Genomic DNA, 134866 nt, shown 5'->3' with positions numbered 1-134866 from the left:
CTGGTGTACCGAAAAACAACTGATCTCTGCGTGTCGGTCTTGTAACCTGAAACTTTCCATAATTCATTTATTAGCTCTAGCAGTTTTTTGTGGATTCCTTGAGGTTTTCTATATATAAGATCGTGCCCTCTGCAAATAGAGATAGTTTTACTTTTTTGATGCCTTTTATCTCTTTTTCTTGCCTGACCGCTCTGGATGGAACTTGTAGTACAACGTTGAAAATCACTGTTGAAAGTCGGCATCCTTTCTTGTACCTGATCTTAGAGTAAAAGCTTTCAGTCTTTCACCACTGAGTATGATGTTAGCTGTGGGTTTTTCATAAATCCCCTTTATCATGTCTTGGAAGCTCCCTTATATTCTTAGGGTTTTTTTTTTTTTAATGTCTTCATTATGAAACGTTGTTAGATTTTGTCAAAAACTTTGTCTACACCAATTAAGATGATTGGGATTTTTTTCCCCTTTGTTTTATTGATTCCCTGGTAGATTTCACATATGGAACCACCCTTACATTCCTAGAACAAATCTTACTTGGTGATTCTGTCTGTGTAATTCTTTTAATATGTTGCTGGATTCAGTTTGCTAGTATTGTGCTGAGGGTTTTTGCATCTGTATTCATAAGGGATATTGACTTGTAGTTTGTTTGTTTGTTTTTTTTTCGTGGTGTCTCTACTTAGCTTTGGTATCAGGGTAATGTCAGCCTCATAGAATGAGTTAAGAACCGTTCCCTCCTCTTGTGTTTTTTGAGTTTGAGGAGGATCAATGTTCATTATTCTTTAAGCGCTTGGTAGAATTCTCCAGTGAGGCTACCTGGTCACGTATTTTTATTTGATGGGTTTTTTTTATTATTATTGGTTCAATCTCTTATTATAGGTCTGTTCATATTATCTTACCCACATTTCCGTGAGGTTTGCTCCTTCACTTCTTTCAAGTCTCTGCTCAAGTGTCTACTCCTCAACAAGGATGTTCCTGGCTACTGTCACTAAAATGAACCCCCACCCCTATCTCCTGTCTCTCTTCCATGCTCCTTTTCCCTTAGTAATCATTGCCATCTAACATACTATTTATTCACCGTATGTATTGTCTGCTGCTTTCGCAGGACTGTAAGCTCCATGAGGCGGAAATTTCTGCCTGGATTGTTCACCACTGCAGGCCTAGTGCTTAGCAATAGTGGACATTCGGTTAATATTTGTGGAATAAATGCATGAATAAATCGGGATAGCTGGAGCTCAGTGAGAGAACAGTTCCTAGATGAGGAAGAGGTGGGCCACAGTAATGAATATGGATTTTAGCTTCAAGTGCAATGGAAGGCATAGGAGGGCATCAAGAAAGGCAGTAAAATTATCTAATTTATGTTTTAAGATCAATCTGGAAACTGTGTTTGAGGGGGACTGTGGTGAATTCAGAAACCAGTAACTTTAGTGTCAATAGCTTCCAGGAGAGAGATGATGATGGCTTGAACTAGTATTTCAGCAGTGGAAAAGGGGAAAAGTTGATGAATTCAAGAAATACTTTGAATGTAAGTGAGACAGAGCTGGTAAACGGATTAGATTTGGGGGGGGGGGTAGATAGGTGACAATGATCACCGTTAGAGTAAAGCCATCTTAGATCTTCTAGACAAGACCAGCCACCAGCTGAATATCACCAACTTACCAGTGTTGATATCACAAAGAACAGAATTGATCACGTGAAACCTGCCCAAATTTCTGTCCCAAAATATTATAAAATATAATACAATGATTATTGTTTTAAGCCAGAATAATTTCTGGTAGGTTATTATAGAGATAAGATAATCAAAACAACACTCTCGCTAAGAATAATTAGAAAAGCTGGTAAATTATAAAATCATAGTTTTAAAGGTATGGAACTACGAAGCAATAAGGATTGAAGGAGATAAAATTTCACAGAAGGGAGTACTATATACAGAATATTTGTGTCCCCACAGATTTCATATGTTGAAACCTAATTCCCAGTGTGATGATATTTGGAGGTGAGGCCTTTGGGAGGTCACCAAGTCATAAGGGTGGAACTCTCATGAATGGGATTACTGCCCTTATAAAAGAGACCCTACAGAGCTCCCTCACCCCTTCTGCTATGTAAGGATACAGCAAGGAGATAGCCCTCTGTGAACCCAGAAGCAGGCTCTCACCAGATACCAAATCTACCAGCAGCTTGATCTTGTATTTCCAGACTTCAAAACTATAAGAAATAAGTGTCTGTTATTATAAATGTCCTAAACTGTGGCATTTTGTTATAGCAGCCTGAATGGACTAAGACAAAATGTAGTACTGGAAGTGCTGCTGTAACAAATATCTCAAAATATGGAAGCAGCTTTCAAACTGGGTAATGGGTAGAGGCTGGAAGAGCTTTGAAGTGCATACTAGGAGAAGCCTTTATTGCCATTAACACACCATTAAGGACAATTCTGGTAAGACAGAAAGAAGGAACAAGTTATTGGACACTGGAGGAAAGGCTATCCTTGTTATAAAGTGGCAGAGAACTTGGCTGAACTGTGTTTTTGTCCTAGTGTTTTGTGGAAGACAGAATTTATAAACAGTGAAATTGGATACTTAGCCGAAGAAATTTCTAAGCAAAGTGTTGAAGGTGCAGCTTGGCCCCTCCTGATTGCTTATAGTAAAATTTGAGAAGATAGAAGTGATTTAAAGACAATTGTTCAGCAGAAAGGAAAAATAACTTAAAGATTTGGAAAATCTTCAGCCTATCCATATTACGAAAGTGGCAACACTAAGAATGTGGCTAAGGGACCATTTGATGGGGAGGTTAGTATAGGTTAGCTATCTTAACAGAAGCCAGGCACCATTCTTCAAGACAATGGAATAATGGCCTCAAAGGTGATTCAGAAATCATCAGGACTGACACTCCCATCACAAGCCCAGAGTGCATGGGGGATTGGGTGGGAGGGAGGAGCATGTCTGCCTGCACCTAGGTTTTAAAAGACAAGGTTACCCAGCACAGCCTCAGGCATACAACCCCAGCCCAGGAGAGCTTCAGGGCCCCAGCAGAGAGAAGCTGCAGCACCATCCCACCAAGCCTTGTGGTGACATTGCCACCAAATGGGCCTGGAAGACAGAGCAACAAGCCAAAGAAGATTATTCTTTTTTTAATATAATTTATTGTCAAGTTAGCTAACATACAGTGTATGCAATGTGCTCTGGGCTTCAGAAGTAGATTCCCATGATTCATCACTTACATACAACACCCAGTGCTCATACCAGCAAGTGCCCTCTTCAATGCCCACCACCCATTTTCCCCTCCCCCCAACAACTCCTTCCATCAACCTTCACTTTGTTCTCTGCATTTAAGAGTCTCTTATGTAGAGAACCCAGAAATGGACCCACAAATGTATGGCCAAATGATCTTTGACAAAGCAGGAAGAATATCAATAGAATAAAGAGTCTCTTCAGCAAGTGGTGCTGGGAAAACTGGGCAGCAACATGCAGAAGAATGAACCTGGACCACTTTCATACACCATACACAAAAATAAACTCAAAATGGATGAAAGACCTCAATGTAAGACAGGAAGCCATCAAAATCCTCAAGCAGAAAGCAGGCAAAAACCTCTTTGATCTTGGCTGCAGCAACTTCTTACTCAACACGTCTCTGGAGGCAAGGGAAACAAAAGCGAAAATGAACTACTGGGACCTCATCAAAATAAAAAGCTTCTGCACAGTGAAGGAAACAATCAGCAAAGCTAAAAGGCAACCTATGGAATGGGAGAAGATATTTGCAAACGACATATCAGATAAAGGGTTAGTATCCAAAATCTATAAAAAACTTATCAAACTCAACACCCAAAAAACAAATAATCCAGTGAAGAAATGGGCAAAAGACATGAATAGACACTTCTCCGAAGAAGACATCCAGATGGCCAACCGACACATGAAAAAATGCTCAACATCACTCATCATCAGGGAAATACACATCAAAACCACAATGAGATACCACCTGACACCTGTCAGAATGGCTAACATTATCAACTCAGGCAACAACAGATGTTGGCGAGGATGTGGAGAAAGAGGATCTCTTTTGCATTGTTGGTGGGAATGCAAGCTGGTGCAGCCACTCTGGAAAACAGTATGGAGGTTCCTCAAAAAAACTAGAACTATCAGCAATGGCACTACTAAGCATTTATCTACGGGATACAGATGTGCTGTTTCAAAGGGACACATGCACCCCCATGTTTATGGCAGCACTATCAACAATAGCCAAAGTATGGATTGAGCCCAAATGTCCATCAATGGATGAATGGATAAAGAAGATGTGGTATAGATATACAATGGAGTATTACTCGGCCATCAAAAAGAATGAAATCTTGCCATTTGCAACTATGAGGATGGAACTGGAGAGTATTATGCTAAGTGAAATTAATCAGTCAGAGAAAGAGAAAAATCATATGACTTCACTCATATGAGGACTTTAAGAGACAAAACAGATGAACATAAGAGAAGGGAAACAAAAATAAAATAAAAAAGGGAGGGGGACAACACAGAAGAGACTCATAAACATGGAGAACAAACTGAGGGTTACTGGAGGGGTTGTGGGAGGGGGAATGGGCTAAATGGGTAAGGGGCACTAAGGAATCTACTCCTGAAATCATTGTTGCACTATATGCTAATTAATTTGGATGTAAATTTTAAAAAATAAAAAAATTTTTTAAAAAGAGTCTCTTATGATTTGCCTCCCTCTCTGTTTGAAACTATTCCCCTTCCCTTCCCCCATAGTCTTCTGTTAAGTTTCTCAAATTCCACATATGAGTGAAAACATATGATATTTGTCTTACTGTGCCTGATTTATTTCATTTAGCATAATACCCTCCAGTTCCATCCACATTGTTGCAAGTGGCAAGATGTCACTCTTTCAAAGATTATTCTTGAGCTTTAGGGTTTACTGGAACTTGCACTATTAGATTTCAGACTTACTCAGGACCTGTCACTTTTCCTTTCTTATTTCTTCCATTTGAAATGAGAATGTGTATCCTATGCCTATCCCAGCATTATATTTTGAAAACACACAATATGTATGGCTTCACAGGTTCACAGGTGGAGAGGAATTTGCCTCAAGATGAATCATATCTTGAGTGTTACCCACATCTGATTTAGATGATACCTATATGAGACTTGGCCTTAGACTTTAGAGTTCATGCTGTAACTGCTTAAGACTTTTGAGGCTAGTGCCATAGCATGAATGCATTTTGCATGCAAAAAGGACATGAATTTTGAGATGTCAGGGTGGAATGTTATGGTGTGAATATCTGTGAGGGTGGAGCCCTCATGAGTGGGATTAAGTGCCCTTATGAAAGGGACCTCAAAGAGCACCCTTGCCCCTGCTGCCATGTGATGACACAATGAGAAAATGGTGATCTATGAACCAGAAAGTGGGCACTCACCAAACACTGAATCTGCCATCACTTTGATCTTGGACTTCCAGCCTCCAGAACTGTGAGAAATAAATGTCTGTTGATTACAAGCCACCCAGTCTGTGGTATTTTTGTTATAGCCACATGAGCAGAATAAGATGGGGAGAAACTTTCATTTTTATTTTTTTAATTTAATGTTTTTTTTTGAGAGAGACAGAGAGAGAGAGAGAAAGAATGTGAGTGGGCAAGGGGCAGAGGGAGAGGGAGACACAGAATCCAAAGCAGGTTCCAGGCTCTGAGCTGTCCCCACAGAGCCCAACATGGGGCTCAAACCCACAAACTATGAGATCATGACCTAAGCTGAAGTCAGAGGCTCAACCAACTAAGCCACCCAGGCGCCCCGACAGCGAGAAACTTTTAGACGTGAGCTGAGGTACTGCAGCTGCTCTTTGCTTAGAGGAATACGCTGGCTCTAGTTGAAGGATAGCTGCTGAGAATCTGAACTTAACCCATACAGAAAGCTACTGCTAAGGTTCAGAAAAAAAAAAAACCAGCAGAACTTTTAACAGTTATGTGGGTCTATAGTGACAAAATTAGAGACTTTTGGGTCCTCAAACCAACAGTTGCTCTCCCCGAAGACATGTGCATAGTTCTGAAGCGGCACAGGGCCAGAGGCTATAGACCTAAGCTGAGCAGTGGTAGGAATTTTCTGTAGTCTCACTGTGTTTGTAAAACAAAGACCTGCTAAAGGAGAGACCCTGAAACACAACAAACAAAAGTGAAAACCCTGAAGGGAGTGATAAATTTACACTGACCATCTGCAACTACTTTTTCCCTGGGAATAATTTCAGATCTCAATGCAGATAGAGGCTGAGGGTTGATGCTGGAAAGGGAGGGGGGGGGAATAGAGAAATCAGCAAAACTTTAAGTGGTCAAGTGGAATTAAAGTGACAAAATTGGAGACTTGGGGGATATATTAGTTTGTTAAGGCTGCCATTACAAAGCACAACAAACTTAGTGACTTAAAACAACAAAAAGTGGCATAAATACCAACTGGAATAGAATTGATAATCTAGAAATAAACCCTCACATTTATGGTCAATTTATTTTCAACAAGGATGCCAAGACAATTCAATGAGGAAAGAACTGTCTTTTCAACAAATAGTGCTGGGATAAGTGAATATCCACATACAAAAGAATGAATGTGAACCCCTACCTCACACCACACTCAAAAATTAAATCCTAATTGATCATGGACCTAAATTTAAGAGGTAAAACTAGAAAAGTCTTAGAAGAAAACAAACGTGTAAAACCATGATCTTGGATTAGATGATGGTTTCTTAGATATGACAACAAAACTACAAGCAAAAAAAAAGAAAACTAGATGAACTGGATATCATTAAAATTAATTTTTTTTGTGCTTTAAGGGACATCACCAAGAAAATGAAAATACAACCTACAGAGTCGTGGATCATTTTGCAGATCATATGTCTAATAGGGCTCTACTACCCAAAATATATAAAGAGCTATTACAACTGAATATTTAAACAGAGGGGTGCTTGGCTGGCTCATTTGGAAGAGCATGTGACTCTTGATCTCGGGTCATAAGTTTAAATTCCACATGGGGTGTAGAGATTATTTAAATAAATTTTTAAAAACTTTTTAAAAATAAAAAGAGAAAAGAGAATGACATAATTTTATTTTTTTAAGATTTTATTTTTAAGTAATCTACACCCAACATGAGGCTTGAACTCACAACCCTGAAATCAAGGGTTGCATGCTCCACTGACTAAGCCGGCCAGGTGCCCCTAAATGACCTAATTTTAAATGGAGGAAAGGTCTGAATGGACACTTCTCCAAAGAAGATCTACAAATGTCCAAAAAGCACATGAAAAGATGCTCAAAATAACTAGCCATCAGAGAAATGTAAATCAAAACCAGAATCAGATGCCACTTCATACCCACTAAGATGGCTATATTTAAAAAGACAATAACAGGGGTGCCTGGTTCACTCAGTCAGTGGAGCATGCAGCTCTTGATCTTGGGGTTCTGAGTTCAAGCCCCACATTGGGAGTAGAGTTTACTTAAAAATTTTTAAGGTCTATTCATTTTTCAGAGACAGAGTGTGAGTGGGGGAGGGGCAGACAAAGAGGGAGACACAGAATCCAAAGCAGGCTCCAGGCTCTGAGCTGTCAGCACAGAGCCCAACGTGGGGCTTGAACCCATGAGCCATGAGATCATGACCTGAGCCAAAGTCAGACCCTTAACTGACTGAGCCACCCAGGTGCCCCAAGAGTAGAATTTACTTAAAAAATAAATATTTTTTAAAGACAATAACAAGCGTTAGCTAGGATGAGGATCAACTGGAACCATCACACATTGCTGGTGGGAATATAAAATGGTGCAGCCACTATGGCTGGAAGACACTTTGGCAGTTTCTCAATAAGTTGAACACAGAATTACCATATGACCCAAAAATTCCACTCCTAGGTATATACCCAAAATAACTGAAAACAGGGGTTCAAATGAAAACATGTACAAGAATATTCATAGCAGCATGATGTGCAATAGCCAAAAGGTAAAAATACCTCAAATGTCAATAACTGATGAATAACCAGTTAAGTAAAATGTAATATATGCATACAATGGAGTGTTCTTCAGCCATAAAAAAAAAAAGAATAAAGTACTGATACATGCTACAATATATATGGATTTTGAAAACATTATGGTAAGTAAAAGACACCAGATGCAAAAGGCCACATATTATATGATTCCACTTATGTGAAATATCCAGAACAGGTAAATCCATAGAGATGGAAAGCAGATTAGTGGTTCCTAAGGGCTTGGGATAAGGGGGAATGGAAAATAACTGCTTAGTGGATATGGGGTTTCCATTTAAAATTTTTTTACCTTTATTTATTTCTGAGAGACAGAGAGAGACAGAGCACAAGTGGGGGAGTGGCAGAGAGAGAAGGAAACACAGAATCCAAAGCAGGCTCCAGGCTCCGAGGTGTCAGCACAGAGCCCGACACGGGGCTCGAACCCACAAACTGTGAGATCATGACCTGAGCCGAAGTTGGACACCCAACCCACTGAGCCACCCAGGCGCCTATGGGGTTTCCATTTAAAGTGATGAAGAAATTCTGGAACTAGAGAGTGGTAACTGTTGCACAACATTATGAATGTACTAAATGCCACTGAATTGTATACTGTAAAATGGCTAAAATTGTGAATTTTGTGTTATGTGTATTTGACTATAATTTTTAAAAATAGCAGAGTAGAAGTTTCTGCAGTCTTGCCAGCGCTGTGTAGACAAAGACCCGCACCCACTAGACCCACCAAGACTGCCAATCGAAAGCCCTAGTGAACCAGGAGTAGACTGCAACCTGGCATCAACATAAACCAGTCCTTGATTAGACAGAGTATGGTGATAAGCCCCCAAATTCTATCTACCTAGCAGAGAAAATGCTTAACCTTCTCTGGTGGAAGATAAGCTCATCTAGAATACCTACAGTATTTTTATTTTTATTTTTATTTTTTAAACGTTTTTTATTTATTTTTGGGACAGAGAGAGACAGAGCATGAACGGGGGAGGGGCAGAGAGAGAGGGAGACACAGAATCGGAAACAGGCTCCAGGCTCCGAGCCATCAGCCCAGAGCCTGACGCGGGGCTCGAACTCACGGACCGCGAGATCGTGACCTGGCTGAAGTCGGACGCTTAACTGACTGCGCCACCCAGGCGCCCCCCTACAGTATTTTTATACATGATCTTTGGGACTCAGTTCAAATCACTAGGCATGAGAATTGACAAGACCATATGACCAGATAGCCGAGAGAAAAAAACAGATAACCAAGAGAAAAAACAGATAGCCAAGAGAAGCAGACTGAGGAGTAACCCAGGTATTAGAATGAGCAGAGAAAATGACTTTAAAATAAGTATCACTAATATGTTCAGAAAAAGAGAGACGATGGAGATTTTCATAGAGAGTTGGAACTATAAAAAAATTAAATGGACATCCTAGAACTGAAAATTCCCATATTTGAAATTAAGAAGTCAATGAATGTCTGGCCAAAAGAAAATATCTAAACTGAGACACAAAGAATAGATTTTGGAAAAACTAAACAGTGTAAAATGCATGTAGGACATGGATAAGAGGTCTAACATACATGTAAATGGAGTCTCAAAAGAAGAAAAAGATAATGGAGCAGAGTCGATATTAGAATTCAGATTTTTCAAATTAATGAACGACATCAAGCCATACATTCAAGAAAGGTCAGTAAAGGTCAAGCAAGATAAATACAAAGGACATGATATCTAGGCACATCGTAGTAATACTGCTAAAATACAAAGGCAAAGAGAAAATCTTAATAGCAGCCAGAGGAAAAAAGGAAGGGAAAGAAACAACACTAAAATGGACGGCTGAATTCTCCACAGAAACTGTGGAACCCAGAAAACAAGAAAATCATACAAAGTGCTGAAAGAAAATAATTTCCAACCTAGAATTCTATATATCCATGAAAATATCCTTCAAAAATAAAGGTGATATATGCAGAATTCCCAGTATGATAGAGTGAAGAGGTTAACAAATCCTATACACAAAAAATCAAGTACAAAACTAGATAACATTATCAAAAACAAACATTGCAGGGCTCTGGAAAGTAATGAAAGGTAGGCAACAAACTGTTCCAACTTCAGTGAAGAGCACCTGGATTCTGTAGCTTTTTTGCCCAGCACCACTCTCAATCTCCCATCCCTTTAATTAGGTAACTGTACTGTCACAGGAGGGGATCTTAATTTGGGAAAGGGAGCAAAAGTCAAGGTTTTGTTGTCTTTTGAAAGTGGAGAATTTGATAAGGAACAAATGGGAAAACCCAGTTTGAATAACGTTGTGATCATAGTTAAGATGAGCAGTGAGCCATCCAGAAATTTAAGAGTCATAAAAGCGCAAAACAATTTCCACTCATCCCTAGCTGACTAGGGAATTACATGCATGAGCAGGGGAGACCCAAGAGAGACAAGCAGAAAGTGAAAGCTAAGGGAATGTACTCCCTGTAGAGGCCGCTTTTAGGCAAACAGGCTTGAGTAGTAGAATGTAGAAAGGGCCCACTCTGACCCCCTGGCTGAATACAGACAGGCCCATTGGGCAACCCACCTCAAGATGTATCCATAGTCCCTAACTAACCAATGGTTACTTACAGCCAGGCACATTTACCAAAAAGGGAAAATTCCATACATCACCATACCTCCTCACCTTCCCCCTTTAAAAACAACCCCCACCCACTGCTTGGTTGCAGACAGCCTCTCTGCTGTCCTGCCCGCTGCTCCCTTGCAGTGTATTCAATAACTCCTCTCTCCTATGTTCTGTCTCAGTGAATTCTTTTCACCATCCACACCACTGGCTTCCACCCGACGGTGGCCCCACATTTGGGGCTCCCATCCAACCGGAGAGACACCACATTTAGACACCACACTCCCAATCCACATACAGATCAATCTACAAATGGTGAAAGTGTTTTGGGCTCAAGAAGTTTCCACACAATCTCTGCCAAATCATTGGCTTACCACTAAGCTATCCAGACGCTAGGAAGCCAGGTTAAAAAATAAAAATAAGAGGGGCACCTTGGTGGCTCAGTCAGTTGAGAATCCAACTGTTGATTTTGGCTCAGGTCATGCTCCCAGGGTCATGGGATGTGGGATCTAGCCCTGCATTGGGCTCCACACTTGGCATGGAGCCTGCTTAAGATTCTCTCTCTCTCTCTCTCTCTCTCTCTCTCTCTCTCTCTGCCCCCTCTCCCCCACTTATGCACTCTCTCTCTAAAATGAAAAAAGAAGAAGAATTTTTTAAATCTGAAGAGAGAAAACAGCAGCTGTACTCCATGAGACAGACAGATTGTGGGGGTGACAAATTCCACAGTTTAGGTCCACAAAAGTTACTAAAACAGAGCAAAACAAAACAAACAGAAAAGCTCAGAAGCCAAAAAGTTGCACATTATCTAAAATATCCATTTTTCAACAAAAGCAACAAATACAAACATGCAAAGTATAAGGGAACAGCAATTCTGTGGTGCACCCTGATGATCATGCACATCTCCACATAGGCAAGAATTGACTACAGTCTGACCTGGGTCTTGGTAGAACACCCTGTGATTCTCCTAGAGCAAGGGGGGGGGGGGGGGAAATCCTAGTATGGAGCTGCTGTGTGGCATTTTCTCATCTGTTTCCCATTTTTCATCTATTTCCCCAGTTGCAGTTGAGCACAGAACTTTCCACCTTTTTCCCCTCAGGTTACAGCTTCACAATTCTATAAAAGTCTATAAACATGCTTGGCTACAATTTTAGAGATGAATCTTCAATGGCAGAGTGTTCTACTGCCTGTGTCACCTGTTATATGGTTCTTCTGGTTTGGTGTCATCCTGTGAGACCAGAGACATGATCTGACACTATGCTGATCTTGCTTTTGTTGGCTGTGTAAGTTACAAACTATCTGAATCCATTTGGGCTCATTGTTTCCTTACCAGCTGAATCTATGAAAATTTGGCAAGCCAAAACCTAGCAGCCACAGTGCTGCTGCTTAGGAACCACTTGACAACTTGACACAAAGAAAATGGAAAGTTTGACCCATACTTACTAGTGAAAGCAGCCAAGAGAATCTGATTTTGAGAGGGTCTAGATATTCAAATTAATAGTCAAAAGCTTCAAAGCACCTATTATGAATATGTTCAAAGAATTATAGAAAACTATGTTCAAGTAATTAAACAAAAATATGACAATTCTTCAAATACGGAATCTCAATGGAGAAGTAGAACCCATATAAAATAACCAAATGGGAATTCTAGACTTCAAAAATGTAAGAACTGAAATGAAAACTTCACTAGATGGGCTCAACAGCAAATATGAGATGAAACAGGAAAGAATCAGCAAACTCAAAGATAAACCAATTGAAAGTACCATAATCCAAATAATAGAAAGAAAAACAAACTGAATAAAAATTAACATAGCTGCATATACACTTGATGGCGGATGCCATCAAGTGTAACAGCTTAAGTGTATGAGACTCCCAGAAAGAAAGGAGTTAAAGAAAGGGGAAGAAAATAAAAACTGAAAAAATAATGACTGAAATCTCCCATTTGATGAAAAACATTAATCTACAGAACCAAGAAGTTCAACAGCCTACAAATATGACAAACAGAAAGGGATCCATACCGCGACACACCATAGTCAAACTGCTGAAAGCCATAGACAAAAAAATCTTAAAAGCAGAAAAACAATCCATCGTGTACAAGAGAACAACAATTCACTTAATGGCTGACACCTCAGCAGATTTGATGGAAAGCCAGAATGCAATAGATGACATTTTCAAAGCGTTGAGAGAAAAAAACTGTCAACCAGTAATGCCATTTCCAGGAAAACTAGACTTGAAAATTGTCGTAGACTCTGGGTCTAAAGTTCTCTCTGGTCCAGCAAGAGAGCAGACGCAGGATTAGAATGCGAGAGAGGCTAATGTCTGGGAGAGGACAAGATCCCCGAGTAAGGGTCCTTGCTCTGTTTTTATTAAGATCAGAAGGCTTACAAGCGTGATGGGACTGCACAGAGAGACAATGAAACCGTGAACATTAATTAACTCATAGACATGAAGGAAAAGGGGGGTTTCAAAGATATGCGGTGTTAGGGGTTTGGGTCAATACAAAACAAAGTCCTGGTGCCAGGAAAATGGTTGTTTACAGCAGGCATGAGGCTCCATTTCTGTTTATCTTAGCTAGCTTAGGGCACAAGACAGAGCATGCTACCTCAGGGCCAACAAGGCACTTTTCTTTTGCTATTAGCTCCACTCTGGGCAACCTTGCCAGCTGTGGTCTATAGCCCTGTTTACCTGTTTACCTATTGTCGTCCTTCCTTCCTGTGCAAGCAGCTTTCTGCTATTATACTAAATTGGGGGGGTGTTTCCGCCCTCAATACCTAATCTTGTTTACCTCATTTTTGATGCTTTCATCCTGTGGCTTTCTATTTCTTTACGCCTTGTTAACCCATCGGTGCAAGGTCAGGGAATTCCTAAGCTTATTTCCCACAGAAAATAAAATTAAAATAAAGACATTCTTGCGCGTATTTACCTCTTAGTTTCTTCAAACATGGGTGTATTTTAAAGAACTTTAGGGCTAGAGTAAGAATAATGAAAAAGAATGTTCCAGAAAAATAAGCAAGACCACATAGAGATCTGGAGGACACTTTGACCAAAGAATTTCTTTCTTTTTACAATATATTGTGTTCACATTGCAGATACTTCCTCACTGTGACATTTTATTTTTTTTGTTTGTTTGTTTATTTACTTATTTTGAGGGAGAGAGAGAGCACTGTAAGGGTTAAATTGTAGTGTAGGGCTAACCTGTAGCCCTGAGAAATAACAGCTTTGTTTTGACACTGTAGGCTGAGATAACAGCTTTGTTTTAAATTATGCTTCATCAATCAAGGGAACAAAAGTTCAAGGACAAAGTGGCACCAGAGGCAGGGTCAAGGAGGTCAACTGGTTGTGGCTTAATGGCAGAACTGTTTCCACCCCCATCTGGGAACTATTTCTTTGTTCTGTTCCCAGGTGATGATAAGACGATGTGGTGGGCTATAAAAACTCTGTACCCCGGCTGTTCGAGGCCACGCTCTGATCAAGAGTGTCGGTCCCAATAGGTCAGCCTTGCCTCTAGTTGCAATAAACTTTGCTGTGACTGTCACTGGTGCCCATAGCATTCTGTTTCAGGAGTCATGTGGGTGCAACAAGCATGAGTAGGGGAAGGACAGAGAGAGAAGGAGAGAGAATCCCAAGGAGGCCCAGAATCACCAGTGTGGAGCCCAATGCAGGGCTCAAACCCACAAACCATGAGATCACCACCTGAGCTGAAACCAAGAATCGGATGCTTAACCAACAGGCGCCCCTACATTGTGACATTTAAGACTCACTGAGTTCCTTGGGCACTCCCAAGGTTGTGGGGGTGGTAAAGGGAATGTAACTCTATGGATTGTGAGTGTATTTATTTTCAAGTTAGAAAAAAATAAAAACATTCTCAGATAAAGAGTGAGAGAATTTGTTCCTAGTGGACCTGAAATACAAGAAATACTAATGGAAAGCTTTTAGGCTAAAAGGAAATAACTCAAATCCATATAAAGAAATGAAGAACAAAGGAAATTATAACACAAAAAGGGGTTTAGAGGCTCCACTTTAAACAATGGATAATTATCTAGACATAAAAAATCAGTAAGGAAACATTGGACTTGAATTTTACTTTAGACAAAATGGACCTAACAGACATATACAGAACATTTTACCCAACAGCAGCAAAACACACATTCTTCTCAAGCACACATGGAACATTCTCCAGGATAGAGCATATGTTGGATACAAAACAAATCTTAACAAATTTAAGAAGATTGAAATTATATCAAGTATCTTTTCCAACCACGGTGGTATGAAACTAGAAATCAATAACAGGAAGATAATTGGAAATTAAGCAACACACTCCTGAACAACCAATGGGTCAAAGAATAAATCAAAAAATATCTTGAGGGGCGTGTGGCTGGTTCAGTCAGTGGAGCATGTCATTTGATCTTGGGGTTGTAAGTTCAAGCCCCATGTTGGGTGTAGAGATTACTTTAAAATATTTTTTTTTAGAGAGAGAGCGCACATGAAAGGTGGAAAGGGGCAGACTCAGTAGGAGAATCTCAAGCAGGCACCATGCTCAGTGCAGAGCCTGATGCAGGGCTCGAACTCACAAACTGTGAGATCATGACCTGAGCCAAAATCGAGAGTTGGATGCTCAACCAGCTGAGCCACCCAGGCACCCCTAAAAATAAAATATTCTTTAAAAATATCTTGAGATAAACAAAACTGGAAATAGTATTAAAAAACTTATATGCAACAAAAGCAGTTGTAAGAAGGAAGCTTTTAGCAATAAACACCTACGTTAAGAAAAAAGATCGCAAATAAACAACCTAACTCTGTATCTCTAGGAATTATAAAAATAACTAAGTCCAAAGTTAGTAGAAGGAAGGAAATAATAAAGATTAGAACAGCGGCGCCTGGGTGGCTCAGTCGGCTGAGCGTCCAACTTCAGCTCAGGTCATGATCTCTCAGTTTGTGAGTTCAAGCCCCGCGTTGGGCTCTGTGTTGACAGCTCAGAGCCTGGAACCTGTTTTGGATTCTGTGTCTCCCTCTCTCTCTGCCCCTCCCCTGCTAATGCTCTGTCTCTCCCTCTCTCTCAAAAATAAATAAACATAAAAAATTTTTTTTTAAAGATTAGAACAGAAATAAATATGGGGCACCTGGGTGGTTCAGTCAGTTAACCATTCGACTCTTACTCTCAGCTCAGGTCATGATCTCATGGTTTGGGAGTTCGAGCCATGTATTGGGCTCTGTGCTGGAGGCACAGAGCCTGCTTGGAATTCTCTCTCCCTCCATTTATTTCTTCCCCTTCCCTGTACTCTCTCTCTCCTTCTCTCTCTCAAAATAAATAAACTTCAAAATATATATTTAAAAAGAAGAAATAAATGAAATAAAGACTAGAAAAACTACAGAAAATATCAACAAAACTAAGAGCTGTTTTTTGAAGAGATAAACAAAATTGACAAACATTTAGCTAAGACTCAGAAAAAAAAGAAGACTCAAAATCAGAAATGAAAGAGGGGACATTATAACTGATATTACAGAAATACAAAGGATCATTAAGAGACCACTATAAACAATTATATACCAACAAATTGGATAACCTAGAACAAAGGGACAAATTCCTAAACATGCACAACCTACCAAGACTGAATCAGGAAGAAATAGAAAGTCTGAACAGATCAATAAGTAAAGAGATTAGATCTGTAATCAAAAACCTCCCAACACAGAAAAGCCCTGAACCAGATAGTTTCACTAGTGAATTTACCAAACACTTAAAGAAGAATTAACATCAATCCTACTTAAACTCTTCCAAAAATTTAATAGGAAGGAACAGTGTTTTAGGATGTCAGCATTTCCCTGATACCAAAGCCAGGTAAGAACACTATAAAAAAAAAAAAAAAAGAAAATTATAGGCCAATATCTCTAATGAACATAGATGCAAAAATCCTCAACAAAATGCTAACAAACTAAATTCAACAGCACATTAAATGGATCATTCACCATGATCAAGTGGGATTTATCCCTGGGATGCAAGGATAGTTCAACATCTGCAAATCAATCAGTGTGATACACCATACCCACAGAATGAAAGATTAAAATCATATGATAATCTCAATAGATGCATAAAAACCATTTGACAAAATTCAACATCCTTTCATGATAAAAAAAAAAAACTCAATAAAATATGTGTAGAAGGAATGTACCTCAACATAATAAAGGTGATCTATGACAAGCCCACAGCTAGTATCATGCTTAATGGTGAAAGGGTGAAAGCTTTTCTCTAAGATCAGAAACAAACAACAAGACGAAGATGCCCACTCTTACCATTTCTTTCAACATAATACTGAAAGTCCAGAGCAATTAGGCAAGAAAAAGAAACAAAAGGCATCCAAATCATAAAGGAAGCAGTAAAATTATCCCCTAAAGACTCCCCAAAAAAACTGTTAGAACTAATAAATGAATTCAGTAATACTGCAAGATACAAAATCAACACTAAAAAATTTGTTGCATTTCTACACACTAACAATACACCATCCAAAAAAGAAATTAAATAAATAATCCCCACTTACAATCACATCAAAACAACAAAATACTTAGGATTAAATTTAATAAAGGAGGTGAAAGATGTACAGTGAAAACTATAGAACATTAATGAAAGAAGTTGAAGACAACACAAATAAATGGAAAGATAACCCATGTTCGTGGATTAGAAGAATTAATATTGTTAAAATGTCCATACCACCCAAAACAATGTACAGATTTAAAGCAATCACTATCAAAATTCCAATGGCATTTTTTCACATAATTAGAAAAAACACTCTTAGGGGAGCCTGGGTGACTCGGTCAGTTGGGTGTCCAACTTAGGCTCGGGTCATGATCTAACGGTCTGTGAGTTCAATTCCCGCATCGGGTTCTGTGCTGACAGCTCAGAGCCTGGAGCCTGCTTTGGATTCTGTGTCTCCCTCTCTCTCCATCCCTCCCCTGCTTTCACTCTCTCTTTCTCAAAAATAAAAATAAACATTAAAAAAGTAATTTTTAGAAAAAGAAAAAACACTTTTTTTAAAAGAAAAAACACTCTTAAAATTCATATGAAACCAAAAAAGACCCCAAATAGACAAAGCAATCTGGAGCAAGAAGAACAAAACTGGAGGCATCATACTTCCTGATTTCAAATTATATTACAAAGCTATAACAATGAAAATAGTATGTAGTTCTGACATAAAAATAAACATATAGACCAATGGAACAGAATAGAGTCCAGAAATAAATTCACACATATATGGTCAATTGATCTTTGACAAGGGTACCAAGAATATACAACAGAGAAAGAATGGTCTCTTCACTAAATGATGTTGGGAACTGGAGATCTACAATCAGAAGAATGAATTGGACCCTTATCTTACACCATACACAAAAATCAACTCAAAATGGATTAAAGGCTTAATCATAAGACCTGAAATCATAAAACTCTGAGAAGGAAACATAGGGGCAATGTTCCTTGACATTGATCTTGGAAACAATTTTTTTAATACGACACTAAAAGCACAGGCAACAAAAGCAGAAATAGACAAGTGGGACTACATCAAACTAAAGCACTTCTGCACAGCAAAGGAAACAATCACTAAAATGAAAAGGCAACCTACAGAATGGTAGAAAATGATTGCAAACCATAATCTGATAAAGGGCTAATATCCAAAATATGTAAGGAACTCTTACAAGTCAGTAACTAACAAATAAATAAACCAACTTTAAAATTGGCAAAGGACCTGAATAGACATTTCTCCAAAGAAGACATACATACGGCCAATAGGTACGTGAAAAGGTGCTCAACATCACTAACCATCAGGGAAATGCAAATAAAAATCATAATTAGATATCACCTCACACCTGTTAGGATGGTTATTATTTGGTGAGAATGTAAATTGATGCAGCCAATACAGGGAAAAGTATGAGGTTCCTCAAAAAAAATTAAAACTAGCACTACAATGTGATCTATGAATCTCACTTCTGGTTATTTATCCAAAGGAATTGAAATCAGGATCCCAAAGAGATATCTGCACTCCCCTGTTCACTGCAGCAGCATTATTCACAATAGCCAAGATACAGAAATAACCTAAATGTCCATCAACAGATGAATGAATAAAGAAAATATGGCATATACATACGAAGGGATATTATTCAGCCTAAAAAAGATGGAAATCCTGCCACGTGCAACAACATGGGTGGGCCTGTGGGACATTATGCTAAGGGAATGAAATAAGCCACAATACAGAAAGACTAATACTGTATGATTTCATATGTTTATCTAAACTAGTCAAACTCATAGAAGCAGAAAATAGAATGGTGGTTGCCAAGGCCTGGTGGAAGGGGGAAATGGGGAAAAGATGGTTAAAGGATACAAAGTTTTAGTTACAAAATAAATTTATGACATAAATTCTAGAGATCTATACAGCATAGTACCTATAGTTAACAATAATGTATTATATACTTAAAATTTATTCAGAGGGTAGATCTTATGTTAAGTGTTCTCAACACAAACACTAATAATAATAACAATAATAATAATAACAATAATGGCAGGAGGAAACTTTATGGCATAGATTGCAGTGATGTTTCATGAGTGTATACTTATCCCCAAACTCATCGAGTTGTATACATTAAATATGTACAGCTTTTTAGCTCAGAGCCTGGAGCCTGTTTCAGATTCTGTGTCTCCCTCTCTCTCTGCCCCTCCCCTGTTCATGCTCTGTCTCTCTCTGTCTCAAAAATAAATAAACGTTAAAAAAAAATTTAAAAAAAATAAATATGTACAGCTTTTTATATGTCAGTCATAGTTCTATAAGTAAAAAAGACAACAATAAAGAATTATTACACAGCAATAGATAACTAAAACAGTAGCAAAGCTATAAAGAAAAGAAAAAAAACAGTAACATAAAACACAGGGTGGTGGTTACCTCTAGGAAGGAAATAGAGTCATGATTTGGAAAAGGTACAGGGCTTTCTGGAGTTATGGTAGTGTTTTATATCTTGCCTTGAGCAATGGTTACACTAATGTTATAGTAATGTATTAAACTGTACATTTATATTCTGTGTCCTTGGCTATATGTGTGTTATATTTCACAATAAAAGGCTTAAGAGGGGTGCCTGGGTGGCTCAGTAGTTTGAGCATCCAACACTTGAACGGGCCTGTGATCCGCTATTCTTCTCTCTCTGCCTCTCTCTTTCTCAAAATAAATAAATAAACTTCTAAAAAAATTTTAAAGGCTTAAGAAAGATTCAACCAAGCCGGTGTGTATATCTCTAGTTCATTATTTTTGCTGCTATATAATACTCCGATAAATGATAGCACAAGAATATAAACAGATAACACAACCTGATAACACAATTAGACTTGGAATACCTGAATATCAGACATCGCCTCCCCTCCTCTGCCCAGTCCCCGTTCTCAAACACATGCAGTCTAAAGTTTTTACTTTCACCAGGAGGTCATGGAAGGGAGGGTAAAGCCAGGAAGGAAAGAAACACATAGCTTTGTCTCAGGAAGCAAGATGGAGGGAGGGTCTCCCTAGTATTCTCCCAACCCAATATCCCCAGACCAAGTAGATAAAACAAGGCCCAACTAAGTGGGAGATTCCTATAGCTACTGTCCCTCTCCTGGAAGTCCCAGCCCTTGGACCCAGAATCTTCATCAATGCTTATGCCAGGGCAACACCTGCCAGTAGATGGCACCAAACTCCAGCCAGGATCAGGACAGATTTGGATGGTCTAATAGGCTTGCCTCATTCATTTCATTAATCCCACAGTGACGAAATTTCACATTTTATATGATTACATTTCTCTATCACATTACGGCAGGGGTTGATATTACTCCAATTTATCCATTCTACTGGTGATGGGCACTTGGGTAGTTTCCAGTCCTTGGCTATTATAAACAAAGATGCTATTTAATTATTTAATTAGATCGCCTTTAATTTCTTTCAGCAATGTTTTGTTGTTTTCGGCACACAAGTTTGTACTCCTTGGATAAATTTATTCCTAAGTACTTTGCTCTATTTGGTGCTATTTTAAATGTTTTAAAATATTTTTTGAAGAGAGAGTGCGAGCAGGAGAGAGGCAGAGAGAGAGGGAGACGCAGAATCTGAAGGAGGCTCCAGGCTCCGTGCCGTCAGCGCAGAGCCCAACTCGGGGCTTGAACTCATGAACCGCGAGATCATGACCTGAGCTGAAGTCAGATGCTCAACTGACTGAGCCACCCAGATGCCCCTATTTGGTGCTATTTTAAATAGAATTGTTTCCTTAATTTTGTTTCAAATTGTTCACTGCTTGTGTATAAAAACACAACTAATTTTTGCATGTTGATCTTATATCTGTGACTGTGCTGAATTCATTTGTTACCTTTAACGGGTTTTTTGTGGATTCCTTAGAAATTTCTATATATGGGGTGCCTGGGTGGCTCAATCGGTTAAGTAACCGGCTTCAGCTCAGTCAAGATCTCATGGTCCATGAGTTCGAGCCCCATGTCGGGCTCTGAGCTGTCAGTTCAGAGCCTGGAGCCTGCATCGGATTCTGTGTCTCCCTCGCTCTCTGCCCCTCCCCCACTCATGCTCTGTCTCTCTCTGTCTCTCAAAAAATGAATAAACATTAAAAAATTTTAAGAAATTTCTACATATAACATTACATCATCTGCAAATAGAGATTGCTTCACCTCTTTCTGTCCAATATAGATGTCTTTTAATTCTTTTTGCTGCGTAATTGGATCGTCTTTTTTTATTATTAACTTGTTTTTTGTTTTTTAAATTTACATCCAAATTAGCTAGCATATAGTGCAACAATGATTTCAGGAGTAGATTCCTTAGTGCCCCTTACCCATTTAGCCCATTCCCCCTCCCACAACCCCTCCAGTAACCCTCAGTTTGTTCTCCATATTTATAAGTCTCTTCTGTGTTGTCCCCCTCCCTGTTTTTATTTTATTTTTGTTTCCCTTCCCTTATGTTCATCTGTTTTGACTCTTAAAGTCCTCATATGAGTGAAGTCATATGATGTTTGTCTTTCTCTGACTGACTAATTTCACTTAGCATGATACCCTCCAGTTCCATCCACGTAGTTGCAAATGGCAAGATTTCATTCTTTTTGATTGCCAAGTAATACTCCCTTGTCTATATATACCACTTCTTCTTTATCCATTCATCCATTGATGGACATTTGGGCTCTTTCCATACTTTGGCTATTGTCAATAGTGCTGCTATAAACATGGGGGTGCCTGTGTCCCCTCAAAACAGCACACCCGTATCCTTTGGATAAATGCTTAGTAGTGCCATTGCTGGGTCGTAGGGTAGTTCTATTTTTAGTTTTTTGAGGAACCTCCATACTGTTTTCCAGAGTGGCTGCACCAGCTTGCATTCCCACCAACAATGCAAAAGCGATCCTCTTTCTCCACATCCTCGCCAACATCTGTTGTTGCCTGAGTTGATAATGTTAGCCATTCTGACAGGTGTCAGGTGGTATCTCATTGTGGTTTTGATGTGTATTTCCCTGATGATGAGTGATGTTGAGCATTTTTTCATGTGTCGGTTGGCCATCTGGATGTCTTCTTCGGAGAAGTGTCTATTCATGTCTTTTGCCCATTTCTTCACTGGATTATTTGTTTTTTGGGTGTTGAGTTTGATAAGTTCTTTATAGATTTTGGATACTAACCCTTTATGTGATATGTCGTTTGCAAATATCTTCTCCCATTCCATAGGTTGTCTTTTAGTTTTGCTGATTGTTTCCTTCACTGCGCAGAAGCTTTTTATTTTAATGAGGTCCCAGTAGTTCATTTTTGCTTTTGTTTCCCTTGCCTCCGGAGACGTGTTGAGTAAGATCAACACGTGAGTAAGATGTTGAGTAAGACGTGCTGCGGCCAAGATCAAAGAGGTTTTTGCCTGCTTTCTGCTCAAGGATTTTGATGGCTTCCTGTCTTACATTGAGGTCTTTCATCCATTTTGAGTTTATTTTTGTGTATGGTGTATGAAAGTGGTCCAGGTTCATTCTTCTGCATGTTGCTGCCCAATTTTCCCAGCACCACTTGCTCAAGAGACTGTCTTTATTCCATTGGATATTCTTCCTGCTTTGTCAAAGATTAGTTGGCCATATATTTGTGGGTCCATTTCTGGGTTCTCTATTCTGTTCCATTGATCTGAGTGTCTGTTCTTGTGCCAGTACCATACTGTCTTGATGATTACAGTTTTGTAGTATAGCTTGAAGTCTGGGATTGTGATGCCTCCTGCTTTGGTTTTCTTTTTCAAGATTGTTTTGGCTATTTGGGGTCTTTTCTGGTTCCATACAAATTTTAGGATTACTTGTTCTAGCTCTGTGAAGAACGCTGGTGTTATTTTGATAGGGATTGCATTGAATATGTAGATTGCTTTGGGTAGTATCGACATTTTAACAATATTTGTTCTTCCTATACAGGAGCATGGAATCTTTTTACATTTCTTTGTGTCTTCTTCAATTTCTTTCATAAGCTTTCTATAGTTTTCAGCGTATAGATTTTTCACCTCTTTGGTTAGATATATTCCTAGGTATTTTATGGTTTTAATTGGATGTCTTTTATTTCTTTTTCTTGTCTCATTGCTGTGGCTAGAACTTTCAGTACAATGCCAAAAAGAAGTGGTAAGGGGCACCTGGGTGGCTCAGTCGGTTAATAACACGTCCAACTCTTGATTTTAACTCAGCTCATGATCTCACAATTCATGAGTTCGAGCCCCATGTCAGGCTCTGTGCTGATGGTGCAGAGCCTGCTTGGGAGTGTCTCTCTCTCTCTCCCTCTCTCTCTGTCCCATGCTCTCTCTCTCTCTCTCTCAAAATAAACAAACTTTTTAAAAAAAAAAAGTGGTAAAAGTGGACATCTTTATCTTATTCTTGATCTAGGGAGAAAGTCATTGAATATTATGTTAGTCATGGGTTTTTCATGAATGCCCTTAATCATGTTGAGAAAGTTCCCTTCCATTCCCAGCTTTCTAAGCATTCTATCATGAAGGGGTGTTGCATTTTGTCAAATGCTTTCTCTGTGAAGGATTTTTGGACCCATATTCATAAGGGGTAGTGGTCTAGTTTTCTTATATCTTTGTCTTGCTCTGGTATCAAGGTAATGCTCGTGGAATGAAGGGAAGGGAAGGCCCCACACAATGGATTGGGAAGTATTTCCTCCTCTTCATTATTTTAATGAGTTTAAGAAGGATTGGCGCTAATTCTTTAAATGAAGCTATCTGGTCCAGGACTTTTCTTTTAGGAGTTTTTTTTTTCTTAAGTTTATTTATTTTGAGAAAGAGAGTGCACACACTTGGAAGAGAGTGAGTGGAGGAGGGGGAGAGAGAGAGAGAGGGAGAGAGATAGAGTCCCAAGCAGGCTCCACTGCCAGCATGGAACCCGACTTGGGGCTCAATCTCACGAACCACAAGATCATGACCTGAGCCAAAACCAAGAAGCTTAACAGACTGAGCCACCCAGGTGCCCCAGGAGGTTTGTGATTACTGATTTCCTTGGTCCATTTGAGCTGCTTTAACAAAATGCATGGATGGGTGGCTGATTAACAACATAAATTTGTTTCTCATTTGTTCTGGAGGCTAGAAATCTGAGATCACAGTGCCAGCATGGTCAGGTGAGAGCTCTCTTACTGGCTGCAGACTTCTTGTGATGTCCTTACATGGTGGAAGGGGCAAGTAAGTCCTCTGGGGCCTCTTTTATAAAGATGGGTCCCATCTCAATCATCTCCCAAATGCCCTATCTCCTCATACCATCCTTTGGGGGTTAGGATGTCAACATATGAATTTGGGGGGGGACACATTCAGATCACAGCAATGATTCAGTCTCTTTACGCATGATAGGCCTGTTGAAATTTTCTATTTCTTTTTTTTTTATTTTTTTTAATGTTTATTTCTGAGAGAGGGACAGAGCATGACTGGGGGAGGGGCAGAGAGAGAGTGAGACATAGAATCTGAAGCAGGCTCCAGGCTCCAGGCTCCAGGCTCCGAGCTGTCAGCACAGAGCCCGATGTAGGGCTCGAACTCACAAACTACAAGATCATGACCTGAGCCAAAGTCAGACACTCAACTGACTGAGCCACCCAAGGCGCCCCCTCCCCTCCTTTTTCTAATGTTTTGAAAATTTCTATTTCTTCTTGAATCAGTTTTGGTAGTTTATGTTTCTAGGAATTTGTCTATTTCATCTAAGTTACCTAATTTGTTGGCATATAATTAATTATTCATAGTATTCTCTTAGGATCCTTTTTAATGGGGGAATTCAAGCTAAGTTTATTAATAATCACATTGTTCATATCTTACCAATAAACATATTTTTTAAAAAAATTTAGCGTTTATTTTTGAGAGAAAGAGACAGAGCGTGAGTGGGAGAGGGGCAGAGAGAGAGGGAGACACAGAATCTGAAGTAGGCTCCAGGCTCTTAGCTGTCAGCACAGAGTCTGATGCGGGGCTCAAACTCACAAGCAGTGAGATCATGACCTGAGCTGAAGTCAGACAACCAACCGACTGAGCCACCCAGGTGCCCCCTTTTTTTTTTTATTTATTTTTTTTACCAATAGACATATTTTAATGATGACAATTTAATACCACCCCAGATATAAATAAAAATACATACTCTCAAGGGGCACCTGGGTGGCTCAGTCGGTTGAGTGTCTGACTCTTGGTTTCAGTTCAGGTTGAAGCCCCACGTTGGGCTCTGTGCTGACAGTACACAGCCTGCTTGGGATTCTCTCTCTTTCTCTCTCTCTCTCAAAATGGATAAATAAACTTTGTTAAAAAGCTTTTAAAAAAAATACATATTCTTGGGGCACCTGGGTGGCTCAGTCGGTTAAGCATCCGACTTAAGCTCAGGTCATGATCTCGCGGTCCGTGAGTTCGAGCCCCGCGTTGGGCTCTGTGCTGACAGCTCAGAGACTGGAGCCTGCTTCCAATTCTGTGTCTCCCTCTCTCTCTGCCCCTCCCCCGCTCATGCTCTCTCTCTCTCTCTCTCTCTCTCTCTCTGTCAAAAATAAACATTAAAAAATTAAAATTAAAAAAAAAATTTTAAATACATATTCTCAAAGGACAGAAAAGGCTTGAGATAGAGATCAAGATATCAGTCATAAATGATTTGCATTCTGGGGGGGAGCAATAATAAATGTTCTCAGCTTTTCTTGTTTATTATTCTTTAATTTCTCTGAAGTTTACCCAACATGGGGCTTGAACTCATAACTCTGAGAATGAGAGTCACGTGCACTTCTGACTGAGCCAGCCCGGCACCTCACTCATGGCCTTTCTTTATCAAGTGTAACAGGGCTGGGGTCTGTCTTCTCAGTTCTCCAATATCTGCATCCCACTCAGGTGGCTCCACGCAGTCCAGAATGAAGGCCATCTCCTTTGGGACAGAGCAGCATGTGGACTTCCATCTCCCATCATTGGGTCCCAATGTCCTAGGGACCATGTCTCAAATTAAGTCACCATGAACTATTTGACTAGAACAAGTAATGGGATAAAGCTGAAGTGTAAGCCTTCCAATTGGATTTCAGGTGAAGTAACAGCAAATTGGAAAGAGATGCAAAGATGTTTCAAGAGTCTTGGAAATTCGCAGTCATCTAAGAATACACTTCACTCAATTTCAGAAAAAAATCCCAGACTCCCCTGACTCCTGGTCCAGGCATTGATATTCTCCTATATTTCCTTTGCTGAAAAAGGAACATTGGAGCTTAGGAGGGAACACTTTGATAAGATTTCAAGTATTTTCCTAGCTTTTCATTTTCTCTTTTATATATACTCCAATTAAATTTTATTTTGTTTAAAGGCAATTTTTAATGTTTATTTACTTATTCTGGGGGGGACGAGCATGAGCAGGGGAGGGGCAAAGAGACATAATCCCAAGCAGATTCCATTGCTGTCAGCACAGACCCCGATGTGGGGCTTGATCCCACGAACCATGAGATCATGACCTGAGCCAAAATCAAGTTAGACACTTAACCGACTGAGCCACCCAGGAGCCCCATCCAATTAAATTTTAAACAGTAGCTGGGGGCACTTGGGTGGTTCAGTCGGTTAAGCATCCAACTTTGGCTCAGGTCATGATCTCACGGTTTGTGAGATCGAGCCCCACATCGGGCTGTGTGCTGACAGCTCAGAGCCTGGAGCCTACTTTGGATTCTGTGTCTCCCTCTCTCTCTCTGCCCCTCCTTCACTTGTGTGCTCTCTTGCTCTCTCGCTCTCTCTCTCAAAAATAAACATTAAGAAAAATTCATAAAAAATAAAAATAAACAGCGTTGGTCATCCAGAAACACAGACTGTCATAGTTTTCATGTCCCCTATAGTGCCTTGCTAAATATACATTTGTTGACTGAATCTTTTAAAAATGATTATTTTTGAGGGGCGCCTGGGTGGCGCAGTCGGTTAAGCGTCCGACTTCAGCCAGGTCACGATCTCGCGGTCCGTGAGTTCGAGCCCCGCGTCAGGCTCTGGGCTGATGGCTCGGAGCCTGGAGCCTGTTTCCGATTCTGTGTCTCCCTCTCTCTCTGCCCCTCCCCCGTTCATGCTCTGTCTCTCTCTGTCCCAAGAATAAATTAAAAAAAAAAAAAGTTGAAAAAAAAATTTTTTTTAAAAAATGATTATTTTTGAGAGAGAGAGAGAGAGAGAGAGAGCGCATGGGGAAAGGGCAGAGAGAGGGAGACAGAGGGTCTGAAGCAGGCTCTGCACTGACAGCAGCAAGCCTGATGCAGGGCTTCAACTCATGAATCTTTAGACCATACCCTGAGCCCAAGTCAGACACTTAATTGACTGAGCCACCCAGGGGCCCCTAGTTGAATCTTTAAACCCACAAGTAAAAATTTACTGCTGTAAAATGTAAAGTCACTGGTAAAAATTGATCTTTCAATCAACATAGATCATGGAGGGGCACCTGGGTGGGTCAATTGGTTAAGCATCTGACTCTTGATTTCGGCCTAGGCCATGACCTCGTGGTTCGTGAGTTCGGGCCCCACATCAGGCTTTGCTCAGGCATTGTTTAAACCTGCTTGGGATTCTCTCTCTCTCTCTCTCTCTCTCTCTCTCTCTTGAAACCTGCTTGGGATTCTCTCTCTCTCTCTCTCTCTCTCTCTCTGCTCCTGCCCTGCTTGCTTTCTCTCCCTATCTCTCAAAAAAAAGAAAAACCTAGATCATGGATGATGAGGTTTGGGGTGATGGCTGGGGTTCGTGAGGTTCAGGACCAATGGCCAAGAAAGAATTCTTGAGACATCTTTGATGCAAAAATGGTGATTTTATTAAAATATGGGGACAGGAGCCATGGGCAGGAAGAGCTGCCCTGGGACCCTGAGGAGAGACTGATTATATCCTTGGGAGTCAGAGGAGGTAAAGTCAAGAGAAAGTTTCCCAAGAGATTTTCACATGCTAAAGAAGGATACCAGAGACCTAGCTATTGTCAAACTAGGTTGATTTTCCCTCCAGCAAAGCATTACCATTAAGACAGTAGTTGCAAATGACATATCTGGCAAACGGCTAGTATCCAAAATCTATAAAGAACTCACAAACTCCACACCTGAAAAACAAATAATCCAGTGAAGAAATGGGCAGAAGACATGAATAGACACTTTTCTAAAGAAGACATCCAGATGGCCAACAGGCACATGAAAAGATGCTCAACGTCGCCTCTCATCAGGGTAATACAAATCAAAACCACACTGAGATACCACCTCACGCCGGTCAGAGTGGCCAAAGTGGACAAATCAGGAGACTATAGATGCTGGAGAGGATGTGGAGAAAAGGGAACCCTCTTGCACTGTTGGTGGGAATGCAAACTGGTGCAGCCGCTCTGGAAAACAGTGTGGAGGTTCCTCAAAATTAAAAATAGATCTACCCTATGACCCAGCAATAGCACTGCTAGGAATGTACCCAAGGGATACAGGAGTGCTGATGCATAGGGGCACTCGTACCCCAATGTTTATAGCAGCACTCTCAACAATAGCCAAATGATGGAAAGAGCCTAAATGTCCATCAACTGACGAATGGATAAAGAAGTTGTGGTTTATATACACAATGGAATACTACTTGGCAATGAGAAAGAATGAAATATGGCCTTTTGTAGCAACTTGGATGGAACTGGAGAGTGTGATGCTAAGTGAAATAAGTCATACAGAGAAAGACAAATACCAATGTTTTCACTCTTATGTGGATCCTGAGAAACTTAACAGAAGACCATGGGGGAGGGGAAGGAAAAAAAAAGTTAGAGAGGGAAGGAGGCAAACCATAAGAGATTCTTAAAAACTGAGAATAAACAGGGTTGATGGGGGGTGGGTGATGGGTATTGAGGAGGGCACCTGTTGGGATGAGCAACGGGTATTGTATAGAAACCAACCTGACAATACATTTCGTATTTTAAAAAAAGACAGTAGGGAGTTCTGGAGGAAAGGTTTACTTTGCCTGCCTCAAGTATTTGCCAATGGGCTGCAGGTTATAAGGAAATTTAATTTTATCTGCCAATTCCTTCTGTCTTTGCTTCCCACATCAATGGAAACATCATTCCTAAATGGCACCATAATAGATACAAAAGAATTAGGGTTTTTAATAAGAGTTTATTGTTAAGTAATCTCTACACCCAATGTGGGGCTCAAACCTACCACTCCCAAGATTAAGAGTCACGTGCTCTACCAGCTGAGCCAGCCAGGTGCCCCAAGAATTAGGGTGTAAATTTATTTATTTATTTTGAGAGAAAAAGAGAGAGAACAGAAGCAGGTGAGGGGCAGAGAGGCGAGACCGAATCCCAAGCAAGTTCCATGCCATCAGTGCAGAGCCTGAGGGGCTTGAACGAACAAACTCTGAGATCATGACCTGAGCCAAGGTCAAGAGTCAGACACTTAACTGACTAAACACCCGGGAGCCCCAAGAATTAGTTTTAAAGGAGCATTTTGAACAACCTTCACTTAAATTCATCGTGGATTCTGATCTCAGTCCACTGCACTTAGAGCTATTTGGATTTACTTGCTTTGATACCCAAGGCTGATTACTAGTGAGGAAAACTGTAGGGCAATTTGTTTTCTTCCTCCATAAGAACTTCCAATAAATGAAAGAAAGAGGAAAAGGGGGAAAAAAAAAAGAAAAGAAAGGGAGTGGAACCCTGATGATGTCTATTTAATAAACATAATATTTACTACTTAAAGTACTTAAAAGACAGAGCTCCAGGGGTGCCTGAGTGGCTCAGTCAGTTAAGCGTCCGACTTCAGGTCATGATCTCCTGGTTCACGGGTTCAAGCCCCACATCGGGCTCTGTGCTGACAGCTCAGAGCCTGGAGCCTGGTTCGTAGATTCTGCCTCCCTCCCTCTCTGCCCCTCCCCTGCTCGTACTCTGTCTCTGTCTCTCTCTCAAAAATAAATAAAACATTAAAAAAAATAAACAAGAGCTCCAGAGATGCAAAGTAACTTTAAAAAAAAAATCATAATGCTCAGCTACTTACTACTCAGCTGTTACATCAAAGAATAATTAGCCTACTACAGGAAAATATATCCTCGGGTGATATACCTTGTGGAACAAACTAACAGTGGCTTCAGAAGAGGAGGAAAGAAAGGAATATTGGGGAATGCAGAGAAACCATGAGGCGGCCACACGCCCATGCTGAGAAGCTCTTGTGGTCCTATGGGATTTCCTCCTTCTCTTCTCCATCCATTGTTGTGGCAAAGGAGGCAAACTACAGCCAGCTCTCAGCAGCTACTCTAATGGAAGGCAAAGCTTTGAGGTTCTCATGTTATGGATGTGGAGACTGGGGCTCAGAAAGGTGAAGTCATGGACCCACCATCACACAGCCGCCGGGCCCAGGGCGGCCTCCTCTAGCACACCGTCCCCTCCTCCGCTGCTCTCCGAGGCTCAGCAGAGAACGTGGGAGAACCCATCAGCTCCGTTTGGATTACTGGTATCCTGCTGCGGGGCCTAGTCCTCAGCCAAGGAAGCCAGCTCAGCCCGGTCACCCTCGTGCAGTATCAATGGTCAGCTGTCAATGGAAGGCTTCCTGCTCCTGCTGCGGGCCGGGCCGCACGCTCTCCTGCTATGAAATGGGGCTGGGCTACCCGTGTGTTATAGGCTAAAATGTGTCCTCCCGCCACAAGAAGAAATGTGGCAATCCTAACCCCTAGGACCTCAGAATGTGACCTTACTCGGAGACATGGTCTTTACAGCCGGGACAGTTATCAGGAAGTCACGAGGGCAGGCCCCAACCCAAGAGGACCGTGTCCTTATAAAAAGGGGACGTTTGGAAATGGACACGCACGGACACGCACATGGGGAGACCATGCCAAGGAGACGGGCCTCGAACCAGTCCCTCCCTCACAGCCCCCAGGAGGGACTGAGCCTCCCAACACGTGGATCTTGGGCTTCTGGCTTCCAGAACCGGGAGAAAATACATTTCTGTTGTTGGGGCTGCCCAGCCTGCCGTGCCTTGGACCGGCAGCCCCAGCAGATACACCCCAGGAGCATCAAATCAGTCACTTAGACAATTCATTGGCAGTCACGTGAGTGTGCCCTTTTCTCAGCCACTAGCACAGACAAAACCTCAGTGCTAACACCAGGCGGACTTTACAGTAACATACATTTTTCTGTGTATCAACTTACTACGTGCAAAGTATAGGCATTCAGAAGACACATTAAATACAAAAGGAAAACTTCAGGGGCACCTGGGTGGCTCAGTCGGTTGAGCATCCGACTTCGGCTCAGGTCATGATCTCGCGGTCTGTGAGTTCGAGCCCCGCGCCGGGCTCTGTGCGGACAGCTCGGAGCCTGGAGCCTGCTTCCCGTTCTGTGTCTCCCTCTCTCTCTCTGCCCCTCCCCCACTCATGCGCGCGCGCGCGCCCTCTCTCTCTCTCTCTGTCAAAAACAAACATTAAAAAAATTTTTTTTTAGGGGCGCCTGGGTGGCGCAGTCGGTTAAGTGTCCGACTTCAGCCAGGTCACGATCTCGCGGTCCGTGAGTTCGAGCCCCACGTCAGGCTCTGGGCTGATGGCTCGGAGCCTGGAGCCTGTTTCCGATTCTGTGTCTCCCTCTCTCTCTGCCCCTGCCCCGTTCATGCTTTGTCTCTCTCTGTCCCAAAAAAAAAAAAAAAAAAAAAAAAAAAAAACGTTGAAAAAAAAATTTTTTTTTAAAAAAAAGGAAAACTTCATTACCGGTCATCCTACCACCCACACCCATCCAAACGGTAGCCGGGTGTGCACCAGCTGCGGTTACTTTTTTATTGGGGTCACACTTTGTACAGAATCTCGTCTACTGGCTTTTTCACATCCACGTGCTACAGAGTGTGTTCCACGTGGCCAGATGTTCACAACACAGTCCCCAAGCACAGCTACAAAGGATGGCACGGCGAGCGCCCCTGCGATGCCAGAGTCGCTGTGTGCACCCGGCTGTCGCTTCCACTTCCGGTGGAGCGGGCTGAGGCTGCTTCCTAAGTGCTGGTTCCAGCCTGCCAAACCAGGCCCCGGCAGGGGGCTGGACGTGCACTTTGCCCGCAGGACACCCAAGGTCTTCATGTGTTGCCAGTTTGACATCACTTTTTGTCGAGTTTGTGTGTTTTAGTTACTAGTGAAGGAGAAACGCTTTCTTACTGTGCTCATTTTATTGGTCACTTGGATTTCTCTTCAGCACTGACCAGCACGTAGCCACACAATCAAGTGTGAGCAACAAGGAAGGACACGGGTTTTGGCGGGATGCGCTTCTAGCTCGGTCTTTGTCTCCCGAACCCAGGGTTGTGAGGGTCAAGGGGCACGGTAATTAGGTAGGCAGGCCGCTTCCCTCACAGGAGGGATCTAACCACTTATTCTAGAAGCCCAATCTCAGGAAAGCCAGAGAAGAAAGCAGAAGCCCCTCACTCCTGAGTGAATGGTGTGCTTTCAATCCTTGGGGTCTAACGTACAGTGACCATACGGGCGCATGGCCATGCGGGTGACGCTGCCAGAAACCGAGGCAAGGTCCCGAGACGCGAACGTCTGCCTCTCACTACTGCCGGGTCTCATCCTCCTCCTCTCAACTCCCTTTCAGAAGACAGGGCCGGTCACAGAGGGGCTCCCCATGCCTGTGTTCGCTACCCCGACAAAGCAGGAAGCCCGTCCCTACCCAGATGGTAGCTGGGGCCGAGGGTGCGGGCCGCTCCCTCGGCTCTGTCCCGCAGCCTCCCCCTCCTCTCCCCGCCTGTGTCTGCCGGCCCTGGCGCAGTGTCCAGCTGGACACACGATGTCGTAAAGAGTGACATTCCCACCTGCAAGGACCTGCCCCACACCCAACCAGTCACGTGCCTCTGCAGCCACCATCATCCCAGGGAACGGAACCCCCCCCAACGGAGCCACCAGCGCTGAAGACATCTGGCTTCAACTCCATTTGTCCTAGTCTGTGCGCTGTAGAAGACAGCCTTGTGCTGGGCTCAATGGTGGCCCAAAAGATGGATGCATGTCATAATCCCCACAATTTGTGATTACGACCTTATCTGGAAAAAAGAGTCTCTGTGGATGTAATGAAGATAACGACCTCGAAGTGAGCTCATCGTGGATATGATGTAGGTGGGCCCTACGTCCAGTGACGGGTGTCCTTGTAAGAGACAGAAAAGATGACACGGTCAGAAAAAACAAGAGGCCATGTAACCACAGAGGCAAGCACCAGAAGCTGGGAGATAGGCCTGAAACTGATTTTCCCACCCCTGCTGTCACTGTCACCCACATTTCAGACTTCTGACTTCCACAACGACAAAAGAATGAATTCCTGTTGTTTTAAGCCACCACATTGGTCTCTTGTCACAGGGGCCACGGGAATTTAATACCCACCCCCCGCAAACTCAAAGTGCTCTTACAGAAAAATCGCAGGATCAGGACCGAATGCAGCACAGGACCGAATGCAGCAGCTGAGAGTTGGGGGGGGGGGGGGCCTGTCCGGGCCTTTAACATTTTCCCAAAGTATAATCACATGCAATTAGACACTTGGGCTTCGGGCAATGGAAAAGGCACCCCTGCTCCCGCAAGCGCCACCCAAGCCCTGGGCCAGGCTTGTCTTCAGCAACAGCCCGCTCCCAGCCAGGGGAGAACAGAGGAGGGCCCGGGGAGCGTAGGGCATTCTCCCTTCACTTCCAACAGGCATTCTTCCTCCACTTCCAACATTCTTTCCTGACAACTGCAGGGTTAACACCCGTGGCTTTGACATCCAAGGAAACATCCAGCATCTTACAAAACAACGATAAGGAGTGCTCCAGCGTTCACGATCTGCCAATCACTGCCTAGTGGCCTCCCTTCACAAGCACCACTGCTCACACAGGGCAGCGACGCACCCGGGGAGGGCAAGAGCACGCTGCGGTGCAAGGAAAGGGAAAGGAAAAGTGTACACGTGGGAAGCAGCTCCCCGTCAGACCAGGAGCTGCTCACAACGGCAAACCCAAAGCGGTGCAGGACAGGTGGAGAGATGTGAGTATGAATGATAACAAAGTTCAGACCCACGACACGCTGGTACAAAGTCAGGGTAAGAGAGGATCATCGCAATGTCTATCACACTCGAGAGCTGATCCCGCTTATGACCGGTAGAAAAGTAGGCAAAAAGTACAAACGAGCCATTACCACCAGAAGACCTGGAGAGGATCCTTCAAGCTCCACAAAGATGCTCAAACCCACCCTTAACAGACAACCCCACGCCTGACAGATGGGCAAGGCTACAAGGAAGTGGGGCAGCACCCTGACACCATCCACCCCGTGTGCACGTGCTCAATGCCACTACCTCTAACAATCTGCCCCAGAGATACGCGTAACTGATGCACATGGCTGTTCACTGTAGCATTCTCGGTGACAATAAAAGAACGGCCACAACCCAAATGTTCGTCAGCAGCAGACTGCTCGGCTCGTGCACAGTGCAGCCTCCAAACAGAATGGCACACAGCCCACGAGAGCGCTGGCGCCACGGTGTGCTGGAGCTTGGGGGGGGGGGCAGGCGCGGGGAAGGGCTTCTGCCCATCTCGGCTTAAGAAGTTCTCTCTGAGAGCCCTGGCCTGGATTCTCAACTTCCCCAGAGGAGGTGGAAAAAGACGGAGCCTCTAGAGGCAGGCAGTTCAAGCAGACAGAACAAACAAAAACAGCAGAGCATCGGGCCTAACTGGGGTCGCAGGTACCCTAAATGAGGCAAGCCAGCAGATGGGGGAGCTGAAGCGTGAGGTCCTCGAGCTGGCCCTCGGTGCTCAAAGAGGCGGCCCGCTCCGTGTCAGCCAGCCCGTAACCGAGGACCGGGCGCGCAGGACAGCACGCACCGTGTGGCCCCGTGCTACTCGTCAGCAGGCGGCCCTACTCGATGCACTCCATGACATGTATCTGCAGGGTGTCCATATCGGGAGCCTGATACTGGCACTTGGGGCAACAGAAGTCAGGTGGCTCCTCGGGGGGGCTTCTCCTCTGGTTGGGCAGGGCCAGGTGGAAGGAGGGGTGAGCTGGAGAAAGAGGGGAGGCCGCAGAAAGTACGGAGGCCTGTCAGAACTGTTGGGTGTGACTCCTGGAGTCACCACCACCGGCCCCTCCCCGTTAGGCCCCCCCAGGGGGCAGTGCGCTCCACAGAGTAAGTCCGGGGAGGTGGTAAGGGGCTTTTGCTAGCACCCTCCCTCTCCACCCACCCTCCGACGGCTCACTCACCTGGGGCGGGGGCTACGGGGGCCTGGGAGGCCTCCACGTGCCGCTTCCTCATATCTTCAATCCTTTGAAAAGAAAAAACGGCCAGATCAACGAGTGCAAGTAAAGCTCCAGGGCCTACATAGGAGGCTGAAGGGAGGGTGGGGCAGGAGGAGGGGGCGGGAAGAGGGGACGGACGGAAGGCGAGGGGCCGACAAGCCAAGCCACGAGCCCTGCCTCACCGCTCACTGCAAGAGACGGGCACCCGGTCCCAGTCCTGGGGCGGGGGGGGGGGGGGTGCCCACCTGGCGGACTCCTGGCAGCTGGCCTTCAGGCGGCTGTAGTCCCGCTGCAGCTGGGCCAGCTGCTCCTGCAGAATCTCCTTCTTCTCGGCCAGCTTCTCCCGGGCCTGCCTCTCGGCCTGGAAGTCGGCCTTGTAGATGTCAGCCTGGCAAAGTCAAGAGAGGGGCACGCCCGCCATCCGTCGGCCATTCACCAGACACTCCATGCTGGGGGACCAGGCAGAGCTGGCTCCTGCCCTCCCACAGCCCACAGCACAAGGGAAAGTCACCTGCACGTGCACCGACAGGTCGAGGAACGGCACGAGGGGCGCGAAGGGCTTCCAAGAAGCCACGGCAAAAGGACGCGAGGTCCCGGAGCCAGCAGGCCACAGAGGAGCGCGCTCACCTGGGCTTTTAGCACCGGAACGGTCTCCATCACTATCTTGTGCTGCTCGGCCTCTTCCTTCAGCTTGTCAATCACTTCCTGCTTGGCCACCAGGGCCTCCTCGGCCTGTTGCAGCTGCTGCTTCAGGTCCTCCAGCTGCAGTCCCTAGAAGTGGGCAAGGGGGGGGGCTGCCAGAGCCCGAGCTGGCCCAGGGCAGGGGCCGGCAGCCGCTCCAGGTGACAGAACCACAAGGAACGAGAGACTGAGGCCGGCCAGTGCCAGAGTGATGCCGACCACAAGATGTCGGTGCGTGCAGGGCCCAGGAAAGGCAAGAGGCTGGAGGGGGAACTGTGAGGTCAGCCGGTGCGACGTGCCCTTCCCAGAATCCCCAATTGCACAGCCCTCCTCCAACCCTTCAAGGGGCACCGCCAGACCCCCTCCTGAGGCCATCCCCTCCACACCCAGTGGGTCTCCTGCACGAACGCTCCACGACATGCCACCACTAAGCTGAGAGCCATCAGTCCTTCCACCCTGCCCCCTGGTCGAAGGTCTGCTGGTGCCTCACAGAGGCCCCCCGCCCCCGCACGCACACACTCACATTACAAACACACACATGTACGTACACGCGGATAGCCACACACACCACGAAGCCTTCCTTCTGGAGACCAAGGGGCCACAGCTTTGTAACCAACCGTTCTTCACAGGGTCGGTTTCAGGCTTGACCCTTATAAGTCTCCCCTGGGTACGTTCACATCTGACAACATCCTTCGCAAAACGTGCTCGCTAGAAACTGCACCCAGTACAGATCTGATGAGAACAAACCAGAAGAGGGCTCCCAGCCACCTTCAACAGGGGGGATGGAAACATTCCCAGGGCTTACACCTTGGCTCTCAGAAATCTGAGCCAGGAGCCGAGCTGGTGATGGCTGGCAGGAACGACTGGCCATGGAGACAGGCAAGTTCCCGGCCCACAGAGAGAGCATCCAGAGGCCCAGCCCAGTCACCCATAGGCAGCAAACAGCACGGCACACAGATCGCCGTCTCCCCACGTCCTGCCCTGGGCTGTCACACCGCGAGCTTGACAAAGCTCTAGGACAAGTCCGGTATCCCTCCTGAAAGCCAATTCTGTCAACTCTTCAGATAGGGCCTTGAGTTCCAATGTCCCTAAATTTGGGGAACTAGGCCCCGAGTCTAGGCCACAGGGAGAGGAAGCAAGGCGGAGTCCTAGACAGTCCCAGGGACGTCTCCCCCCGTACTCACTCGGTTCCGCTCGCTGCTCACCACGCTGCTCTTGACGTGGCTGTCGTACTCCTGGAAGAGCTGGTGATAGGCCACCTGTAGCTGTGCCAGCTTCCGCCTAAGGAAAAGGAGCTTTTGCTGGAGAAACACCTCGTCCTGGCTCAGCCACAGGCTTCTGTGCCTCCCACTCCACCCTCGTCCTTCTTGCCACGTCCACACACCAGAAAGGGGGTGGCCAGGGTGCCTCCGGGCCTGGAAGGCCGTCAGCTCTGAGGCAGGCTTCACTAAATGCTCAGCATCCTTTTTTCTTAAAGCTAACATTTTTAAAAATAAGAGAAGGAACGTCTGTAACACCGTGGAACCGCCTGCGCTCTTCGAAAGAGTCAGCGTCCCGAAAAACACAGAAAGGCGGGAGGACCGGCCTGGGTGCAAGGAGACTCAGAGGCACGCCAAGAAAGCCTCCCGGAGTCCCGGGCCCGATGCTGCCGACACGTGGGCCAAACGGCGCCGTGTGCACGTGGGCCGCGGAGCAGACGTCGTGGGACCGAGGGTGGGCCGGCTGGGTGTGACGGCGCTAGGGGACGGGCCCTCAAAGGGCTCCTCACCGGGGAGAGAGCCGCTGACGGCCCTCCGGCCCCTGTCGGTCCAGGGGGCGGGGCGCCACTCACTTCTCCTCCGAGGCGGCCTGGCGCTCCATGCGCAGCGCGGCCTCCACGCTCTGGCTCTGCATGCGCAGCTGGTCCACCTGTACGCTGTGCTGCTGCTGCAGGGCCTCCCGCTCGCTCTCCAGCTGCCGGGCCTGCTCGCTGGCAGCCCGGGCCCTGGCACAGGGGAAGGGGGAGGTCACGGCGGGGCCCCGGCCAGGCTGAGAAGCCCTGCGGCCCACGGGCGCGCTAACAACGTCCCGTCGATGCAGAACCGGTTCTGGGCGAGAAAAGGGGGAGGCTGTCCACGTCAGTGTGGAAGCACCATCACCAGAGACGGAGCAACCGCACAGGGCCGGCTTAGGGGAGTGGCTCTCTCCCTCCCACTCAGTGTTCTAGAAGCAATGAGGAGGCAGCTGACCAGCCGCAACGGCTCAGCCGGAGCCCCCAGCGCACACACCTGGAGTGGAGCCACGCCCCTGCCCGGCTTGCCTCTTCTCACCTGGACCCCACGCCCCCGTCCTCGCAGCCACATCACCCCACAGCCCCCAGTCTCCCATTTGCACACTGCTCCCTAGATGTGCAGGCCCAGGCTCCAGCCATGTCATCCTGCTGGCCCAAGGCCTCACGTGGTCCTGTCTGTGGAGGCGACGGTGGCTCCTTCTGGGTGGGAGAGGCCACCGGGGACAGTCACTGCTGCCACTGTCCAAATGCATGGAGCACACTGCCCTCTGTGATCTGTCCTGCCCAGGGCACAGAAGTGTATGAAGTCTGCAGCTCTTAAAATGGCCACATGGGAAACCCTAGGTGCGAGCGAGGCCGTGTCCACGCTGTCCAGCTCAGCATTTGAGTGCCAGACCACATCAGGAGGGACACGAAAGGACATTGCTCAACAGCCCAGAATTGCTGAAGTAAACATTCGTGCGGGGTCGTTAACTGACCAAAGTTGCCTCTAGCTGTTTCTTTTATGTACACAGAAAAAGACAGGCAGAAAAGACACCAAATTCTCCTAAAGGTGATACACGTGATTTTAGAAAGCTAGACGTACAGAAGAGTCCATCGGGGAAAATACGAGAACGTGACGACCCAGAGGCCACCAAGCTCGGCCTTCTGATGCCTTTCCTCACTCACGGTCGGCTTTCTGGATGGAAGCACATTCACGTGGTCTCTCACCTCGCTCTGATACTGGAAAACTCGGGTCCGCTCCCCTCAGCGCCTTCAGGAAGGCGTCTTTGCCACCGCCCAGGGCACCCCAATCACCTCCTGCACCGGGAGAGCTGGACCCGCTGTCAGGGGGACCCATCTTTCTTTCTGGACAGCAGCACCTGGGTGGCATGAGAGTGCGGTGGGGGGGGGGGGGACACCTGTGCCCTCTGACCCAATGACCCCACTACAGGAAGCCCTCTGCAGAAAAGAGCAACCGGCAGGCCACTCACATTAGCAGAGCCACTTGCCAAGTCAGCCCTCTGGTGGCACCCGGGCAATGGGCTGGTGCGGGTCCCTGAAACGACATGACACTTTGCCTACTGACAAGGGTGGTCCCTGCACCTGGACTGTTCGCACGACTGGCTGGTTTATTCATAGCACCTGCTTTGCTGGGGGGCAGGGAGTTTGCTGTGTGCCCGGCAGAGGGGGCCCATGTGACCAGCATCCAATAAGACCTCTGCTGCTGAGTCTTAAGTGGGTTCCCTTGGTCTCCAGGGACGTATCTGTCACTGCTGGAGAAGGGAGAGCACTCAGCCGGCCCCCCACAGAAGGGGGGGAGGGAGCCCAAGGCGTGGAGTCCTTCACCCCGACCTGTGTCTTCTGTCGTCACGGGTCCTGCTGTGTGCCCTCTCCCTGTAATAACCTCAGCTGTGAGAGCACGGAGTACTTCTAGAGGATAACTGTGGATCACGGGTGTGCTCCTAGGGTCCCCCCCAAAATGCTCCCTAAGGAAATGATCCAAGCTCCAGCAAAAGGTCAGGGAGCCCAGAAGCACCTCTGGGCTCCAGATTCTCCAAGCCCCTGTGTGCTCACACTCCACATTTTCCAGTCGATTCTCTCCCAGAGGAACCCCCCCAGAGGCCCCGAAGGTGCCTCACTCTTCTCAGGCACGGTGACAGCAGCCCCTGGCGGGCTCTCCCTTCCCACTCACCTGCCCTCCAAAGCCTGCCGCTCTTTGATGGCGGCCTCCAAGCGACTCTGGCTCTCTTGGAGCTCCCCCAGCAAGGACGTCACCTGGGCTTTCACTGACGCCTTGTCCTCAGCCAACTGCTGTGTGAAAAAAAGCCACTTCCCATTAGTGATGCTTTCTTGCCAGCTGCCCACCCCCGGCACCCCTGAGCCGCAGAGCAGCCTGCAGGCACTGAGACATCACCTAAGGGCTTCTCTCCTGCCCCCAGTGCCACCACTCATCTGGCCTCTCACCTCCAGAAGCTTCCCAACCCCAACAAGGCAAGTGTCCTGGGACCCCACACCCCCAAGCCCCTCCTCATCCCCACGGACGGTAGCATGGAGCTGCCTCGAGTTTCATGAGGCTGGCGAGCAGGCTGCGAGGACGGAGCCGAGTGGGAATCTCTCAGCCTCTGAGACTTGCCGCCAATGGAGGGGAGACCTAAAGACAGCGTCAAAATACACGCTCGACCCACAGGCTGAGGACGCCAGAAGGAGTGCTGAGACGGACTGATGTGTTTCCAGAAGACCTACGCCAGTGACAAAACTCAAGAGCCGTTCATACGCCCTGAGGCCCATCCTCCCTCATCCAACTGTCCACACCAGGTCCCCTGCAACCTCAAGCCGCTAAGCCCAGGGTTGGCCTCGGTCCTCTGCATCCCGAACCCTCCATAGCAAATGCCGCTCCTGTCCTCTGTAACCCCGCCCTGGGCTCCTGCGCGGGCACCACACCAATGCTCCTTCCCTTCTCCGCAGGGACTGTGGCCCAAACCCCCAGCTTTCTGCATATACATACCTGGGGCTAGTCTGCAGGCCTGCTGTCCCCCTGCAGGCTAACAGGACAGACTCCTCCCATGAGCCCGGCCCGGCTGGCCAACCACCTGCCCCACGGGTCCATATCTGTGCCCATCAGCAGACCCCATCGGCTAGCGCCCACCCCACTCAAGGCCCTCGCCAGGGGCTGCGATGGCGTCCACCTGGCCTCCTCCTCCGCTCCCGCACCTGTAGGAGTCAGTCTCCTGGGTCTTCTCTAAAGAATCAATAAGCAGGGGGCTTACGACAGCAGGAATTTACTGCCTCCCAGTTCTGGAAGCCAGAAGTCCAAGAGCAAGGAGCGGGCAGGGTTGCTGCCTTTTGGGGGCTCTGCAGGAAAATCTGCGCCAGGCCTCCGTCCTGGCCTCAGAGGCCACCAGCGCTCCTTGGCCCATAGATGCTTTGCCCTGATCTCTACTTGTCATCCCGTGGCCATCTTCCCTGTGTGTGTTTGGACAGACCCATCCTGATCCAGCATGACCACATCCTAACTATTATTTCTCTTTTTTATGAAAACTTTTTTTAATTTTTATTTTTGAGAGACAGAGTGAGTCAGAGTGTGAGCAGGGGAGGGGCAGAGAGAGGGAGACACGGAATCTGAAGCAGGCTCCAGGCTCTGAGCTGTCAGCACACAGCCCGACACGGGGCTCGAACTCACGAACCGCAAGATCATGACCTGAGCTGAAGTTGGATGCTCATCTGACTGAGCCATCCAGGTGCCCCCCCTTTTTTTAAATTTATTTATTTTGAGAGAGAGAGAGAGAACGTGTATGTGCAAGCAGGGGAGGGGCAGTTAGTGGGAAAGAGAGACTCCCAAGCTGGTTCCTTGCTGTCAGCACAGAGCCCGACGTGGGGCTCGATCCCACAAACGGTGAGATCATGACCTAAGCTGAAATCAATCGGACACTTGACAGCCTGAGCCACCCAGGCACCTCTAACTTTACTACTTCTGCAAAGACCCTATTTCCAAATAGTGTTGCATTCTGACGTAAAGAGTGTAGGATGTGGGGGCGCCTGGGTGGCGCAGTCGGTTAGGCGTCCGACTTCAGCCAGGTCACGATCTCGCGCTCCGTGAGTTCGGGCCCCGCGTCAGGCTCTGGGCTGATGGCTCGGAGCCTGGAGCCTGTTTCCGATTCTGTGTCTCCCTCTCTCTCTGCCCCTCCCCCGTTCATGCTCTGTCTCTCTCTGTCCCAAAAATAAATTTAAAAAAACGTTAAAAAAAAAAAAAAATTAAAAAAAAAAAAAAAAAAAAAAGAGTGTAGGATGTGGACATTTGTTTTGGGGGGACACAATTCAACCCATAACAGTCCCCCCTACACTCTACAATCTACATGAAACCAAATAATGTCTCACACTAGCACAGAAGCCCCCACAGTCCCTGTCACACTCGGGTCAAAGCCCAAATCCTTCCATTGGCCCCACAAAGCCCACAAAACCAGCCCCTACCATGACTCTCCCACCCACTCCTCAGCCACTTCCACACAGCCTCAGCCATGTTTGCCTCTCGGATGGTCCCTGAAAATGACAGGCATGCCCCTGCCTCAGGACCCTTGCACATGCTCCCCCGCCACCCGCCACAAAACATGCTCTCCCCAGATACCCATGCGGCCCAGCCCCTCACTGTGTTCTGGTCCTTACTAGAAGACACCTCAGTGAAGGTCTCCCCATTGAACAGTGCAAATTCCCCACACCACCTGGCCTGTCACATCGACATCTCCACTTGGGTATCTAGTAGTGCTCTCAAGATGAACCTCTCTTAATCTGCACTCCTGATGGCCCCCAAAAACCAGTTCCCCCCACAGCCCTCCTTATTGTCGGCGGATGGCAAATCCATCCTCCAGCTACCAGCACAGAAACCTTGGAGTCCCTCTGGACCCGTGTCTCACGGCTCACATCCAACGCATCAGGAAACCCCGTCAAAATATATCCCGGGATCTATTTGATGATACTGAGCGATTAACGTTGATTGTTCCGGGCAGGACAGTGGTATTGTGGTTATGTCTTTTCTAAGCCCTCTCTCACAGACGCATACTGAAATATTCACGGATGAAAGCACACAGCATCTAGAACTTGCTTCAAGCTAACGGGGGAGCCACCAGGTATGTACCTGATAATGGAAACACATGTCCACCCCCAAATGTTCATGGCAGCATTACCGGGGGCGCCTGGCTGGCTCAGTGGGAGGTCGTGAGTTGGAGCCCCACGTCGGATACAGAGATTAAGGAGATAAAACTTAAAATAAAAAATAAATACACAGCTGCATTATTCACAACAGCTAAAGAGTGGAAATGAGCCAAATGTCCGTGAACTGATAAACGGGAAAACAAACTGTGGTATCTGCGTACGCCGGGATATCACCCGGCATGAAAGGCACAGCATGCACGCACTCACGCTGCAACGTGGATGAGCCTCAAAAACACCATGCAGAGTGGAAGAAGCCAGAGGTGAGGGGCACACGCTGGATGGTCCCACTGGCATGCGAGGTCCGGCACAGGCACACCCACAGACAGAAAGCAGACCAGGGAGTGCCAGGGGCTGGGGAGAGGGTGGGGAGTGACTGCTAATGGGGGTGGGGTTTCTTCTGGAGGGGAGCGCGAGGCTGGAGAGGAGGAAAATGTTTTGGAACTAGTGGCAATGGTTCTACAAGTCTACAAATACACCAAAAATACCACTGGATTCTATACTTCAAAAGGGTGACTTTTATGGCGTGTGAATTTTATCTCAGCAAAACCATTAAAAAATTCCAACGTATTGTTCTACTGGCTTCTCCAGTGATGGGCACTCGGGCTGTGCCCAGGTTTTTGCTCTGCTCAATGGACAAGAGCTTCTCTGAGATGCCCACCTTGGGTGAGGCTGCTCAGTCAGGGGCGACCTGAATTTTCAGCTTGGAGAGAAAATGCTTTTCAGAGCTGACAGGCTTGTCAGCGGAGAAACAGGGCTACCGCAGGGGCCCTGGCCCCTGCCGGGAAACCAGCACCCCGTCACGGGAGCCGGGGCCGGCTGGTGGGGGCTCCCGGGGCTACATGGACAGAGGCCCTGAAGGCACTTAGTAAAGAGCAGTAAGTCCATCTGTCCGAGGCTGTAATGGGCTGAATGGCAGCCCCCAAAAGATAGGTCCACGTCCTAACCCGCAGAACCTATGAATGGGACCTGATTCGCAGATGCAATCAAGTTAAGATGAAGCCGTACTGGAGGAGGTGGGGGAGGGAGACCCGATGACTGTTGAGACCTACAAAAGATGTCAGCACAAAACGACTCTGACTCCATCCGAAGCCCTGCACTCAGAGCCGATCTAAGAAAGCTCAGCGCTGCCAAACTTGCCTGTTCTAGCCATCACCAGACCTAGGCCCCCACCTCCACTCACTTAGAGCATTTACTAAGAGGTCTCCCTAATGTGAAGCCTTCCTCTCTCCCTTTGGAACATCTGCGCACCTCCCACAACCCGGGACACTTTCTCAAGGGCTTGAGAACCATTCCCAGGCTCTGTGTGGGACAGAATGCTAACTTCCGTAACTGCCAGCTAGCCTCATGTATCTACACCGATGGCCCCTTTGTGAGTTTTCACTTGAGCCCCGGATCACTCCCCCTCCATCCCCATCACTCTTTATGTCGCCAGTCACCTATGCAAATCACAGTGGAGCTCAGCTCATCCCCTGCTGTCAGTAATTACCAAATAAAACCCGTTCTCACCACTGTAACTACCGTCCAGCTGTATTTCTCTCTGACCCTGGTGTCTTCATAAGAAGGGGAGGAGAGACACACGGACATGGGGAGAAGGCGAGGTGACCACAGAGACAGAGGTGGAGCGCTGTGTCCACAGGCCACGGGAGGCCAACCATCACAGCCATAAGCCAAGGTGGGGAAAGCAGCCTGGCCCAGGTTCTCCCTCGCGGCCTCCGGGAGGCACCCGTCCTGCCCAGACCTTGCTCTTGCACTTCTAGCCTCCAGGACCGGGAGGCAGTACATTTGTTTCTTAGAGCCACCCAGTCTGTGGCCCTTTGTTATGGCGGCCCCAGGAACTCGGCACACTTCCCTGAGGGCCCTGCCAGGCCATCTGCGCCGACAGCGTGATTCCTGGTGGGGCCCCAGCTTCACGTCTTGGGGGCAGAGACTGAGGATCTGAGGTCAGCCACGCGGGAGCCCCGGGCCCACAGGACCGACCCCCACTGAAGTCCCCGGACACCGGCGCTCAGGGAAGCTTCCCCGGCGGCGGCATCCTGCGCGCGTCGTCGCGCGTCACCGCGGGACGGACCGTACTGCCCCACGACCCCCCTGGCCAGGGACCCGGAAGCCCACCCCGGTCTGTCCCGGACCCCGCCCTATGCCCCTTTGGTCCTTGCTGACTCCCCCCTGTATCCTCTCACCGTAAGCAGCCATTGTAACGGCCGTAACCACAAGCAGGACGGCTCTGCCCTCCTAGTGCAGCACCGAGCCCGAGGGTGCTCTCGGGGACCCCTGACCCCAGCTGCCCTCTGGGAATGCTGGCGTCCCTGCGGTTTGCAGAATGCAGGTGGCTGGTGTCACAGGTGGCCAGCAGCCCCGGCCGGTCGGCTCCGGGGAAGGACCCACCCTGCCCCTCTGACTACCTTCTGGCATCTCTTCAGATGTTCCACCTCCTGCAGGGCCTGCTCCCTCTGCCTCCTCAGGTCGAGCTTCTCCAGGCTCAGTCTCTCCACCAGTTTCCTGGCTTCCTGGAATTTCTGCATGAGGAACTCCTTCTCCTTCCTCTGGCTGCCTTGGAAACGCTGCAGCTCCTCACAGCGCTCCCGAAGCATCTGGTTGCTCTGCCGGATGGCATCTGGCGGCAGAGGAGACAGCAGAGAGGTGAGACACGGTGGGCACCCCGCCAGCCCCTACCTGGGCCCGTCACGGCACCCTCCCCACATGTGGCCTCTTACACAAACATGGCTTTGAGATGGTTCCTTTTATTTTACGTAACACTTTCAGCATCAATTACGCCAACGGCCAGCACCTAAATTTCTCCAAACACATCAGCTTCACTCAAAAGTGTGTGCCAGATGGCACTCTCTTTGTAAGTGACTTGAACTCATTCTGGCCATCTGTACTGTGGCCGGGTCAGAGGCACGCCTGCCTGCCCTGGGGCGCTCAGTCACTGTCTTCGCGGAGGGAAATCCTACCCTGCCTGCAGACTCCGGGAAGGCCACCAGGGGAAACTCCCTGTGCCATCACTGGCTGCGGCCTGGGAGCGCCAGGTTTGCAGGTGGCCTCCCTGAGCTTTACCGTCCTCGTGTGCCTGTTCAACGGGGATAATCGCACCCACCTCATAGGACGCGGAGGGTTAAATGAAAAAGCAAAGTGCCCAGGGCACAATAAACACACAGGAGACAGCCAGTACCCCTCTCACCAGGCCTGGCTGGTCTCACCAGGATGAGCGTGTGCAAAGGCCAGACAGTCAGCAGAGGCTGAGGAATGGAGAGCCACACACCCAAGGACGCCCCAGGCAGCAGAGGACCATCGAGGGTTGACAAAACCGGATCAGTGACACGTGAAGGTTCTAGCAACTACAGAACCGTATAAGATAGGAACAGGCAATAGCTTCACGTCACCCTCTGGTCAAAACCCTTGACCAGCTAACTAGCGCCTCCTGACGGAACATTCTTTCACTCAAACTACAGTGGCTTTGGAGCCCGGCTCCAGAGTCACCTTCTGCACTCTCCCGTCCCCGTGTGACTTCTCCCCTGCAGGGCTTCCAGCTTCACTCGCCCAACTCCACCTGTTGTAATCCTGCTCGGTTCCCCACCTAAGGCTCAACTCGTATGCGACTTCTTTTTCTGCTGAGGTAAAATTCATGTAACATCAAATTAATCATTTTAACTATTTTAAAGTATACAGTAATTGAGTGGCTTTCACATATTCACAAAGCTATGCACCCATCACCTCTAGCTACCTCCAGAACATTTCCACCACCACCCCCAAAAAGCCCATACCCACTGGCAGTCACTTCCCCTGGCCCCCAGCCTCTGGCATCCACTTATCTGTTCCTCTTTCTGGATTCACCCCTCTTGCACATGTCACATAAATGCACTCCTACACTAGCTTAATGCAATTTCTTCCATGACATTTTCCCCCACACACATACACATTCCAAGAGAAGTCTGTGTCCTCTCCCTGCCCCCTCCTCCTTAGACACAATCATGGGCATTGTTGGGGAGCAGACACCTTCAGGGCCCTGGCGGTTTGACCCAGGACCTGACACAGAGCACCCATTTAACAGGAATGTGCAGAGCCGATGCTGTGTGGAGCCAACACACTGAACAACCGTGGGTCAGATGCACAGAAGCAATCCATGCAGCTTCAAGGTCTCTACCTGCTACTAAAGCCTGAGCTCCCTGGGTGGGGAGCTGGTGGTGCCATAATCCCTCTACACCCAGCCTGACAAACTGTCACCCCAAGTTCATCTTGCCAGAGCACCCTGCTGGGGACCAGCAGAGGCCACACATGTAGCTGTGGAAGGTGAGCTGTCTCCCTGCCCCCAACCTGGCCACCAGCTCTATGTGACCCCAACATAGCAAGGCATTTGACAACATTAAGGACACTGTTTGTTGTGATAACTGGAGGAGTGCTATTGGCATCTAGGGTTAGATGCTAGGGATGCTGCTCGATACTATGCAGTGACCAGGACAGCCCCTAGACGTCTAAGCGTGATTACAAGGCGGGGAGCAGGGGTAGGGTACTGTCACACGCCAGGCAGAAATGTGCCCCTTCCCAAGGGCGGCCACCCTGCCTGAGAGGCAAGGTGCAGGCCCCTGGGACCTGGAGAAGCTGCCGCACAATACCAGTGAGGACGCGGCAGGTGAGCGGGTGGGGGCGGTGACGAAGACAGACAGGAACTGGTTCCAGGTTCCAGGAGCCGCCGCCGGGCCTATGGTCGCGCCCGCACAAGCTGAACCAGAAATGCTCTTTCCCAAAGCAGCCCGAAGGCCCTTCCCAGGGCAGGCCACGCCCCCTTCCCAAATCAGCCCCCAGGCCCTTCCCGGAACAGGCCACGCCCCCTTCCCAAAGCAGCCCGAAGGCCCTTCCCAGGGCAGGCCACGCCCCCTTCCCAAAACAGCCCCCAGGCCCTTCCCAAGGCAGGCCGCGCCCCCTCCCAAAGCTGCCCGCAGGCCCTTCCCGGAACAGGCCACGCCCCCTTCCTGGGAGCCTCCCGGCTACTCCCAGGATAGCCAGTGCTTCCTGATGGATCAGGAGGAGGCAGAAAAGTCTGGCCCTGTTGGCCCAAATGGGGCAACTCAGAACGGTGGCTCCGGCTCCAGAGCTCCCGGTAGGGTCGGCCTGCACTGCTGTCCAGCTTCTCCCCGTGCCCACCCCTGCTTCTTCCCTGTCCTTCCCTTCCCTTCCCCAGGACTGGTCCTGTGTAGGCGCACTCTAAATAAACTTCCTGCACATTAATCTATACCTCAGAGTCCATTTCCAGGGGATTCCCTCCTCAAACAAAAAGGGAGGGTGGCTGAGTTTGAATCACTAGCTGGCTCTCAGGTGTACTCCCACCCCAGACCCAGTAAAAGCAGAGGCACCAGTGAGGGGAGTAAGCCTCCCCCACCAACAGGGCTGGGACCTCTGACGTTTTACTCTGCACACCTGCTATCTTCCTCACCTCGGAGCTCTTGATTCTCCTCCACACAGCGTTGGAAGGTCTCAGGAGTGCCCTGCTCAGAAGGTAGGTGGGGCATAGCTGGCTTCCCCAGAGAAGACTCTTCACCCAGCACGTCCTGGTCCCCTGCCGGGCCGCCGCTGGGCTGCACCATCTCACACAGCTGACTCTTCCAGGGGGGCCTGCTCATCCAACAAGTCAGGGTCTGGAAGAGCAAGGCAGCAGAAGTGTCACATGAGACCCTCGCCGAATTCTCTTACCTTAAAGGACAGGGAGTGCAGTCTGTGCAGGAGTTCCAGGGCCACACTTTAAGCAGAATGCCAGGCACTGTGTCCAGTGTAATAGGATGCTAAAATGGGCTTTTCAGTCTAAACGGGGGATATACTTTTGTTCCAAAGGGAGGTGCAGGCCCATATGTGGGATTAGAAAGGCTATGTATGGCTCAGCACTTGTTATAAACCCTGTCTGGCACCTATCTCCAGGCCGTAAACTGAAATTAAGAATTTAGGGGTGCCTGGGTGGCTCAGTTGAGCGTCAGACTCTTGATTTCACCTCGGGTCATGATCTCGAGGTTCAATAGTTTGAGCCTCTTGTCAGGCTCCATGTTTACAGCATGGAGCCTGCCTAGGAGTCTCTCCCCCTCTCTCTCTCTGCCCCCTCCTGCGCACGCACATTCTCTCTCTCTTTCTCTCTCTCAAAATAAATAAACTTAAAAAAAATTCCCTAGGGAGTGGAAATTAGGGAGAGAATTATTTTTGTAGGGAGGTATCAGTGTGCTGTGAATCCTACCTGCTACATACACCTCCGAGCAGGAGTGAAGGGTTTTGGCCCCTTACCTAGTGTAGTGGGTTGAATGATGGCCCCCAGCAAGATATGTCCACGTTCTGACCTTATTTGGAAAAGGGGCTTTTTGCAGGTGTAAGTAAGTGAAGGATCTTGAGATGAGATCATCCTGGATTAGAGTGGCCTTAAGTCCAATGACAAATCTCCTTATAAGAGACGGAAAAGGAGAGACACAGACACAGAGAAGACAACGTCACAACAAAGGCAGAGAGTTATGTGGCCAAGAGCCAAGGAATGCCTGGAAGAGGCAAGACGGGTCATCCCCTAGAGCCTGCGGGGGGAGCGTGGTCCTGCAGACTCCTTAATTCCAGAGTTCTGGCCTCCAGAGCTGGGCGAGGATAAATGTGTTACCTTAGCCACTCGGCTTGTGGTCATCTCTGACAGCAGCTCTAGGAAATTAATCTGCCAAGTAAGGGGAGCTTCAAGGACACTGCTCAGAACCACGTGAGTGTTCCCTGGAGCTGAGGGCTAGAATGGGACATCCAGTGTCTGCTGCGCACTGAGGGATCTGAAAGTGGGAGCTGGACTGGCAGCCTAAGAGAGCAGGCTGAGCTGCGCGCACTCCCCCGTGGACTAGTCGGCAATGTGGGGCAGCACTAGCCTGGAGCCCTTATAAATTCCACCCAAGAAGACTGACTACCTGGAGGAGGAAGCCAATCCCAACACAAGCTTCCAGGAGCAGGCCTGCGCTCAGAGAGGACGGCTTTAACGCTGAATAAACTATTATACTGATAATGCTCCCCTGAACGCCCCACTGAGCCATCCATCCACAGGATGTGATGAGCCACCAGTCCTTCCCTCAGCTTCCAGAAAAGCGCACTCTCCTGGTTCTCCTACCTCACTGGCTGCTCCTACTCAGGCTCTTTCACTGGATCCTCCTCACCAAGCCACCCTATCATGTTGTGGTGCCCCAGAGCTCTGTTCCGGGGTCTCTTCTCTAACATCGGTCACCCCAATACAGAGTTCATTCAGCCTCTCAGTTTTAACCCCCATCCTCTTGCTGACGACGCCCAAACCCAGCATCTCCACTTGGATATCTAGTAGTGTTCTCAAAACTAACCTTAAAATTGCACTCCTGACAGTCCCCAAAAGCTAGTCCCCACCCTCCCCCCCCCCCCACAGCCCTCCTTATTGTCAGTGGATGGCAAATCCATCCTCCAGCTACCAGGACAGAAACCTTGGAGTCCCTCTGGACTCCTGTGTCTCTCGGCTCACGTCTAACGCATCAGGAAATCCTGTCAAAACGTATCCCAGAATCTATTTGATGACAGTGAGCAATTAATACTATTTTAGGTGTGATAGTGCTATTTTGTTTATGTTTTTTTAATCCTTTCTTAGAGATGCATACTGAAATACTTAGAAGTGAAATTATACAGTGTCTGGAATTTGCTCCTAGGTACCTATCTCCCCAGCAGAAACAAAAACATATGTACACACGCAAATGCTCACAGCAGCATTACTCACAATGGCCAAAGAGTGAAAATGACCCAAAAGTCCATCAACTGATGAGTAAAAGTCCAGCACATTCTCATGCCAAAAAATGGACCAGTCTTACACACATAAGACTAAAAGAAGCAACTCACAAGAGACAACATATTGTGTGATTACATTTATGGGAAATGTCCAGAACACGCAAACCCATAGAGACAGAATGATTGGTGGATGCTTAAGAGCTGAGAGATAGGGGGTAATGAAGGTGACAGCTAACGAGGTGCAGGGTTTTTTTGGAGTCATGAAAATGTTCTGGAATGAGATAGTGGTGATGCTTACGAGGTGCAGGGTTTTTTTGGAGTCATGAAAATGTTCTGGAATGAGATAGTGGTGATGGTTGCACAACTCTGGATATACTAAAAACCAGGGAGCTGTACACTTTAAATAGGTGAATTGGGTGGTATGAAAATTAAGTCCCAAAGCCACTATTGAAAATAATAATAACAAGAGATGTGTGTGAGAAGCATAAATTAAACAAAAGTAGCCCTGGGGTACCTGGGTGGCTCAGTCGGATGAGCATCCAACTTCAGCTCAGGTCATGATCTCATGGTTTGTGAGTTCGAGCCCCGCGTCGGGCTCTGTGCTGACAGCTCAGAGCCTGGAGCCTGCTTCGGATTCTGTGTCTCATTCTCTCTCTGCCCCTCCCCCACTTGCGCCCTGTCTCTGTCTCTCAAAAATAAATAAATGTAAAAACAATTTTTAAACAAAAGTAGCCATGAGTTGACAACTGTCAAAGCTGGGAGATGAGTACATGGGGTTTACTATTCTATTCTTTCTACTTTTGTACATCTTTGGACTTTTTCATAATAAAATGTTCAAAGCACCACCATCTCTCATCTGGATTACTGCGATAACCTCCTAAAAGGTCACCCTGCTCCTACCTCTTGTCCCCTATAATTTGTTCTCCCCACAGGGGCAGACTGGCCTAACAGGTCATTCTGATCACGTCCCTCCTCTACTCTGTTCCCTACCAGTTCCTCATTGCCCTCCGTGTAAAAGCCAAGGTCCCTAAAACGGCCTGCAAAGCCCTCAACTGTCTGGTCCCTCATTGCTTCTTCTCCAAGTATTCTCCCCTCACACACTCTACTCCAGCTACAGTGGCCTCCTTGCCATTCCTTGAACACGCCAGGATGGCTCATCCATCCCCAAGTCACAGAAACGGTTTGAGGTCGGGTAGACATTAATCGTTTTGCAAAGCGAGGCACATGAAGTAAGACACGTAGCTGCCAAACTATATTTGAAACCTTTTTAAAGAACTTGACCTCCAATGCAGTCAAGTTTGATGAACAGAAAATGTCTCGGAACTGGAAGAGTCATCCACGAAGCAGGGGTGTGGTCAGACTCCGCAGCGGTGGCGGAGGGCGGAAACAGTCCCGCTCGCCAGCAAGGTAACCCGGCCCCTGCATCTGCCGGCCGCGGCCGGTGCGCTACAAGCAGGCAGCAGAAATGGGCCAGGCCCAAAAGGAAGGGGAAGCCTGGATGTCCGGGGGAGTCTCGGAGGCAGCGGAACGCCCACCGAAAGTACCCTGTCTTCGAGAAGACGACCACACCTGTCAGCAGAGTCGGTCCGACGTGAGAAGCGCAGGAACAGCGAGCCGCGAGCACTCCTAGGGCCCCGGCGCTCTGAGAAAGTCCGGGTTCTGCGGTCACCTTTTCCTTCTCCCGCTGCCGAAATTCACACTTCCGGCTTCCGGTGTCGTAGCTGTAAGATCCGGAAGTAAAACACGCAAGCCCCGCCCCCACCCAGGAGTCGGCAGAGATGTGGCAGAGGCTACTCCCGAGGGGAACCCGAGCCCGTCAGCCTTCGCCGGCCCACAGGACGCTCCCAGTGATATGCAGCACCTGGTGCTTTTCGGAGCATCGCGACCCACTCTCACCCTCGTCTCTCGGGCGGGGGTCTCCAGCCTCCAGGCGGTGGGCCGCCCCGCCCCCGCCAGGGGAGGAGCTAATAGGGAGCCTCCTGGCTGCAGAAGGCCCCGCCCTGGAACAGGGTCAAGGAGGTGTGGTCACACTGCCGGCGGAAGTAGACCCCTCCGCGAGGGTGCAGGGCCGCCCGGGACGGGCGAAAAAGCTGGATTGTAGGACCGGGCCGAGCTAGCGATGGGTACGCGGGCGGACAGCGCAGAGCTGCGCGCGGACCCGCGAGGCAACGAGGACGCGGCGCAGCGGCGACAGGGACAGAAGGCGCCACACGGCCGGGCGGCACGAGCAGGTGCCCAAGGGGCGGGGCGGGCCAAGGGTGGGAGCTTAGCGGGGGCGGGGGCCCCCAGCGTGGGATGCGCGCGCACCTCCCCGCGCCCGGTTTCCGCCCCGCCCATGTGGGGGAGGGGCACGCTGAGGCCCCGCCCACGCGCGTCGCCTGAGGCCGGTCAGCTCAGATTAGGCGCCCGCCCCCGCTGGTTAAATGAGCCGGCGGGGCACAGCCCCCGGAAACGGCCTGGGATTCAGGGGCTAGGAGCGCGGCGTTCGTCGGCTGTGAGACGCAGGTAACGTAGGGGCCAGGCGCCGCGCCAGCAGAGGAGCATGCTGTGCCGCGCGGCCCTTTGATTTGCCATGCTTGGGAGCGGGGCCGAATGGAGAGGGTTTAATTGGTCCCAGTGTCCCCTGCATCTCTCCGTTGAACCCCTGAGGAGATAGAGACCCTGAGAGGGGCGGCGACTTGCCGGCGTCTCCCAGCTTGGCCGGAGGAGCGCTGGAACTGCACCGTCGTCTGCGTGGTCTAACATGCTCCCGCTCATTGTGGAGTTTCCGCTGGAGTCTGGGGTGAATTGGTCCCAGGCAGGCTACGTAGCGCTCCAGCAGTTTTCCATAGTCCCGCAGAATTGAGGCTCTTGCTGGCATCCACCAGTGCTTTGAGTGTGGTAAAGTATGTATATTTTGTAAAGTATGCCATGAAAAAAAGTTGCCTGGATAGTATGGTGGGAGCCCAGAGCCTGCAGTTTCTAACTCCCCAGCCGTCCTGTTCCCCAGCCATTCAGTGAGTGGTTTCAATAATCAGGCATCGCTGGGTGAGATCCCAAAGGACCCCTCCAGAAGCGGACCAAACTTCTCAATGCTCTTCTGTTCTGTGCCCTGTCAACGAGCCTTTCTTTAACCAGAGAGCATCATGGCAGAGCAGGTGGCCCTGAGCCGGACCCAGGTGTGCGGGATCCTGCGGGAAGAGCTGTACCAGGGCAATGCCTTCCATCGATCTGACACACATATCTTCATCATCATGGGTGCATCGGTGAGTCTCCCCGCGGGCCCCACATCTTAAACAGGCTTCGAGTGTGACATTGCCTCAGGTCCCTTCCTGCTGGGTCCCTGGGCTTTCCCAACTCGTTGTCGTGGGGCCCCAGGGGCTCCGCTCCACTAGGCCCTCCCTCTTGCTCCTGCCCGTATGCCACTATCTTCCCAGTACCACACGGTATAAGTGCACTGCCAGGTGGTCGTGAAATCCGTGTGCAGCCATTGACTATAGACCCATGTCCTGGAGCGGGGGGTCCTTAGAGACTGTCTGGTCGGACTTCTTCCTTCACGGGGAAAACCGAGCTGCCGACAGGGGAGGCTGTTCACTTTGGATCCTTTTCCAACCTCTTTGCGGCTTGACAAATGTCACACAGTTAGTCCCAAAGGCAGGATCTGAGGCCCGAGCTCCACCTTGTCTCTCTCTACCACAAGTTTCCCCGGAGGGGGAAACACTCGACCTTCCTTTGAATACCATGTCATTACCCAAACTTCCACGGCCTGCTGAGGAGCTATGATCTGTCCCACCCCAGCCCATTGTATCAGCTGTGGAACTGCCATTTTGGTCCAGAAGGTCAAAGTAAGAGGTATAGCACGTGAACTGGACATGATGGAGGGTGGAGACAGGAGGGGGCTGGGGGTGCCTAGTGGAGCCATGACCCCCCCAGACTAAAGCATCCCGCCGGTGTGCCCTGTGGAAACCAGATCTGCCGGTGGCAAGGTGAGCTGCCAGGGTTTCATCTCCAAGTAAAAGTGATCTCTCTTCACCTTCCTCCTGGGCAAGACCGACAACCTGCTAACCATCCCGTGACAATTTCTGCCAGTAATTTGTACAGTCTCAAGCAGGAATTCTAACAAAGTAGCTGACTCTTGACAGGGTACACGTTGTCTCTCTGTGCCTTCCATGTCAAGGTCCCCTTAGCTCTGGAAGAGAACTTGGTTCTTTGTTCATGTATCATATGCAGAGCCTCTCCTTGCCAGCTTTTGTGATTCTGATCAGAACTCAGAAAGGGAGGGCAGGACACAGTGCTGCTGGGGGGAGCACTCTGTCAGAAGGTGGGGGGAGGGCAGGCCACCCCAAGCACTGTCCTCTGAGTCCATAACCCCAAGAGTAGGGGGAACCCGGGGACATGGGGCAGCGGGGAGCAGCCTTGGTCTCTACCCTGGCCCTCCTTCGAGGGAGCACGTTCTGCTTCGAGGAGCCATACCTGTATTGGCCACAGACCTTCCCACCTAGGACTCTGACCATTAGGCTGTTCGTTCAAGAAACAAGTTGGAGCAGAAAGCTACTCAGGATTGTTCTTCTTCCTTCCCCCGTCCATATAGCAGCCTGTCATAGGGCGCTCCACCAGCGGACCCCAGCCCACAATAAATGGCTTAGAACTCCAGGCCCTCAACTCTTAGATGCTTTATTGAGAGCATCCAAGCTTGCTGTGTGACTGGCAAGTGTCTTTCCTCTCTGAACCTCAGTGTTTCCACATAGCAAATGAGGCCTTTTGAAACAGATGTCAAGAGACTTGGAGCTGAGCTAATTCCCTGATTGCTCACTGCCTTCGCCTATGGCCAGCTTGGGGTTGGGCAACTTTTTTTGCAATTGATAGGGTTCCCCTTTGCTCTCCTCTGCCCTGAGAGCAACATCCAGAGGCTTCCAGAGCAGAAATGGGAAGTGCCACTACAGCAGGGTAGGGTGGGGGGGGGACCCCTTGTCCTGAGTTGTTTCGCCCGTTCTCCTGCTCAAGGGGGCTGGGGCCAGGCGGGTGGGCGTCCCGTGCACAAGCAGCATCTAGAACAGCTCCCGCTGTCTGATGCCTGCCCCCCCCCTTGTAGGAGATAGAGCGGCACTGGAGACACACTGTGCCACAGCCTGATTCTGGGAACCAGCAAGTTCCCTGCTCGTTCATCCATTAAATCGTAGTCAGTGGCTTCTCTGCAGTGTAGTGAGCAGGGGCTCTGCCTTCTTTGTGTGATCTGTGTGCTGGGCCGAAGGGACCCAAGGAGAGTTGGTAGCCGAATAAGAACTCGTAGTGGCGCACGTGACAGAAAATGGAAACAGGCCCTTGTGTCCCCAGCCACCTCCGGCACACAGCTCCCATGAGGAGGGCCTTCCGAGTGAGGTTTGCAGAGCCAGGGTTGGGGAGCACGCGTGCAAAGAGAGGAGCAGGTGCAGAGCCGCCAGTGGCCAGCAAATGCCCCAGGGCAGGCTGGGCCCACAAGGCCACCCTCTGCCCCTTCCTCCTTCCTCCCCTGTTTACCCACCCCTCGCTCTCACGCCTAGCTTCCTTGCTGGGAGCATCCTGATGCTGGCTTACGGAGCTACCTGATAGGCTTTGAGCTGCTCTCTGTTCCTCTAGTGTGGCCGTCACCCCCTTGCTCAGGACTCCTGCGCCCAGCCGGGGAAGGAGTGGAGGTACTTACTGTACCCGTCGGGAATGAAAGAAACAAGTTTCTCTTTACAGACCAGTGTCGGAGGGGAACCTTGGGCCTGGCAGGTCACCTCCTCTCCCAGCTGATAAGACCGCAGATAGGCCAGCGGACTCTCCCCCGTAGAGGATGGAGAAAGGAATGGAGGAGCGGGAGAGAGAATAGGACAGGGAGTGGGCCTGGGCAGAACTGGCTCGCTGCAGGGTTCTCGGCGAGCCCCTTGCCTCTCTAGACCTCAAATCTTCCCACCTGGACTGCAAGGGCCATGGATTTGATGGGTGTTCAAGCCTCATGCCCGTATGACCTGGAAGCACTAGTGCCTCTCTCCTTTGGGGGCATTTCTGGGCTGCCTTTCCCCCTTGGGTCGATAAGATTCTTGCTGTGTCATGATGACCTTGGCACTTCCCCAGAGGCCTGATGATTCACGAGCCCCAGGGTGTAAGAGGGAGGCCCTTTTGTTGGTTTTGCAGCTGAGCCTACCTCGGCAGCCCCCAGGTTCTCCCCGGCTGTCAAGAGCCAACTGGGCCCCAGCCAGGGCCCAGCCTCCACCCCAGGAGTCCAGGCAGATCCTTGACCCAGGTGACCCTCGGGGGACCTGGGTGGCCCACCCCTGCCAGGCCTCCAGCTGGCAGCCAGCCTGTGAAGCTCTCTGCTGTACCCTCCGCCGTAAAATCCTCACACAGAGATGTCGGCAGTGGCTCGGGTTTATAACGCTAGAAGCTGAGGTCAAGCCTAGGTGGCAACACGCAGGTGGTGGCCTAAGTCCCTGCGCTCCAGCTGGGACAGATGTTGGTACCTGGAGATCTTAACGAGGGCCGCTTCTCCTGCTAGGTCACCACAAGTGTCGGGGCAGCTCTTTCCACTGTGGTTCTCAGGCAAAATGAGGGGGTTGGGAAAGACGAGACTTCCAACCGCATTTCACCCAGAGTCCCTGTGCTCCACCCCACCCCCACCCCCACCCCCACCCGGCTCATGGCGTGCTTTGATTTGGTCGATGCCTTCCCACGTTCCTTCTTGCAAAGGAGGCTGGTCTAGGCTGGTGGGGAGGGCGGGCCACTTCCCTGGAGCAGCCGCCAGGACCCCCTACCACTATCCTGGGTCCCACCTCACCTCTCCCGTGGTTGACGTGGAACCCAGCAGGCCTCTGGTCACAGGGACTGAGCTGAACAAGGCAAGCAGGTTCCGTCGCTGGTTAATCCCAAGGGGAGCAGCAAGAACAAACAGCTTAGGGTGTTGGGCACCGTGACTCAGCAGACAGGAGGCTAGTCCCCTGCCACCAATCCATTGCCCGCAACCTGTCCCGATTCCTGTCAGCCTACTGGAATTTGATCGTCAGCAAACATCACCTGCCACAAGGAAGGTCGGGAGGTGTTTGCAGGCCGTGGTTCTGATTGTTTCTCCCGCGGGCTGGTCCCCAGCAAACCGGTCCTCTCTGGAGCACGCAGGGCTGAAGTGACCTGAGCAGTGTCTCCCCCCAGCCCCACTGATGGGTCACTGTGAGGAGTGCCGTAACGAGGGCTGCTGGGCACTGAGGGACGTGAACAGGGAGCTCACTTCCCAGGCTGGGGGTTGGAGTGGGACCTTGAAGGACCAGTGACAGAAGCCATCTGAAGGTGGCAGTTACAACAGGGACCCACACCAGATTCCTTGGGGGATCGATTGTGAACAGGAGACGTGGGCACGGGCACCAACACAGGGAACCCTGGTTTGGGAACCACTGACTTTGGGAGTTTGGGGTCCCATTGGAGCCTGGAAATGACACAGGGAGATGACAGAAACTTGCCTGCATGGGGACATCGGGTCACCCAAGGAGCAAAGAACAGGAGGAAACTGGAGCAAACAAGGCACCCCCGAGCCTGCACCCACCCCCACCCAGAGTCGGGATCTCCCACCCAGGAGCCCGCTGGGTGCCTTCCTAACTGCTTGTCTCTTGCGGGGGGGAGCATTTAACCAGGCCAGAATTGCTTTGGTTCTGGTCATGTGGCTTCCATTTTGCAGCTGTTCATAGAAAGGAGTTTATCCAGTAGTTACATTGCTTCTAAAAGGTAATTTCACATTGAATACTTAGGTCCTCTTCCCTGGAGTTCGTTTCTCGGCCTGCGGCAAGTCCAGTACACCCCAGCCTGGCTTCCTCTCTCCCCGATGATTGGCAATGCTTGGCGGAGCTCGGGTTCCCGCCCGGGGCCCATCCCACGCTCTAATTGTAGGGCACACAGATGAAAGGGCTCTCTGCTTCTCTGTTCTTCCGGAGCCCATGACCATTCTTGCCCCTTCCTCTTCCACCTGGAGCAGAGAATTCCTTTGTTAGCTTACAAAATTCAACCCCGTTGGAGCGGGGAGAGAAGGAACTTGGTGATTCTTTTTGGGGTGGGGGGGTCCTCTTGAATATCTGGGATTCGCCACGCTGTGGCTCGAAGCTGCCTTGTGTCCAACACCCTTTCGTTTTGGAAAATCTCGCACATCCACAAAGTGGACAGAATGACGCGGCGAATGGCCGCTGTCCGTTGGCCGGCTCCCATGACTTTCTGCCCCTTGTTTTGCCCATTCCCCAGCCTCTGCTCGACTGTTGGATTGAGGTTTGGTTTGGTTCGGTTCGGTTTTCAGGGTTTGTTTCTTAGACGAAATCTAAATGTTGACTGAGCATCTGGGTTGTCCCGAGCGCGGGGCCACCGCGAGTTAAGGCTGCCTGCCGTGAACGTCCGCGTACAGTTTGCGCCGCCTCCTCTCCGGCGCTCGGCGCTGCTGGTCGTTCGGATCGCAGCCATTCCAACAGACGTGAAGCAGCATCTGGTGGTTTAACGCGTGTTTTTCTGCCCCCTGATGACCTTGCACACTTGCTCGCGTGTCTGTTAGCCATTCGTTTCTCTTCCTGGCTGAGTATCCGGTCGATTTCTGATTGCGTTGGTTTCTTATCTTCCCGTAGGAGTGAGTTATATATTCTGGGTCGTAGGCAGAGCTTGCCTCCAGACGGGCTTCCCTCTTGCCGGCGTTTCGGTAGGGCCCCCTGGTGAAGCGCCCTAGTGCACGGGGTCAGGGTTTGGTTCTGTCGGGGCCGAAAGGTTTGTGGCCGCGATCCGATTTCCTGCATGACCATCACCCACTCAGGTCCCTGTCCATTTGGATGGATTGGATTGTTCTAGAAATTTGTCCATTTCGTCGAAGTTGTCAGACATGGCGGGAGGTTGTTCATAAAATGCCCTTTTGTGTTTTCCTGACTGTACTTTTGTCCTGTTGAACTCCTAATTCTCGGTGCGTTTTAGAAAAACAGTCTCGCCAGAGGGTTGTCTGTCTTCATTAGTCTTTTTAAAAAACCAACTTTTGGCTCTGTTGATATATTTTTTCGGTTTGTTTTCCATTTTATGAATTTTTAGTTTTCATTGTTTTCTGCCCTGTAATTTGTTTGGCATTAAAATCCTGTCGGGCCGCATGGGTGGCTCAGTTGGTTGAGCATCCAACTTTCAGCTCAGGTCATGATCTCACGGTTCGTGAGTTTGAGCCCCACGTTGGGTTTGCTGCTGTCAGTCCAGAGCCCACTTCCGACCCTCTGTCCCCATCTCTCTGTACCCCTCCCCCATTCACACTCTGTCTCAAAAATAAACAAATATTTAAAAATAAAATAAAACAAAGTTCTACTGTCTTTTGTCTGATTTCTTAAGTCTGGCACTTAGCTCTTTAGTCCCAAGCTAATGTCAGCATTTCAGGCCATGCCTCCTAGGTTTTCATATATGCTACTTCTGTTGCCGTTGGGTTCTAGAGTTTTCAGGTTTCCTCATTTAGCCTGTGGGCTGTTTAGAAGTGGGCTATTTGAAGGGTGCCCGAGAGGCTCAGTCTTTTGAGTGTCTGACTTCGGCTCAGGTCATGATCTCCATGGTTGGTAGGATCGAGCCCCGCATCAGGCTCCATGCTGACTGTGCGGAGCCTGCTTGGGATTCTCTCCTTCTCTCTGTTCCTCTTCAACTCGTGCTTTCTCTCTCTCTCAAAATAAATAAATAAACTTTAAAAAAAAAGTGGGCTTTCTGAAACTTTTTTTATTTTCGTTTTAGAGAGAGCAGGCGTGCACACATGAGTGAGCAAGGGAGGGGCAGAGGGGGAGAAAGAGAATCTTAAGCAGGCTGGGTGCCTGGGTGGCTCAGTCAGTTGAGCGTCCGACTTCAGCTCAGGTCATGATCTCGCAGTCTGTGAGTTCGAGCCCCGCGTCAGGCTCTGTGCTGACAGCTCAGAGCCTGGAGCCTGCTTCCCATTCTGTGTCTCCCTCCCTCTCCGCCCCTCCCCTGCTCATACTCTATCTCTGTTTCTGCCAAAAATAAATAAACATTAAAAAATTAAATTAAAAAAAAAAAAAGCAGGCAGCACGCCCAGCATGGAGCTTGACACAGGGCTCGATCACAAGACCGTGAGATCACGACCTGAGCCGAAATCAAGAGTTGGACACTCAACCGGCTGAGCCTCCCAGGCACCCCGGAAGTGAGCTCTTTGGCCTGGGTTTTACTGCACTTGCACCTGAGACTGGAGACCATGGTTTGGTCACAGGGCAAGCAGGTCGGTGGACGCTCCTCCTGGGATGAGGTCCATTCGCCCCAGGGCAGGGTGGCTACTGTGATACAGGGGTGCCGTCGGCCCAGGGGCAGGGTAAAGGGCTAGCGCAGGCTCTAGTGCCAGCTCCTCTCGCTACTTATAGGGGCGAGACAGGTATACTTGTAGCTGAGCGGTGACCCTGGGCGAGTGCCCTGGTCTCCAAGGCGAGACCATCTAGGCACTGCCCCCAGCTTCTCCTAACCGTGCCTGTTCCCTCTGCCGCAGGGCGACCTGGCCAAGAAGAAGATCTACCCCACTGTCTGGTAAGCATGTCCCGTACTGTCCCACTGCCCCCAGCCCTCCCGACCCTCCCCGCCCTGGCCACAGCCGTGCTGTGCCCTCAGGTGGCTGTTCCGCGACGGTCTTCTGCCCGAAGACACCTTCATCGTGGGCTACGCCCGCTCCCGTCTCACAGTGGCCGACATCCGCAAGCAGAGCGAGCCCTTCTTCAAAGTGAGTGGCATCTGGGGTCTCCGTGAGGGACATGCCCCCTTCCCGTCCCATCACAGGATGCCCTTTCTTCCACGTACTCCTGCTCTCTGGGACAGGAGCCTTTGTCCCCTGCCGTGGCCAAGGCCAAGGCCTTGTTAGGAAGATGGCTTGGAGGCGCTCATGCCCTCGCAGTTGTCATCCTTGCCTCCCCCCAGGCACGCACACTGCCCTGGCACACTGGTGCACAAAACCCTGCCGGCCCGAGAGCCCCATCTCCCAGTCCCCCTCTGACCCAGATATATCAGGTCCCCCCTGCTGCGCCCCCCTCCCCCCGGGGCCAGGAGCCGAGAAAGTCTCTTCACCGCAGAAATCTTACAGATCTGCCTTTCCCAGCACACCGCAGTTTGGTGTAGTGACTTGGGAGAGAGATCTCTCTCCGGTGTGTTTCTCCCAGGTCACAGTTTCCTGGACGCTAACTTGTGTCTTAGGGCACAAGGCCCCCAGGGGTGACATGCTGCCTCAGCCTCCCCCTGTGGGCATGCAAAGCTGACAGGATGGGGGTGTACCCAGTGTGGAGCTAGGATGACTGACCGCTGAGGGAGCCCGCCCTGGCTGTGGGAGGACAGACGGAGGGCTGGCGAGGGGCAACGTCCCTGGCTCCGTTTTTCTCAGGCCACACCGGAGGAGAAGACCAAGCTGGAGGAGTTCTTCGCCCGCAACTCGTATGTGGCTGGCCAGTATGACGACGTGGCGTCCTACAGGCGCCTCAACAGCCACGTGAACGACCTTCACCAGGGGCCGCAGACCAACCGCCTCTTTTACCTGGCCTTGCCACCCACGGTCTATGAGGCGGTCACCAAGAACATCCATGAGACCTGCATGAGCCAGACGTAAGGCTTGTCTTTTGCCCTCCCTGCCTGCCAGGTGTGCCCTGTGCTGGTCTGGCCTGCCCTGGCGGTTGTCCAGAGCCCCTGGGCCAAACTAGTCTCCGGAGTCAGAAAAAGGTGGTGACCCTTGTTTGATCTGCACGTGAATTAGCTCTCCCCAGAAGACAAAAGGGTATAAGTACAGGTGCTTTGTAATAGCATTTACTAAACATGCTACCTCACTTGTTTACCCTGGAGATCCTCGTGCCCCTCGTGGTCCATCTTGCTAGAAATCCAGGTTTCCCTGGCAGCTATCCCTGCCAGGACCACAAGGTGGCAGTGTTGCTCCACGAAACTCCTGCTGCTGGTTCCTTGTTCTCTGGGGTTTTTTTAGTGCTTCCTAAGGTCACCTTCGTGGCCACAAGGTGGCAGCATAGCTCCACAAGCATGTTGCTTCCTACAGAACACCAGCCCTGGCAGTGCGTCCTTTCCAAAGCCAGTTGTCTGTTTCACTTTGCCTCGGTTTTGAATGCAAAATGCCATGTTAACTGTCCATGGGAAATAGCAAAGAAAGGGACCTTTTTTCATTTTAAAATCCGTGGAGACAGCTGTGTCCCTGACATCCGCTCCCCTCCCCATCCCCCAACTAGCTCCCAGGCCACTCCTGAAGATCCAGTGTGGGGCTGGAGGGGAGCGGGATCCGCTGGACGGAGCACTCTTGCTAGTCAGCAGCGGGTCGGGCCGGAAGGCTTCCGAGGAAATTTTGAGTGTGGCATTGAGGGCTGCAGTCGACGGCTGTCCTCGGGTCTGGGGGCTGTGTGCCGAGGTGGGGCAGGAGGCCTTGCCTAGCAGAGCTTACTGGTCATCTGAGAATGCACAGGGGAGGGAAGGCTCTGCCTCTCCTTGAGGAAGGGACCCTGGGGGGTGACAGGGTTCTGGCCCCCACTCCCCCAGGACGGGTATGGGGTGATGTGGCTCCGGGTTCCCACAGAGGCTGGAACCGTGTCATTGTGGAGAAGCCCTTCGGGAGGGACCTGCAGAGCTCTGACCGGCTATCCAACCACATCTCGTCCTTATTCCGTGAGGACCAGATCTACCGCATCGACCACTACCTGGGCAAGGAGATGGTGCAGAACCTGATGGTGCTGAGGTCCGGCCAGGGCCGGGCAGGGCAGAAGCCATGCAGCTGGGGAGGCGAGGGAGGGGGGAGGGGGGGCGGCCGGGGCGGGGCCGGGCATAGGGAGGGGCGGGGCCGTCCCGGCCTGATGTTGCCCTGGCGATGCGGTGCCACCCTCCACTGCGCGCCTCCTGCAGATTCGCCAACAGGATCTTTGGTCCCATCTGGAACCGGGACAACATCGCCTGTGTCATCCTCACTTTCAAGGAGCCCTTTGGCACCGAGGGCCGTGGAGGCTACTTCGATGAATTTGGGATCATCCGGTGAGAGCCTGTCAGCCTCCCTGTCCCGGGGGCTTCTCCTCCCCCCTCCAGGTTCACATTCGTGGGTGGGTGTGTGAGTGGTCAGTGGTGACCGTGAAGTGATGGTTCACTGTCTCTTTCCTTGACTTGAGGTGACGTCCAGGGGTAGCCATGGGCTCAGAGCAAATGTCATAGCTTGTTGCTAGCAAGCCATGTCTGAGGTGCCATGTGCCCGGGCGCGGCCGACGGGGAGGGGCTGGGGTGAGCCCACGCCTCCCCCCTTCCTCCCAGCCTGGAAGCCCCTGACGTGCGTTGCGCGCACTCTTCCCTCTGCAGGGACGTGATGCAGAACCACCTCCTGCAGATGCTGTGTCTAGTGGCCATGGAGAAGCCCGCCTCCACTGACTCGGATGATGTCCGCGACGAGAAGGTGGGTGCAGGCGCACCCTCCTGGTCCCTGCTGCCGGCCCAAGAGCAAGAAGCCCAGGATGTCACGTCCCAGGACCGACAGGACCCGTGGGCAGTTCAGCACTTAGCCTCTCCCTCAGAAAACAGGAGAGCGGGTCCAGGTGGCCCCAGAGAGGCCTTGGGTGGGAGGCCACGGCCACGCCCCTCGGCAGGGTACGCGCAGCTGGCCGGGCACCAGCCCCTGTCCGCACAGACCAGGCAGCCCTGTGGGAAGCCCGCACACGGTCACACGGCCGCCTCAGGCCGCTGCCGTCTGTCCCCTGCATGGCTGCTCCACTCAGGTACCCAAGGAGCTCCCCCCACCCCCCCACCCCCGGCTCTCTTCCAGGTCAAGGTGTTAAAGTGCATCTCCGAGGTGCAGTCAGAGAACGTGGTCTTGGGCCAGTACGTGGGCAACCCCAGCGGAGAGGGCGAGGCCACCAAAGGGTACCTGGATGACCCCACGGTGCCCCGCGGCTCCATTACTGCCACCTTTGCGGCCGTTGTCCTCTACGTGGAGAACGAGAGGTGGGAAGGTAGGTGGTGTCTCCAGGCCTGGCGGGCGGGCCGGCGTCTACCCAAGGAGCCCTCGTTCCCAGGGTGTGACCCGCTTGGGCGCGGCAGCCAGTACACGTGGGGCGCCGGGCCCGAGGGGCGCTGGGCGGGAGAGGCCGCCTCGCCGCACACGTGCGCGCTCGCCTTCACCCCCACGTCACGCTCGTTCACACAGCCCCCGCCTCACCCCCTCTCTCGCCCCCTCACGCGCACTCAGCCTGGGCCGCTGGGGGAGCGGGACCTGAAGTCAGCTCCGCCTCAACCAGGGGTGCCCTTCGTCCTGCGCTGCGGCAAAGCCCTGAACGAGCGCAAGGCCGAGGTGCGTCTGCAGTTCCGCGACGTGTCCGGAGACATCTTCCAGCAGCAGTGCAAGCGCAACGAGCTAGTGATCCGTGTGCAACCCAACGAGGCCGTGTACACCAAGATGATGACCAAGAAGCCTGGCATGTTCTTCAACCCTGAGGAGTCCGAGCTGGACCTGACCTACGGCAACAGATACAAGGTAGCCACGCGCCCTGGGGCGGGGGGCGGCGGGGGGCGGCCGGGCGGGTGCGCGTGCATGGGCGGCCTGAGTACGACCCCCTCCCCGTAGAACGTGAAGCTCCCCGACGCCTACGAGCGCCTTATCCTGGACGTCTTCTGTGGGAACCAGATGCACTTCGTGCGCAGGTGAGGGGCGGCCCCGGGGCCCACAGGGCAACCCACTCCCCCACTACCCCGGGAACGACGCCAGAGCCACCCTATGTCCCCTCAGTGACGAGCTCCGGGAGGCCTGGCGGATCTTCACGCCGCTGCTGCACGAGATCGAGCGCAAAAAGCCCCAGCCCATCCCCTATGTTTACGGCAGGTGAGGCGCTGGGGCACAGAGCAGGGAGGATGGGCTGGGGGCAAGGGACGCGGGGGCCAAGGGCTCCCTCACATCTCCCCTCTGCCTGTCGCTCTCTCAGCCGAGGCCCCGCGGAGGCAGACGAGCTGATGAAGAGAGTGGGCTTCCAGTACGAGGGCACCTACAAGTGGGTGAACCCCCACAAGCTCTGAGCCCCAGGTCCCTGCCCCACCCGCCGTGGCCCTGTCTGTCCTGTTCCACCCGCTCGCCCGCCACCCCGAGCCCACGTCGGGAGGGCCTCAGGACCATAAGTCTCACATTCCTGGCCCCTGGCCACCCTGCCCGCTCTGTGCCGCCTGCCACCCTGGGCCTAGCTACATTCCGCAAGCACCACGCACTCAAGACTCGCGCCATGACCATCCCTAGCTGCCACCAGCCTTTCCTGAGCCACCTCTGTCTGCGGGAGGGAGCCCCAACAGGAGGAAGTGGCGTGGCTTCTCTGCCGGTCTGGGGCTGCTCCTACCAGGACAGGAGGGAGGGATGGCAGGGAGGGGCGGCGGGCAGGCCACTCCACACTCCGCCGGCTCTGAGCGAGCTCCTCACACCAGGGGTGGGGCGGGGGGCGAGCACTTTCTCACCGGTCTCAGTGCCACTTGACATTCCTGGTCACCTGCTGGGAGGGACCTCCGTGCCACCCCGCCGTCCCCTGTGTCATGGGTCCCCTGAATGTCCCTCCGCCCCACTGGCTCCCCCCGCCCCTCCAACTCCACACTCCATGGCCCACGCACCTACGGGGGGCCCCCTCGCCACTGGAAAAGCAGAAACAGCAAGGGGCACTCACCGTCTCAGCCCCCTGCCATTAAATCCACAGACAGACCTGTCTGCTCCCTGGTTGTTTCCTTCCTGCCACTCGCAACCATGGAGGAGGCCACCTGCACCTGATGCTGGCCCGTTTGGTGGAGGGCCCGGGGCCGCCCCGTTTTTGTCACCCACTTCCCTCCGCAGTGTGGGCTCGGGACCTAGGCTGTCAGCCCTGACCCCGGGTGTAGCTGTGGCCAAGCCCTGCGTCCCAGCTGCCTCCTGAGCCCCCTGTCCCATCTGTGCTCTTCACTCTGCACCGAACGCTTCCATGCACTCGCTGCCCACGTGGGCATCCGCCCTGACGACGTCCCCGCCCCGGCCGGCTCGCTTAGCAGAGTGGCTGGGGGCCGTGTACACACACCGCTGGTGCATGCTGGCAAGCGGGATCTGGGCACAAGAGGCAGAGGGGGTGCTGGGGGAGGGCGCCTGTAACAAGGTACCACGCCCGATGGGGTGGGGGGAGCATAAGACAATGGACTTTTATCCTGTCACAGTCCTGACGCCAGAAGTCTGAAACCCGCGTGTTGGCAGGGCTGCGCTCCCTCCGAAGACTCTAGGGGACGACCTTGCCTCTTCCACGTGCAGGTGGTGGCCAACATCCTTGGCCTTCCGTGGCTTGTACACACATTACCCCTGTGTCTGTCTGTGTCTCCACACGCCGCCTGGTGTCTGTGCATGTACGGCTCCTGCTTTCCCTCCCGAGGACACCAGTCTTGTTGCATGCATTCAGGGTGCGCTCTGCTCCAGCACGGCGTCAGCCTGGCTTCCCTTGGTTATCTCTGTAAACGCTCTGTTTCCAAACAAGGCCATGTGCCAAGGATCCAGGTGGACACAGATCAGGGGGACCGCTGTTCATCCCAGTACACTCCCAACAAAGGCAGCAGCCCCCAGTCTTTTCTGCCACCTCCCCCAGCCCCACTTGGCCGAGCTACAGGGACACAGCAGGAAGCGACACTGCAGTCCCTGCACTCGTGGCCTGGGTTCCACTAGATGCAACCAACCAGAAACAGAAGGACACCACGATCAGGTGCTGGTACATTTTGCGGAGGGAACAAGGGACCCAGAAAGACACCAGGGGAGGAAGGTTCCACTCCCAGGGAGGTGAACACGTACCCCAGGGCCTTGCGGCTGGCCTGCTCCCCGTTCAGGGAGGGAGAAGGCCCTCAGGCTGTTGAGGGCATTCAGCTGTGACCCCTCCCTCCAGCTTGACCCGTGCCCCACTTGGGAGGCAATCAATTGCCCAGAGCTTTTCGCTCCAACCGTCTAGGCCCATTCCTGCCTGCCACCGAGGAGAAGCAGCCAGCCTTAGCTCCTGCATAGCCCCCTCGCCCAGAGCTGGGATGGTAGTAGCTGGGAGCCTGGGTAGGGAGAGGCCAATGGAGTGCAGTGTGGCAGGCAGATTGCTGAACGCGGGGGGACAAACCAAGGCTCCCACCCACGACTCTGCAACAGCAGTACAGAGATGAAGAAACTCCAATGGTGGGCTGATCTGTTTCCCCTACATATGCTAGGGTAGTAGGTCACCCCTGGACCCATGACCTGCACCCTAGGGTGCCATCTCCATCCTCCCACCCCCTCCTGAAGCCAGGGAAAGTGGCACACCTCCGATTAAGGAAGGGGGGAGGTCACCGAGTTCACTGGAATAGGGATAGGATACAAACAGATCACAGAGCCTTGAGTGCCAGCTGGGTGGGAACTGGACCTCAAAACCCATCCTGCCCCAGGTCCATGCAGAGAAGCTGAAGACTCCATGTGAACAGGATTGTAGGCCAGGCTTCAGCCAGAGGGCAGTGGCGTTCACCCTTATTTCTAGTGCCTGTGGCCTCCTGGAGAAGGGGCAGTGGCAAAGGCTTCCCCAGGCGTCAGTGGGGGCCAGCCTGGGAACTCACGGGCTCTCCTGTAACACTTTGGCTCCCACATGGCTACAGAGAGTCTTTGTCCTTGGCTGTGGTGCAGCCACAGTGATGGGAGGATGAGCTGAAATGACAGGAGAGGGCTGGGCCCCGGAATGGGGCAGAATGGGTCCCTCCCTGAAGATGCGGCCTTGCCTTCCCCCCAGGGGGTACTGTCCTGCCTACTCCAGGGGAAGAGCCATCTAAGTCTGCTGCTGCCCTGGCCCATCCTGCAAACCTCAAATCCTCAAAATATGGATATGAGGATAATTTCAAGCCCTTGGTCATGGGGAGGAGTCAAGTAACTGAGGGTGCGGGAGTCCTTCCTGACCTGTCAGGGATCTTCAAGTTCAGAGTCCTTCGCAGTGCCCCACAGGCATTCATAGACTGAGGAACCCAGCAGAGCTGGATTCTGTCGACAGTTAGTCCTCCTGGGTCCCCAGGTCCCCTGGGGACCGTGCTGGCATGGCATGACCAGGGAGGGTGCTCCTGGGGGGAATCCACACAGGGGCAGCAGCAGGAGGCCGAAGTAGAAGAGGGACACAGCTCCAGGGCCAACAGCACATGATGACCATGTGTGAGCACGGAGGGAGGAGTGTTGGGGCATCCCAATCTCATCGTGGTCTGAGTGTCTCTCCTGCGACAGGCACATGGGCCCAGGTGACGGCAGTCAGCTGACATTTCAGATGTAGGTGCTACACTGGGGCAGACATAAGGGCCCTGCTGGTGACATTCAACTGTCGCCTGACCTCTGGGTGCCTCTGTGGAACAAAGCGGTGAGGGCCCTGATGAGGACAGTCGACTGTCCTCTCAGCCCTAGGAGCCTGCAGTGGGGACGAGGCATGAGATCCCGGGTAAGGACATTAAGCGGTCACTTCCACTCTGGGTAGCAACATTGGTGCTGGGGTATAAGTGCTTTCAACTGGCGCTGAATGTCTACACTGGGACAGGATGGGAGCACCTGTGTGAGGCCGACCAACAGTCCTGAGCTCTGGGGCCCTAAGTCCTGGGTCCGAGTTCCAACATTCAACTACCATTTAAGTTGATCGTACTCTAGGGCAAGGCTTGGAGGCCAGGTGTGGAGAGCCACCTTTCAGCTCTTCGTACCTATGCTCGGGTGAGGAGCAGGTGTGGGCACTGAGCGGTTACCTCAGGTCTGGGTCCCTACCCTGAGGCAGAACGTGAGAACCCGACACGATCCACAAGTAGCACGTCCGAAATGAGAGCTACACAGGCAGAGATGTGAACCCTGCCGGAAGGCACTCCGGTGCCTCCTCAGTGCTGTGGCCCCAGGTGACAACAGCATTTGAACGAAAGCCCATGTCTGTATCCATGTGCTGGAAAGGAGAATGAGGGACCGTTGAGGTCATTCAAGTGTCACTTTAGCTGTGGGTTATTAAACACAGAGGTCTGAAGGACTGGGTGGGGGGAAGCCAATTGTCCCTTCAGCTCTGGAGTCCCGCACTGTGGCAGAGGTGAGGGCATTCAACTGCCACCTGAGATCTGGTTGCCCAATCTAGAGGCCACAAGGCCCGGGTGAGGGGGTCTACTGTGGGGTAGAAACCCGCAGGTTGGGAGGCGGACCGTTGACTGACAGCTCCGTGGCCAGTTTCTACGTGGCAAGAAGCAGAGAGAGCAGTTGAGGATACCAGCTGGCACGTCCACTCCAGGTTGCCTACGCTGAGGCAGAGGCAAGGGGACTCAAGGAACAACAGTCAACTGGCGCCTCAGCTGTGGGAACTATGCTGGGGCACAGGTAAGAGGGCCCACAGGAGTCATTTTCTGCTCCTTCACGCTGGCTGCCTGTGCTGGGGCGGCAACATGAGGGCCTAATCCTCCGTATGTCCGGATTGAAAAAGAGTCCCCAAGAAAACAAGGGAGTTGTGCAAGGCTGTCCCACAAGGCCCCGAAGACCTGAAACAGAATGCCAGGCTTCTGGCCCATGACTTATATGGTGCCCGTGGGGATGGTGGGTGTGCCTCAGGACCCTCAGGGGGACTCATTAAAGCAAGCGTTCCAAAATGCGTGCTCTGAGCAAGATGTAAACAGTGGCCTCTCTGAACTACCAGTCTGGCAGATGCCCCACGTCTGGCTGGCAGCCCAGGAGCTCCGTCCTGGGCACCACGGCTACAAGCATTGCAGGAAAGAGCACTGAGGAGAGCACTGGTGTTTGACAGATGGTCAGCATTATGTCTGATACCAAATTCCGTGAAAAAGAAAAAAAAAAAAAATACCCGTGCCTGCAGCAGCCAGGGCCTAAAACCGATTACTTTGATCTTGTGTGTTGCGTACACCAGTGTAGACGGTACTGGGTTGTAACCAGAACTGTCACTGCCTAGCTCTACAGGCTTTGTCTGTATTTTGGATTCTTTCCTCATGAAGGCTTCGTCGTGGGGTCATTGGGTCAGGGGGCACAGGTGTCCCCCCCTACCACCGCCCTCTCATGCCACCCAGGTGCTGTCGTCCAGAAAGAAAAATGGGTCCCCCTGACAGCGAGTCCAGCTCTCCCAGTGCAGGAGGTGATTGGGGTGCCCTGCGCGGTGGCAAAGACGCCTTCCTGAAGGCGCTGAGGGGAGCGGACCCGAGTTTTCCAGTATCAGAGCGAGGTGAGAGACCACGTGAACGTGCTTCCATCTAGAAAGCCGACTGTGAGGAAAGGCATCAGAAGGCTGAGCTTGGTGGTCTCTGGCTCGTCACGTTCCGGTATTTTCCCCGGTGGACTGTTCTATACCTCCTGGTTTCTAAAAGAGACACATACCAATTTTGAAAGAATTTCTAATTAAGACCCCAGATACATCCGCTTCATTCGAGGCTTCAGAAATCCGACTGCAGGGCAGGAGTGCAACCCCAGCCCTCGAAGCCTAGGAAGGCCGGCTCGTACCGCCTTAGAGGAGTCTGGGGGCAGGTTTGTACGGCGAAGCACGCGTGGATCAGGAGCGCGACCACACGGCTCCTCCCATTTGGAGGCCTGGGGACCCCGCCGGAGCGCCTTCCGAGGCCGGGCGGGTGCGGGCCCCTCCCACCCGGCGGCCAGAGCGGGTGGTGGAGGCGGGCCTGTGGGCGGGGATGCGTTGAGCCCGGGGGCGGGGACTCCACCGCCTCCTCTCCTCTGCCAGCCCCGCGGCGGGGGCGGTACCGGCGGGCTGTGGCCCCGCCCCCGGGCCGCCATTGCCGGGCCTGTCGGACCGAGCTGCGCATCTCCCTCGTCTCCCCTCGCGAGCGGAGCCGGGCGACCGGCCTGACAAGGCTGCCCACAACCCAGCTTGCATCGCCCCACGGGCCAGGCAAGTCTCCACCAGCTAACCGGCGTCGTCCGTCCCCAGCCTGGGAAGGGCGACCTGAGCACGGGGCCTCCCATGGGAGGAGGCCTCCGTCCGGGCGAACCAGCTTTACTTCCCGGCTCCAGGGGCTCCCGTGGGCACGGCCGTGAGCCGACGGGTTCCTGAGGACCTTCTTGTCCCGACAGGTCCTTTCTGCGCGTGCCCGAGGAGCCTGGCCAGGTGGTTGGACGAACAAGCCGGTGCACCGGTCGCGTCCACCCAGCAGCGAGGACCAAGCACAGGCTCACGCTTGTGCTTTGTTGCCCCCAGAGTGCAGGGTCCCCAAACACTGCACCTGCCGACGACCCCAACCCCGCGGGAGAAGTGGACATGAGGTTGGCAGGTGGGTGGCGTCCAGAGTGATTGCAAAGGAGTTGGAAAGGGGATCGCCCTGGCGACCCAGGTGTCCAGAGATCGGTGTCTGGAGGTGCCCTGATGGACCACTGAGTGTGGTTTTGGAAACGGAGAACCCTACACAAAGTGTCATTCTATGACCTTAAGCAAATCCTTTCACCTCCCAGAACTTCAAGAACTGTGAAAGGAGGATTAGGATAGTCGATTTGTCCCAACTCGGAAAACTGGCCGCTGTGGCCGCTGTCTGAGAAAATGAGTTGTGCTAGAGGCTTCGCGGAGCATGGCGGCTAGCTCGAGGGGGCGGGGTGTGCTACCGAGGAGGCGTGGCTTCAGAGGAACTCAAGAATTGCCCCTTCAGACCTTCTAGGGTTGCAGCGTTGTAAATCTATCCTCGTGACAACTGGCCGGTGACGGACTGGATGCGAAGTTACGGCCTCAAGATCAGTCAGGGCTGCATCAAGAAAGGAGGCGGTTAATTCAGGGCCGGGACTTGATGAGGGCGCGTATAGGAGAGTAGACTGTATGTAGGGAAACAGGGGCACATGGAGCTTTTCAGTGGAAAATAGATGAAGATCATTTGAGTAACGAGGCTGACGAGCGTCCAGATGGGGTTAGAATGTGCTGTGTGAGAAGCCAGTGGACAAATATTTCCAGCATGGGGACCCACAAGCGACTCAGGGAGCTAACATCAGGAAGGTCATAGGTGGCCTTGACAACAAGCTGCCTTGATGGGGTGATGTAGACAAGGCCAGGCTGGAGTAGGTGGGGACACAGTGTAAGGTGACATGCAGAAAGAGGCAGTGCAGATGCCTTTGGACATGCTAACTGGGAAGATGAAGGGAGGGGAGAGAGAGGCCAGTGGCTGGATGGGGCTGTGATTCTGAAGGAGCCCCTTCGCTTCGGTGACTTCTTACAATGGAGATGTTGAAGGTACATGAGAAAGAGCAAGATAGAGCGAATGGGGACTATGACAAGAAATCTGCGCAAGTAGGAGACCTCAGGGTCCAGCTCCCGGCAGGTGAAGGAACAGGTCTTCAAATTGAGTAGGGACCCCCTCCTCCATCATGACAGGAGAAATAGGACATGATGGATGGCACAGGAATACACTGGTAACCTCAGAGGCCAAAAGTTACAGGGCTCCACAGAGAACCCAGCTCCCAGCCTGGGGCTCTGTTTCCTCCATCTACCTGCCACGATCTCAAGTTCCTGTCCCAGGCCTGCCGGGTGGCAACAGGTCCCCACCTTCTTCTTCCCAAGGGGGCATGGAGATCCAGTCCTGAGAGGCCCTAGGGTCATTCGGGAGCTCACTGGCAACTGAGGTGGCCTTCCTGTGTCTGTCCTGCCTCCAGGCCCCCTCCGCATCGTGGCCCTGATTGTCACCGTGGGCCTCACCTGGATCGTGGTCAGCATTCTCCTAGGTGGGCCTGGCAGTGGCTTTCCTCGTATCCAGCAACTCTTCTCCAGTGAGTGTGGGACTCTTGATTGTCTGTGGAGGTCCCCAGGGTGGCCACCCTGGCTCTGGGTGAGGTGGGTGTCGCCTGGGTTTTGTGTCTCCCTGGTGGGCCACCTCTAGCTAACCCCAGTCGGCCTCCTGACATCCAACACATTCTTCCCTCTACCACCCAGTTGTTTCATTTGGGAACTCCAATCCATGTATTTAGAATTCTGTGCCCAGTTGGAGTCACTAGTGTCTGAGAGAGGGGCAGGGAGGCTTCCGCTGAACGTTGGGGACGACACCCTGGCTGCTCCCTGCAGGCCATACGCTGGGCTCTGAGATGGTGACAGGACTCTACACCTTGTTATTGCTGACGATTCACCCAAGTACCATTTACAATTGCAATTTACTTTCTTCCCGGAGCAGGGGGCTTGAATCTGGCTTAGCCCCTGGCCCCTGAGCCTGATCAATCCTCTACCTTGACTTCACGGTATCAGGCCAGGAGGCTCTGCTACGGGGCCCTGGAGGCCTCCACCCTGACACCAACAACTCTCTGTATCCACAGGCCCAGAGAACTCAGCAACTGCAGGTAAGGCTCCCGTCACCTCCCTGCTCCTTTCCTGTGCCCAGCCTTCATACTACTTCTCCGATACTGCTACCTGCCTTAAGGCCTGCAGGCTCTCTGTTCTCCCTTCATCCCTCCCCAAACTGGCCATCACAGCCCACTGGAGCTGCTTGCATGCTGTGAACCTAGAAATCCAGTTACTGGTAAGACAAGCATAGGATAGATGTCCCCACTGCAAGAGGGAGGAACTGGAAGGAATAAACCAGTCACCAGTCCCAGTAGGGCAAATGCCATGAGGATTCAAGGCCTGAGAAGAATCCTCTAGGGCCCAATGCTCTGTGCTCTGGATGTAACTGAACGGGGGGTGAGGGGCACCCTCTGGAATAGAGGGTGCGGTCCTACCCTCTGGGCCTGGCCCATCTCTGGCCTCGGTAGCCACCGCTCTGCCCTCAGAGCCATGCTTCCTTCTGTCCCTTTTCTGTCCCTTTCAGCCCAGAACAGCACTCTTTCTGCTGGTATAAAATTCTCAAAAAACATTGTTGGTCTCTTGTGCGATTTACGAGACTCTAAGCGAGGGGATGAGAGGGCCCTCCAGATCTCTCGTGGATAAGGCCATTTCTGTTCCTGGCTTCTACTGACATGTCGCACCCTCTGGCTCCGTAGTAAATGCTCATCCCAGCACAGAGCCTGCTCTCACACGTTTTGCTGTGAGCACCAAGGAGAAACCAGGCCGAGCCCTCAATACTGTGTTTGGAAACCTCCTCAACTAAGTATCCCAGTTCAGTGTTTATAAGTTCTTTGCCACTTTATGAACCTTACCTCCAGGATCCAATAACATGTTCCCGGTTTCCATCGGAGACCTCACCAGAAGCGCCTTTTTAATTTTTTTTGATGTTTCTTTTTGAGAGAGAGATAGAGACACACACAGGGAGACAGGCAGAGCACAAGTGGGGGAGGAGCAGAGAGAGAGGGAGACGCAGAAAACAAAGCAGGCTCCAGGCTCTGAGCTGTCAGCACAGAGCCTAACGCGGTGGCGCTCGAACTCACGAGCCGTGAGATCACGACCTGAGCCAAACTCAGACACTTCACTGATTGAGCCACCCGGGTGCCCCACAGAAGCGCCTTTAACATTCATGTTGCCGATGACAACATGGTCATGATGATGTATGTGTTCTCCCCGCTCTCAAACCAGCTCTGCCCTCTTCCATCCATATTTCTACCAACAGTCCCACAAGGCAATCAAGGCCTTTTCTAGCTGCGCCCCAAAATTCTACAGCCTCCCTTCATTGCCCCGTTCCAAAGCCCTTTCCACCTTTTGGGGGATTTGTTGGAGCGGCGCCCACCTCCTGCTGTCAGATGTTTCCTGGCTGTAACAAAGGAGCACGCGCCACGTACACTGAGATGTTTCTTCTCCTCAGACGCGGCTTCTCCCCCGCGTTCAGGAAGCCGGAAGGCTGAAGTCTGCAGGCTCCAGGGGAGGCTCCCTCCTGCCTCTTCCAGCCTGTGGGGGCCGCAGGTGCACCTTGAGCTGTGGGCACGTCCCTCCGGGCTCTGCCTCCGTCTGCACAGGGCCTCCTTTTCCGTCTCTGTCTTGTCTGTCCCTTAAAAGGACACTTGTCATTGAATTTAGGGCCACCCTACTCCAGGATGACCTCATTTTAACAAATTACTTCTTCAATGAGCCTATTTTCAAATCGGCTGGTATTCGAAGGTGCTGGGAGGTAGGACTTGAACGCGTCATTTGCGGGGCACAGTTGAACCTGTAACAGAGGCCGGCCGCCCTCCTCCCGTCCTCCCACCTCTGCCGTGGGGTTCAGGCGCTCTTTTTTTTTTGTCACCACTTTCCTTCAGTCGCCCTCCCAGCTGCCCCTTCCTTCCCCACCTGTGCTCTCTCCATGGCGGGGCCAAGCGAAGGCCAGCCCTCCTATCTCTTTTATCTTCTCCCACCAGTGGCAGAAAAGCCTCCCCGAGGTCCCTGTCACCTTGCGCTGAGGCCAGCGCCAGCAGGATGCAGAGTGTCTGTGGAAGTGTCCCTGGCCTTGGCCTGAGCCATGTCCCCCCCCCCACCCCATTGGTCCCCTGCTCTGTGGCCACTCATTCCTACCTGTGGGCTGGTCCTGACCTCCCCCTCTCAGATCTCAGGTGACCCCAGGGCCAGGCCCATGGGTCACCCCTGCTGTACCTGCCCAGAGCCACGAGCCAGGAAGTACAAATGCGGCCTGCCCCAGCCATGTCCTGAGGAGCACCTGGCCTTCCGCATGGTCAGCGGGGCCGCCAATGTCATCGGACCAAAGATCTGCCTCGAAGATAAGATGTGAGCTCCTTGCGGTGAGGGGGGTGGGAGCCTGAAGGCTAGATCTGTGAGGGACATATGAGGACTCTGCTCCCCCCCTCCCCCCGCTAGGCTCATGAGCAGTGTCAAGGACAACGTGGGCCGTGGACTGAACATCGCCCTGGTGAACGGTGAGTCCCTGTGATGTGGGGTCAGAGTTCAGACCAGAGAAGCAGATCCATGCCATGATGTGCCACCCTCCTTCCCCACACCCTCCCCATGAGGAGGCATCTGGGTGTTCGCCTTGGCCCTCTCCTCCCTCCGCCCCACTTCTGGAAATCCACAGAGAGTCCCAGAAGAGGGTCCGTGCACACTGAAGTTTCCACAGAAGAAGTGACCCAATAAACAAAAGCAGTAAAGAACCAGAAGTTTCCAGGAAGTTAGAGGGTGCTTCCTAGGGAGCCCCTGGATGGGCCGCAGCTTTCTGAACAAGGGGCATGGTGGGCATGAATGTGCAGGATGTTTGCAAAGCTTCCAGAAGGGCTGCGCCCAGTGGCCGCTGCCGTGTCCTTAGCCCGATCTAGGGTGGCCGGGATGGTACGGTGGCCTTGCCCTGGTGGCTCGCCCAGCAGGACTCTTCCCTCCCTGTCAACCCAGGGGTCAGCGGTGAGCTCATCGAAGCCCGGGCCTTTGACATGTGGGCAGGAGGTGAGTGGCGGTCATGGCCTCCTGCTCGTCGTGGGGCAGAATGACTGGGTGTCTCTCCCCTGAAGCACCGTTCTCTATTTGCCGTGGCTTCTTGAGCGCTTCCTTGGGTTTGGAAAGGGCAGGGAGAGGAACAGATGTACGGTCATGGGCATGGCCCTGGCTTCTTGTACCAGTTTGTCCCTTTCACTTGGGGACCTTGGTGGGTGTGTCCCTGGCCTGATCCCTGCTTTAGTTTCCTTGTTTGGAGACCAAGGGTTGGTGGGGGAGGGTTACTCAGTGGTGCCCGATGCTTCGTGTTTCATGTGACCTGACACCCCAGATGTCAACGATCTGCTGAAGTTTATTCGGCCACTGCATGAAGGTACCCTGGTGTTTGTGGCATCGTACGACGACCCAGCCACCAAGTAAGTGATTGCCGAGGCCGGCCTCAGCTTCACCCTTCCACAGCGACTGCTTATATGTCTTCCTTCTGTGCGGCAGGATGAACGAGGAGACCAGGAAGCTTTTCAGTGATCTGGGCAGCAAGAATGTGAAGGACCTGGCCTTCCGGGACAGCTGGGTGTTTGTGGGGGCCAAGGGCGTGCAGAACAAGAGCCCCTTTGAGCAGGTACGGGTGGAGAGCCTTGCACCGCAGAACAGTGTGCCTGCCCCTTCTGTTCACCCTGCAGGCTTCCCTGGATTCTGCCCCAGCACCCCTAGCCAAGGTACCCCAGACCCCTCACCAGGTGCACAGGGAGGGGCAGTATAACTTTGACCTTCCCTGTCCTATATGGATTTCACCCTACAGGGTCCTTAAATGCAAAGCTTTCGTAATGGCAAGGCTCACAACTAAGAGACCTTTCTCGCAAACATCTTCAAGATGCTCAGTCCTGTCCCGTGCTTCTGCAACCCCGATCCCCGATTCACACTGCACTGGCCTTCTCCCCCCAGCCCCTGCTGTCCTCTGACTGACTGACCCCCCCAGACCCACACATGTCAAGCCCCACGTGCGGGGCTGGGAGGCCTCAGGTGCCATCCTCCTCTTTGGTGAAGCCACGGGGCCCCCCCGCCCTGCCCCCCACAGCAGGACAAGGCAAATAGGCTGCTCCAGTGCTTTCTGGAAGGCTCTGGGTGCCTCAAAAGAGCAATTCAGCACTCCGAGCACAAATGCTCCCTCTGGCCTTTTTCTTCCTGAAATTTCCAGCAGCCCCTGTGGGCCAGGTGAGAGCGGGAGTATTCACGTGTGCCACACACACACGTACGTGCAGAGAAGCTGGCTTCTTCTACTCCACCCATTCGGTAGATGAGAAAATCAAGGTGTATTGGGACAGAGGGGGTTGTGCCCCGAGAGTGCACAGTCGGTTGACAGCAGCACACGGGGACTGCAAGCCCTGTCTGTCCCTTGTGCCTTAGGGCTGAGGCCTTGACCCCCTGCTCCCCAAACCCCACAGCACGTGAAGAACAGTAAGCACACCAATAAGTACGAAGGCTGGCCCGAGGCCCTGGAGATGGAAGGCTGCATCCCCAGGAGGACGACGGCCAGCTAGCCGGCCGAGCACAGGGACCGGGCTGAGGGGGGCTGCGTGTGCCTGGCCAGGAGAAGGCGGTGGCGGCGCTGGCGTGAGGCTGAGGCCTGACCCCACGCCCAGCCGGGAGCGCTGTCTTGCCCCAACACCTCGGGGCTCCGAAGCGGTGACGGGACCAGGTGTGACCAGCGGTGGGGGTCTCTTTGTAAAGCTGCTTCCCCGGGTCAGCCCCGCCTGATTCCCAAGCACCCGTGGTCACAAGGGCCCCGGGTGCTCGCCCCTTGCTGCGCCAGGTCTGGTAGCAGCTCCGCAGTGGGTCGGGGCATCTTCCAGAACCTCTCCATCCCAGAGCCGCTTGCTGCTCTTGGGGCTGATCCTGTTTCCAGGGTGATTCCTTCAGATGAGCCACCCCTGGCTGCCTCCTGCGTCGCGCTCTTCGGGAAGGGGCCTCGTCGGAGCCGAGCCGGCCAGGGCACCAGAGTCACCTGATCACCAGCCCTGTCGCGGCAGATGGCGGCTCCCATGTTTTGTCGGGGGCCCACCTTCCAGATGACCTCTCAATAAATTAGTGGCCCCAGTGGAATAAAGTGCATTAAGTGGGGAGTCGGGTAGCGTTGTCCTTGTGGGGAGGGACACGTCCCTGAGGCTTAGCCAACCTGCTCCCACAGCCTTAGCAGACACACTTTGTCTCCAGGGTTCCTGCCGCTGACAGTCTCTGCGGTGGCTGAGATGTGACACAGGCAGAAAGCAGAGCAGCTCCCCAACTGGCATTCCTGTACCCTTGCCCAGGAGAGAGGGCTCTACCCTCTGGGGAACAGGAAACCCACCAACTCCCTTGAACACCTCAAAGGCGGGTAGAGACAGGGATGGGGATTAAAATCAGCCCAGGTGCCTCCCCACTCCCCTCAGACTCCCTCAAGAGCTAGGATGTCTACCTGCAGCCCTTGGCTTTGGATGCCTTTGAGATCAAGGCTTTGAAGCCCAAGTCATGTGACCTATTTGGCATGTCTTGAGGATTACAGTTCTATTTCCCTTCGTTTAGTGAAAACCAACAAGAAACTCTAAGGAGTTTTCCTGGAATGCTACATCCCGTGGGCAAAGAAGTGGTCAGGAAAAGGGGGAAAGGCACTTGGAACTTCCTCAGTTTGGGGAATCCAGGAGCCAGCCGGGCAGCCTCGAGGGGGCCGTAGCAGTGGCAATGGACTTAATGAGTCCTACTCTGGAAACAGGCTTCCCGGGCCTCCACCTTCTAAGAGGTCAGTGCTACCGGAGTGTGAACAAAGTGTCAAGAAAGGGAAGTATTTATGGAGCAGGCAGAAGAGGAGAGGCTGTCTCAAAGATCAGGGAGGTGGCGACAACAAGAGCCCGGGCACTTGCCCGGGAGATGGTGATCAGAGAAGTCAACAGCCAGCCTGACCCCGAGCCAAGTGCTTTAGAGACTTGCTTTTTTTAGAGCAGTTAGAGATGCACAGCAAAGATGAGCAGAAAGTGCAGAGAGTTTGCACATGTAGGTCCCCAACCTACACTGACACCTCATCACCTGAACCCCAGAGTTGACGTTAGGGTTCCTTGTTGGTTTTGAACAGTCTGTGCATTTGACAAATGTGTAATGATGTGTGTCTACCACTGTGGTATCATACGTGGATCCACTTTTAAATCTTTTATTATAGACCGTTTCAAATGTCCCCCCAAAGGAGGGAAGACACTATAATGAGGTCCGACGTACCTGTGGGGTTGCCCCAGTGTTTCACCTGCACCCCCACAGCCCATATCGCCTTAGTTCCTCCATTGGCATTCCCATTATACACCTACTACCTGCGTGGGCCTCATGCCAACCCTAGCAAGAAAGGACTGTCGTTCTCCCCATTCACAGAAGAGCTAAAAGTCCCCGCTGAGCCCAGGAGGTCGGAAGCCAGGTAAGTGGGGCTCCTCAAGGTTGGTAGCTTGCCCCAAATGAAACTGAATGTCACTGAAGGTCCACACTGCAAGCCTGGGAGGCCTCTCAAACCACCACTGTGATTGCCTGACCTTCCCCAAACATTTGCCAAGGCCCTGCCCTGGACCGTGTTACTTTCTGGGGACACAGGACTGAGCCCCAGCGATGGCCCCTAACTCCTCGGGGCGGGGGTGGGGGCCGTGTCTTCACTAGGAGTCTCCACAGTCACAGAGACAGAAACAGTAAGCCAGCTTTATCCCCCACTTGGTCCAACACAGGCCACGAAGCCAATGGTGGTGTGAGGTAGAGCCTGCCCAACTTTCCAAAGTAGAGGTAAACCTTTCTATATCCTTCAGCCCTCCTCCACCGGGGTGGTGCCCCTGCCCCGAAACCCCACTCCCACCTATGAGTTAGGTCACCCTCTGTTTTAAAAACCAGAATCCCAAGTCAAACGGACATAGGCAAAAATAAGCAATGACAAAAGAGGGGGACTAGTGTTCCCACATCAGACCCCAATGCCCACAGTAATTCTAGCCCCAGTAATGTTATTAGCACATGGGGTGATTCCCATGCAAACCTTGTGCACCAAATGTGGAGGAGGGATTGAGGTGCTGATGCTGGGTAGACAAAAATGACCGCTGTCGCTACACTTCCCTGTAAATAGCAAGTGCGTGCCATACTTGTACAGAACACGTCTTCCACGCATACTTATCACAATGTCCCTGGACAAACCTGCCTGGAGAGGAGGAAAGTAGGAGTAAGCACACCTCTTAGGGCCACCATCGTGACTCTATGACATAGTACAGTGGCAGGTCTCCCATCCGAACTGCTGTCACCGTCGTTTGCTCTGTATGTTCTCTCAGTCTAGATGACATTCTCTTGCCTTTAATTTAGCCGTCCCTTTTTCCTGTAGAGGCCGCCAAGTTCCCTCATGCCAGACCCCCCACCAGCCCACTCTGGCTTTTCAGGGAGTGCTGAAGCGACTGACAACAACGGGGAGCAGCCTTCTGACTACATTTGTTCCCCTTGACCCCTGGCCCCAATCCCCATTTAGTTGAATGATTGAAACATAGGTTTCCTCCAGGGAGGACAAGTCTTTTAGGTTTTCCTTCCCCTGCCTTTCTGGCTGACCCATTCCCCCTCTCCCTATGGCCAGTAATACCCAGTCCCCGACGGCCCCACCCCCACTGCCCTTTTGCAGACTGCACCCTGCTTCCATCAGGACTCCCTCAACCTCATTTGAGAGGGACAGTACAGAGATGTTCTTAGACAAAGTACACACACACACACACACACACACACACACACACACACGGCTTATGCCTTACTGGTCCTCTGAGGCTAAACAACAGCCTAGAGCTAGGGCCTCTGAATGTTTCTGATCACTGACATCAATCAAACCATCTTAAGCATACACCCCAACCATGTGTTTAACTGTTTACATATCGCACACACGTACCAATTTGAACTTTAAAAAACACACACGAATACAAATTTTAAAGTAAAATGTAGGGGCGCCTGGGTGGCGCAGTCGGTTAGGCGTCCGACTTCAGCCAGGTCACGATCTCGCGGTCCGTGAGTTCGAGCCCCGCGTCAGGCTCTGGGCTGATGGCTCGGAGCCTGGAGCCTGTTTCCGATTCTGTGTCTCCCTCTCTCTCTGCCCCTCCCCCGTTCATGCTCTGTCTCTCTCTGTCCCAAAATAAATAAAAAAAATAAAATAAAAAAAAAAATAAAGTAAAATGTATTTAAGTAAGTTTAAACTTAATATATTTTTACTTTTTAAATTAACAGATTTTTATTAAAGTTATTCTGTACTTGAAAAATTAAAATACAGAGGAGCCTGGGTGGCTCAGTCGGTTAAGCGTCCGACTTCGGTTCAGGTCATGATCTCGCAGTCCGTGAGTTTGAGCCACGCGTCGGGCTCTGTGCTGACAGCTCAGAGCCTGGAGCCTGTTTAGGATTCTGTGTCTCCCTCTGTCTGACCCTCCTTCGTTCATGCTCTGTCTCTCTCTGTCTCAAAAATAAATAAACGTTAAAAATAAGTAAAAATAAATAAAAATTAAAATACAAATGCCGTTTTGTTTTGGTTACGTTCTCAACGATGTGTCTTGTGCACCTGCCGTGGGCAAGTACCTGTAACTCTGGGGGCCACCAGCTTCCATTACAGCCGTGACAAGTTCTTCCAGCAGCCTTTCGGAACATGCAAGTCTCCTTAGACTCAGCACTTGCTTATTGTCTCCCCATTTTGCCCAACTTATGCCATCTGATTGTCTATTCCTTGTCCGTGAGGCCTTCAGACCCTGCTGCTGGCGCCAAAAAGTTTTGAAAAGCGGACAAGCCCCCTGATATCCCACAGTGTGGAACTAGACACTGGGTCCACGGCCGAACGAAGGAAGGTGGGAATAGGCGGCGCCTGACCCTGGGCTCCCGCCACCACCGGCGGCCCGCTGGCGATCCGGCCCTGCTAGCGGCTAAGCCCGTGTCCCACTGCCCCCAGGGGTCGCAGAGCGTTTGGGCCCGACCAGGGCCCCTAACCCCGAGCGGGTCGTCCCGGCAACAAGCGCAGAAGACTCAGTCCCACGGCACGGACCAACCACGACCCGGAAGGCATCCGGGGCCTCGAGCCCGCGCCGACTCGTCGCTCCCGGATACGTCACATCCGGTCGGAACCGGCCCCGGTCGCTAGAGGTGAGCCGGCCGCTGCGGGGAGGGGCGGGGCCTCGGCGGGGCGGGGCCGGGGCCCCTGTGGGCGGGGTGGGATGGGCGGGGCGGGGCGGGGCGGGGTGGGATGGGGAGGGGCAGGGCAGGGCCCCGGCGGGCCCAGCTCGCAGGCGTCCGCCGGGCCGGCAGGCGCTGGCGCCGGCGCCAAACTCCCGGGCCGCGGCGGCGGGTGAGCGCTCTGGGCCGGAAAGGGAGGGCAGAACGCAGCCTCTGGCCCCGGCCTGGGTCCGTGCTCGCCCGCTCGGGCGGCCGGGCCCGACGGGCGCGGCCGCAGGGCCTGGGAGTGGCGTGAGGGCCCGTAGCGCGATCCCGGGACCGCCCGGACGGGTCACCCGCCTGCCGACTGCAGGACGACAGCGAGAGCCCGGCGGCGGCGCGCCCCTCCCTCCTCGGTTCGCACTCGAGCTCTGTGCCCAACCCGGCAACTTCCGGAGTCCCAGGTAGGGAGGAGCCCCGGGTCGGCAATGCCAACTGCCCAAACACCGAACTCACGGCCTGTGTGGAAAAAGCGGCCGGCCCAGGGTTCCCTCCCCTGCCTTGGGGTGCATCTGCTCAAAGTCTTCCAGCCCCTCAAGCAGAAATGGTGTGGGATCTGGGCCAGACCTCTCTTGCAGTGACTCAAAGCCGCCAGCAGTACTGGAAGGACAGGGTGGATGGCCCTTAGCCTCCTCCCTCCTGGAGGGAGGAACCATCACACCACCCCGGTGGCTTCAGTCCTGGGTGCTGTCATCTTTTCCCTGTGACTCCCCTCCACTTTGCTTCTCATACTCCCTCTGGTTTTCCTGCCTCCCTCTTCAGCGGTGGGATGCAAAGCTGGACCAAGGCCTCCAGGGTAAGTGACCCCCAAACTCCAAAGCAGCAGAGGCCATGGCATGCAGCGGGTAAGAGGGGACCTCTCCAGGGATGAGTTTTTGCTTAACCTGCCCATTCACCCTACTTCCCCTGCTCCCCAGGCTCAGATGACGGGGGACAGGGCCAAAGACTGATAGGATGTCGAGAGGCCAGAGCCTCTTCCAGGACTGGGACACTGCAATCAGGCACCGAGAGGAAAACGACAGTAGTGATGATAAACCACTGTGGCCCCATCCTGGTTGCCCCAGTTCCAGCAGGTGATGTGACTACAGGCTGGTGACAGCCCAAATTGAGAAGAGGAAGCAAGCAAACCTCTTTCCATCCCGAGGCACCTTCCCCCACTGGAAACACTAGGTCCCACTGGAAGTTCTGGGCTCTGGACCCTGAGCAGAGCCTCTCAGATGTGACACAGTGCTTCTAGCAGCTCAGATTCTGGGGACAGATGAGTTGGAGCTCTGACAGGAGGAAGAAAAGCACCTAGCAAGCACGTGGTCCTATTTGACCCCCTCCTGCTTCCCCTTCCAGCAGGCTCCCTGGAGAGAGAGGACCTGCCCCCCATCCCAGGACCCCCATCTCACCACCGTCCGCATGTAGGGTAGGCCAGGTAGCCACTGCAGCACCATTCATAACTCCACATCCATGGTAGACATCAGCCCCCAAGGCCCCACCGCACATGCCCCTTTGCCAGCTGCTTTCTTCCTGGCAGATGGCAGTCAGACACCCCTTGCTCTCACCAGACTTGTCTCCTTGGCATCCCCATGCAGCCTTTCAGAGATTTCATCCTGGTTGTGGTATAGCTGTGGCCCCTCTATAGCTCAAAGCCCGCGGGGAACAGCCTAGTGGTGATGGGACTGCGGGGTGGCTCTCCCAAGTCCCTTGGTATCAGGACATTTCTGTATGTTCACTGTACTGGACAAGCCCAGGGAGATCAGCAGGCTGAACAGGAACTCCTATGTGTAGGTGGCCCCTGTGGGCGAGGGATGGGAAACGCGGCGCAGGTACGCTGGAGGAGGGGACAGGCAAATGGCAGTTAGGGGTCAACACTAGCCATTGCCTTCTTGTCCCAGGGTTTGGGTCTAGGGGCTCTGCTGCGTGTCCCAGCAGGCGGGCTCACCAATCCCCTTGCTCCCGGCCTCACAGCTGGTCACCCTGACCAGCCACCTTTCTGTGTCCCGTCTGTCCTCAGGAAGAGCTCTGCCATCAAGGAGCACAGCACAGGGCCAGGCCCGGCCCATGGACCCTTCTCCGGACGGCCCAACGGCACCAGCGGGGCTGTTCTCCTAAGCCGCAGAGGGCCTGGCCACACTGTCCTCGGCGAAGAGCCATGGTGTTCAGGAGGGGCAGGAGCAGCTCCCAGTGGTGGCCTCGCCTGGGAGGGGGTGGCGGTTGCCGAGGTCCCCTAGGCATGCTCAGGGCTTCCTTGCTTCTGGCCAGCCTGCCTTTGGGGGCTAGGGGAACAGCCAGTGCCAACCTCAGCACAGCTCTGGGCCACAGGGTGCCCCTGACAGGGGGCCGATACTTGAGCATTGGGGACGGCTCTGTGATGGAGTTTGAGTTCCCAGAGGAGAGCGAGGGCATCATTGTGATCTCGAGCCAGTACCCGGGCCGGGGCAACAGGACAGGGCCTGGCCCCATGCTGAGGGTCACCTCCCTCGACACGGAGGTGCTGACCATCAAGAATGTGAGTGCCATCACCTGGGGCGGTGGGGGCGGCTTCGTGGTGAGCATCCACTCCGGCCTGCCTGGGCTAGCCCCGCTCCACATTCAGCTCCTGGACCCCCATGAGGCCCCGCCCATGCTAATTGAGGAACGGAGAGATTTCTGCATCAAGGTCTCACCTGCCGAAGATGCTCCCGCCACCCTCGGCGCCGGCGCCGACCTGGTCCACTTCTCGGAGAACCCGATTCTCTACTTGCTCCTGCCTCTGATCTTTGTCAACAAGTGTTCATTTGGGTGCAAAGTGGAACTCGAGGTTCTGAAAGGGCTCCTGCAGAGCCCCCAGCCCATGCTGCTGGGCCTGCTGGGCCAGTTTTTGGTCATGCCCTTCTATGCTTTCCTGATGGCCAAGGTCTTTGTGCTGCCCAAGGCCCTGGCTCTAGGCCTCATCATCACCTGTTCGTCACCCGGCGGCGGGGGGAGCTACCTCTTCAGCCTCCTCCTCGGAGGGGACGTCACCCTGGCCATCTCCATGACGTTCATCTCAACGGTGGCTGCCACCGGTTTCCTGCCATTGTCCTCCGCCGTCTACAGCCGCCTGCTCAGCATCCATGAAACGCTCCACGTGCCCATCTCCAAGATCCTGGGGACCCTGCTGTTCATCGCCATCCCCATAGCAGCCGGCGTGGTGATCAGGTCCAAGCTCCCCAAGTTCTCCCAGCTGCTGCTGCACGTCATCAAGCCTTTCAGCTTCGTGCTGCTCCTGGGTGGCCTCTTCCTGGCCTACCGCATGGGGGTCTTCATCCTGGCGGGTGTCAGGCTCCCTATCGTGCTGGTGGGCCTCACGGTGCCCCTGGTCGGCCTCCTGGTGGGCTACTGCCTGGCCACGTGCCTGAAGCTGCCGGCGGCACAGCGGCGGACGGTCAGCATTGAGGTAGGGGTCCAGAACAGCCTGCTGGCCTTGGCCATGCTGCAGCTGTCCCTCCGTCGCCTTCAAGCCGACTACGCCTCCCAGGCCCCCTTCATTGTAGCGCTGAGCGGCACCTCGGAGATGCTGGCCTTGGTTGTTGGCCACCTCATCTATAGCAGCCTGTGCCCAGTCCCCTGAGGCCCCTGGGTCCAGCTTCCACCACGCGTCGCCCGCGGCCTCCAGCCACCGCCCCCACAGCTCTCGTGTACCAAAGGCCTTTGGCTCTCATGCACTATGCACTCAGAAAACAATCCAGGCTTATTTTTTTTTACCGGTTTTTTATTCTCCAGCTTTCAGTGCCAAAGAGGCCACGCTGAGTTAGGTAGGTGGGCACTGCTCAGAAAATATATTTCAATAAAAGAGAGAAGCAAGCTCGGGTGCCTCCCAGTCTTTGACCTTTGGGGCCTGGGGAGTGGGGTAGGAACAGTGCGGCTGGGTAGATGTGGGCCAGGGTGGAGGACTGGCGTGGGTGGCAGTGGTGACCCGTGCACAGACTTTGTCTCAACTCTCCCTCCCCACGCATCCCCTCTCTGGGAGAGGTGGGCCCTGCTGTTCTAGAAGGAGCGTGGGAGAATGAGGGCAGAAGCCGGGCTCCGCAGCCAGCTCCCAAGCTCAGTTTTCTGCGGCCAGACTAGAAAAGAGGCAGAAGGCCCCGCGAGCAGTGGGGCAAGCTTGGCAGGGCCGGGCCACTACGTGGACTCCCGAGAGGGAGAGTCGGGGTTCGCGCCGACTCGCCCCGTCAGTCGGCCGGGGGCGGCCCCCCCCTCCCAAGCCCCAGCTCCCCGACGAAGCCGATCCGGCCCCACTCGCTCCTCCTCCCTCCCGCGGCAGGCGAATCCGTCGGCCCGGGCGTTCGCGAGGCCAGATGCCAAGGTGACTCCTCCGGGGGCGGGGGGGGGGGGGGGGGGGCCGGGCCCCGGCGCGCGGGGCGGGGCCGGGGCGCGCCCCTCGCGCTGCTTCCGGCAGCGGCGGGCGGTTCCGGCGCGCGCCCGGGGCGGCGGCGCGCAGCGGGGGGCGGTGGGGCGCGCGCCGGCCGCAGTGGACGCCGCCGCGGCCGCCATGCAGCTGACGGTGAAAGCGCTCCAGGGCCGTGAGTGCAGCCTGCAGGTAGCGTCGCGGGTCCCCGCCGGCCGGCCGGCTCGCGCACTCACCACCCCCTGGGCGCGGGGTCGGGCCGAGGGCGGGGACGGGCTGGGGGTCGGGGGGGAGGGGGGGGGCGGCCGGGAGAGCCGCCGTCTGCGGGGGCCGCGGCCTCAACTCCTGCCTCCTGCCCTCGTCCCGGCCAGGTGTCGGAGGACGAGCCGGTGTCCACGCTGAAACATCTGGTCTCCGAGAAGCTGAACGTCCCGGTGCGCCAGCAGCGGCTGCTGTTCAAGGGCAAGGCCCTGGCAGGTACCCGGCAAGAGGAGACGCCCAGGGAGCCCCGCAGGAATTCAGGGGGCGGGGTGCCTAGGCCGAGCCCGAGGAGCAGTGTGATGGCTAGAGTGCTGGCCACTCTACCTTCGGGGAGGTGACTGAACCCTCCTCAGACAGATGCCGCAGAGCTGCGCTGCGCGTAACGTTTCCATCAATCTCTCTTTGGCAGATGGGAAAAGACTCTCCGATTACAGCGTTGGGCCCAATTCCAAGCTCAACCTAGTGGTCAAACCTCTGGAGAAGGTGTTACTGGAAGAAAGCGCTGCCCGGAGACTGGCCGAGGCCCCGCCGCCACCCCCACCGGCCTGGCAGCTGATCTCCAAAGTCTTGGCCCGCCACTTCAGCGCGGCAGATGCCAGCAGAGTCCTGGATCAACTACAGAGGGTGAGAACGTAGTCCAGGACATCCGCTCCCGGCCCAGCTGCTCCCGTCCCCTGACTCTGTCTTAGTGTACCCCCCCCCATTGGCACCCCCGAATCCTCCTGGCCTTCTCTCCTCAGGATTACGAGAGGTCCCTGAACCGCCTGACGCTGGATGACATCGAACGCTTGGCTAGCCGCTTTCTGCACCCCGAAGTAACTGAAGCCATGGAGAAGGGGTTCTCCAAATAAGATTCTCAGTGCGGGGAGGAGCCCAGCCAGGCTACAAGCTGCATGTAGCATTAAACGTGTTCTCCCGTCGCAATCTGGCTCATAATAATAGTAATACCTGGCAGTACCTGGGTGTCCACGCCTGGCTCTTGCCTGGGTTTGCTCCCACGCCTCACACAAAAGGTAAGACAACGAGGCTCCCAGCAGTGAAGTGAGGGAGCCAGCATCTGAGTCCAGCCGGATTCTAAAAATGCCTCCGAGTGCCCAGGAAAAACAGGGGCCGTTCGGAAGGGTTCCGACGGACGGCCTTTGGCAAATTTTGTTTAGCCCGCTGAGAACAAATCCTCTAGCGACTCCTCTTGATGCCTGAGAAGTGAAGCTGCTGGCACCTGCTGCCCAATCCTGTCACCTGACCTCTGACAGGTGCGGCATTGGCAGGAGGTCAAGTGACAGCCAGCCCCGGGCTGCCCTTCCGCTGCCACAGCCAGTGGGCGCTCGACAAGGAAAAGCGGGCTGGGGAGTCAGGGACCTGTGTGGTATGACCTCAGACGAGTCCCTGTGCCACGTGGGTCCCTAGGTGTTAACTCTGCCCAGTGAGGGCCAGTCTCGAAACCTCCATTTCCTTCATTCTTACCCAGTCTTGGGGTGAGGGGCCTGCACCACTCCGTCCACCCCACGCTCTGTAAGCAGGCCCCAAACGGAGCAACAGCCAAGCGTGGCCCAGAAATGCGACGGCCCGGCCCTTCGCGTCACAGCCCTTCGCTACTCCCTCTGCTTGTCTCCGCCTGGACATGGGCATTTCTCACCTCTTAGGGATGACAGGTGACTGACTCGAGGTCGCTCAGCCTTGGACAGGCCCCCACACCCTGCACTCACCCACGGTGTGGAAGTGGACCCCTTCCCCTGCCACACGTACAGGGGCTTTCACTTTGCACACCCCTCACTGCCTGAAGGGAAACCTCAGGGCGCTGGGAAGGGGGCAGAAGCGTGGGCTGGTGGCACTGAGCCTCCCACCTTGCCTGATGTGCGGGCACTAGAGGTCATCTAGTCACCAGCTCCTTGGAGGAGGACACCTAGGTCGGTCGAGGCTAGAAGGAAGCCACTCTCCTGCCTGGTCCTCATGGGGTGAACGCTGGGTCCCCAGGCTTTGAAGAGCAGGCAAGTCCCTGGCTCTGCCTGAGAGCTGGGAGTATAGCAGCTCGTGTGACTTACCAATGCTCCCGTCTTATTTTCAGTCAGGAAACGTTTGTTGAAATTTTGAATCCCATTAAAGGTGAACGTGAAACTGACTTGTATCCGAAAGGAACAATATTAGCCAGGCTGCTTTCGGTTTCCAATGATTGGTTTAACCATGAAAGAAATTGGTCTAAACGATAAAGGAAACAGTTTACAGAACTGAGAAGTCCCCGGGATATTGGCAGCAGATGAACAATTTCACCAAACGCCTAGTGTCTTCCCGCCTCCCCTCTGGCTCTCCACCCCAGGCTGCTGCCTCAGGATCGGAAGATGGCGGCCTGCGGTTTCCGCCAAATCTCTAGTTTGCACCCAGCCGGGAGCACCGCCTCGGCCTGCGGTGTAGCTTCCTTCTCTGACGCCCCCAGCCAATAAATGCTGTCTTTCATTGGTCAGAAGCACGTCCCGTTCTGATGATTTTGGCCGGGGGTGGGGTGGGTGGTGGGAGGCCAGCCCCCTGGGTACCCACAAGCTGTGGGAGGGAGCGGGGGATTCTCAACCAAAGCCAGGGCTGGATGGCGGCCTGGGGCAGCAACTGCCCACTGTAGGGGTGCGACACGGATGCGCGTTTCAGCCAGACCCTAGAGATGGTCGCTGAGTCCCTTGTGCCAGCGCCTCCTGGCTCAGGAACCACAAGAACCCTCTGGTGATTAGGAGCGGGCCAGTGGATAGTTGGACACGGGGGTTGGGAACTCAGCCGGGAGATCAGGATGGACATGGAGGCAGGAACGAGGTGTTCAGGATGCATGGTGGGAGCCTGATGGAAGAGCTGACTGGGACCCCAAGCCCTGTGCGGCCTCCTATAGTGACGTTCAGGAGTTAGGTGTGGACAGGATGTCCTAGAGTCTCTGAGGACAGATGAGGGGGCTTCCCAGAGAGTGTAGCCGGCGAAGAGGAGAGAGGGCTGGGCCTCGAAGCATTCCACCAACAGGAGATGCAGAAAAGGCCAAGGAACATCCCGACACTGAGCCACAGGGAAAGCTCAGGATGACGGGCCAACAATACCCTTCCAGAAAGGAGGAGGGGTTGTCCAATACTGCCAAGAGGCATTAGTAACAAGATGGTCGCTGGTGATGTTGGGAAGCAAGAAGCAGCTAGCTGCAGGCTGGCGAGGAGAGAGGGTGGTGCCAGTGACAGGGGATCCCGCATTCTGGAAGCTTGTCTGCAGAAGTAGGCGGTGATGGGCAGGCAAGGGAGGGAAGACGAGAGGGGTGGGTGCTGCAGGGCTGGGAGGATGCTGCAGGCCACGGCCTGCCTCAGTCAATGCCGACAGCACTCAGGCAGACTTTTAACAGGACGCAGGAGGCCGCCTTCGCCTCTCTAAACTCTCCGTTCTCCGTAGGCAATCAAGCAACAATAGTTTTGGAAGAGCCCAGGGCAGTTGTCTTGTAGAATGTCCCAGAGTCTGGATTTGCCTGATTCCCTCCGCGTTAGATTCAGCTCAACTGCTATGAGCAGTTGCTCTGCCCTTCCCCTCCCCCAGCAGCTTCAGGAGTCCCGGGTGGGGCTGCGCCGTCACCGTCACCAGGGAGGCTCATTCTGGTCACATGGTCAAGGTTGTGGCCGCCACACCTCTCCCTCACAAAGGTGCGTTTTCCTGTCGTAAAGCACCAGGAGTCTGCGGTAATAAACACCTCGGGCCCATGTGCCTGTGTTGTTCCCCAGCAATCTCTAACGGTTTTACCATACGATGCCGACCCTTGCGACCCTTGCCTGAACGAATTGTACCGACGGCTTCAAACTTGTGGTTTGCCAGGGCTCGTGTTCTACAGTGATTAGTTAGCAGCATTTCTCATGAAAGAGCTTTTCTTTCTCCGGCTCTTTTTTCTTGATTACCGTGGTGGATGCATTGGGCTTTTTTATCCAACAACTTAGAATCCAAAAGTTATGTTTTGGGGGGTAACTTTTATTGGGCTATAGCGTGCATGCCGTCACGTGCATTACTCATCAGTGTACTGCTCAATGGATTTTTAAAGTAAATAACGCCCATGTATCCATCCCCTCCGGATCAAACCACAGAACACTGCCAACACTCCAGCACCTTCCCTGGCGCCGCCTTCCCAGTCATACTCCTCGCCAAAAGGTCTAACATCCTTTCGAATGATCAAACTGTTCTAGCCGTGGTTCTTTCTGGTGGGCCCCTGTGTCCCTCTGACATGCCTCCTCCTTTTGTATTTCAAGCACTTCCTTACTTTTTGGCACTACGAAGCGCTCCAGGCTCATCATGTATTTTTTTTCCTGCCCCAGCTCTGGAATCACCCATCACTCCAGGAAGCTCTGGTTCCTTTTAGTGGAGAATGACATGGAGAAAGCAAGGCTTGGGTGTAGGGTGTGTTCATTGCTACTGGAGGGTCATCGCTTCTAAACCCTTTCACCGGACAAAACGAGGAAATATGTATGTTTAAGCTCATACTGCAATCCAGCATCACAGTCCTTTCTCACCGTTCGTCATTCCACAGAGAGAATTCTGGTTGCTGACAACAGCGATGTATTTACTCATTTGCTGCACTGGGCAGTCTACCTTAAAGGACACCCCAAATGGCCTCACTGCAACCTCATGACTACCATTGCTGACGGCAAAAATACTAAGAGTAAGGTCAATTCTTGTGTCCTTAGAATATAATGCCCTGAAGGGATATACAAGCAGAAAGCGGAGTTAAAATCACCTGAATTTTCTCTGGGTGGTTTTATCATTTGGATGTGTAGTTAGGCTCATGTGTTTGTTTTCATTTGTTTTTGTTTCTATTCAACTTTTGCATTTCGGTTGTTTTTAGCTCTTTCAAATGTACTTTCGAACATGTAAGCTATTTATGTGGTTCAAAGTCAAAACTGTACAAAATGGTACGATCCAAGAAATCCCATGCCCATTTTGACCCCTACAGGGGACTATTTTCATTAGTTTCAGGTTTCTCCTTCCTGTTTTTTTTTCTAATAAACATGTGTGTCTGTGAGAGACAGAGACACAGAGACAGAGAGAGAGTGTGTGTCCTTTGCATTCTTTTTTTTTTTTTTTTTTACACAATATATCCCGGAAATCATTTCATTTTTCATTATGGATTCTTTTTTTTTTTTTTAACTGCTGTCTGGGGTGATTGTATGAATGCACCATAGTTGATTTCACTAGCTTCCTGCTGATGGACTTGTACCTTGTGCCCCATAGTTTCCTATGACCACTTATGTTACAAGGAGTCACTTTGTGCATACACTGTTACATATCTGTGAAGTAACTGCCTATATGAGAGATTGCAGGGTCCACACAGCCATGACTCTTGTACTTAATACTCTCATTCAACAAGCAACAAACCACCTACTGAAGAAACTGTACTGAACAACAACAAAAAGGTACCAGAGACGATATATGACCAATATAGAAGAAAACAAAACCAGATTATCATTTCAGATTATGAAAAATTCTATGCAGCAGACTAAAATGGGCAAATGTGATGAATAATGCCTGGGGGTAGGATGTTAGACTGGTGACCCAGCAGGCCTTTCAAACGTGACACTGGAGCCAAGATCTTAAAGACAAGGAGGAGCCAGCTATGGGAAAGTTTGTGGAGTCTTCCAAATAGAAGAATAAATTCAAAGTGGTAGGGCAGGCCACCCTTGGTCAGGAGCAAAGGGCCCCCCAGGCTGCAGAGAATGAGGCAGCGGACAGGTGACAGTACACGATGGATGAGCGGGAAGCCAGGTGACACAGTTTTATCAACTACATCAAGGAGTTTGGATATGATTCCAAGGGCAGTGGGAGATCATTTTAGGATTTTAAATAGGTAAGTGATGTTATGTGATTTATATTAAAAATTAAGACAGGTGCCTGGGTGGCTCAGTTGGTTAACCATCTGACATCAGCTCAGGTCATGATCTTGTGGGTCGTGAGTTTGAGCCCTGCGTCGGGGTCTGTGCTGACAGCTCGGAGCCTGGAGCCTGCTACGGATTCTGTGTCTCCCTCTCTCTCTCTGCGCCTCCCCCGCTCATGCTCTGTCTCTGTCTCTCAAAAATAAATGTTTAAAAAAAAATTTTTTTAACTCTTTTTGATCGTAGGGGTGTCTGGCTGCCTGGTTCGTTGGGTAGAGCATGCGCCTCTTGGCCTGGGTGTGTGTGGGAGGGGGGTCGTGAGTTCGAGCTTCATGTGGGGCACAGAGATCACTTACAAAATAAAATAAAAAAATTAAAAACACTAAAGGTCATGTAAAGTCACTGTGAACCTTTTGGGAGAGAAATACACAAAAAAGAAGTTAGGACCACCCTCAATCCCACCACACAGAGATACAAAGTATTTACACTTCAGGCAACCGTTGCCGGATTTCCGTGCACATATACAGTAGCTTCCTAAGTTGGGATTTTAGTGATTTCCGTTTTGCATCGTGGTTTTTCCTATGCGACCGCATCCCTGTTCTCCATGGCCACTAACTACTTTAGCTCCAGTCGCCATCCCTTCCCTCCTTGCCTCCTACTGGCAGGCTTGCCCCCTGGCGGGAGCCCCTTCGTGACCTTCCCAGACCGCCGCCGATCTGATCCGCACCTGTGCTCAGTCGCCCCCTCCAAAGGCCACTTTGGTGTGTCCAACTGTACCGGGGAAGGGGACGGGGTGCGGGGCCGTGTCCATCTGGGCTGTGGCCCATCTCCCTCCACGAGGACTGGAGGTCCTGCTGCGAGGTCGTGGAGCCCCACGTGCTGGGGACACTGAGCCCAAGGAAGAGACAGGGCCCTCTGGACAACAGGCCGTGGTGTCTGGCGGCCTGCCACGAGGTCTGGGGAGGGGCTAGGGGTGTGGGGAGGGGGTGGAGCTGAGGTAGGACTGGTTTGCGTGGGTGCAGTGGGGTCACACGACACAGCGCGTGGCGACTATTGGTGAGGGAGCAGCTGCTGGCTAGGCTGCCAACGGCTGGGTCTCCAGGAGCCCAGGGCAGAGCTGGCTGCGGGGCAGGGGACGCGGGGACGGAGCTGGCTGTGGGGCAAGGGGCGCAGGAAGCAGTTCTGGGCCCAGGAGGAGCACAGGGGGGTCCGTTTGCGCAGGTGCTCCTGGGAGCCCGGTTGCTTTGGACGCTTGGGGGCGGAGCCTTAGGAGGGAGCCCTCATTGGCTAGGAGGACAAGGGTGGGGGGGGGTAGTCTCTAGGGGCTCCTGGCCGAGCTGGCTGGGCGGGAACCAGTCAGGCGCCCAAGGGAATGACCGGGGGGTGGGGAAATGTTGGCCTTGGCGCTCCCGGGAGGCCGGGGTGACTTGCGTGGGCTTTATGAGGAAGCGCTCATAGTCTAGGTAGCCAGGGGGTCTCCCAGGGCCCAAGGGCGGAAAGGCCGGCTGGGCGGGGACCGGCCGCAGACTGGCGGCCTCACTAGGAACCCTAGGAGCCTGTTGGCGCAGGCGCCTGGGGGTGGCATCGAGCTGTGATAGGCGGGGCTTCCGCAGCCAGGGTCCGAGAGAGCCTGGGACAGCGTCGCTTTGGCGGGAACCGGCCACGCGCCCGGCAGCCTCCCGACGGCCCGTTTGCGCGTGCGCGGGGAGGGCGAGGTCGGCGCGCGGGGCGGAGCTTCGGGAAGGAGATGCAGCCCCTCAGCCGCCCGCCGACTGGGCGAGCGGCCGGGCCTGTGCTCGAAGGGCGGGGTCAGAGGCGGAGCGCGGCGACCATGCAGGCGGCAGCCGCAGACACAGGCGGCCCGGCGGGCGGCGCCGACAACAGCCGGGAGGGCCAGGGCCAGGGCCAGGGCGGCTGTGGCGGCCTTTGCAGCGCAGGCACGGAGGCCGCGGTCGCCGGCGCAGCTCCGCGTGTCCCGCGACCACAGCACGCCCCGGGGCCAGGCGGAGATGCCCTCTCCGCGGCCGGAAGGCCGGAAACCCGAACACACATATTGTATCCTAGCCGAGGGGACGGCGGGGCATGGGCAGGGAGCGGAAAGGGAGAGGAGCCGCGGTAACCTGCGGGGCGTGGGGCAAAGATCTGAGAGCAGGATGGTCCAGGGGTGGCTGGAGAGAGGTGGGGGAGGAGGAAGGAAGGAGAGCAGGGGGGAAACGGGTTCCTGGGGGCGGTGGGAGGACCTGGGCCGCGGAACGGGGTGGCCGCGAGCGATTAGGGCCGGGAGTGGGTGGCCTCGTCAGGGTGGCCTGAGAAGGGGGCTCAGGCCCTAAGTGAGTAGTGGTGGTACCTTAACCGAATCTGCACCCAGCGCCCTCGGCGTGCCTTTCCCGTCCCACTTGGAGGCGGAGATCGCCTGTGCGTCCTTGGCCCCAGATCGCGAACCGCACGGAGGCATTGTGGAGAAGCAGCTCACCGTAACTGACAGCGTCCTGGCCGTGTAAGTTCTGGAAGGGCCGGGGGGGGGGGGGTGGGATGCTCTGCTGGAGCCGTGAGCACTAGGTGCGGGGAGGGGGGTGCTCCTGGGGGGAGAAGGGTGCGAGGGATGGGTGCCTGGGGGGGGGGGCGGAGCGAGGAAGGGGAGGAGCCACCACCTCCAACTTGATTGCCTTTTCTCTCTCAGCCGCTGGAGAGCTGAAAACTCTCGCCTCCTCCGAATTTCCATCATCAACTTTCTTGACCAGCTTTCCCTGGTGATTCGGACCATGCAGCGCTTCGGGCCCCCCGTTTCCCGCTAAGCCTGCGCTGGAGAAAGGGGGCTAAGGTCTAGCCTCGTGTCCCCCGTCTGGGCGGTCCGTCCTTCCTAGGGCAGTGATTCCTGCACTAGCTGCCACCTGAGGTTGGGGGCCTGCCTGGTCTTCCGAGGGCAATGAGGGCCCTTGGGCCCTCATGGTCCCCTTGTTTTGTTTGCCATTTAAATGTTTGCTACTGCAGAAAATAAAACTGAGCTTTGCTATTCCGTGTTCCTTCTCAGTTGTAGCACCCCCGGATAGTCTTCCCTTTGTCCTCAGGTGGGGGGCGGGTCGGCTTCTGGGATGTCGACGTGCAAGTCGCAGAAGGTGATAGAAGGTAGTGTGGGAACTGGCAGAACCCACGTGCGTCCTGTCCTTCGGTATCAAGGACTTTCAACATGTGGGAATATGCCCATCGTTTGCACATTTCGCATTACTCCTGATACCTTTCATCTAATGTGAACTTTTTATCCAAACTCTTCAAAAATATTGAATGAGTCCAGGAAAGATGCATTAAAGGCACCTGGCAGGCTCAGTCGGTTGAGTGTCTGACTTTGGCTCAGGTCGTGATCTCGGAGTTGGTGAGTTCCAGCCCCGTGTCAGGCTCTGTACTGACAGCTGAGGGCCTGGAGCCTGCTTTGGATTCTATGTCTCCCTCTTTCCCCCACCCCTCCCGTGCTCAGTCTCTGTCTCTCAAAAATTAATAAATTTTTTTTATAAAAAGAAAAGATGCATTATAATATTCTAATGTAACTACTGAACGTTTAAATTGCTTTCACCTTTTTGCCCTATTCTAGGTAATGACTCAGTGGAACTCTTGCATATGACCTTGCACAAATGATTGCTTCCTTCCACTAGGTTAAAAGAGGTACAATTAGTGGGTAAATATTTAGTATATTTTTTAAAGCTCTGTCAAGACTGCAAAATTAGTCTCCAGAAAACGTACCTACCACTCTGCCAGAATGCTGGTTTTGCTACACCTTGTCACTGCTGGCTCTGGCAAAATTTGAAAACAAAATTCATTTGGGGGTGCCTCTGGCTCACTTGGTTGACTGTCCTACTCTTGATTTCAGCTCAGGTCATGATCTCAGTTTGTGAGATGACAGTGGGGAGCCTGCTTGGGATTCTCTCTCTGCCCGCCCCTGTTCATGTGCACACTCACGCTCTCAAGAAAATAAACATTTAAAAATAATAATTTGGGGCACCTGGGCGGCTTACTCAGTTAAGTGTCCAACTCGATTTGGGCTCAGGTCATGACCTCATGGTTTGTGAGATCAAGACTGAGCCCCGTGTCTCCCTCTCTCTGCTCCTTCCCCACTCACAATCTTTCTTTCAAAATTAAAAAAAAAAAACATTTAAAAAAATCCTTAAAAAATAATTTAAAAATTAGTTTGCACGAGAAGAGCAAACAACCCAGAAACACTAGAATCAGAGCGTTGAGGCTGACTGGCCTTAGCTCAGTGAGGAAAAGTGCTGGACAACTGTCAGCCTTTTGGTGGAAGGAGTGCACTCCCCGTGACACACAAGGTCTCCTGCAGACTTGTCAAACCCAGCAACTCTGGCAGCTCTTTGGTGGACAGACGCCATGGGATTTTCTCCATAGGTGATCGTGTTTTCTCAGGATAAAGCCAGTTCTATTTCCTCCTTTCTGACCTGGGTACCTTATAGCGGAGAATTTGTGTGGGTTGGGTTTCCCCGCTTCTCTGTGTGCCCGTTAACTGTAGACCGGATGCCGGACATGATTCTCCTCAGGTGCTGGAGGTCTTTCAATTCCTAGAAATATTTGTGAGCTTTGTTCCGCGATGCCGTTACTTACCTGGAGCAGTTGGACCCTCTTGAGTCTTCAAAGACTTGCCCTATGGGACCAGAACAGCTCGGGGCAGGCGTCATTTTCCACTCCCACACTTCCCCAGTTGTGAAGTTTGCCCTCCTAGCCGGTGGGGACAGCTGTCGGTCGTTGTCCCACTTGAGTGCCCAACAAAGTTACTTTCGTTCTGTCAAATGGTCCTCAGCGGGCCTCCAGTGGTCTCCCCACGCGCTTGCGCTGATCAGCCGTGCGCTGCTGCCTCCTGCAGGGTCCTCGCCCAGGCTCCCCCCACCCTGCTCCTTGGGGCCCTCTGCCCCACCAGTTCCGTTGAGCCTCAGCACGAAACTCCCAATGCGGTCAGCCAGGACAATTACAAGGCCTATCTCTGACTTCTCATCTCCCAGAGATCGCCGTTCTTCATCGCCTGATACCTGGTTTCCTTACAGCTTGGGTCTCATCTATTCTGTCTGGTTTGGGGGGCTCTTTCAAGTAAGTGGCAGTGTAAATCGGCCCCTGCTACTCCACATGCACGAAGAGTCTATGACTGCTGGACGTGGGGCGTGCTGTTGCGTGCTGCAGGGGAGACACGCCGTCACGGGGACAGTGGTGGTGGTTGTGATGATGACACTCTCACCTGACAGCAGACAGCAGCTGTAGTGGCTACAGCAAGGGTCTCTTTCTCTTCCTTTTGAAAAATCATTTTGAAGACCTTTCTTCTTGATGGTTGAGGATCTGGCTGTTTTATACCACTCTCCATTCTGCTAGCCTCTTCGTTCTCCCAAAATGGTTCTTGGGGAACCATTCACTTGGGGTTTCTTTACCTCCTAGGTTAAAAATTGCCTTGTTTAGGGGCACCTGAGTGTCTCAGTATGTTAAGTGTCTTTGACTCAGGTCATGATCTCATGGCTAAAGACCCGGGTCGGGCTCTGTGCTGACAGCTGAGCCTGGAGCCCGCTTCGGATTCTGTGTCTCCCTCTCTCTCTGCCCCTCCCCACTCGCACCTGTGCTCTCTCTCTCCCTCAAAAATAAACATTAAAAAAATTATTTTAATTGCCTTCAGTCTTTCATTGCCTTTCTGTAATCTCACAATGGTAATTTTTTAAAACCATCTTCCTCGGCCTCCCCTCTCCCTCCCTGCCTGCTTCCTCCAGGCCACGTGCCCGCACAGCTGTCAGCCCGGCACCTCCCTTGGTCTGGGCTTCAATCCTTATCCTGGATCAAGCAGCTTTCTCTTGACTGTTTACCTTGCCTTTTTGTTTACTTGTTTGTGTTTGAAGTGAGGTCTAAGTTCCATCCTCTCAGCCTTCCCCTTTGTGAGTGTACAGGCCTAGGAGTTTGGGCAAATGCATAGTTTTGGAACCACCACCACAGTCACGGTGCCTGCTGCGCTGGGAAGGGGACGAGGGCAGGCAGAAGTGGGGAGACTGGCATGCAGGCGAGAGACCCCCAGGCTGCGGCCAGTGGAGGTGGGGAGAAGGGAACGGGTTCCGATTGGATCTTGACGGGAGAGCCACCGGGGTTTGCTGACACGGATCGGACGTGGCCCTGGACCTCCTCAGATGCGTGGGACCCCTGCAACGGGTCACCCTTCCTCCCACAAAGGGAGCCCAGCTCCTCCAGAGTCCAACAGCCTCCCCACCTGCTTCCCTGCTCGCCGACCACCCACCTGCCACACACTGCCACCGTTTTCCCGACGTTTAATTCAAAAACAAGGTTCCAGGAACAACGACAAAGAAGCTCATGCCAAAACAGAGGAGACAACTGGGTTTCCGGGACCACGAGCCGGGGCCAGATTCCTCAGGGGAGGAAGAGGGAACAGAGGGGTAAGGCACTGCCGCCTCAGCCACTCAGGGCAGGCGCAGGACAGGGCAGCGGGGGTGAGGGGTCCGGGCCGAGCGGGCACCACGCCGAGGAAGCTGGGCGCTCGGGCCTGGAGAAGGAGACTTCCAGAGCCCCCAGGCCCACGTGGGGCCCTGGCACGAACCCGCTCATAGCTCCCCAGGTGCTGGGGACAGGGCGCCCAAGAAAGGTATGGTCCAACCCCCGAGAAGTCCGGAGGGGATGCCGGGACCCAGCCGCGGGGAGACCCCTGGGCGCAGCCACAGTCTGGGGCGGCTTTGCCGCATCACCCTGGGCACCCCCCGCCATCAAGTGCTGCTGGTGTCGGGGGCCCCTGCTCGGACCCGGCGGGGCCGGCCACGGCCAGGGGCAGGTGCCAGAGGCGAGGCCGAGGCTGACCGTGCCACCAAGGAGCCAGGACGACCCAAGGACAGAAGGGGCGTGAGGTTGTCCACATCCCAGAGAAGGGGCACATGGTGACAGACAGACACGGTGAGGTGCAGATAAATTAAATAAATAGGTGGTTGGGGGTATGAACAGGAAGAGGGGGCAGGGGCTGGCACAACCCGGGGGCACGAGGGTAGGAGGGCGGGGATATTGCTGCTGCCAGGGTCAGGACCCTTGGTCCTGTCACCACCGCCCCCACGCAGGGCCCAAAGAAAGGCACTAATGAAGGGGGCCCGGGTGTGCGCAGGGCACGAGAGACCGGTGACCACCCCATCCCCGCCCCCGTGCTACCCGATCCAGGGCTCGGCCCCGAGATCACCTCAGGCCTGGGACGCCCCCTCCTCACCGGTTCCGCCACCCTTAGCTGTTGCCGGACACGAGGCTGATGATCTGTTCCAGTTTTTGCCGCAACTTATGCTTCCGACAGGAGGCGTCTCGGTCCAGAGCGGTGAGGACCTGGGGGAGGAGGGCCCCCCCGGAGCCGGGCTGGCGAGGAGGGGCCGCTCCCTCCCTTGCCAAGCCGTCCTCCCCTGCCTGAGCTCTTCTGTCCCTCCTGCGTCCACGCACCCCGCTCTCTGCGGGTCCCCGGCACGTGGGAAGGGCTGCAGCCCCCCACCTCTGCACACGCTGCGACTTGGCCACCCCGAAGCCACTGCCTTCTCTGCTCGGCGGCCACAGTGCGGCCCTTCCCGGGAGTGGGCTGGACCCACTGTCCCCAAACGCCCCATCCCCTCCTGGCCCACACCCCATCTCCCCATCCCCTCCTGAACCCCAACTCCGCACCTGATCTCCCCGTCCCCTACTGACCCGGAATCTGCACCCAATCTTCACTTCCCCTCTTGACCCCCACCCTGCACCCCATCTCCCCATCCCCTCCTGAACCCCAACCTCACACCTGATCTCCCCATCCCCTCCTGACCCGGAATCTGCACCCAAACTTCACTTCCCCTCCTAACCCGCACCCCCACCCAACCTCCCCACCCATCCTGGTCTCCCCGTCTTCTCCTGACACCTACCTCCATCCTGCACCTGACTTCCTTGTCCCCTCTTGACCCCCATCTCAACCCGCACCCAACTTCCCCGTCCCCTCCTGACCCGCATCCAACCCTGTCTTTGCCAGTATCCAGGATCTCCTTGCCAAATGCGGCAACCTTCTAGGGCTTCATCGCCCTTGACTATCAGTAGCACCCCAGGAAGCCAATCATACCCTTCTCCCTCCTGACCACCCCGTTCCTGCCCCAGGTGTGTGTGTGTGTGTGTGTGTGTGTGTGTGTGTGTGTGTGTCCTGTTCCAGGAGGCCACCCTGCAGTCTTGGGGTCCCTCCCTCCGCTCCTCAGTCTCTGCTGCTGGCTCCCTGTCTTCTCTGCCACCTCTGAGTGTCCCAGGACCCCAGGACTCAGTGCGTGGGCCACTTGTACCCCTACACTGGCTCTCGGCTGCCCTTGGTGAGCTCATCCAGGCTCAGAGCTTTCTGGGCCATGTCCTGGCTGACGGGTTCTTACTTCCAGCAATAATACAATCTCAGATCCACACCTCTATGTTCCCTGTCTACTGAAGTGTGGGGTCACCAATCCCATGGGCCGGATAAGGTGCTGGCCCTGCCTACCTTCTGGCCCCACCCTAGCCCCTCAGCCCACCCCTTCCCTGGACCTTTACTTTTGCCCGAGCAGAATTTTGTTCTCTGGCCAGTGGCTTCTCTCCTAGCCCCCTCAAATCCCAGCATCTCTGGAAAGCATCACCTGTGCTAGCCTGGGGGCTGAATAGGGGAGGCGCTGCGAGCGATCTAAGAGATGGGCTCCGTGCCCCCTCTGTCCCCTCCACCACCCTCTAGTGCCCTTCACCCTCACGGGGCCCCCCCGTGTTTGCCACTGACCGCACCATCAGTGCCTAACGACTGGGGGCCCGCGACTGGCACGCACCTCCTGGCGGTACTTGGTGACATAGAAATAGAGTTCACTGAGCGCACTTAAGATGTTGAAGTCACTGGCATGCAGACGGGACTGCTCCACCAGGTAGGCGTCCATGTCCTGGTCGCTGATGGATGCCATCTTTGCAATGTCCCGGTAGTACCTGTTGGGACCCTGAGTAGGTCACAAAGGCAGGTGCCACCAAAGCCCCTGCCCTGGCAGTCAGGCCGGTCTCTGGGGACTTTTTCCCCAAGCTGACCCGGCATGGGGCTGCCAGGCCTTGCTTCCCCTCCCAGCCCACCTCTCCACCCAGCTCTTGTAGTTGGGGATGTCCTTGGCGTAGAGCAGCTTGTTGGACGGCGAGTCCTTGCCCAGGCGATGTTCAGACGTGGAGCAGGAGTCCATGAAAGTCTGGGCCACCACTGACAGGCAGGCGTCCGTGATGCTGTTCTTGTGGATGTCAAACACGAACTGGGGGTTCTTGATCACGTTTACCCAGAAGCGCAGAGGCAGGCTGGACAGAGGGACAGGCACCTGAAGCCCATCCCGTCAGTGCTCCCTTCTACGCTTCCTGCCTGGCCTGTGCACATCTTGCCCACAAGCAGCAAGTGTGACATATTTAGAGTTGGTGGCCTTTTCTTTAAGTTTCTGCCAGACTTCAAGCAGTTAGAAATGAGAGCAAACAGCCTTCCGTCCTCGCTGCATCTCGCCCCCCGCCACGGCCACCACATGGGCCTGGCCGTCAGCACCTCTGCTCTGTGCCGGCCCCACTCCCGGCCTCCCACATGGCCCAGCGGGGCCCGTATCCGGAATCAACCGAACTCCCCTTCTGTGCTTGAGGGGCGACTGAGGCAGGCCCTCTCCTGCCTGGATGGCCACTCCAGCCCCCGTCAGTCACCCACCCCCCTGGTCTCTGAGTGCCGGCACAGCCACAGGTGTCCTCCCTTCCTCTGTCCGCCCATCCCCAGGGGCACCAGCAGTGGCCCAGCCCAAGGCAGTACCAGTTGCTCTTCCAGGTATGGCGCACGTCAGGGTCGCTGATCTGGCGCCGGTCGGCCTGTTCATCCAGGAAATCGAACATGTACTTGATGGCCAGGGGCAGGGCTGAACCTCGGTGAGCCGTGCTGAACACGGTCTCGAAGAGGTCATCCACAAACTTCTGCAGCGTGCCCTGCAGGGGTCAGCAAGAGCACAGGTCAGGTTGGGATGGCCCCACAGCAGAACAGGGGGACAGAGGGGCAAGGAGCTTCCCTGCAGGGACAGTGCCCCAGACGGGCCCCGCCCCAGCCTCAGGCCTTGAGAAAGGTGCACCAGATTTGAAGAACCCCGCGGCCTACCCCCAGGGCAGGCCGGACCAACTGCAGGGCCAAGGCTGGGCTAGAAGATGTCTGGGCTGAGGCCGGGGTGGCTCAGGGCAGGCCCACACCTTGGTGGCCAGGAGTCGAGTCAGGTAGATCTCTGAGACCATCTTGCTGCCGCGGTCCCCCTCGCGGTGGTCAGCATGGTCGTGGTTCTTCACCAGGTGCCACAGCTTGGTGCCAGTCTCCTGGTCAGGCGTGATCATTGGTGCCCGAGAACGGAGGCTGTCGGGGCTGCTGGCTGTGCGCAGCAAGCTCTCTGGGGCAGGGGACAGGCATGCCCTTTAGGCCAGTGGGGCCATGCCAGTCATCGCCACGGCTCTTGCCCCCCTCTGTTCCAGGAGCCCAGCAGGCTAAGGGGGCTGCCTACTCTTACCGGCCCACCCCACCTCCAGGCTCTACGAAAGTGGACGTCTCCCAAGGGCAAGGCCCAGGGCGACCACCAGATGCATGGTGGCCACTCAGAGAGGGGGCTCCCCAGGATGGCTGACACAGCCTCAGAGGGCACAAGGCCAATCAAGGCCATCACCCTGGAGGCACCTACCGTAGCGGCTGAGCGAGCGGGTGAAGGTAAAGGAGCTGGCCATGTTATAGGCACACACTTGTTTGGGCACCAGTGCCACCAAGGAGCCATCTGTCACCTGGAAACCACAGAGACAGAGGGGGGCAGCACAGGAGGCTGGGGAGCCAACGGGCCTGAGCCACCACCCACCCAGACCCTGCGGTGTGCACGTCGGAGGTACCCGAGTCTCCCCGAGGAGGGACTGTGTCCTCGGGGCAGGGCCATGGCCCCCGGGTGGCTCCCAGCCCCTCACCTGATAGTGGGCCAATGAGTTGACCCTCTTCCAGTCACACTCAATCTTCGTGGTGACGTCTTCATCCTGGAGGATGATTCGGGCCATACGGCCCTGGCGCCATTCTGTAGGCCACAGACAGCCCTTGAGGTCCTGCCCAGAGTACCCCGGGCCCCGGGGCCCACCTCCCTCAGCGGACAGAGCCCAAGCAGGGAGCGGGAATGGCAGTCAATGTAATGTGGCCACAGGGTGGGGGCCGGGAGGAAGGGGCAAGGTCACCTAGGTCCATGTCTTCGGCTTTGGGGCGCTGCGAGTACGGGACGCCCTTGTACACAGCATCCAGCAGCTTATCTTTGGCTTGGGTGACACTGTCGCAGTTCAGAACCTTCACTGGGACCTGAGTGCTGCCCTCGCTCTCCGGGAACACGCAGTGCAGGGTCTGCAGGTGAGGGGAACCACAGGCTGGACCCCGGACGAGGTGTGCCGTCATACCTGAGGCCCTGCCCACCCGACCGCCAACCCACCAGCGTCTTGTAGTCGATCTGCTGCCGGATGAGCTTGTCTTCACTCAGGGAGTAGCGGGCCTCGCCCGTGATGGCATCGATGGGGCCCTTCTCCATCTGCTGCTTGATGGCGCAGTAGAGCAGAAACAGGGGCTCCCCAGCACACTCCTGCAGCCAGGGGCGGGCACACGTACGCTGCCCGCCCGCCCGCCAGCCGCTTCCCCGGGTCGCCCCGCCCACCCGCCCACCTGCCCAGCACACCTTCAGAAACTTGTGCAGCAGGAATGTGAACCAGTTGGTAAGCATCTTCTCAGCCACCGACTCGGTCCTAGGGCAAAAGGGGCGCTGGGCCAGACTGGAGAGGGGGCCCACCCACCTTGCTCCCCAGGCAGGAGCGGGCCTGGTGGGAGTGGGGCCGGCAGGAGGCGGGGCCGGGGCCCTGCAGCACCTACCTGCGCAGAAGCAGCTTGGGGTGGTTCTTGCTCTCCAGGTTCTTCTCTATGAGGTCCGCCAGCAGCTGTTTGAGCAGCCCCGTGGCGTAATCGAGGCGGCTGTGCAGGACCACCATGGTGAGCGAGGCCACGGTACCACGGTCGCGCATGGAAAAGCTGCTCTGGGCCTCCAGCGTGTGGATGAAGGTGAGCACGAAGGCGCGGCTGTGCAGCAGCTGTCCAAAGAGGCGCAGGGCCTTCTCGACGTTGGGGGGGGTCTGGGAGGGACAGGGCGTCTCAGAGAGTGGGGGAGACGTGGCAGGGGATGAGGGCCAGGCAGGCGAGCTGGGGACTCACATCCAGCTCCTTGAGCACCGGATGGGCCTCAATGCCCGGGAAGAGCACGCGAACGGCATAGGTCCGGTAGTCCAGGAAAGGGATCTGCACCCCGTCCATGTGGTTGGTCAGCTCATTGATATCCGTCTGCAGCTCAGCAAAGGCTGGGGAGGAAGAAAGGCGGGGAGGAAGAATGAGCGCAGCAGGAGGGGAGAGGCTCCCAGCCCACCCGCCCTGCACCACACCACCGTCCCAGGCACCTTCCTTGCATTCCAGAGCCACGCGGGACTCCAAGTTGTCCATCTGTAGCTGAAGCCGCTTGAGCGTGCGGTCTGCATCCTGAGTCTTGCGCTTATAGGCGACCAGCACAGCGGTGATGGCCAGCAGCAAGAGCCCGCCGCCCACCGCCAGGCCCACCATGGCCGGCAGAGTCAGCGCCCGCTCAGCCGTGATGTGCAGGGTACCCAGCCAGAACTCCAGGCCACCTACCAGTACCTGCAGGGACAACCCCACTGTGAGCTGACCCCCACGCCCACCCGGTGGCCTCCCCCACCTCCCACGCACCATGACAGGCTGCCGGCCCGTCTGGCTAGGTGAGTCGCACAGGAGCTGCGTGTCGGAGACAGTGAGCGCACACGGCTGGCCCCCGATCAGCACCGTGTAGTTGAGGCGGGAGCTGCCAGCTGCTGCGGGGATCAGATTCTTGCCCTGTGGGTGGAGGGCGCGGTCAGCCGGGGCTCCCCACCTCCCGACCTCTCCTGGTCCACTGTGCCCCACTCGCACCTTCAACACTACGTGGGAGCCAGGCTTGACATCCAGGACACCGGAGGGCCCCAGTGGCTCGAAGCTGGGATCAGGGTAGTAGGTGAAGGAGGACCGGTTGAGGGAGCGGGCCGTCTGCACATGATCCAGCAGGAAGCCAAACTCATCAGGGTGTTCACCCTGGGCCTGTGGCTGGGGCCGTCCCAGGAAGATGCCGGGGGCCTTACACAGCATGGCGGTATCGTTGATCACCTGGCATGTCTGCGGGGACAAGGGAGGGCAGCCCGGCACATGAAGCCACAGGTGGCAGGGTTAGGGGCAGGGCGAGGACTGCTGGCACTCACGTTGGTGGTCTCGATGCCTCGGTACTTGGCCCGGACCCGGGGCTCCTGGACGGTCAGTAGGTGGGTCCCACTCACAGTGATGGCAGTGCTTCCACTGGGGGCAGTGGGGGAGGCGCCTCAGGCTCTCTCCGCCACTGCTCCCAGCCTGGCCTCCAGAGAGTTATCACAGCTGCCATGGAGCCCGTGGCCTCCCCCACCCCAGGCCACTGGGTGAATGCCAGGTGCCATGTTGTTGGGAGGACCCTGCCCCCCTCTGCCAATGAGGGCTCAGGCTTGGAGGACACGTAACTTGATGCCCTGGGCCCCAGTCACCAAGCGAGGCCCCGTGACAGGAGCTCAGGGACACAGTCCCCGACCCACACTCCTCCTCAGGTCTTACTTGATGATGCTCCAGGTGGGCTCAAGGCGAGTGACCGTAGGGTCCTGGGTGTAGGTGTAGAAGACGCCGGGACTAGAAATGTTGGCACGGTCGATGGCCAGAGTGATGGGGGCCTGGCTGGGGCCCAGGGTGGACACGGGCGAGATACACACGATTGTCTCGGCGTCTCTCCTGTTGGTAAGTGGGGCGCTGAGAGCAGGTAGCCCGGGGCCATGACTCACCCTGCCCTTGTGGCCCCCTACCCAGTGCCCAGGCCAGAGCTGACGGGGCCCCGCCCACCTCACGAACTGGCACTCGCCATCTCTCACAGTCACTGTGACCCTGCTGCCGGCATCCAGAGAGCTCCCAGAGATGGTGAGCCGTGTGCCCCCGGAAGCTGGGCCCCGACCGGGACTTACGCGGTCAAACGCTGGCGTCTGTGGGAGAAGCGGCCCTGAGGAGAGGGAGGAGGTGGCCCGGTGCAGGTGGGGGGGGAGGGGCCTCAGGTGGGAGGGGAGGGGGAAGGACGGGCAGCCCACACACCACGAAACTGTAGAGCTGTTCGGACTGTGTGCGGAAGTCAGCGGAACAGTCGCCCACACAGAGCTCCGCGGGCCCCGGCGGTGGGCTGGGCACCAGCGACTCCCCCATCTCACACACGATCCTACAGGTGAGAGAAGGTCAGGGCTGGGGGCAGACAGCCCAGGGCTCAGGCGCCCGCACGGCCGCACTCACCTCTCGGCGCTGATGTACTCAGAGGGGATAGGGTTGCAGCGCACACCTGCGACCCGCAGGCCCACGTCCCGGTAGCTGAGGCCCAGGTTCTCACCCACGATGGTGACCCGAGTGCCTCCCTCCTTGGGCCCCATGAGCGGGTGGATCTGCAGAGCAGGACAATAGGCGAGGGTGAGCCCAGACTCGTGGGTACCTGGCAGACGGAAGGAGACTGGGGAGGCTGACCTGGGCGATGCGAGGGTGGCTGCAGCGGGCACCCTTCTGGCTCGGGTGCATCCAGTTGGTCTTGGGGGCCGGGCAGTGGGCCCGCAGCTGGCACCTGTGCTCCGAGACGCACCAGCCGCAGTTGAAGCGAGGGTCAGCCTTGAGGCAGAGGCCGCAGCTGGGCCGCCGTGCCCAGCACTTGTACAAGAGAGCTGCGGGCAAAGGGCACCGCTGGGGGCGGCCGCGGGGCGCCAGGGGCACCGAGGACCCCGATGCGGGGTCCCCCTGCCGCACCTGGCCCCAGTTCGCGCCCACCGTGCCCCAGGCCCTTCAGCCCCATGCTGCCCCGCACCTCGGAAGGTGGCAGGCTTGTCGATGGCGAAATCGCCATCCCAGACCACGGAGAAGTCCAGCTCGGTGTCACCGTACTCGTCGCCTTCGTAGGAGTACTGGGAGAGAGGGACCCGTGTCACCCCAGAGCAGAGGTGCTCAGAAGGTCCCCCGCCAGAGGCACGTCAGGCTCTCCGAGCAGCGAGCTGGGCGCAGACCCGCACGGCCAGCACGCCCCGCGGGAGGGGGCCTCACCGACGCGTTCTGGCACTGCACGCTGCTGCTGTTAAAGCGCACGGCCGGCACCCGTTGCTGCCGCCCCTGCACCCGGACCACGCACTCGTAGTTCTTCTGGCCCGACTGCGGCTGCGGCAGGTTCTTGGCCCGCAGGGTAAGGGGCTGCATGACACCGACTGGGATCAAGAGGTCCCCGCCAGGCAGGATCTCAGGGCAACCCTGCAGGGAGACCACCCGTCAGCCACACACCCACCGCTGCCATCTGGGCCCAGCTGGGCTGGCCCCAAACTGAAGAGGCTCCGGGATAGCAATGAGAACAAAGGCAGAAAAGCCAGAGGCCAGCCCACGTGGAGCCCAGCCCCCTCGCGCACGGCACCCGCCTCACCTCAGGGCTGTGGACCCTGCCCTCCTGGAAGGAGCACTCTTGGGGGTGGCTGGTGCACACGTGGCGGTACTTACACCAGTGGCAGGGGTATGGGCTGCCGACGCAGGACATGCACCTGCGGGGAGAGGCTTCGCGAATAACGCAGAAGACCAGGCCGCGCTCTCACCACTCGCCCACGGGGCACACGGGAAGCCCCAGGGAGGAGGGGCCGGGGCCCACCTGAGGCCCACACAACACAGCAGAGGACGGAGGGGTGTGGGGACAGAGGTCAGAGATGCCAGTACTCACGACTGGAGTACGCTGCAGTTGTAGAAAACGAAGTCGACCCCGGCGAACTTCACGCCAGTCTCCTTGGACAGCAGCTGCAGCCGCACAGTGCGCGTGGCCCCTGTGGCGAGCCCAGGGGTGGCCGTGAGCAGGCCCGGGACGCAGAGTGTCCCCATCCCGGAAAGCCCCAGCCTACTGACCGTGCCCCCTGGTGAGAGCCCGCAGCTCCCGGAGGGAGGGCGACGGGCACTGCAGCTCCCCGGAGGGCAGCAGGACGGCTTGACTCTCCGCCACCTCCTCAAAGGTACAGCTCACGCCGACGCTGAGGTCCGGCACGTTGCGCATGGCCACGGTCAGCTGGGGAAGGCGGAGGAGTCAGAGCGGGAGGCGTTCCCCCCCCCCCACCGACACACACACACGTGGGCCCACGCACCCCCACCCATCACAGCACTTACCTGCACCCCGGGTGACGTCACTGAAACGTTGTTGGGCCGGACCCGCACCTGGACACACTTGCTCAGCTCCTCGGCGAAGCCATGGGGGGTGGAAGCACCCGGACAGGCTCCTTCACGGCAGCATCTGCGTGGGGTTAGGCCAGAGCCCGTTATACAGCTGTCCCGAGGGCCCTGGCTGGGCGGCGGGAGGGTACACATACGTCCGCAGGGAAGAGGGGACGGCCAGCCCAGCCCACAGTGCCAGGCAACAGCATGCTTTGGCCTCGTCCCCTGGGCCCTGAGGGCTGTCACTCGGGATGGGGGCTCCGCTCATTAGCTGAAGTAGGAGGGGACGGAGGCAGAGGCCACAAGGGTATGACTGGGAGAAATGGGTACGTGGGCAAGGGCACGCCCTGCCCACCCCACTCAGTGGGCATCGCCGGCTCCTCCCAGGAGCAGGACCCCTGCAGACCCTTCCTCCCCACCCGGCCCTGTGGCCCTCACCTGTGCTGCAACACACACCAACCGCAGTGAGGGTCCCCCGAGCCGAGGCAGGCCGCGCAGCTCATGTACTGCTCGCACGTCTCCACCGGGAGCTGGCTCACCTGGGGACGGCGGCGTCAGTACCCGCCCTGCCCCCACCCCGCCACCCGCTGCTGCCTGCCATGAGCCTACCTGCTTCTCACTCAGGAGGTAGATGTGCCGGTGGTCAGGGCTGAAGAGCAGGTCTCGAAGGATGGGGCTGCCATCCACCACGGGCACCGTCTCGTACAGGTGGGCATACTGCGAGCCGTCAACCCGGACCTGAGCCGCGAGACACGCTGGCCTGATGCCACAGGGTGCCACACACACCCAGAACATCCACTTGTCAAGCCAGGGACTTTCCAGGTCGTGGCCAAGCTGAAGCCAGGGCCTGGTGGGGCTCAGCTCTCAACCTGCCCACTCCCGAGATGGCCATAGGCAGGGGAAGAGCTTTCTGGGGGATGACAGACACCATTCTGGAATGAGCTCATGCTGACAGTTACACCCTCTGCAAACTTACTAAAACCACGGACTGTACGCTTTAAGTGGGAGAAGTGTATGCTTTGCGGGCGATGCCTCCGTGAAGTGATTAGAGATACAAACAAGGGCGCAGGAGGGGGAGCAGACCAGGCCCCCCAGAAGTCACTGGCTCCCTTCACAAACCCTCCCCAGCCAACCCCAGAACTCCTGGGGACAACTCCGTATTTGCCGGGTGAGCTGGACGAGCTCGTGGCGGCTCTCCTGACCGCTGTCCCTTCGGTGTGAGCACACTGGCGCTCCCAGAGTGCGTCTCCCCCTTTCATGCTACCCCGTCTCGGAACGGAAACAGCCCTGGTGCCCATGAGGGAACAAGAGGGTAAAAGGGGTTACATTCACATTTTTCTCCTTCGTTCAACTGAGGACCCAGCATGATGGCTCAGCCAGGGCCCCTGCACTCCCAGCAGAGAGGCCTCGAGACCTATCTGGTCCGTGTCACGGGAAGCCAGCAACTGAGGCCACAGTGGGCACTGGTGTTGGAGAGGGCGGGTGGCTGAGGAGCCGCCTGTGGAGCGTGGCCAGGTTCCTGGGGCCCAGCCCGGGAAGTCCCCCCTCCCCCGGCCCTCGCCCTACCTTCTTTAGACTACCGGTACGAGTGCCAATGAAGACCACAGAGTGCCGGCGGTAGGTGTAGGCGGCCACGCTGGCCATACCGTCGCTGCTGTCAGCCAGCAGGGGCAGCCCCTCGATCACGTGTAGGCCACCCAGTGGCTGGTTCAACACCAGCCCGCAGAAGTTTCCGTTTATCTGCATGGGCTGGTGAAACAGGATGGGTGCGGTGAGAATCCGAGCTTCGGGGCGCCAGCTGGACAGAGGGCAGAGACCCCATATTCCGGACGGGAACTGGATCTGGAACCGGCTCCCCCCACCAGCCAAGACCAGCGGCTTGCCCTAGGACCCCACAGGAAGCCAGCGGCTCAGGAAGAGGAGGAGGAGGTGGAGCGGGGGAGGGGGGGTGAGGCTGAGGCAGCGGGTGGCCCCCGGACACACCACACACCTCCGAGGCCTGCGGGACGGACGGCACAGGGCCGCCCAGGAGCAGGAGCGCGGAGCACCCGGAAGCCGGCAGCTCGTGAACAGAGAGCACCCGTCAACAGTGAGAAGGCGGCCGGGGAAGAAAGGGGAGCCGCAGAGGGCGGGGGCAACGAGGGCGGGAATCCCTGACAGGAAGACACGGCGTTCCAGGGTAGGGTGCGGGCACTGAGGCCGGGGCCCTGCGGCGCAGGCGCGGGCGCGAGCTCACAGTGTTGATGCAGGGCAGCTCCTTGTTCAGCAGCCAGGGCAGGGCCAGTGTGCCCTCCCCCCGGTAGCAGGACTGGATGCGGCGCCGGATGTGGGCGTTGATGTTGCTGAGGGTGAAGAGGCAGAGGACGGTCTGCCGCGGTGGGCTGGCCCGGTTCTTCTGGCCCTGAGAGAAGACCGTGAAGAGGACGTCCTCGTCGGGCGGCACGCCCAGGGCCTGGGCCAGCAGCAGGCCAGGCTTGGCCAGGTGGGCGCTCTGCACCAGGCGGTACTCCACGCCTCGCCAGGAGCAGCCGATGGGGAACTCCACGTACGAGTAGAACTCCGAGTCCCCAGCGCACATGCGCACGATCTTGGACGTGAAGAATTTCTCGCCCGCCGTGTCGAGCAGTGTCTGCTGGGTGTCCAGCTGCAGCGTCAGGAAGTACACGAAGGAGGCGCTCACAAAGCCGTAGATGTAGTAGATGTCAAAGGCGGGGTACAGGGACAGCGTGTCTGAGGGGATCTTGATCTGCGAGGAGACGAATTCGTCCTGGTACACCTGTGGAGGGGGTTCAGGAGAGAGCATGGGACGAGGCCTGTGTCCTTTGCCAACCTCCCAGACCCTGGCCTCTCGGCCCCCACAACCCCACTCCTGGCCCTGCTCCCAGGACACGATCGCCCCTGGGGCCTCCCTCATGATCCCACTCTGCCTGCAGAGTCATAGGAGCGCAGCTCGGAAAGGCCGCCGAGGGCGGGCTGAGCAGCACCCTCCTGGGCCCCGGCCCGGCCTCCCGGCCTCAGCAGCTGGCCTCCTCCTGGATCAGGGCTCTTCTGGTGGCAGAGCCAGGACAGGGTGCAGGAAGGAGGGGGACGAGAGGGGTAAGAAGAGGCAGCAGGGGAGGAGGGCCCGGCAGCCCGTCTGACAAGGTGAACAGGCGAGCGGGCTCACCCACCAGACTGAACATGTCGGCCCCGTCCTCGTCGCTGATGAGCTTGCGCGAGCTGAGGGTGGGGAAGTACTCAGACTTGCCGTCCACGGCCGTGCCCACGAACAGCTTGCTGGGCCCCCGAGCCTGCTCCACAATGACGCCGGCCATGGAGTCAGGCTCCTGGGCTCCTGACAGGTAGTGCTCCTTGCGGTGGTGCGGCTCACCCAGCTTGAAGAGGTCGTCCAGGCGCAAGAACTGGCAGATGCCTTGCCAGATGCTGCCACAGGCCACCAGGCGGCGGGCCGCATAGTCTATGAGCAGCAGCTTGTTCACGTTGTCGACAGGTGCTAGGCGGTGGGCACACACTCGCATGCTGGGAGGTGGGTAGCAGCGAGCATTGTCCTCAACAGGCCCCGTGACGTGCGCCCGGAGCTCAGTCAGATTGGGGGCCAGCTTGAAGACGCGGTTCACCGCACCCACGAACACCTCCCCGGTCACCCGGTGCACAGCCAGGTGGGTGAGCGTCGTGTCTGTCACCGAGAAGGCAGGGAAGGGCCTGCCGCTGCCCAGGGCCCCCCCCACGGCAAGGAGGACCAGCAGGAGGAGGCAGACAGCAGGCATGGCCGGCAGCTGCGCCCGAGGACAGGCCTGGGGAGAAGAAGCAAGCGCAAATCAGAGGCCCAGGCCCAAGCTGCCTGCCTTCCTTCTGCCCCACTGGCCTAGGGCCTCCAGCGGACCGAGCACCATGCCACAGAGGGTGGAGGCCACTCCTCCACCAGCGGACCACAGAGTCCCAGATGGTGCCCGTGGCTGGGAGACAAGGAGGGCCTCCACCAGGGCGCATGAGTGAGCAGCGAGCACAGGCAGGCTTGAGGGCCATCAATCATCCCCCACCCCCCACCCCCGCTGGAAAGGAGCCAGGAGGCCTCCCCACAACCGGGCCACACCCAAGGGGGCAGCAGAGCCAGATGCTGAAAAAGGAAGGGTGGGAGGCCCTCCCAGAATGAGACCCCAAACACCAGATCCTGGAGCTTAGGGTGGCCAGCCACACACAAGAGCCACTACAGGCAAGTCCCAGGCCACAGAGACGCCCCACGCCCAAGTTGGGGGAAGGGGAAAGGCGGAGAGTGAACAATCCTAAGTGTGTGTGTGTGTGTGGGGGGGACACCACTCCAGAGTGGCATTGCCACCAGGAGACCCAGGTCAGAGGTCTGAGGCATCCAGATCTGAGACTGGACCTGGTGCCATCACACCCGGAGTCCTGGCCCCAGCTGCCTCCTCGCCCCAAGGGCCTCCCCTAGCTGGCTGTCCAGGAGCCTGCTGTCTGGCCTACCCACCGCAACACAAAGCCGAGTTGTGCCTGCCCCCACAGCCACGCGCCAAGACAGACATAAGTCAGGCTGTGCTCAGGCACAGCCAGACAGATGGCCCAGGGAGCCCTGTGCAGCTCTCCCTCCAAATCCAGAGGTTAGCTGGGGAACAGGAGGTGTCGGGTGTGTGTGTGTGTGGGGGGGGGGGGGTGCAAGGAGCCCTATGGAAAGGAAGCAATGTCCCTAAATCCAGCGAGGCCCTGGGGAGATGGGGTGGGGGCCAAGTGCCCAGCTTGGCTAGGTCTTCACCCCCAGGCCACACCCAGCTTTCTGGCCAGCTCTAGGCAGCAAAGACAGCAGAGCAGTGTCATGGCACCCAGTGGAGCAGGGCTCAGCGCTACCCTCTCTGTGCCCAAGCCCCAAGGGAAACACAAGGTACCCAGCTCGGGGGGCGGGGGTACAGGGGACCAACCTAAGAATGCATAGGAGATAGAAAAGAAAAAATGCATTTGATAGAACAAGGAACAGGCCCTTCTTGAAACTGAAGAGTTTCAGCTCAGACTGATCATCTCTCTGGGGCTCTTTTGTCAGGTCTGCATCCTGGACCCCTAATGCAACAGCCAGAGAAGAAAGGGAGGCGGAAGAGATGGGGGTGCCATATCCCACCCTCACCTCCTCCACAACCGGCAGGAATACAGGCCTAGGAATGGAGATGGGGGCAGGGGAGAGGTCAGGAGGGAGACCTGGAGAGGCAGGATGTGCCACCCAAGCCCCCACCCCAACCTCCACCTGTAAGTGGGAGCCTCAGGCATCACAGGCACACCCAGCTGTCTGCCCGAGGAGAGAGACAGCCCTACACAGAGATATGGCTCCAGGGTCCCACTCCCCGATGCCCCCCACCGTGCTGCTGGCCTGGCTCGCCCAGCCCCCACAGGGGGCACTCCTCAACGGACCCACGAGGACCCCGATGGATGCAGGCGCCTCAGCAATCCTTGGACGGGCCGCTCCTCAGCCACAAAGGGTCCACATAGGGCAGGGGAGCTGGGCTCAGGCTGGCCGTCTTTGCAGACGCTGGGCACGAAGGACCACTCAGGCCGGCGTCCAAGATGCAAGAGCAGAGGTAGGGCCCGACCCCCTCGAGGCCGAACCCAACCTCCGAGCTGCCCGAATCCCGGGCCACCGAGCAGTCCGTCCCCTCACGGGCGGCGGGGTATGGAGGCCACCTACGTACCTGTCCCTCCGCTGCCGCTGGCTCCGGGTGGCCGCCTGCCAGCCACGTGGACGCGCCCCCCGAGCCCCACACCGGCCCCACTCGCGCGTCCCCGCCGCCGCGCCCCGCGCGCGCCCCCGCCGCCGCCCACACACTGGGCAGGCCCACGGCCGCCGGGGCCTTTTAAACCCGGACCGTACCACCGCGCCGGGCAGGGGCGCCCAGGGAGGGCCGGGCGGCCGGGCGCGCGGGCGAGGGCCTCTCCTACCCCGGGGCCGGGGGGAGCCCAGCGCGCAGCCGGGGACCCCAGGAACCGCCTGGGTGTCCGCCCAGCGAGCCGACCCCCCCTCGCACAATGGCCGCGTCCGCGGCGCGTGCCTCTCCCTCTACTCCCCGCCCGCCGCCTGGGGCAACCCTGGGACCGGCGCGCGCCCGCGCCACACCCCCTCGGGCCCGGCGCGCCGCTGCGCCGGCGCGCACAGACCCCGCCCCGCCCAGGCGCCCCGAGGCGCGCCCCTGGCCACCTGCTGCCGGTGCGCCGGTGGCCGTGTGTCGACCTGCCAGGCGCGCACCAGCCGACGTCCGCGCGGTCCTTGCTCGGGACACCCTCCCCCTCAGGATCCATAACCCGGAGGGCCCACAGCTAATACCGCGCGCAAGTGCCCAGCACGAGGACGGGAGGCTGTCAGCCATCTACACCCGGCCCCTTACCCAGCCCGCCACCGCCACCGCGGCCCGGAATCTGGAGGTTTCATTCCCTTGCTTTCTTTTTCCTTTTCTTTGTAAACAGCTTTATTAAGATAGAATGCGCCTATCACGTAAATCACCCATTTAAGGTGTAACACTCGGTGAGTTGTAGTATATTCACAAACTTGTGCAACCACCCCGTCAAATTATAGGACATTTCATCACCCCCAAAGGAAACCCCCATACTCATAAATAGTCCCCCCACCCAGTCCCCCCCTTCCCCAGCGGGCAACCACTGATCTACTTTCTGACTATGGATTTGCCTGTTCCGGACATTTCATATGAACGGACTCATACAATATGCATGCGTCTTTCAGGTCTGGGTTCTCTCACTTTACCGTAATGTTTTCAAGGTTCATCCATGTTGTAGCATGGATCAGGACTTCGTCTCCTTTTAGGGCTAAACAATATTCCATTACATGGATATATCACATTTCTCCATTCATCAATTGATGAGCATCTGGGCTTTTTCTATCTTTTGGCTGTTGTGAATAATGCTGTTAAGAACATTTGTGTACAATTTTTTTGTATGAACACATTTTCCTTTCCCCTCCACCTAGGAGTGGGATTTCTGGGTCACATGATAACTATTTTTAACATTTTGAGAAAAATGGCCAAAGAGCTTTCCAAAGTAGCTGCACCATTTTACATTCCCATCAGCAGTGTATGAGGGTTCCAATTTCTCCACATTCTGACAAACCCTTATTATCTGATTGTTTGTTTCTAGCCATCCCAGTGGGTGTGAAATGGTATCTTGTTTTGATTTGCATTTCCCTGATGACGAATGATGTTGAGCATCTTTTCATGAGTTCCTTGGTCATTTGCATGTCTTCTGTGATATACAAAGCAATCTGAAACATCTATTCAAGCTCTGCCCATTTTTTAAATGTTTTGTTTATTCTTGAGAGAGAGACAGAGCATGAGCAGGAGAGGAGCAGAGCAAGAGAGGGACACAGAATCTAAAGCAGGCTGGGCTCTGAGCTGTCTGCACAGAGCCTGATGTGGGGCTCGAACTCACAGGCCATGAGACCATGACCTGAGCCAAAGTCGGACGCTCAACCGACTGAGCCACCCAGGCGCCCCTAAGCTCTGCCCATTTTTAATTGAGTTTTTGCTTTGTTGTTGTCAAGTTGTAGGAGTTCTTTATATATTCTGGGTATTAATCCCTTATATATGATTTGCAAATATTTTCTTTCATTCTGTGGTTTCTCTTTTCACTTTCTTGATAGAGTCCTCAGATGCACAAAAGTTTTAGATTTTGATGACAACTAATTTATCCTTCCTTTGCTGCTTGTCTTTTGTTGTTCTAAGGAACTATTCCTTAATCCAAGGTCACAAAAACTTACCCCTATGCTTTGTTCTAAGAGTTTTATAGTTTTTGCTCTTAAGTTTAGGTCTCTGATCCATTTTGGGGTTAGTTTTTGTATGTAATGTGAGGTTGTGGTCCCATTTCATTTTCTTCCATGTGACTGCTATTCATTTGTTGAAGAGGCTGTTCTTTCCCCCATTGAATGGTCTTGGCACCCTCATCAAAAATCAGTTGACAATAGATATATGGGTTTATTCCTGGACTCTTTCATTTCTATTCCACTGATCTATATGTCTATCTTTATACCAATATCACAGTGTTGATCACTGTAGTTTTGTAGTAAGTTTTGAAACTGGGAATTGTGAGTCCTCTGAATTTGTTCTTTTCCAAGAGTGTTTTGCCTGATACTCAATGTCCCTTGCATTTCCTTATGATTTTAGGGTAAGCTTGTCAGTTTCTGCAAAAAAAAAAAAAGCCAATGGGAGTTCGGTAGAGATGAAATTGACTCTGTCGGTAAACTTAGGGGGTGTTGCCATCTTAATAAGATTAAGTCTTTCCATCCATGAACATGGGATGTTGATCAATTTTATGTTTATTAATTTCCGTTGGCTAGGCTATGGTCCCCAGTTATTTAATCAAACACTCATCTAGGTGTTGCTGTGGAGGTATTTTGTATATGTGGTCAATGTCTACAATTAGTCAACCTTAAGTACAGATGGCCCTCCATGATTTGTGTGGGTCTGGTCCACTCAATTGAAAGCCTTAAAAGCAAAAATTAAGGTTTCCCGGAGAAGTAGAAATTCTGCCTCAAGATTGTAACATAGAAATCCTGCCTGAGTCTCCAGCCTGCCAAATTGCCAGCCCCCACAATTGCATGAGCTAATTCCTCAAAATAAATCCTCTGTGTGTGTGTCCTATTATGTTTCTCTGGAGAACTCTGACCGAACAGATGTTTTTCTGTTTATTTAGGTCCTTTTTAATATCTTTTGACGATATTTTGTAGCTTTCAGTGTACAAGCCTTGTACTTCTTTTGTTAAATTTATTCCTAAGTGTTTTATTCTTTCTGATCCTATTTGTAAATGGAATTCTTTTCTTAGTTTCAGTTTGGATTGTTTATTGCTAGGGTATATAGAAATACAATTGGTTTTCGTAATGACCTTTTGTCCTGAAACCTTGCTGACCTCGTTTATTACCTCTAATATGTTTTTAGGGGATCTCTTAGGCTTTTGCATATACAAGATTACGTCATCTGAAAATATAGTTTGACTTCTTCCCTTCTAACCTGGATGTCTTTTATTTTATTTTGTTGCCTAATTGCCATGGCTAAACCTTCCTGTCAAATGTTGGCTAGAAGTGGTTGATTTCCTTCTAACTTTATAATTTGCAATTGTTTTGGACTTACAGAAAAATTGTAAGAACAGCACAGAGAGCCCTCATGTGCCCTTAACCCAGACTCACCCATAGTTCATATTTTGCCCCATTTGCTTTCTCACTCACCCTCTCCGTCACCCCCACCTCTCTCTGATGTATGCACGTGTGTGTATATGTGTATATGTATATATATATATATATATATATATATATATATATATAGTGTAAAACATTTATTTTATGTAAAAAATTGATATTTTTCTGAACTATTCAATGTCATGTGCATACACCTTGCCCCTTTACCGCTAAATGTTTCAGCCTGCACTCCATAACCACAGTATAGTTACGATAGAATTATTTTAGCAACTTACATAACCACAGTACAACATGTCAACATCAGAAATGTTCACGTTGTTTTTTCTGATGCAGGGTCCAGCCTAGGACTGCACATTGCATTTGGTTGTCACTTCTCTTCAGTCCCCTTTCATTTGGAACATTCCTGTGCTTGCCTTGGCGTTTCATGACATGGACACTTTTGAGGAATGCAGGCCAGGTATTTGGTAGAATGTCCTTCAGTTTGGGGTTGTCTGATGTTTTCTCATGGTGAGATCCAGGCTGTGTCGTGTTGGGAAGACACCCACACTCTCTCCCTGTGAGGCTAGGCCTTCTCTCTGTGTGTCTTTGCCTTGTCCCCTCCCTGTGACGTTCACTGTGAGCACTTTGTGAGTTCGAGCCCCGCGTCGGGCTCTGTGCTGACAGCTTGGAGCCTGGAGCCAGCTTTGGATCCTGTGTCTCCTTCTCTCTCTGTTGCTCCCCCGCTTTCTCTCTCTCAAAAATAAATAAAGATTAAAAAAAAAAAACTAGTTTGTAGCTGAGCCCCTCGCTGGCTCAGTCAGTGGAGCGTGTGACTCTTGGTCTTGGGGTTCTGCGTTTGTGCCCCACGTTGGGTGTAGAGTGTACTTAACAAAAAAGTACTTTGTAGGAAGATACTTTAAAACTAGGTAAATATTCCGTTCCTCATCAAAACGTCACCCAATCATTGATAATCCTTGCCTGCATCATTGATTATTCTGACAGCTGAGAGAGGGGTTTTCTTCCTCCGTGACCCCTACTACATTTATTCGATGGCCTTCTGCCATCAGGAAGAGCTCCTCTGTTTATCTGTGTATTCATCATCAGTATGGGCTTGTGGACCGTCATTTTATTCAGTGGACTATAACCCATTATTGTTCATTATTCATGTTGATGCTCAAATTGTGTCAGATTTGGCCCCTTCAAGCTGACAACTCTGCCCTTCTGACATGTCCCCATCATTGTTAAAAAAAATTTTTAATGTTTATTTTTGAGAGAGAGAGAGAGAGAGAGAGAGAGAGACAGAGTGTGAGCAGGGGAGGGGCAGAGAGAGAGGGAGACACAGAATCCGAAGCAGGCTCCAGGCTCTGAGCTGTCAGCGCAGAGCCCGACGTGAGGCCCGAACCCAAGAGCAGTGAGATCATGATCTGAGCTGAAATCAGACGCTTAACTGACTGAGCCACCCAGGCGTCCCGCCCCATAATTCTTTAGGTCCTTTATCACTTTTGGCACAAGAATTTCCACATGCTTCTTGTACTTTTGCTCACCCCAACCCTGGAATCAGCCATTCTTCCAAGGAGAATAATATTGAGAAACCAAGAAATGGGGCTGAGGTGTGCTCATCGCTACTGGGGTATCATGCTCTTAGGCACTCTCAGTGGGCAGAGCTAGGATATCTGCCCCGATAGATGGATACATAGATAGATAGACGGAGAGATAGATAGACAGACAGATTTATATATACAAATCCGGAGGACACACTACTGATACCTTCCCTTCCAATTCCACAATAAAAGTTCTTAGCCTTTCCCCAATCCATATTTATGTCTCCCTTCTCCAGTAGTGGGAGACAGAGACCTAGCTCCCAACATCGTCAATATGTTGACTCGTTTGCGTGATCCTCCTGTACATAGGCAGCACCCATAGCCCCAGGACAGACAAACCTACTGAGTGGGGTTTGGGACTTATTTGCAGGATTTTGTTGTTTGTGTCTTCCGTCGGCACTGAGGGAATGCTAAAGTAAGAATGCTATATTTAAAGATTGCTTGGGGGCGCCTGGGTGGCTCAGTCGGTTAAGCGTCCGACTTCGGCTCAGGTCATGATCTCACAGTCTGTGGGTTTGAGCCCTGCGTCGGGCTCTGTGCTGACAGCTTGGAGCCTGGAGCCTGCTTCGGATTCTGTGTCTCCCTGTCTCTCTGCCCCTTTCCTGCTCACGCTCTCTGCCTCCCTCTGTCTCTCTGTGTTTCTCTCTCAGAATAAGTAAGTAAACTTTAAAAAAAAAGTTTGCATTTTTATGAAGTCCAACTTATTTTTAAAAATTTTTTAAATGTTTATTGTTGAGAGAGAGGCAGAGACAGAGACAGAGTGCAAGCAAGGGAGGGACAGAGAGAGAGAGGGAGACACAGAATCCGAAGCAGGCTCCTGGCTCCAAGCTGTCAGGACAGAGCCCGACACAGGGCTCGAACCCACAAACCGCGAGATCATGACCTGAGCCGAAGTCAGACGCTTAACCGACTGAGCCATCCAGGCATCCCGAAGTCCAATTTATTCATTTTTCCTTTTATGATTAATGTCTTCTGTGCCCTGCCCAAGGTCACAAAGATTTTCTCTGTGTTTTACTTAGATGTTTTTCTCAGTCTGGGCTCTTACTTTTCGGCCTATAATCCATGTCTAGTTCATTTCTCCATGTGGTCAAACAAGGTGAGTGTCCTGGGGCTGCCGAAAGAAAGTGCCACATACTGTGGGGTTTAAAACAAGAGATGTTTATCCTCCCACAGCTCTGGAGGCCAGAGGGGGGAAAGCAGGGCCGAGCTCCCTCCGAAGGTTCTAGGGGGAGGCTCCGTCCTTGCCTCTTCCAGCCTCTGGTGTTGCTGGCAGTGCGTGGCCTTCCTTGGCCAGTAGACACACCACTGTAGTCTCTGTTGTCACATGACCTGCTCCCTGCATGTGTGTGTCCGACTCCTCTCTTCTTAGGATGCCAGTCATATTAGATTGGGGCCCATTCTCCAATACAAGCCCATCTTAACTTAATTACATCTATAAAAACCCCGTCTCCAAATCAGGTCACATCCCAAGCTCCTGGGGGAGTACTGCAACATTTCTTTCTAGGGGACACAATTCAACCCATGACATCAGGGTTAAAATTCACTTTTTCCATACAGATATCTGACTGCTCCAGCACCCATCCATCCTTCCTTCCTTTCTTTTTAAATGTTTATTTTTGAGAGAGAGAGAACAACTGGGGGAGGGGCAGAGAGAGAGGGGGGGCCAGAGGATCTGAAGCAGGCTCTGCAAGGACAGCACAGAGTCCGACATGGGGCTCGAACTCATGAACCGCGAGATCATGACCTGAGCCGAAGTCAGATGCTTAACCGTCTGAGCCACCCAGGCGCCCTCCCAGCATCATTTCCTAACCATAAATGTTAAGGATTTATTTCTGGACTCCTGATGCTGTGCCATCCACCTGCACACCTATCCTTGTACTTATACGACATGACTTGATTAGTGTGGCTTCATAGTAAGTTTTGAAATCAGAATTGTTTTTTGGATATTCTGGGTCCTTCGCATGTCTATATGCTTTGAGGATGAGGTTGTCAATTTCTACAAAAAAAGCATGCTGGGGTTTGGGGTAGGGATTGCATTGAATTCATAGATCACTTTGGGGAAAGTTGTCATCATGGGGCAAAATTCTAAGATGGCCCCAAGCTTTCTGCCTCCTAGCATATAAGCCTGTATGATCCCCTCCCCTTGAGGCAGAGCAGACCCTTCACACATGATGGGACATCACTCCCATGGTCAGGTTACTAACCAGCTGACTTTGAGTTCATCAAAAAGGAGAGTATCTGGGTGGGCCAGACCTAATTAGGTGAGGCCTTAACCACAAAGGGACCTCTCCTGAAGAGAGAGATTCCAAGCATGAACATGGCTATGGAGGGCTCCAGGGTGGCAGTGAATCTCAGGTGGCTTCTGGGAGCTGAGAGCATTCTCTGGCCCACAGCCAATGAGAGAACAGGGACCTAGTCCTGGAGTCACAGGGAACTGACCCCTACCAAGAACAATATGAGCTTGGGAGAGGACCCCAAGCCTCCAATGAGAATGCAGCCCAGCCAACCTTCAGGGCGACCTCGTGAGGCCCTGAGCAGAGGCCCCGCTTATGTCATGCCTGGACTTCTGACCTACAGAAACGGTCAGGTAACGACTGGGTGTTGTTTTAAGCCACTGAGTTTTGCTTAATTTGTTACACAGTGATGGAAACCTAATAGAGACACCCTGACGGTATTGAGCCTTCCAATCCATGAAGATGAAGTGTCTTTCCATGTTCATAGATCTTTAATTGTATGATTCTGTTTATGTGAAATTTCTAGAAGACGCAAATCCATACAAACAGAGAGAAGGTTAGTGGTTGTCAGGAGCTGGGGGAAGGGGGTGAGGAGAGACTATTTAATGGGCACAGGGTCTCTTTTTGAGGTGATGGAAATGTTTTGGGACCAGGCAGAGGTCACAGTTGCACAATATTGTGAACAAAGTAAATGCCACATTGAAACCTACATTTTTAAATGGTTAATGGTTGTTGTTATGTGAATTTTTCCTCAGTTGAAAAGAATTTTTTTGAGAGAGTGTGCAAGTGAGCGAGGGGCTGAGAGAGAGAGAAAGAGACAGAGAGGGAGAAGCGGGGCTCACCCGAAGCGGGGTTACAGGTCACACGATGTGGGACTTGAACTCACGAGCCGTGATCATGACCTGAGCCAAAGTCAGAAGCTTAATGACCGAGCCACCCAGGTGCCCTTCGGTTAAAAAGACTTTTTTTTTTTTTTTAACGTTTATTTATTTTTGAGACAGAGAGAGAGACAGACCATGAACGGGGGGAGGAGCAGAGAGAGAGGGAGACACAGAATCGGAAGCAGGCTCCAGGCTCTGAGCCATCAGCCCAGAGCCCGACACGGGACTCGAACTCATGGACTGTGAGATCGCGAGATCGTGACCTGAGCTAAAGTCGGAAGCTTAACCGACTGAGCCACCCAGGCGCCCCATGAAAAGACTTTTTAAAAATTAAATAAAAGCCCCCACTGCAAGAACACACACTCCGTCTCGGGTTGCGTCTGTCCCCTGGCGAGGAGTGATGGACTGTCCCCTGTGGGCAAGGCTCAGGGGCGCCAGGACACTCTCACCTGCTGGTGGGGTTGCAAAATGGGCCAGGCCCTAGGGAGGGGAATTTGCCAACGTCGGGAAAATCAATTATACTCCTTTAAAACAGAAGCATGAGGAAGCTCTGTGTGTACAGATGCGGAGAGAGACACAGGACACTCAGATGTATTGGTAAGTGACAAAAGCAAGAGCTTCTGTGTTGGGGGCATTGAGGAGTGGGAAGGGAGGGCCGGGCAGGAGGTGGGGCATCCCCGCGTCCCCCCTTTCTTGCTGATGTGTGAACTGGGTGAAAACCTGGGCTTTGCAGAACCGTTCAAGGTAAACGAAAAAGGATCGGCATCCACCCCTCCGGCTCATCTCCCGGACCCTAGGCTTCTGACCTGTCTCTCCCTTCCTTCTCCTTCCCATCCGTCCTTCCCTCCATCCCAGCCCTGCTCACCTCCAGCCTGCCTGCCAGTGTCTTCACACTTGCTCTCCCCTCTGCCTGCAACACTCCCTCCTCCACTTTGAGACGGCTGACCTCTTGTCCCTCTTGCCAGCTTCAATGTCCTGACCTCAGAAAGTTCACTTTTGGTTTCCCTGTTTGTTGTTTACGTTCACACACGTGCACACTCAGCCTCCCACCCCATCCCCCACTAAACACATCAGGAATGAAGCCTCTCTCACTTGTGTCCTCAGGACCCAGCCCACCCCTGGCACAGGCTGGTCCCCAGAAACATTGGGGACCACTCACTGACCTTGGTGACGTCACTAGTTCCAGAGTCTCACACCTGTCCAGACAGCTTACCTACTTCTCCCTGCAGCCGCCCACCCTCCCTGAGCTCCACATTCCTGTGGGTCCAAGGTCCCAAGAGGAAGGCCGTGCAGTCCCCCTCCTCACAGGAACTCTGGCCTGTGCCAGCCAAGCGTGAGGCCAGATGCCCAGTGCCAGCAGCCAGGAAGAGCATCTGAGTGACGCCCTTAGGACAAGGGGCTCCTCCCTGAGACCCCACCCCCAACTATGGCATAGCCTTTTCTGTCCCTTCATTGGCTATAAGGAAGTGGGTCTCCTTCCCTTACAGTCCCACTGGCCCATCGATCCTGACCCCCAAAAGACTCCCTCCCTGCCCCACCCCCACCCAACCTCCAGGTCCTTTCCTGCCAGGACCCAAGATTGGGCCCAAGAAGTTTATTTTCCAGAAGCTATGGGCCCCCTGAAGACAGTTCCCTTGGAAACCATTTCCATTGGGTAAGCTGGCTAACAGGGGCTCCCTTTCCTTTTCAGAGACAGCACGAAGGATTTGGTGCAGAGGCCGGACGATCCCCTGTCCAGGGTTCCCAGGGCCAAACAAAAGGCCCCATTGACGTCCTCACACTTGTCCCCCACGTCCAGGACCTAGGGTCAGGCTTGGCCACCCACTCCCTGCTGTGCCCCGAGGTGCTCTGGCCCAGGCTGCCTTCTCCCCTCCTGCAAATGACCCTAGATGGCTCTGCTCCAGGACCCCTCCCCCCCCCCGTGTTGCATCCGAACAGGACTCGGGGCCCAGCCCGTGGGAGGAGGGCACAGGAGCCTCTGTACCCTGGGAAGTCCTCCCACGGTCCGGATCTGTGCATCTGCCAAGGAGGCGGGGCCAGACCCAGAGCCTGGATGCCCTCTACCAGCCCCGGGGCCGCCCCGTTCCCTCTGCTCCGCCTCAGGCAAGGGGAAGAATGGAAGCTGGGACTAGTCAGATTGCCTTCCTCAGCCTCCTGGAATGGGACCGCCTGCCTCAGCTTACCCAAGGGGAACTGGGGGATCTGGCTGCCAAGCTGGGGAAGGAATAGGGGCACCCACCCCCAAACGAGATTTGTCCCCTTGGGACCATGACGGCGGTGCGAGCAGGGCCGGCTGAGCCCGCGTGTACAGCACACACGGCCGCCTTCCCACGTGAGGACGGGAAGAGATGCCGGGAAGGGAGCGGCACCAGGAGGCCAAGGGGTGTCTGCAGAGCCCTGGTTGGGATGGAGGGCGCTGGGAGCCACAGGCTGGTCACATCCCCTGTGGAACGGGGAGCTACGAGGCACAGAGGGGCCCACGCGCCTGGGGTGGGGGGACACCCTTCCCACCCACAATAAGGAACCACAATGCCATGTAGGTGCCCTGGGGAGTGCGGGTTGGCCGCAAGGACAGCTGGGTCCACGCAGGCCCCAGTGGGTTGCAGATGCCGCCTTCTCCCCCCACAGACTCACATTCCTCTTCCACCTTCCCACCCCCACCCGCACCAGATACACACTTTCTCACCAGACACAAAGGCCAGAAATATTGTATGATTCCACTTAAGTGAAACTTCCAGAAGAGGGAAACCCATGTGGACAGAAAGTAGACAAGGGGGTACCAGGGACTGGGGGAGGGACTGTGCATGGGCACGGGGTCTCCTCGAGGGATGACAGAAACGTTCTGGAAGTAGGCAGAGGTGATGGTTGCCCAACACTGTGAATGGACTAAATACCCCTGAATTGGACACCTTCAAATGGTCAAAATGGTGAATTTTCCTTCAGAAAATGTTTAAAACAAAACACAACGGAGGTGTTCCGACTCTGACACGTGTTTATTTACTGTAAAAGAAAAAGGCAGTAAATGACAACGGCAGGGGCAGGGGCCGGCTGGCCCTTCACGTCAGGGCCGGGACAGTGGGGGGCAGCGCCCGGAGTCCGGAGGCCCCGGGAAGGGGGCAGAGGGGGTCGGAGGCGTGGCGACATTCACCGGATCTGGTGTGAGCACAAGAGCACAGAAGAGGGAGGTGGAGCGGAGCAGGGGCCGGAAGGCCTTGGCCTTCCATCCTCTAGTGGCCCGCACAGCCCGACCCCCGCCCAGCCTTCCCGGCCCGGTGCCACTCACCGTGTACTTGTCCCACTTTTTCTCGGGGTCGTAGGGCTCCCAGCGGCTGGCAGGGAAGATGTGCTTGTTCTTTTCGTACCAGCTGCGCAGCACCACCTTGCCCGCGTGTGACTGAGGCGGGGAGAAGAGCCGTTCAAGGCTACTGGGGGGAGGGCGGGCACCCCAGCCCTCCGCTCCCCCTCCCCCTCCACACCTCATCCTTCTCCACGGTCGCGTCACTGAGCAGCCGCACGTCATCGTGAACGTCGAAATTAAAGAGCGGCCCTGCAGGGAAGCAGCAGCCATCCCAAGGTCAGGGTCACGCTGCCGCCCTGCCACACAGGAGAGAACTCAAAGGCAGGGGGCCGGGCCGGGCACACTTACCACTCTTCCCTCGGGCCTTGGTGACAATGAAGTCATAGAAGCTGTGGTGCTGCGAAGGCAAGAGAGCCGTGGTTGACTAGCCCCCTCCCCCCCCCCCGACACACCCCCCTCCCCCCCCCCGCAGCCCACCCGCCGGCCCGAGCCAGAGGGCCAGGCTGGGGCAAGGTGCCCTCTCGAGAAGCCCCGAGGCACCCCACAGCCCACCGCCCCGCCCGGCCACCCCACCCCCAGCTGCAGGGAAGAGAAGGGCCTCACGTGGGGGATGATCAGGTCCTCCTTGATGTACATGAGCTGCTCCACCCCCGCTGACCTGAGGGAGAAAGGCACGAGGCTGTGGGTGCCCGGGAACAGCCGCCCAAGGAAACCCCAGCACCGGAGCTGGGAGGCAGTGGTCCCGGTGGCAACCCAGAATGCTTCGTGGCAGGCTGCAAGGTCTGGCGGGCCCAGGATGGGCACCCACCACCCTACGCCTCGGGGCTAAAGAACCAAAACAGGTACCCCCACCTAAGCTTGCCCCGGTGACACGAACGGAAAAGAAACCTGACCCTCTGGCTCAGGAACACAGTGCCCAGCATGCCACCTTCCCACCCAAGGAGCAGCAGCCAGACTTTGGGGCTCCGGCAACTGGGACCCTGCGCTCCAGACGCGCAAGCATACACACGTGCTGCGCGTGCTCCTGAGCTCACACGCACCTGAGCTCGCTGAAGTCTTTGCGCAGGATTTCAAGCGCCTTCTGCAGGAACTGCTGCATCGTGTTGCCCTTTTTCATCTGGAGCAGCGGCCCGGGAACGAGCATCCACAAGAACAAGGGGTTGGTAACACAAGACAGAAGCTTGGAGAAGAGCTCTTAAGAAGGCAGTGGCCCAGAGGTCCCTGCCGGGGACGTAGGAGCCCCAGGCTACCCCCCACGAGAGACAGGCCCTTTTCCCTGCCCCTCCAGGCTCCCCGGGGTCCTCCCACAGGAAAGGGCCCGTGAAATTCTGAAGTCAGGACTGAAAGCTCCTTTCCCACTGAACCCAAGGGAGGCTGGGCCCTGGGGGGGCCCAGGGAGGGGGCTGTGCGTGCTCCCCACCACCCACCTTGACCGTCCGCCGGTGCCCGGAGCCATCCCAGTAACTGAAGGTGATTTCGATCTCCTCACCTACAAAGCAGAATTGCCTTTTGGCCTCCAGACGCAGACGTCCCTGCCCCCTGCAAGTTCCTGGGACCTGAGGCCTCTGCCCCGACAACTGTCGGCAGGAGAGGCAGCCCACCCCCAGCACCCCACGCGGCAGGCACTCACTCTTGATCTTCTCCTGCTTGGCCTCCCACTCCTGCCGCAGCTCTTCCCGGAGCCGGTTCTCCTCTTCCTGGGAGAGGAGGGGGATGAAGGAGGGGGGCCCAGGGCTGTTCAGGGGGCGAGCGGGACCCCACTCCCTGAGAAAAAGCCCCTGCCCAAGCCAGGGGGCAGGCCACTCTTACCTCACGGTCTCGGTCGGGCAGGAAGCTTGTGTCCACATCTGGGTTCTTCCCCAATTTCCTCTTCTTTGCAGTGATCTCTGGAGCAAAAGGAAACAGGGCAGTCGGCTGCACGACGGGCCCCACTGCCAGGGCACCCTGGCCCTCTGTCTCTGCAGCCTCAGCTCAAACACCACCTCCTTGGAGGCTTCCCGGAGCGCCCTGGCACCACCATGGGTTCCCAGTCACAGTGGCCGGCACTGTCTCGTCCACAGCACTATGGAGACCCAAAAAGCACCTTTGCCAAGAGGCCTTAGCCTCGCTCTCCACTGCCAGCAGCTGGACAGGAGTTCGGGGACTGTGTTCACATCCCATCAGCTGCGACCTCAGGCGCTTCAGGGGACCTCAGGCATCGGTGCTGGTGTGTGAGGGAGCAAAGGGCCCTCTGTACGGAGGGACGGGGCATCCTCAGAAGGGTGGATGCTTGCGGAGGACCCGCTCTGCACCGAGAGCCGTGCTCATCATGGGCCCACACCCGATGTATCACCTAACCCTCACGACGGCCCCAAAGGGGTGTGGCACTCCTTGTTCCCAGACAAGGACACTGAAGCCCAAAGTCCCACGACGACTAACACTGGGGCCAGAGGGGAAGAGGGAAGAAGAAGCCCCGCTAGGGCTCAGGCCAGGCTCGTCAACATCTTGGACTCTGGGACTCAGTTTCCCTAATTCAGACACGAAGGAACTACAACTTGCTGGTGTCAGCACCCCGAACCCTCTTCCTTACAAGTTACCAAGGACCCCGGAGAGCTCTCGCCTCTGGGGGCTGTAGCTCTGGGTAGTCACCAAATTTGAAATTAAGCCTGAGAAACAGTGAAGACCCGGAAATGGGAAAGCCCACGTTCTGTTAGCAGTTGGAGTGATGACATCATCACATGTCACGTGGCCTCTGCAAAGCTCCACACCACACGCTCAAGAGAGAACGAGGATGAAAAAGGCCGAGCAGGCTTTGCCGTGCTTATGGAAGTGTTTTTGACCTCGCAGACCCCCCAAAAGGGTCTTACAGGCTCCTAGGAGCACGGTTCCAGAGCCCGGCTGCACGTCAGCATCACCCAGAGAAGAATCCCACGCCAGTACCTCATCGCCGGGCCCCCCAAACAAAACCACTGTGGGGAAGGAAGTGCTCACAAAGCCCCAGTGACACACACTGAGCTTCACGGCCTCCCCCCAGATCCACGCCGTCCACCACAGTGCTCCCTGCCGCAAAGATGCACAGTTCCCGTGACAGTATCGAATGCTACTCAACACTTATATTATGAAACAGCACTGGGGCGCCCAGGGGGCTCAGTCGGTTGAGCATCCGGCACTTGACTTTGGCTCAGGTCATGATCTCACAGTTCGTGGGTTCAAGCCCCGTATCAGGCTCCGTGCTGGCGGCGCGGAGTCTGCTTGGGATTCTCTCTCTCCCCCGACCTCTCCGCCCCTCCCCTGCTCTCTCCCTCTGTCTCCCAAAATAAATAAATAAACAAACAAAATTACTAAACGGGACTGCAGTTATCTTCACTGGTTTCAGCGTGTTTGACTGCGGCTCGTGAACACAGGGAAACCCAGGAGGCTCGGGCTCTCTCTCCTTACCGCGTCAGCCGGTCCTCTTGAAGCCACCATACGGGGCCGCGGCCACGCCATGAGGTACCATCCCCCGCCTCAGATCCCTCCCGCCGGGAAGCCCTGCCACGTCCTCAACTGTGTCCATTCCCGCTGGCTCTACTGCCGGCCACACTCATTCTGGACGCAATACATCCCTCCACGCCTCACCTCTGGTTGCTCGTGGAAGTCCCCTTGCTCTAAAGGCCCGGCTCACCTGTTCCCACCATGAGACGCTCTCCCCGCCCTGGGCTGGACCCGGGCCCTTCAGAGGGCGCGCGCTCACCCATGTGACTCCAAGGAGAGGAAAGGCGCCCTGCCTCTGTCTGCCTTGGCGCTGGCTCAGAACAGGTACGTGGCACACGGGCCCCCCATGCTGGTTTCATCCTTGCTCCCCAGCCTTCCCGAGTTGTCCCTGCCACCCCCTGGTCCCTCGGCTGAGACCTCTACTGAGGTCCTGAATGTCTGTGTCTGTATCAATTTACACTGAAATGAATCAAACAACGGACACTCGGCGTCCGTTACACAAGCCACGTGCTCAGTGGCGAGCTAGCAGCACAGAGCCGAACGTCTCCATCATCGCAGAAGGTTCTGCTGGGCTGCCCCAAGGCCATCCTCCCCCCTCCCCGGTCCATCCTTCATGGGCACTTACGAAGGGCAGCTTCTGAAGACTTCCTGATCAAGCATCGGCGTCTTGCACCAAAGAGCCCACAGCCCTGCCTAGCGACCACACGCCAGGCCCTGACTCACTCTGCCCCTGGAGGCAAGCCCCACGGCCGCTCTCTCTCCCACCCGATGTGTGAGGTTCAGGACCACGATGGAGCAGGCCGTCGAGACGGGGTAACGGATATGCTTCTTCTGCTATGGCCTGGCTTCCCAGAGCCAGCCTTACCTTCCCTCTCCAGCTCCTCCTCATACACAGCCACCTCCTCATCCTCGTCACCTGCCTCCTCCTCTTCCTCCAGAGTGAAGGACAGGCTGGAGATCTTCCGCTTGGCCTCCTTCTTGCGCTCCTTCTCTCGTAGCTTCTCCAGCTTCCTACCAAGGCACAGCACACCATGCGCGACGTCCCCACCCTGAGGCCCCTTCCCTAGCCCAGAGCTGCCTGCAGACAGGCAGGCCCACTCTCACGGGGCAGGAAGTGCCTGGCCCACCCCCAAGCACTAGCTATACGTTGGGGCGGGGGGGGGGGGGGGCTGCCGGCTGAGATGTCAGGACCCACAATTGCAGCTCCTTTGACTGCTCTTTCTTGGCCAGCTGCTTCTCCCTCTCCTTCACCAGCGCCTCTTGCTTGGCCTTCATGTCATTCAGGGTCACGAGACCTACGAGGTGAGGAGAGGCGAGGATAAGGGTGGGTGGCCCAGCGTGGGGAAGCAGCAGGGCTCTGGATCCGGGGTGGTGGGGGGGGGGTGGTGGTGTGCACTTCGCTCACCGACGGTGCTGGACTTGAGCTCCGCCTCCACGGCGTCGTAGTGCGCAGAGAACTTCTTGTCGATGTTAGATTTCATTATGTTCTCCTGTGGCAGAGGGAGGACAGCAGTGAGGGCTCCCCACCGCCCCACCGGGGAAGCGGGGAGCTGGGCTCTAATCCCAGATCTGCCGCTGGGCTCACGATAATGTGACCCTGGGAAAGACATGTCCCCTTTCCTCGGTCAATGGGAGGTTCCACAGGGCTATGAAGGGCCCTTCCAGTGCTGAGGGAGCCAAATGAAGTGGCTCCCTGCGACCTGTGTGCTGATCTGGCCCCTCCATGTCTCCTGCTGGGGACCAGAGTTCCCTCAGTGGCCCCGGGGTCACAGGCCCTACCTGCCTTGGGTGTTTTTCATACCCAGCCTTTAAGCTGAAGGTCTGGAGACCCAAGCCGAGAGGTGACAGGAGAGAGTGAAGAGTGGCCAAGGGGCTCTAGATGTTGCCAACAGCTTCCCATGAGACCTCGCTCCAGGCCAGCCCCACCCCACTCGGTACCACACAGGTCCGTCTCTGGCTGGTGGCCTCCAACGCAGGTGGCCAGCAGAGAAATGCAACTCCACAGGCCGAAGAGCCCACACCAAGACCGCAGGGCTTGGGCGCCAGCGTGAAGCGAGGCCACGCCAGGCCCCGGCACACAGCTGTCTCCCTGGGCCTGGCATCCACAGTACCCAACGTAGCCTGCTCTCCCCTCTCACCCCGGGTCCCCGCTCTGCAGACGAGTCTCCCCAAAAGGCCCAAGCAGAGGAATCCTTTTTCCTGCCAGCCCGCCGCCACCGACCACTCATTAAAGCCCTTAGTGAACCGCTAGCACCCCGGACGCGGGACTCTGCCTCTGTCGCGGTGCAAAGGGCTCTGGAATGAGCCTCAGTGGCCTGTGGATGCGCCACGGCCTGTGGGGCCTGACTTCCCTGGCATCCATGGGATCAGGGCAGAGGCCTCGTTCTCAGGGCCGAGGGGCCAGGGCGAGGACGCTCTGTGTACGCGAGGGGAGCCCTAATGCCACCAACGGAGCCACGACTACGGCTCCCTCCTGTTGGGAGCTTGTCACAAGCTAGCTCGTCTCCGCCTCCTGGGCCCATTTTACAGATGAGCAGACTGTCGCCAAATCGTTTCTACATTTTGCTGGAGGTGCGGGAGCAAGGGGCCGGCCCCGGCTCGCCGCCTGCGCTCTGCATCCGCCGCCCAGGGTCTCGCGGGGCCCCAGAGGGCCGGGGCGGCGGGCGGCGGGCGGCGGGCGGCGCGCGTGCTCTAAGAGGCCCCGGCCGGGCCCGCACCTCAGCAATCCGTTGCTTCATCTGCTCCATCTGCTCGCGCTGCTTCTCCCGCTTCTTCATCAGGTGCATGGCGCGGCCCGCCTCGCTCGCGGCGCCCTTGTACTGAGCCATGGCGGCGGCGGCGGCGGCGGCGACGACAGCGGCCTGCTGGAGTCTCAGCGGCTGCAGGGACGGCGTCGGCCGTGCAGTCAGCTGACGCCCGCGCGGTGACGTCAGGCACCAGGGGACGCGCAGTCGCCCCGCCCCGCCCCGCCGGCCGCCCCGCCCCTTCCCGCCGGCCTCCGGAGGCTGGACCCCAGTCGCTCGCTTCCTAGATTCCCCGTCATTCCTTTGATGACGTTACCCCCTGGCCCGAGGCTGGGTCCCCCGTCTTGCTTCAGCCAGCTGACCTCAAGCCTGGGCCCCCAGACCCTCCTCTTCCTTAATGCTGAGGCCAGCCCAAGGCCAGACACACACCGCTGCCCCGCGCCCTTGCTGCCTCCCTGAGGCCACCCCGGTTCCCACAGCTTCGATTTTGACCCCCCACCCCCACCCAAGACTGGGCCCCAGTCTCCTGTTTTAACCCAGGCCATGAAGCTGGGCCTGGGTATCCTCCTCCTTGACCTGGAGACAGGGACCCTGCCCTCTCCACTTCCTCTACTTCCACCCCCCACCCCAGGCCGGACTCCTTTCTCCCTCTCCTCCCCTCCCCCCCCCCCCACATTGACCCTAAGGGACTGTAGTCCTGGTGCCAGCACCAATTCGCTGGGTGGCCTTGGGTAAGCCGGTGTGACCGATTTCCTCCGGACGGGCCCTTTTGGTTTAGCAGCTAATTCCCTGATGAAGAAAGTCCCCTTTCACTCCCATCCGGAGCAAAGCTAAGCCAGAGTCTCAACTGCTACAACAAAACAGCCCCGGGAGCAGAGGCCCCACCAGCACCCGTTTTTTGGAAATAAAGCGAAAGACCTGGGTTCGGGTTTCAACACAGTTTTATTGAGAGGTTTTCTGTGAAATACACTAGAGGTCGGGGAAGGGGACACATTCACTTTGCAGGATAAGGGTTTCCCACCACTAAGGGAAAGGTTGTGGGCTGGGGCAGGGCGCACTGGGGTTTGGATCCATTTTCCCACCTCCTTCTGCTTTGCTCACATTTCTTTTCTCTCTCGGCAAATGCCAGAGAACACAAACACAAAACTAGCAACAAAAATAGCAAGATCAACCTCCAACCGGGCTGCACGCAAGCCCTCCCCCCTCCCAGGCCACACCAGAAGGCTGCGGGCAGAGGCACTCTGCTCCCTTCCCAAATCAGGGGGGCCGAAGTTAATAAATTAGAATAAATTAACGAGGGTGGGGCGGGCGGGGGGAGGAATGCAACTTTGTGCTGGGAGGGCCCCTTCTCTCCAACACGCAAGAGAGCTGGTGGGGGGAGGCAGGGGGCATCTCCAAAGGCCACTACAAGTAGGGGTAAGAGCAGTGGGGGCAGAAGTCAGCTTTTCCTCCACGTTCTTCCCAAACAGAGCAGAAGAATTAGGAGTGGAGGGGGAAGAGACACACACAAGGGAAAGAACCCTCTTTTCCCAGAATAAGGAAGGGCCAAGAAAGAGGATGCTATCCAACCCCCCCGTCTCCCAAACCATCACTAAGGTTAAGGATTTGGTCAGTGAATCAATGAGGTGGGTGACAGGAATGTAGAATGTGGTGGGGGAAGCAGAGAATGCTGGAAACAGGGGTGCCCAGCCACGCCCATCT

General features: G+C 54.0%; 9 protein-coding genes and 1 long non-coding RNA gene across 30 annotated transcripts in view; 5 read left to right on the top strand and 5 right to left on the bottom strand.

Annotated features, from left to right (window-relative positions):
* Nucleotides 1-27778: 27778 nt before the first annotated feature.
* On the bottom strand, nucleotides 27779-57532 carry IKBKG (inhibitor of nuclear factor kappa B kinase regulatory subunit gamma). Of its 7 annotated transcripts, none has more exons than XM_058714090.1 (11): nucleotides 52153-52476; nucleotides 48272-48473; nucleotides 45243-45454; nucleotides 39827-39945; nucleotides 37714-37866; nucleotides 37067-37163; nucleotides 35829-35972; nucleotides 35447-35589; nucleotides 35166-35227; nucleotides 34790-34966; nucleotides 27779-28350 (listed from the first exon to the last, which is right to left on the bottom strand). In XM_058714090.1, exons 2-10 carry the CDS (start codon nucleotides 48456-48458, stop codon nucleotides 34824-34826), a joined length of 1260 nt encoding a protein of 419 aa, XP_058570073.1. In that variant the 5' UTR covers nucleotides 48459-48473; nucleotides 52153-52476; the 3' UTR covers nucleotides 27779-28350; nucleotides 34790-34823. The 7 variants fall into 7 exon arrangements, with proteins under 7 accessions (XP_058570073.1, XP_058570072.1, XP_058570078.1 ...); XM_058714089.1 differs by lacking the exon at nucleotides 27779-28350 and adding an exon at nucleotides 31729-33096; XM_058714095.1 differs by lacking the exon at nucleotides 27779-28350 and adding an exon at nucleotides 49158-49257 and having other exon boundaries at nucleotides 33640-34966; nucleotides 52153-52275.
* On the top strand, nucleotides 52597-66244 carry G6PD (glucose-6-phosphate dehydrogenase). Of its 3 annotated transcripts, none has more exons than XM_058714086.1 (13): nucleotides 52597-52814; nucleotides 53701-53828; nucleotides 61049-61086; nucleotides 61168-61276; nucleotides 61928-62145; nucleotides 63113-63271; nucleotides 63436-63561; nucleotides 63877-63970; nucleotides 64337-64523; nucleotides 64809-65044; nucleotides 65135-65211; nucleotides 65297-65389; nucleotides 65490-66244. In XM_058714086.1, exons 1-13 carry the CDS (start codon nucleotides 52703-52705, stop codon nucleotides 65578-65580), a joined length of 1668 nt encoding a protein of 555 aa, XP_058570069.1. In that variant the 5' UTR covers nucleotides 52597-52702; the 3' UTR covers nucleotides 65581-66244. The 3 variants fall into 3 exon arrangements, with proteins under 3 accessions (XP_058570069.1, XP_058570070.1, XP_058570071.1); XM_058714087.1 differs by lacking the exon at nucleotides 52597-52814 and adding an exon at nucleotides 52934-53088; XM_058714088.1 differs by lacking the exon at nucleotides 52597-52814 and adding an exon at nucleotides 53181-53468.
* Nucleotides 66245-71290: 5046 nt separating this feature from the next.
* On the top strand, nucleotides 71291-78883 carry FAM3A (FAM3 metabolism regulating signaling molecule A). Of its 4 annotated transcripts, XM_058714098.1 has the most exons (10): nucleotides 71291-71405; nucleotides 71712-71784; nucleotides 73145-73258; nucleotides 73796-73819; nucleotides 75986-76109; nucleotides 76200-76258; nucleotides 76725-76775; nucleotides 77095-77179; nucleotides 77256-77382; nucleotides 78206-78883. In XM_058714098.1, exons 2-10 carry the CDS (start codon nucleotides 71772-71774, stop codon nucleotides 78299-78301), a joined length of 693 nt encoding a protein of 230 aa, XP_058570081.1. In that variant the 5' UTR covers nucleotides 71291-71405; nucleotides 71712-71771; the 3' UTR covers nucleotides 78302-78883. The 4 variants fall into 4 exon arrangements, with proteins under 4 accessions (XP_058570081.1, XP_058570082.1, XP_058570080.1 ...); XM_058714097.1 differs by lacking the exon at nucleotides 71291-71405 and having other exon boundaries at nucleotides 71561-71784; XM_058714099.1 differs by lacking the exons at nucleotides 71291-71405; nucleotides 76725-76775 and having other exon boundaries at nucleotides 71556-71784.
* A 3083-nt stretch (nucleotides 78884-81966) lies between these two features.
* On the bottom strand, nucleotides 81967-82920 carry LOC131502217 (uncharacterized). The gene is made up of 2 exons (XR_009256975.1): nucleotides 82350-82920; nucleotides 81967-82226 (listed from the first exon to the last, which is right to left on the bottom strand). It is a non-coding gene; the product is annotated as an uncharacterized LOC131502217 (long non-coding RNA).
* An 86-nt stretch (nucleotides 82921-83006) lies between these two features.
* Nucleotides 83007-86787, top strand: SLC10A3 (solute carrier family 10 member 3). 8 transcript variants are annotated; one of them, XM_058712775.1, is made up of 5 exons: nucleotides 83008-83377; nucleotides 83736-83769; nucleotides 83891-84046; nucleotides 84315-84393; nucleotides 84976-86787. In XM_058712775.1, exons 3-5 carry the CDS (start codon nucleotides 83928-83930, stop codon nucleotides 86551-86553), a joined length of 1776 nt encoding a protein of 591 aa, XP_058568758.1. In that variant the 5' UTR covers nucleotides 83008-83377; nucleotides 83736-83769; nucleotides 83891-83927; the 3' UTR covers nucleotides 86554-86787. The 8 variants fall into 8 exon arrangements, with proteins under 8 accessions (XP_058568761.1, XP_058568758.1, XP_058568765.1 ...); XM_058712778.1 differs by having other exon boundaries at nucleotides 83007-84046; nucleotides 84976-85470; nucleotides 85558-86787; XM_058712782.1 differs by lacking the exons at nucleotides 83736-83769; nucleotides 83891-84046.
* A 579-nt stretch (nucleotides 86788-87366) lies between these two features.
* Nucleotides 87367-90052, top strand: UBL4A (ubiquitin like 4A). Its single transcript, XM_058713020.1, has 4 exons — nucleotides 87367-87522; nucleotides 87702-87807; nucleotides 88001-88215; nucleotides 88332-90052. The coding sequence occupies exons 1-4, from the start codon at nucleotides 87475-87477 to the stop codon at nucleotides 88440-88442; spliced, it is 480 nt and encodes a 159-aa protein (XP_058569003.1). The 5' UTR covers nucleotides 87367-87474; the 3' UTR covers nucleotides 88443-90052.
* Nucleotides 90053-95173: 5121 nt separating this feature from the next.
* On the top strand, nucleotides 95174-96465 carry LAGE3 (L antigen family member 3). Its single transcript, XM_058713268.1, has 3 exons — nucleotides 95174-95507; nucleotides 95821-95949; nucleotides 96133-96465. Exons 1-3 carry the CDS (start codon nucleotides 95200-95202, stop codon nucleotides 96245-96247), a joined length of 552 nt encoding a protein of 183 aa, XP_058569251.1. The 5' UTR covers nucleotides 95174-95199; the 3' UTR covers nucleotides 96248-96465.
* A 3706-nt stretch (nucleotides 96466-100171) lies between these two features.
* PLXNA3 (plexin A3) lies at nucleotides 100172-115835 on the bottom strand. Of its 3 annotated transcripts, XM_058712794.1 has the most exons (34): nucleotides 115469-115835; nucleotides 112956-113579; nucleotides 112022-112561; nucleotides 111352-111534; nucleotides 110395-110523; nucleotides 110224-110324; nucleotides 109741-109864; nucleotides 109486-109642; nucleotides 109307-109406; nucleotides 109019-109133; nucleotides 108652-108852; nucleotides 108419-108515; nucleotides 108088-108278; nucleotides 107863-108008; nucleotides 107671-107791; nucleotides 107428-107564; nucleotides 107149-107319; nucleotides 106770-106863; nucleotides 106447-106686; nucleotides 106228-106371; nucleotides 105924-106158; nucleotides 105685-105827; nucleotides 105349-105605; nucleotides 105158-105224; nucleotides 104918-105064; nucleotides 104673-104832; nucleotides 104415-104518; nucleotides 104144-104240; nucleotides 103668-103858; nucleotides 103243-103412; nucleotides 102543-102755; nucleotides 102254-102404; nucleotides 100681-100790; nucleotides 100181-100281 (listed from the first exon to the last, which is right to left on the bottom strand). In XM_058712794.1, the coding sequence occupies exons 2-33, from the start codon at nucleotides 113550-113552 to the stop codon at nucleotides 100695-100697; spliced, it is 5619 nt and encodes a 1872-aa protein (XP_058568777.1). In that variant the 5' UTR covers nucleotides 113553-113579; nucleotides 115469-115835; the 3' UTR covers nucleotides 100181-100281; nucleotides 100681-100694. The 3 variants fall into 3 exon arrangements, with proteins under 3 accessions (XP_058568775.1, XP_058568776.1, XP_058568777.1); XM_058712792.1 differs by having other exon boundaries at nucleotides 100172-100790; XM_058712793.1 differs by having other exon boundaries at nucleotides 100172-100790; nucleotides 115473-115835.
* Nucleotides 115836-126644: 10809 nt separating this feature from the next.
* Nucleotides 126645-133327, bottom strand: FAM50A (family with sequence similarity 50 member A). Its single transcript, XM_058713057.1, has 13 exons — nucleotides 133139-133327; nucleotides 131827-131911; nucleotides 131617-131716; nucleotides 131287-131432; nucleotides 128778-128854; nucleotides 128599-128665; nucleotides 128396-128457; nucleotides 128009-128085; nucleotides 127572-127626; nucleotides 127317-127365; nucleotides 127147-127217; nucleotides 126954-127064; nucleotides 126645-126823 (listed from the first exon to the last, which is right to left on the bottom strand). The coding sequence occupies exons 1-13, from the start codon at nucleotides 133247-133249 to the stop codon at nucleotides 126815-126817; spliced, it is 1020 nt and encodes a 339-aa protein (XP_058569040.1). The 5' UTR covers nucleotides 133250-133327; the 3' UTR covers nucleotides 126645-126814.
* A 761-nt stretch (nucleotides 133328-134088) lies between these two features.
* Nucleotides 134089-134866, bottom strand: part of GDI1 (GDP dissociation inhibitor 1) — a 6035-nt gene continuing 5257 nt past the window's right edge. Inside the window, exon 11 of the mRNA XM_058712802.1 lies at nucleotides 134089-134866. This exon is cut by the window's right edge and continues 229 nt beyond it. The gene's annotated coding sequence lies outside the window, so the exon portion shown is untranslated.

The sequence above is a fragment of the Neofelis nebulosa genome, chromosome X, assembly GCF_028018385.1.
Source record: "Neofelis nebulosa isolate mNeoNeb1 chromosome X, mNeoNeb1.pri, whole genome shotgun sequence".
Classification (NCBI taxonomy): domain Eukaryota; kingdom Metazoa; phylum Chordata; class Mammalia; order Carnivora; family Felidae; genus Neofelis; species Neofelis nebulosa.
Note: the sequence above shows the minus strand (reverse complement) of the source record. Positions and strands in the feature narration are given on the sequence as shown.

Coding starts and splice junctions, on each gene's coding strand:
- LAGE3 (XM_058713268.1), top strand. CDS start 95,200: ATGCAGCCCCTCAGCCGCCCGCCGACTGGGCGAGCGGCCGGGCCTGTG. Junction 95,508..95,820: donor GAAACCCGAACACACATATT/GTATCCTAGCCG, acceptor ATCTGCACCCAG/CGCCCTCGGCGTGCCTTTCC. Junction 95,950..96,132: donor ACTGACAGCGTCCTGGCCGT/GTAAGTTCTGGA, acceptor TTTCTCTCTCAG/CCGCTGGAGAGCTGAAAACT.
- PLXNA3 (XM_058712792.1), bottom strand. CDS start 113,552: ATGCCTGCTGTCTGCCTCCTCCTGCTGGTCCTCCTTGCCGTGGGGGGG. Junction 109,407..109,485: donor GGCTCTCACCAGGGGGCACG/GTCAGTAGGCTG, acceptor GGCTCGCCACAG/GGGCCACGCGCACTGTGCGG. Junction 105,828..105,923: donor GGCTCTGGAATGCAAGGAAG/GTGCCTGGGACG, acceptor CTTCCTCCCCAG/CCTTTGCTGAGCTGCAGACG.
- UBL4A (XM_058713020.1), top strand. CDS start 87,475: ATGCAGCTGACGGTGAAAGCGCTCCAGGGCCGTGAGTGCAGCCTGCAG. Junction 87,808..88,000: donor CAAGGGCAAGGCCCTGGCAG/GTACCCGGCAAG, acceptor TCTCTTTGGCAG/ATGGGAAAAGACTCTCCGAT. Junction 88,216..88,331: donor TCCTGGATCAACTACAGAGG/GTGAGAACGTAG, acceptor TTCTCTCCTCAG/GATTACGAGAGGTCCCTGAA.
- IKBKG (XM_058714096.1), bottom strand. CDS start 48,458: ATGAGCAGGCCCCCCTGGAAGAGTCAGCTGTGTGAGATGGTGCAGCCC. Junction 35,590..35,828: donor TTCCGGTGCTAAAAGCCCAG/GTGAGCGCGCTC, acceptor TGACTTTGCCAG/GCTGACATCTACAAGGCCGA. Junction 34,967..35,165: donor CCCCGTAGCCCCCGCCCCAG/GTGAGTGAGCCG, acceptor CTCTTTCTCCAG/CTCACCCCTCCTTCCACCTG.
- G6PD (XM_058714086.1), top strand. CDS start 52,703: ATGGGTACGCGGGCGGACAGCGCAGAGCTGCGCGCGGACCCGCGAGGC. Junction 63,272..63,435: donor CAGAACCTGATGGTGCTGAG/GTCCGGCCAGGG, acceptor CGCCTCCTGCAG/ATTCGCCAACAGGATCTTTG. Junction 64,524..64,808: donor GGAGAACGAGAGGTGGGAAG/GTAGGTGGTGTC, acceptor CGCCTCAACCAG/GGGTGCCCTTCGTCCTGCGC.
- SLC10A3 (XM_058712775.1), top strand. CDS start 83,928: ATGTCGAGAGGCCAGAGCCTCTTCCAGGACTGGGACACTGCAATCAGG. Junction 84,047..84,314: donor GGTTGCCCCAGTTCCAGCAG/GTGATGTGACTA, acceptor TTCCCCTTCCAG/CAGGCTCCCTGGAGAGAGAG. Junction 84,394..84,975: donor CCGCATGTAGGGTAGGCCAG/GTAGCCACTGCA, acceptor GTCTGTCCTCAG/GAAGAGCTCTGCCATCAAGG.
- FAM50A (XM_058713057.1), bottom strand. CDS start 133,249: ATGGCTCAGTACAAGGGCGCCGCGAGCGAGGCGGGCCGCGCCATGCAC. Junction 128,458..128,598: donor CAAGCAGGAGAAGATCAAGA/GTGAGTGCCTGC, acceptor TCTGCTTTGTAG/GTGAGGAGATCGAAATCACC. Junction 127,065..127,146: donor CGACCGTGGAGAAGGATGAG/GTGTGGAGGGGG, acceptor TCCCCGCCTCAG/TCACACGCGGGCAAGGTGGT.
- FAM3A (XM_058714098.1), top strand. Junction 73,259..73,795: donor TATCCAGCAACTCTTCTCCA/GTGAGTGTGGGA, acceptor CTGTATCCACAG/GCCCAGAGAACTCAGCAACT. Junction 76,110..76,199: donor ATCTGCCTCGAAGATAAGAT/GTGAGCTCCTTG, acceptor TCCCCCCGCTAG/GCTCATGAGCAGTGTCAAGG.